Genomic DNA, 144,179 nt, shown 5'->3' with positions numbered 1-144,179 from the left:
GTGTCACATGCTATAATTAAAATGTGCTGATTTGTTTGAATTGTAATGAATTTTATTATTATTACGTTGTTATTATGATCGGAATAGTGTTATTTTCGTATTAACCACGACTTTTGTAAAAGATTTTGTAATGAACAGAAATAACTTTTACAATTTTTTTTTTTACAATTTTTTACTGGTTTTAGTTGGTCATACTGCAAACAAATGATTTTCTTTCTTAGTTTCTTACTTGCCTTGTTTTTAGTCCAAATATCTAAAAATTCCTAAATCAAGAAGCATCTATAAGCTACCAAAACATTGTCCTGTTTTTAGAAAGAGTTTTTCCTCAAAACTAGCAAAATAATCTGCCAATGGGGTAAGAAAAATAATGTCAAAAGCAAAAACAAGATTTTGCTTACCCCATTGGCAGAATTATTTTGCTTGTTTTAAGGAAAAACTCACTTAATATTGGCATATTATTTCTGAAAACAAGACTTGTTTTCAAACAAAACCTCTAAGTAAGTAAAGCTTTTTTGCAGTGCATCTTCTAGCCTGACCAGCTAAGACCAGACTGGAAATGGCTGAAAACTAGCCTGGAAAGGCCAAACCCCTCTAAAACTAGGCTGGTTGAACAGCCAAAACCCACCAACCAACCTAGGCTGGTTTAAGTTGTTTTTTTTCAGCAGTGTTTTAATAATTTAATGGTTAAAATAAATTCTTAAATTGAACCATAGTGAAGATAAAATGTTAATATCTACTGCCCTCTTCAGGGCAGAACGAACTTTATATAGACTTATATCTCACACTTAAACATATTTACTAACCAATGAAGTTTACATTAAACAAATTAATAAAAACTAGTACCTAACACTACACACAGAGTATGTCTAGTTTGTTGGAGTACTGTTCAAATACTTAAACACAGTTGGGTTGAACTGCATTCTCTATGCTCCATATATAAGAAATGAGCTTCAAGATAGACCTTTGAAATACCATCACTATATTTAAACATATATTAAAGATGTCAATTTTGAGCAGTGCACATTTTACCAATGGATTATAAGTGGTGTAAAGTAACAAATTATCAATACACAATTTACTGAGTAGTTTTTTTTTTCAAGATTTGTGATTTAGTAAGCAGCTTTAAAAACGTGTACTTTTACTTTCCCCTGAGTACGTTTTATGAATTTATTTTTAGTATTTGACGTTAATATGGCGCAGGTTTAAGACGATGGCTCAACGTTGGATTTGGTTGGTTCTTCAAACACTAACAATCCCTTTTGTATTTTATTATTTCCTTGTTTGTAGTTCTGTGGTTGCTTTGATTATTTGTTTTGACTAATGTCCTCAAGTGTAAACCCCTTTGGAAAAAAATGAATTGATATATTTAATGAATTTTAACATTTTAGTATCTAAAATTCGTAAACGAAATTCTAAGCGGATACAGAAAAAAAATCCATTAGGATTATTTTAGTTAGTGCATTAATGTGGATTTTGACCCATTAGATCACTGCGATGGGCGTCATGGTGGTGTAGTGGTTAGCACAATCGCCTCACAGCAAGAAGGCCATTGGTTCAAGTCTCGGCTGGGTCATTTGGTATTTCTGTGTGGAGTCTGCATGTTCTCTCCGTGTTGGCATGGGTTTCCTCCAGGTGCTCCGTTTTCCCCCACAGTCCAAAGACATTCGCTATTAGTGGATTGAATAAACTAAATTAGCCTTCTAGAGTTCACACTTAGATAATGCTCGACTATGATAGCAGGTTTGGCATGCTGTCCTGGGAGAGAATCCAAAGCTCGGAGATAGATGAGCCCAAGGTTCCCGCCTGGTCAATAAGCTTTAAGAAGGATACAAGATCAGGTATTTCTCGAGAGCCGGTACCTATACTTTAGTTAATGTGGTGGTTTTAATTGATTCAGTATGTATGCATCAAGTGCCTGTGACTGTTATTACAATTAACTTGTGTACATGTCTTTAGACTGTGGGAGTAGCCGGGGAAAACCCAACCGAACATGCAAACTCCGCGCAGAAAGTACCGACTGGCTCAATTAGAAATTTTTCTAATTTAAAAGTGGGGGGTCGAAGGGCGGTTCCAAAACGAAGATAGGGAATGAAGTTGAGAATGAATGAATCTGATAGGCTAGCTAATGACTAGTGATAAGGATCAGCTGTAGTCGATCATATCACATGCTCCTCTCGAAATTAGTCTGTAAGAAACTTCATGTATTGTATGTGTGTTTCCCAGTACTGGGTTGCAGCTGAAAGGGTAAAACATGCTGGATAAGTTGGCGGATCATTAAGCTGTGGCGAATCCTGATGAATGAAGGGTTTAAGCTGAAGGAAAATGAATGAATGAATGATCACTCCGACTCAAAGCAAGCAGTGTTAACAGGGTCAAGTGACAACAAAATCCCTTTTGTATCCAATGCTACAAACACACAAGCAAGACTTGACAATCATGCTTTATTCTGGTTGATCTCTTTAAAAAAAGAATCAAATAAACAGCTCTCCTTTGAACAGAGATCACTGAAGCAATATGCCTTCCTCAATCAATCAAAACCAAGTACTTTCCTCAGGTCTCGCGGTTTTTCCGCAAGTAGTGAAACTAAACTCTATCTTTACATCTCTCTCGCTCTCTCTTCATTTAAATATTTATTGGTTTCAGTCAAACAAAACTTCATTGATTGTCAACACAAAAATCTAGCTTAGCACCAGTACAATAAAACTGTACTTTAGCCTGTTAAAATACTGTTCGCAGTTTGGGAAAACAAAACAACCTCAGGATAAAGGGTTCATTATTTGTACGTCGTCAAATAAAGCACCAACCATACAAAGCAATTTTCATATATCATTTGTCTGACACACACACACACACACACACACACACACACACACACACACACACACACACACACACAAAAGGTCAAATATATTAATGACTATTAAATTAAGCACAAACAACAGTCAGTGTAAATAAAACACACCACGCGCCACAAAGCACGCTGGGAATCTGGTACACCAAGAAAAACTCAGACTTCTTCAGCAAAAGCAGTTCGAGACGGATTCTGGTAGAAAAACCTTTAAAAAAAAATCCACAGGTTTGGTTTTCTTACCACTTAAATGTCAAGGTCGATATCACCTGCTGGATATCATAAATTAATTATATCAGTGGCTAAAACCAACAGCTCAAAAAAACAAAACAACGTGTGACGTCAGAGCAACACAATCCCGATCCCGGCACGACACGAATGAAATAAAGTGAAAGTGTGACGTGATCCTGGCAGAGCCGCAGTGGTGCTGAGGTAAAGAGGGCAACATTTGCAGTAAAGGTGAAGGGGCTTCTGGGAGCTCGATGGTTTACACACCAAGCATCTGGCTTGAAGGCATTCCTGCGCCGCCGTTAGCTTGACGTAAGCCTCTTAGCTACACACATTTAGTATACCAAGATAAAAAAAGACTTGGATTACCACTTCTTCTAAAGGAGCGTCAAAAAAAACCAAATGGACGTAAAACAAGTCACAACCACCCTGCGTTCACCCTGATGTCAAGATATACATAATATGTTTTACTTATACATATAGGTTTATTTTAAAAAATGAAAAATAAACAAAACCCTACAGAAGAAACCTGAAAGTTGCTTCCCACTGGAGTCCGTCCCCGTAAGTCGCTCCTTTCGCTTGTGAAGAAATAGGACCTTTCTGGCTGATTCTGAACATACAAAGTGCTGGTACTGGTAACAGGCCATCGGACTGCGGACGGCACTATAGTCGCTATCGACTGCAAGGTCTGAGCGCTGACTTGTCATCATCATCTTCATCATTGTCATTGTCGTCATCTCGGAGGATCTGTATGGAGGAGCCCAGCAGTCCCTGTAGCTCTGGCACGCAGCGCACCAGCTCCACAGTCTCCTCTCCGTCCTCATCATCCTCCGGCTGGAGCTCGTCCGGAGGGCTGCACGTCTGACTGACGGAGACCTGCTTCCACAGCTCCGCCTGAGCGATGTTCACCACCTCAAACTGAGGGTATCGAGCCCGGAAAATGCGCGCTGACATCTTTAGCCGCTTTAGCACGTCTGCTAGCAAGAACCAGTTGCAAAAACTGTGGAAAGAAACAGGCGGATTAGGAGACATGCTTCAAAGGGTTATGAAATGCTAAGCTATATTTTCAGAGATTTTAATAGGCATGTTCATTCATTTTTCTTCAGCTTAGTCACTTTTTTTATTATTTATTCATTATTTATTTATTGCCACATCAGCAACTTGTGGCTGTTTCATGGCAAGATTGATATACATAAAAATATTACATGATCAAAACAAATTCGTATCACAATAAAAAGTTACTTAGATAAATATTTAAAATACAAATAAAATTCACACAAAAAAATATATATATTCACGGTGTCCATCCATGCAGCAGATCCAGGTGTGCATGTGTGTGTAGAGAACACTCACAGACTGACTTAAAAGCTCACATGAGACAATATCTTATATATCTGTGGTTTACGGATGCGCGTGATTATTATACACTTAGGTCTATTGCAGCACTGCATATTTAGATGCCGTGTGAGGATAAAACGATTTCTGTGGACCAGTCAGAAGAACTCGGAAGTGGGACAACTGTTGCACACTTCTGTTTTTGTGTAGAAAGATTTCATGAAACCAAGAAAATAGCAGAAACACTGGTGAGCGCTGCTGAGTCGTGTTTTCAGACAGAAAAACAAGTTCTTTGTGGATGTATTCTGTATTCGTTGTGAGGACACGTGAACCAAACGCTGACCATCGTACCATGACATTTTGGGACGAATACATATAATATTAAAGCCCTAGTGATTCACTATATGCTGCAACAAGGGAGCTGATTATTCTGTGCAGCTGCGCGCCGCCTGTTGAGAACCTTGGGTTTAGACTGTAGTGAAAACCGTGCTGAAATGGGGAACTCATCATGACCCTTTAAAAGGCATGTTTGCAGTCACTCACCCCTGTGTTAGTGATACTTGGACATGATAACATGACAGAAGAGGCTCTGAGGAGAACTCGAACAGAAGACAGTCTGCATCTGCGTCTCTCTCCTTCACCTGCTCACTAAACATCTCCTCGCCTTCATCCTCAGGTTGAGACAACAGGAAGTCCCAACAAGGCTCCTGATCTTTCTCTGCAAATGTTTAGAGGGAATAAAGATAAAAGTCAAACTCTAAACAAATGACACTAAACAAATGCAGCTTAATCAGCTAATCCAGGTTTTCAGAATGACTACTTCCAAGAAAGTGTGTTGGAGCTGGCAAGAGTCTAATATTGCAGTGTTTTGGTCCTCCAGGAGAAGGATTGCCTCTGCTGGTTTATACTGCTTCTGCCTCCCTCTAGTGGGCAGATTTACCACTGAATACTTCGAACACTTCTTGGCTGGCTTAAATTAGAAAATACCTGGAAAAATTGATTTGTCTTACTTGTTATACCACCATCCCTGAGTGATTTAGAAGAATGATTAAACGTAAGAGGGGACCTAAAGCCTGACAACATTGATTAAATACTTGTTTTTCCTAATTAAATGAATATAAACATGATCAGTATCATTTCATAAAAAACATTGAATATTCTGTCATCATTTTCTTCTGAAATAATACCAGAGAACATAATCATCACAGTACATCAAAAATACTGTCGAATAATAACACATAAATATTGTAAAATATTAATACAATTTAAATGATCTGCCTTACTTTTTATTATCTTATTTTTGCAGATATAATAATATTTATAAGCTGAAAGGGAGTAGAAGTAAACACAAAAGTCTTGTCGTCAATCCAAGTTTTAGGAACAACAATTAATAACTTGACTCCTCGTTTATCATGATGCATAAAATATAATCATGCTTTAATGTTTAATTATTTAATAAGGACAGTAAGGTCTGACTCCGCTGAGACAAAAGTCACTTAACAGAAATAATGTACAGTACAGAATAAAAAGTTATGCTACTGTGGAAAAATAATTAATATTGTGTATTGACTCCCATGAGCTTGGAGGACTGCATCCATACATCTCTGCAATGACTCAAATCACTTATTAATTAAGTCATCTGGAATGGCAAAGAACGTGTTCTTGCAGGACTCCCAGAGTTCATCAAGATTCTTTGGATTCATCTTTTTAGCCACCTCCATCTTACCCCAGACATGCTCAATAATGTTCATTCTGGTAACTGGGCTGGCCAATCCTGGAGCACCTTGACCTCTTTTGCTTTCAGGAACTTTGATGTGGAGGCTGAAGAATGAGAAGAAGCGCTATCCTGCTGAAGAATTTGCCCTCTTCTGTGGTTTGTAATGTAATGGACAGCACAAATGTCTTGATACCTCAGGATGTTGATGTTGCCATCCACTCTGCAGATCTCACACACTGCCCCATACTAAATGTAAACTTGACTGATTTCTGTGAGAATCTTGGGTCCATGTGGGTTGCAAAAGGGCTTCTGCAGTTCGATGATTGATATGCAGTTCAACAGATGATTCATCTGAAAATTCTACCTTCTGCCACTTTTCCAAATGATCAACTAGAAGTCAAGTTATTATTTGTTGCTCTTACGACTGGGATCAACAACAAGACTTTTGTCAGGTAGTGTAACTTTCAATTTTCTTACCAAACACAGAGCTACTGTAGAAATCCCACTGCAGGCTCGGATCCTGGTCTGTTCGTCCTTCTAAATCAGTAAAGTACTCTGCGGATAAACAAACAGTTTATCATACAGTGTTGAGTTTTCATCTCAATAATGTAATCAAGGTAAACTTGGTGATCATTCTGCAAGCATTACAGTTCAGCAAACATGTATGCCAAACCCAAGCAGATTTACCTTTGAGGAAAGTCTTCATGCTTGGACTCTGGGCGAGTTTGACTGCGGTCTGACCAGAGTAGGTGGCCAGCGTTGGGTCTGCTCCGTGATTTAACAACATCCAGACAGCCGGCAGATTATCAGCTGCTACTGCATCATGAATTGGACTGCAAAAGTTTAAAACACACGTCACCATACCGAAAATAGTGTAAAGTTTACTGTTAGTACTACAGATGGGTCGTGGTGTGAAGTAACAAATACTCAAGTTACTGTAATGGAGTTGTTTTTATCAGGAATTGTACTTTAGGTAGTTTTAAAAATTTGTACTTCTACTCTCACTTGAGTACTTTTAAGTGCTGCATCGATACTTTTACGGCACTTTTTTCCTTCAATCTGCAGTAACTATTTTTTGTTCTTGTTTACGGTGATTATCTAAAGTAGAACAATCAGTCCTGTGATTCCTATTGTGAGGAGTCTCCGTTCTTCCTGTTTTGGCCAGCCAGTGGGTGAAACCAAGAGACTCACCTGCCGAAAGCCTTATTCACATTACGAGCAGCGACTCGCAGTGGCAAAGCGGCAAGCGACCGTTCATTTCAACAGAGTAAGCGACTTCCAGCGACCACAGTCTACGCCAGTGGTCACCAAACTTGTTCCTGGAGGGCCGGTGTCCTGCAGATTTTAGCTCCAACCCTAATCAAACACACCTGAACAAGCTAATCAAGGTCTTACTAGGTATACTTGAAACATCCAGGCAGGTGTGTTGAGGCAAGTTGGAGCTAAACCCTGCAGGGACACCGGCCCTCCAGGACCGAGATTGGTGACCCCTGGTCTACGCCAGGGGTTCCCAAACCTTTCAGCCCGCGACCCCCAAAATGACAATGCCAGTGACTCGTGACCCCCAATATTCTCTGAGGTGGTGGTTATAAATACAGAAACCTTGTATGCAATGACGCGCACAAACACACCAATAGACCCAAGTCTCTTCTTTGTTTGTTTTTATGTATGTCAGTGCTGTAAATGGGCTAGAAAGTTTAACCTGGTGTTACAAAATCTGCTCCATCTGACAGTATTGCTGTGTCTTTAGTATAATGTAATTACCCGAGAAGTCGCAATCCAATAGAACTAGTAACTATAAGCTACTGTAGTAACTATATAGTTTATAGTAACTATAAACGACTATTTTTTTTCTCTTCAGTAGGTTGTTGATAAAATACAGTAAGTCTTAAGGTTTAATAAAAATTAATTGATTTTTGAAAATCACCAGGCGACCCCCCTTCATTGTTCCACGACCCCTCGTGGGGTCCCGACCCCCCTTTGAGAACCTCTGGTCTACGCTATCGACAATGACCGTTAACAACCAGGTGGGCATTTCGAGGGACGCGACAAAGTTGAGAATCCTTAAACTTTATGTACATGAAGAGCAACTTTCTTGAGCGACAGCCAATAGGACACCAGTAGAGCTCACATGAACCTCACTCAGATTCTGCAGAGGTCGGTTGTATTCTCTGAGTTGTAGACCTGCACAGACCTGCGTTTGCAGCAAGTCACAGAGTGACAGGCAGCTACTAAGTCAAATGAGGCAGAATTCTGCCAAACACCTGTTCTCTCCCCTATAAAGCACTGGCAATGTTGGCATGTGGTTGTCGCTTGCTCCCAGTTATTTTGTTCTTATTTTGTTTAGTTCATTTCTAGCTTTAGTTTTGCTTAACAGTTGACTTTGGTTAGTCTAGGTTTGAGCATTTAATTATGTTGAAATTCTTATTTGTATAAGTTTAACATGCCATGGCTTTTGAGCAGAGTTGTGACAAATTCGGGAGCCAAAATTTTTGCACATAATAACCGATAGACCAGTGGTTCTCAAACTATGGTACGTGTACCACTAGTGGTACGCAAGCTTCCTTCTAGCGGTACGCAAAGGAATGAAATACGTCATGTACATGCTACACACATTTTAAAATTGATAAAAAATTATGTAAATAATATGCCATATATAACATATAGCCTATATTTCTGAGGTTATCTGCTACGTTTTTTTTTTTTACTGTGCAGGGTTGTAGCTGCTTTACTGGGCCTACAACGCAACTGTATTTCAATACTGCACATTTTAGGTGGTACTTCATGAAAAAAGTTTGAGAACCACTGCGATAGACCGTTTAGACTGTATGCCACTGATGAAAAGATGATGGATGCCTACTGTATGACGACTGAAATCACCAAACGGCTGTAAGCAATCACTAAATGCACTACAGAATGTTACGTTTTCACACAAATTCTCAAATAACATGCAAACGCATCAAGCTTTTACATTGTAATACTCACTACCCTTGAGTACTTTTAAAAGGGCTGCCTTTATTACTTACACTAGAGTAATATTTACAAACAACATTTACACTACAGTTGTGGGTAAGTAATGGTACTTTTACTTGATTTTTCAGTACTCTTTCCACTACTGCAGATGGGCTGGAGTGATGAAAAAAGACATGGCAAAGCTCTTACAGGAAACAGTAGGAGGAAGAAGGTTTTATAAGGTAATTGGACAGAGTTTGTTGGACACGTTGTTGCTGTGGGCGGACAAACATAATCTTATTTTAAACAGATTTTGGAAGATCTATTTTTAGAATCAGAATCTAATGTGGCCCATTAGCTACTGACCACAAAACTGCAATTGTACAATTTTAAAAAAGCAGTAGCCTAAAGCTATCTGTGGGGACGACTAACTTTTAATTTAACAATTTTTTCTAGGTAATAAATGAATCTGTGTAACCCGCTGCTCACCGTGTGCCGTCCTGTGCGCTGCAGTTGACATCTGCCCCATGCTTCAGTAGCACCTGTACAATGTGTGTCCAGCCACGTGCACAGGCCTCATGCAGCGCTGTGTAACCCGCATTGTCTCGACGGTTCACCTCTCGCACATCCTTTTCCAAGCAGTACAAAACCACATCCTGAAAACAAACATTTAGATGAATGATAAATCAATGGAACAGGGTTAATAACACCAATGCGAAAAGCAATTAAAACGTACATGGGTTGTGATATCATCTATGATAATGTTGTAATTGTTGTTGTAACAATTTAATTATTGTAACATTATTTAATGTCACTTATTGTTTAGCAGACGCTTTTATCCAAAGTGACTTACAAGTGAGGATAAATGAAGTGCTTCAAATCATCAGAGTTGCAGCATATAAATGCTATGACATGCTAAGTCTTAGTTTTTGTTTTCACTCATTTTGCAAAAACAGTCTGTCTTCTTTCATTTGTCTAATGAGTATAGTTCAGAGCAGAAAATTCATGTGTTTCAGAAGAAGAGTGCAAAATTTAATTACTGGATCACACACAAGACTTAAATCATCGTTATCAAAAAACATTTATTTTTATTCATTTATTTTAGTTTTTAATTATTTAGTCAATATCGCACATCACTACATGAATTTTTTAGCATCATTAACTAAATTATGAACAAATAATAATCATAAAAATGTCAAATTAACATCTTCCATATAGAATTCAATAAAAAAAATTCCAATATATTCACTCATCGGACACTTTATTAGGTACACTAACTGCTCGTTAACACAAATTAGCCAATCACATGGCAGCACCTTGCCTGTAGACATGGTCAAGACGATCTGCTGCAATTCAAACCGAGCATTAGAATGAGGAAGAAAGCTGATTTAAGTCACTTTGAACTTGGCATATTTGTTGGTGCCAGACGGGCTGGTCTTATATCAGAAACTGCTGATCTATTGGGATTTTCACGCACAACCATCTCTAGGGTTTACAGAAAATGGTCGAAAAAAAAAATAAAATAACCACTAAGCGGCAGTTCTGTGGGCAAATGCCTAGTTGATGCCAAACGTTGCCTGGTCTGATGAGTCTTGATTTCTGCTGCGACATTCGGATGGTAGGGTCAGAATTGGGTGTCAACAACTGGAAAGCATGGATCCATCCTTCCTTGTATCAATGGTTCAGGCTGTTGGTGGACCAAAATCTCTGAGGAATATTTCCAGTACCTTGTTGAATCTACGCCATGAAGGATTAAGGCAGTTCTGAAGGCAAAAAAGGGTCCAACTCGATACTAGTAAGATGTTTCTAATAAAGTGGGCGGTGAGTATATGTGTGTATATTTTTTATAATAAGAGAACCATCAATTTTCTGATATGTTGTTAATTAACTAAAAATATAACTTTAAAATACCAAGGTACTTAAAGTATATATATTTTAAAAATTAAACAACCTCAAGTCAGGACTTGTTAAAGCACTCTGCCACAAACTTGTTTTTTAATCTATTAATAACTTAATTTATTTAAACATTTTTTAATAATGAAATCACATTAAATATACTTGATAAATTGTCTTGATTTTTTTGTACATGTACTACAGATATAATAAATGCTTAAGAAATAACTGCAACCACTGGAGTTGCAAATACTTTACCTGGTACCCTAATCTAGCAGCTCTCTGTAACAGCGTCTCTCCTGCATTCTTATTGACAATCAGTCGACGGACTTCTGGAGGCACTGGACGGCTTGGAGTGGATTCAGGGATTCCCGATTTCCCAGCTGTTCCTTTTTTGCCTGACAGTGGTGAGTGTGGCGGCTTGGGAGAAGCGCAAAGAGGAGTTGGGGTTTTCTTGGCCGGTGGACCATCCTCATCTAGCACGAGGGGGCCTGTGCGTTTGCCCAAACTGCCTTTCTTAGTCTTGAGCTGAAACAGAGAGTCATGTATGAACAATGATGGGAATAACGGTGTTATGAATATACAGTGATCATTTTTTCAGTAACTAGTCATCACATAAATAATGTGCATTTCTTATGAAGCATCATGTATTTTTACACTCATTTGTTAGCCAGTTTTGGTATATATTAAATTTTCTAAAACATCTGTTATGTATTATTGTTCTATTATAGAAATTATAATATTTACCACAGAATATTAAACTTGTTTGATGCATCTCAAATTGTCCCACAGCATCAATAATATAGTATAGAATGTTTTATAATAATAATTCATTTAATGTAGTGTCCATTTTATTCAACATACAATGTATGCATGTTTTTGTAATTTAAGTAATTAATATCTCTCATTTGTACTACATATCTTTAAGTAACGTGCCTCTAATGTACAATATGTATGAGGGATGTTAGATTGAAGAGAGGGCAACTGTTACATGTGTCTCGCCTCAATAAAAAAAACAAACAGCTGTTGTGAGTAAGCTCGTTGCAGTGGAGTGCCACTAGGGGGAAGCATAAGACTAATTGAAAAGGCTATAACAGTTTAGCTGAAGTGCTCTAGTTTTGTCTGAAAGTTTGAAAAGAGGTTTGTGCTCAGGCTTCTGCCTGTATACAGTTTTTTTTAGTTCCGATTAAGTGTTAAAGCTCTTATCATGATATATGTTATTATCACAATGTTGACCTAAGCTGCAAAAATAGATTACTTTGAGTTGTATAACATTTTATACACACCTTCAGAATAAATGTTTTAAACAAATGAAACTTCAAAAGGATGATAAAGTACAAGAGGTAAGACTTTACAATAGTCTCATTAATAAAAACATTAGTAAATCAATTAAAATCAGTAGTTAGAGATAGTAATATACAGTGCTCAGCATAATTGAGTACACGCCTTTTTAAAAATGAATATTTGTATCCATTTCTCAGGGAATATAGGTCATATATTTTGGTGCATTTGAACAAAACAGATGTATTAAATGGAAATATTTATTAAAGTAATATTTTAGTCACCTAACATCTTTAGAAATAGAAAGTTTATACAATTAAATGCATGCAAAATATTGTAAAAGAAAAATACAGACTAAAAAATTGTACCAAATTTTTTTGTCTCATATATTACATAAGATTTATTATATATTATGTTTATTCATTCATTCATTTTCTTGTCAGCTTAGTCACTTTATTAATCCGGGGTCGCCACAGCGGAATGAACCGCCAACTTATCCAGCAAGTTTTTACGCAGCGGATGCCCTTCCAGCTGCAACCCATCTCTGGGAAACATCCACACACACACTCATACACTACGGACAATTTAGCCTGCCCAATTCACCTGTACTGCATGTCTTTGGACTGTGGGGGAAACCGGAGCACCCGGAGGAAACCCACGCGAAGGCAGGGAGAACATGCAAACTCCACACAGAAACGCCAACTGAGCCGATTCTCGAACCAGCGACCCAGCGACCTTCTTGCTGTGAGGTGACAGCACTACCTACTGCGCCACTGCCTCGCCTATATATTATGTATATTATAATTTTATTTTATATATTTTTAGCCAGATTTGGCTTCAGAACTGACTAATCTAATGTATATGCACAAATATACTATTGTAAACCTACCTATAGAAAACTAATTTAAATTATTTCATTTAAATGAGGGGCGACATGGTGGCTCAGTGGTTAGCACTGTTGTCTCACCTCAAGAAGGTCGCTGCTTCGAGTCCCGGTTGGGTCAGTTGGCATTTCTGTCTGGAGTTTACATGTTCTCCTCGTGTTGTGTTAATAATAATATGTGCGTTAATAAATATATGTGCGATAATAGGTATTAACTAAGAAATTAACATTACCTAAGAACGGTTTAGTTAAATTACCTTATGTTAACAAATGGAACTTTAAAGTGGCGAGTTACGAACAAAAAGCTATTAATAGTCACTGAATTTTCAAATGTCGTACACCAGACTAAACATGCGTAAATGTTAATGTTTTAAAATAAATGACTTAAGTCTTGAAACATTTGTTGCTATGATAAATTGCTGCCTGCACAACAACATAAATATTCTTAAAAGCGCTCCAAAAGTTAAATTAATAATTATAATTCACATTATATTGAAGTGCCCATGATATCAATACTATGCGTGTTCATTGTCACTTACCCATCATTATAGGGTATATGCCCAAGCATGTTAATTGGACTTTTAATTTGCCAGTAACCTGGATTAAACGCTTCCGGTGAACTGTATGCCAATGCAAAAATCTGTGCGTTTAGGGTCTGTTTTCTTTAAAAACCAGCGATCTCCACTGGCTGAGTGATATCCGATATAAAGTGGGTCTCAGATTGTACAAGAAGCACCGCTTTAAATTACATTTTCTGTCTTTATAATATGAGCATTTATTTTACCCCAGTATATTTAATGGAGCTTCTGCGCTAGCCTGCCGATTCTGACGGGGGAGTGCGAGTAAAAGGCCTTTTGTCTCGTTTTATGCTTGAACAACTAAATGAATGCCAAAGTTTATTTAACTGAATGTATTTTAATTACATTACAACATCGATACTGCAAAAGGAACAGTATAAAAGGGAAAACAAAAAAATAATAATAATTCACAATAACAGTTCACTGGAAGTTTATCAGTATGGGAAGAACCCTAGCTAGGCATATACCCTATTATAGCTCTGCACAAAAAGTTTGGCCAAAAGAGAAATGGTCATGCCCAACTGAGCCAGGATTCTCTCAAGGTTTTTTTTCCTTTACTTTCATCAATTGGTGAAGTTTGTTCCTCGCCACTGTCGCCGCCAACTGGCTTGCATGGTTCGGGACTTGTAGAGCTGCGCATTGATGGATTTGCTCTTTATAGTTTGATCTTTCAGCAGTGAATTAAACCACACTGAACTGAACTAAACTGAACTTAAACTCCAAGAACTGGACTGAAACTGTTTCAATTGACTGTAATCTTCTATTTTAAGCTGCTTTGACACAATCTACATTGTAAAAGCGCTATAGAAATAAAGATGAATTGAATCATTATCATTATCGAATATCAACATATGTCCACTTGTGCTGACCTTTTTCTGCTCGTCTGTGTCACATAAGTGTTTGCTTTTGAACTTCCTCTTCCCTGCGGGTTTGTCTGTGTTTGGATGTGTAGCAGGAGGACTGTCTTGTGGTCGTGTTAATCCAGAACGGGTGAAGAGTGTCCGTCTAGGACTGACGTCGGGACTGGGCACTTCGCCGGTCAGTGTGGCACTGAGACACGGGTACACACCTGTCTTCTCATCTGCAATGGTGAAGACTAATATTACAACACAAACCTTTTTATTACATCGTTTGTTAAAACTAAATCAAAATAACTATGGACAGACTGGCGTGACAATGGATGACTCGTTTTCGGTCCAAAATAAACTTCTGCTAAATAACCAAGGCATGACTATGTACTGCACACATCTGTCCACAACAGTTAAGGAATAGTAACAGTTTTTAAAACAAATCCCCTCTGCTCAATAAAGCTGTATTAATTTTAGATAAATGCACTAATACATGCTAGGGTTGCACAGTTTACCAGTACTATGATAGTATCGCGATACTATGGCTACAAAATACTAGCAGTGCCACTATAGTTTGTAAATGGTAGCATCGTCATTAATAGTTTATCTACCATAGATAATGTTGCATGTGGAAAAGTCACAAAATGCTCACAAGTTTGTGCAACAATAGACCATTTTATTTGAATAGTCTGCGGAGCTCTTTAAGGTTGCAAGTTTTCTAATGTTTTCTGACATGTCAAACGCACACCTCCAACGGTTCATTTCTGTTCCTGTCAATATGATTTAGTAGCTACAACAACTGCAACAATCTCTTAAAGAACGACTCACAAAGTGACATTTTAAATTACTTTGCATTGTTAATAATAATTGTTGGATTTTTTTTATTACTGATAAGACGGAATAAAAAAAAAGATGAAAATCCCAAAACAGCAAAAAGAAACATTAAAACAATGTTTGACCACTTTAAATACTGTAGCCTAATTTTGTTGGAAAAATGCTCTTTTTGTAACAAATTTTGTTTGGTATATTTTGTATGTTTATTTTAACGTATTTTTGTTGGCTATTTATCTACAAAATAAACAAAAAGAATGAATACATTTTAGGTAAAGTGACGTGCAAATAATACTTTTTTTAATAATAGAATTATTAATAATATTCAAGATTATAACATGTAAAATAAAGTATTTCCTACAATTTACTTTATATTTGAGTTCTGAATTACAGTATCGCAATACTATTTGGTATCGTAACACTTCTACTGGTATAGTATCGTACAATAAATTAATGGTATCGCGACAACCCTAATACATGCAATTAAAGGTGTTGAAGTTGATTGTCTTTTTTTGTTGTGCTGGTTGAAAATCTCTTTACACTTCAATAATAATGATTAAAGTAAATGATCTAAATGTATTTATATGTATTTTTATATTATGGTTAAGTCATAAGACTAAAAAAATGTTCATCCAATTAAAATTTGTTGGGAAAACATTTTCTATAATTCTGATAAGTAGCCCAAACCGTCTGTCGACAAATGTAGATTTGTTCGCGCAGATCCACTGATGCACACGCGCAACATTCGCCTGTACGAGAATGTTGGATGTGAAAAACAAATGCTGAATCAAAAAATTTTAAAATCCTGAATCAATATTGGAGTTACTTTTGCACGTTGGAGGAAGGATGACACCATGGCTGAAGTATTTCTTTTAGACAGGTCATGTTCTGTTACGAATGGGTTATATGCACAAAAGTGTTGCTCAGCCACTGAAATCTTCCGGCGAAAGATTGATGTGGCTATTTTCAATTTCAACTGACCTTTTACAGCATCGATAATGTAGATTTGTATTTAGTTTTACAACAAAACATCAGGAAATAACACTATTCCGCCTAGCCTGCTTTACTGGGCTGAAATTGGTTTATATTCACAATGGTTCATTTTTAAACAATGACAACCTGTGATGCGCCCCCTATATTATTGACCATGCTACTCTAAATATTCGGTCTGAAATTACATGCAAGTATGGCTTAGTAATAAGTATAATTCCCGCATGCCGCTGGCCTACCACTAAGCATACAGTTGACACTTTAGGACAAATCGCGTAAGAGAGACCAGCGATCCTTGCATGCATGAATTATTGCTTATAACAAGTTTTACTTGCTACAAAACTGAAAACATGCTAGATATAATACAGTTTTTCATTCGGAATTGGAATATTATAAATATGGATGATCCGATCAGGATTTTTGGAGCCAATACCGAGTCTGAAGCTTTAAGGTTTATAAAACATTGCATAAAGCAAATTCACCTCAAAGTGGAGCTTTCTCCTTTCCAAAAAGGAATAAAGGATGTTGCACATAATCCTTTGAACATGTCTCTAATAACTATTTAGTGTGTAATGGCCAGAATCAGCTTCATAGAAAAAATAAAGTAAACAGATAAAAAAATTGGTAAGAAAAATGACTAACAATGCAATTTAAAAACATTGCAAGTGATGGAAGAATAATTAAACATGCCTCAATGAAGAAAAAGTATGGAGCGCATTTTTGATGCAAAAGTTAAAATGCACCTTTCTCGACTTAACTTGCGACTCAGTTCATGTGATCGGGCAGATATGCAAGTACCGATCAAAAAATGTGATTATCGATTGGAGCATCCCTAACTATAAAATACTATAAGGTTTTCTAACTGAAAAATGCAAATGAAATGATCTAGTCGGTCTCTGTCATCTTTAATATGTGCCCTAGTGATATCAGGAGGCGTGGCTTTGGACAGCAGGGGAGGGATTGTGTTTATAAGGTATTATGCTAACCGGTTAGCATTTAGGCAGATCACCTACTGCATCTTTAAAAATAATTTTGTTCTATTGAAATGATCTGTTCTCTATGTGAAAATATTATAAAATATAATTTATTCATATAATTCCTACGAGGCTTATTTTCAGTATTACTACTTCAATACTCCCATCATACTTGAGAATCATTCTAATGATTTAGATAAAATCACCTGATCATTTGTAGGTATATTATTATTATTATTGATCATTAATAGTAATGCCTATTATTTCTGCTTCATGTCTCTGTAGAATCTGTGATACATTTTACTTTTAAGGATTATCTGAGAAAAAAAGTCAAAATAACAATTTATTTTAAAGTCTTTCATAACTTTATTAATCTTTGCTGTTATTTAGATCGATGTAATCTATCCTTGACAAAAAATAAAATATATTTTATATATAATAAAATGTATAAAATATACTTTTAAAACATCAAAGTTTAAATACGAATAATAATGTGAATTGTTTCCTGTGCAGCAAATCAGCATTTAGAAAGATTTATAAGAATACATGAAACTGATGATTATTTTATGAAATTATGGTGAAAATTCAACTTTAAATCACAGGAATACATTATAAAACATATTAAGATTAAAAAAGTTATTTAAAGTTAAACAATATTTCACAATAATACTGCTTTTGCAATTTTTTTATAAAATAAATACAGTGTTGGTGAGCAGAAGAGACATCTTTCAAAAATATTTTCAAATATTAATTATTATTTTTATTATTATTATATTACTTAATATTATATCAAACCTCTGAATAACAGTATATACCCAATTCAAAACAAAACTACATTTCCCCCGCAGAGGAGATATCCAAACATTCTATGGCCTTCAGACCATTGGTAACACCTACAACATCCAGAAACTGGACACTCCTATTTTAGTAAACACTACACAGATCCTATTACCAGTGTGTGAAATTCATCCTCCGCTAACAAAGACACTGTTATATTTTTGTGTGTTTTTTAAAGTCTGAATTGTGCCAGATTTGCTCTCAAACAGGACAATCATTAAACATTTATTTCAATTACACTACTCTTAATTACAGCCCGAGGACTAAATATCAAATCAAAGACAGAACGGCGTCCTCAGCAAAATGTTCAAGCCTCAGACATCTTTACTCACTCGTGGCCTCACCATCTTCCACGCCCAGCTTCTCCTCCTCTCCATCTGCCACCTTATCCTTCTCGGTGATGTATTCCCCGTTCTGATATTTACGATTCTTGCAGCGTTTCCTTTTCTTTATTGAAGAGGTGTCTCCACCCTCTGTGGGCCTGTCCTTGTCCGCATCCACCTCCTCGGGCAGAGGATTGATTCGGGGCCTGCCGCGCGGCCGCCGCACTGGTACAGGCGGCGGGGTGGAAGGGGGATCGAGGGGGGGTGGAGTAGGTGGAGTGGCGAAGCTCCAGTCTCGGAGCAACGCTTCATCAGTCCGTCTGCGCCCTCGCCTCAGTCGCGGAGAGGCCTCCTCCTGGGAATCTGATTCCTTACTAGGCCAGCCTGGACTGCTGAGAGAGCCCGAGTCTCTGTCAACCTGAGGACTTCTGCATGGACTGCTTTCTGAATCTGAGAGAAACATTGAGGAATGATCTATAGGGAATACTTGCATATGACAAAAGAAGCATCTTTTTGATGGACTGATTCAACCAAAAAAGTCAATTTGGTCATTTTTGTGACCTGTACGTTGATGTATTGTGGTAGAACCTTTTACACAAGTCTTTTTTCATGCTGACCACAGCTATTTAAGAGACATTTCATGCAAACATTTTAATTTGCACTTAATTTACTCACCCTCAGGCCATTCCAGATGTGAGACAAAAATCGCTAAATAACTCATTTGTTGCATAAATCATTTGTAAATAAAGCGGCATTTCCATCCAATGAGTCAAAGAGAACAAAATCGCCACCTACTGATTGACTGGAGCCTAATAAAAAATAAATAGGTAAAAATTTGCTGCATTAGGAAAAGCCACTGAGAGACTTTTTTATTGTAAAACATTACCTGCGCCTCTGAAGACAAAACGCAATGAACATGCAGTGGCTTTTGGAGGCATAAGAAGCTCTTTGGGAGTGTTCTGGAGGTAATAATACAAATAGGGCTGGGTAATTAATCGAAAGATCTAAAGCGCTAATCTAAATTGACATTCAGAACCTATAATTGATAATTGAAATTGCATTTTCGGTTATTTTTTTCAGCTACTTTCCCTACCTCATGTGGTCATGTGATCCTGGTCCGTTAAGGCTGATTTATACTTCTGCATCGAAAACACGGGTAGGGTACGGCGCAGCATTCGCACTGTTCGAAATAGCAGCGTTTGGACACCTCTCACAAAATGTAAGTACACCGCACTACATTGACGATGATTGGAAGCTGTGCCAGAAAAGCCCCAAGATGGCATATTTTCCATTACAAAAAACTATTATTTGTTTACAGAAGATTCAAGAAATGCACTATTTAAATTTTTATTTACAGGATATACAAGAGTTATTTTATTTAGTAGAGATACTGCTTATTTTCTACTTTTAATATAAAAACATTCCAAAAGTACAAGCTATTTTCACTTTTTTAAAAGAAAAAAGAAACTGTTTATTTAAGGCAATATGTTTTAATTTCAGTTGTTCAACGTTGATGTTCAATATAGTCATAGATAGTAGATAGTTTGTGTTTCCTACAATTATTTTAAAATCAAGTAAAGCACCCTTCATTCAGAAATCTCTCACTTGTAATATGTGAGCATATTTACTGTACAAAACTTGTCAGTGAACTATGAGGGCAAAAAAATAAAATAAATTAATAAAATTAATCGTAATCCAGTTAAAACATTCAATTAATTGAGATTTTCATTTTAGGCCAAATCGCCCAGCCCTAATTCAAAACCCATTTGACAGACTTAGGCTAAAGCATTTTAGAATGACCAAAACAACGTTTCAGGGTTTAGAATAGGGCTGCACGATACTGGTAAAAAACTGACATTGCAATATTTTATGTTTCTGCAATACATATAGCGATATTAAGTATAAATTTTACCAGATGAAATAAATAGCTCTGTCTGGAAAGAATTCATAAAATTAGATTAAATGAGATGATTTTGTAGGAGGGTGATAAGTACAATAGAACAAAGATTCAAATGAAGTAAGCCATAATTTATGGTTGTCTGGGAGCCTAGCAGTATTCAGGCACAAACTGAATAATCAAATGTAAAACAACACTATAATAGTTCATGTGTTTTATGCACATAAATAAAATTTATTACATTTCTTGTGCCTAAATGATTTAAAGTTGCTTGAAATGCTCACAGTCACATGCCTTAAATACACAGGCGGATGATAAAGTAACTGATAAATTAATGGTAGAAATTTGCAAAAACTCGAATGATGTATGGCTTGAACTCCGGTTCCTGTTCAGCAAAAATAGCATAATCCTGCGATGTGACTATTGCGGATACACTTATGACTGTAAAAAAATATGGACGACGCGACAGCCCTTTTCCCATTGAACGCCTTGAGGGCAAAACGCCTGCTTGATGGGCACAAACTGTCGCAAAAGACTGCTGAAATTGGAGCCTGGACATGCGCAGAAGGACTGTCTGATGGAGCCAGAGGAGGAGCTGCGGAATTGAGCTTCGCACCAAACGCTTGATGTAAAATCAACCACGGCCCCCAAACTTCTCACTTGACCGCCGGTATCTGGACTATAACAAAGGCTCGCTGATGTAAATATAAACACTTGCGTTTAAAAACACAGAATAATATACGGTTAAAAAACGGTGTGATGTAAGCTGTTATGTTAATAAAAACAATACATGTTGGACTACAGAAATAAATGATCTTTTATACACTCTAGCCTCAGTTAGACTAATATGAGCACAAATAATATATTTTCTTATAACAGGGTTGTTGGTATTTGTCATGTTCATAGGGGTAGAAATAACACTTGTAAAATATGAACAATAACATATAAAGAACACATACATTTTTAGAAAGGTTTTAATATTTAATTAGCAACCAACAGAACCCAATAGCCTACACACCATAGATAACGATTTATCATGCGGGACTAATCGTGCGTTTAAATGATAAATACAGCAAAATTTCCAAATATCAAAAGGATATTTACACATCCCAACCCTGCAATTTGTCAATTTGTGCAAATTTTTTTTTGCAGTATTAATACAATATCCATCAGCTGCTGCAACACCGCTAGTATATTGTTTGTTGATTTTCGCTTGAATTGTTTATTTATTTTATTTTTTTGCCCCCGTTTTCATTTGGTTTATTCGATGCCTTCATTATATCTGGCAAAGAGGAATTTACATAAATTTTAATGTTTAGGAGTTTTTAAATAAAACGCCAACAGAATGTAAATAAATAATAGGCTGTCTAACATTTACAGCTCTATTATATAAGATTCGGTATCAAGAACCTTGTAATATTTTATAACAGCATTACTCAATAATGTGCCGAAACTCAAAATGCAGAGACGTCCTGTAAATCAAGTTTAAATAACCTTACAGGAGATCAATGTGGAGATCAGCTAACACTAGCTTTGTCCTCCTAATTATTATTTAGACACATAAAGAGAATTACTGCTAACGATCACCTGTATTTTCCCCGTTCTTAAGTTAGTTTACTTTATTGTTCAGTTTTATTGTTATTATTAGACTGAAATTCTTAATTCTTGTGCACTACAAAATTTATTCAATTTTATTATAATTTAATACTTGTGCAATCGATACAGGTTTATTGTTATTTATTTTTTCCTTTTTTTAAATTATTTTAGTAGTTATCACAGATGATTATGATAAAAAAAATCTTCATTGATAATGTGGTACAGAAAGAAAATAACAACTTGCCAGAGGAAATAACAACAAAATTCCATGTTCTCTTTTAGCTCATAACCCCCAAAAAGAGAACATCAAAAAGTGTAATTGTATACTTAACTTAGGGTGCTTTCACACCTCTGAATTGATTCTTTTGTTCCAAAAATAGGGATTAATTGTTACAATGTCTATTTTAGTTCTTGGTGAGGTTCTTTTTCACACGGCAAAGTTTATAAATAAACCAAATAAGCTAAAACAAGTCAGGAGTGTATAAACTCTCCATAACATTGGTCAGAGTTTCAGGGTTTATTTTTCATAGTCTGCTCAGCTGTCATGCTTCCTGATTTTAATTTATGCCAATGGGCAATAAGACATTATAAACGAAAAGCGATGCTTTAATTTTGAATATTGATACCCACAGACATCGTCAGCAAATATAAATCAGAGGTAAGATTTTCTCATACAGAGCAGTTGGAGGAATAACAGATAAACCAAGACTGCTGTTCAGTCAATTTTCCTAACGGATAAACAGCTCTCGTTAATAGTTCAGCATGCTTTCACTTTCGTATTTAACATGAAACGCACATTACCCGTAGGAATGACATCCAGGCTAATAATTCTCTCTCCCTATAGCCATATAAAAACATGTGTGTATAGACTTTCCTGTCACAAAATGCGGCGAAAACACCTACACGACGGTAATTGTTTGACTGCGCTGTTAATATGTCTGTACTGCACTTTAATAATGCGACTAAAATTGGCATACTCTACATGTTTTAATTCGATTTGTTTAGTTCGTTTACAACTTTAGTCAGATTAAAGGTAATCAAAAAAAAAAAAAAAAGAAAAATCGCTGTTCAAAAGCCAGACTCTTAATCAGAGTATTGTCTTAATCATATTAAAATCAAATTATTGGCGTCCATGTAAACGCACTTATTGTCACTTTGACCCATTGTAGAAAGACCTGCATGAATGTATATATTTTTACCACAGAAGGTTTGGATTAACATAAGGGTGAGTAAATGATGACCAACGTGTCCTTTTTGGATGAGCTATTACTGGCTCAGTACCTATTTTGTTTGAGTCGGTGTGCTCCACATTAGCCGGACAGCTTTTCCCTTTGCGAGTCTTTCCCCCTGCTTTGGGGCCTGGGCCTGTTCCATCTTTCAGTACACTTTTTCCCACTCCAGGCAACACATCTTTCTTCTGCTGAAATACAACATGTAGTGAACAAAATCATAACAGAACATCTGGTCTTTCAATATTTGTAATTCAGATAAATGGCTATTTAAGTAAAGCAGTAACTTCACAGGAAAACCTAATTGTCTATAAACCCATCAACGGCTCGTCATGGTAATGCCATCATCTCTCACACCGAGGACTCACGCAGCTCATTTGCACAGCAGAATGCATGTCACTAGGCTACTCCCAAAATAATCTCACAAGAACTATTCAAATTTCCCTCCAGAATTCACAGACGTAGCCACATTGTGTAGCTCTAAATACTGGTTACATTTTTTTTAAATAATACTCTAGGAAAGGCAATGTGGCCAAAAATAATACCCTGATTCTGAAAGGTGTTCTTACCTTTATATTTTTACCCTAATATCATTTACCAAGTTCACAGAAAAAAGTGGCTTCTACACAAATTTTCCTTCAGCTTAGTCCCTTATATATCAGGGGTCGCCACAGTGGAATTAACCACCAACTATTCTAGCATAAGTGTTATGCAGCGGATGCCCTTCCAGCAGCAACCCATCACTGGGAAACACCCATACACTCTCATATGCATACATTTGGGCCAATTTTGTTCATCCAATTCATCCTAACCCTAAACAGAGCAACCGGAGGAAACCCACACCAACAAGGGAAGAACATGCAAATTCTTTAAAATAAAGACTTTCTTACTGTGAGGCGACATTCCTTTTCATTTAGAACCCCATATGAACAATTATTTCTTTTTAGCAACTTTGTTTCCCATTAAAATATTTTCTGGATTCTGTGTTTTATGATTTGGTATTAATTTACTGTCAAATTGGTGTTTAATGAAATAATAAAACGTCAACAACTGAGTCAATCTTAAGCACCGCTTTTAAAATACTTGTCAGAAAAGATGTTGCATAAACTGAACTTTATAAATTAAAACTGGTGAAAAACTGGTTGTGCTACTGATGCACCAAATTTTTAGCCTCAGGAAATCATCTAAAGCTTAGCTGAAGTTCCCTTAAGCCAGTGGTTCTTAATTCCACTGCCCTGCACATTTTTACATCTCCCTAAAGCTGCGGTCGCACTAGAGTTTGGCCTTGCAAAATTCTGTAGTATGGCGCCGTGAAAAGGGGCGGGATTAAACATGATGATTAGACATTTAAAAGGCGAGGGATTGGTTCATATTTATGTCTGCTCAGAGATTTTACAGGTCAGAATTCACCAAGCTTGAACTTTGCAAAGCTGCAAACTGCGAAACTTGCCGCACGAGCTCTCGTTTCCGGTCTGACACGTTCGTGTGAGTAAAAATGGAAGTACATGGAGAGAAAAGTCCAGTGTGACCGCAGCTTTATTTGACACACAAAGATCAGTTCATGGATCTCTCTTAACGAGCTGATGATCTGAATCTGGTGTGCTAAGTAATAATGACATAAGCTGCGTCCAAAATGGCACACTATACATTATGCACTATGTACTTATGCACTTACACACTCAACAGTATAGTACATGTATGTAGTGTCGTCCCAGATGGCACACTTATATTTTTTTTACTAAACGGAAATACAAACCGTTTCCCTGATGACGTTTGACGGTTGCCAAATAAGTGAAATAAACAACCGAATTATCAAATAATACCTGCCGTGAGTATTATCGCATTCACCATCTGGAGGCGCTATAACCACTCTCGTAGGAGAATTTTGCTTTCACCATCTAAAATAAATAGTTATCCAACATATGCGCCCGATAGCTCTGCCCATTCCGCTACGTGAGCAAACCTGCAGTCGTTGAGTGCGTGAAGTGTCCATCATTCCACATTTCATTTTACCGGCTGAATGAGTGCATCGTCCAGGTAATTAAAGTGCACTTATTATTTTAGTTTTCAGTGTGAACGCACTACTTAAACTATTTATACTACAAAATGGCGTCGAATAGTGCATAAGTATGCGATTTGGGATGCAGCTATACAAAATGTGTAGGACAGGGGGGCCTGGTATTGAGGACTGGAATTGAGAACCACTGTCCACTGCCTTAAGAAATAAGCTGCATCCCAAATGGCACACTATCCACTATGAACTTATGCACTATGTACTTATGCACTTACGCACTAAACAGCATAGTATCTGTATGTAGTGTCGTCCCAAATGGAACACTAATGTTTTTTTATTAAGAGGAAATTTAAACCGTTTCCCAGACGACTTTGACGGTTTCCAAATTAGTGAACTAAACGATCAAACTACCAAATAATATCAGAAACCAGTCCGCTTAACATGCAGAGAGGACATTTCTATGTAGTATACTTGTTACTGCTGCTTGTAATAATGCAACTGTGTTGTCATGGCAACACTGGTAAAATGGTGTCTCTCAACTCATGTACTGTCAATAAAAATAATTATTAAAAATATTGGTTAGTTTTCAGCCCAGTGCATGCAATTTTTTTTTATTTTTACTGAACTTTCATTTCAGTGCATCACAGGGTTGTACAATTATTTATTAATTATTTTTAATAATATTATTGCTTTAAAAAAAATTACAATTGCTTACAATTGTAGTGTATTTGTGGTAGTACCATGATGGTGGTAGTATATTGACTTTATTCTTCATTTACGCGCAAAAAGCAGCCATTGGAATTTATTTGGCTTGAGACTTCCAATCTCATTCACTTCCACTGATTTTTCAGAAAACAGCTGGTTCAGCTGCTTAATGTTGCAAACTGGTATTTTCTTATTATATTATTCTCATTTTTATGTGTAGTCATGAACATAATTGTTTGTAAAGCGAGTAGTTTGACCGATTTCTGACATTTATTATTCCTAGTCATTTCTCCCATAGGCGACTGAATTGAAATTTCTACACTTCCACATCGCAAAATACAGTCAATATTTCTGCTGTGCAATAGGCTGCTGGAATATATTAAAATATCTAAACAAAAAGTAACAGTAACATGTACCCATATACAATAATTGATTCTTCCCAAGACTCAAACTAAAAATATAATATAATTAAAGTCAAACATCTTTGCAAATACAATGCTTTCAGAAACAGTACAGCCACATGACTTAAATGATGTATGCGCTAACATTAAACTAGCATGATAAAACTCTTTCCACAAGAAAAGCTGAAGAAAAAACACCCACAGAGATTACATGGCAACTCACAGCAAGAATAACTCCTCCAGCAATAAAAGGGCACAATTTAGGCAGATGAAATGTTAAAAATACAAAGAATTAATTCAATTAGAATATTACCAAAACTAAGAGCTTTCCATTTCTGAGGAGTCTCATCCACTCTAAGACCAAACTGACTGACAAATCAAAAAGAAGATCTGTGGTAATAGATACTATCAATATAGACTTATTAATAACCCACAACAGTCCTTTAAAGTAAAAGTGCCAAAACGTACTAAAAAGAGTCAAAAATCAAACATGACAGAACCATGGCCAAAATTAAATGCTGCATTATATTTCCAATTTATTTTTAAATATGGCATGGCAGGCCAAAGAAATGTTCTTCAGGGGCCAATGTTGGACAGCGTGGCCTGGTTTGGGCATCTCTGCTTTACACTTCTTGACATTAAGCTGCACGGAAAATGAGGCATGGTGATACAGAATCTTCAAATGTGGCTCATTCAACCATATGATCTGAACTAGGGTTGGTACGATACTCCGTAACAAAACTTCAATATTAATTGATACCGAATTCCAGTATTGTGGCAACCCTAATCTGAATAAACTGTTTGTTATTAGCTCTACCTCTTGACTCTGTTTTTGCTCAAAAGGTGTTTTTTTTATTTACACCTTTTGCATATTTTCCATTTATAACTTGAAGAAATAAAGTACCTATAATTTTACAAGTATGCAATTGACTGGATGATAAATACAGACATTATCATATGACGATCTTTTGCCTGAATGTTCAGGAGAATTTCTCAAGACATAAAATTACTCATGCTATGATACCAGATTCTGGCCACACTCGCAGCATTAAACTAAATAATCCGCTTGTTAAGTGATGACGTGTTTGTGACGTATGTATACTTTTTCCGGGTCCAAGCCGCCACTCATTTGAGTGGAGAAATCATTCGTTTATGATCACGTTTTATTTCTATCACACATTAAAGTTAATTTTATATAAATTCATAGTGTACACAACAATCTCTGGGCTTGCTGCATAACAAATACCAACATTTTAACAATTTATAAAAAATTAATCACTTTCTGGCCATCGGATATTAGGCATGGACATGTATACTGTGATCGTGATTTTCGAAAGCATTAAATCGCTTTGTAAATGTTTTTTATTACCATTCATGAGTCTCCCCATTCAGTTGAATAGAGCGCTTGGACCCGGAAGCCACTTCGCGTGACGTCACACTTAACAAGCGGATAGTTAGTCATGGCTTATTATTGCACACACCATAATTAAAAAGTACACACTAAAGTAAGAACAACTTACCTTTTTATGAGAGAGGCCTTGCTTGACTGATGGACTGTCTTTATCTTTTTGTTTCCTAGGTGCAGTCTTTTTTTGCACTTCAGAAGGTGTTTTCTCCTTGGCATGCTTTTTTAGGTTCTTTTGTTTTATGATGGATACTTTTCCTTTGGAAGGTATCTCCTCTTTGGCTCCATTTATTTTTGCCTCTCCTTCTACTTCTACAGTGTTGCTCTGAAGGAGCGATAAGGCTATCCCTTCTACTTTAACATGAGAAGAAATCTTCCTCTCTGATGCCTTCTCTTTTGCGGTCTCATCCTCTAAATGTTGCACCAATTTCCTTTCTTTCCACTCTACTTTAATACTGGGTGAACTTCTTTTACTTGGGGTACTAGATTTAATTTTTTGTCTACTATCAGATGATTGATTTTCTGTCTGTTTTGTCTGTTTCTCCCGTCCCTTATCCTTGGGCACAGGAACGGTTGTGATTTCTGGTCTGTTTAAAGCTGCTGTGGAGTCTGTTTGTGGAGAGGTTCTGTCCGTCTTAATGACCTGTCCTTCTATGGTCCTGAATGGGGGAGAACCAGCTGTGAGGGTCTGTTGCAACGTGGAGTCCTGACACCTGTTCTGGATGCTGACTACCTCAGGCCTCTTGGACCCCACAGAAGACAGATTACAGTAGTTCTCACCAGTAAGAGCAGTGGTCTCAAGAGTTTTCTGCTTCACTATCGACTCCAGGTTCGACAGGGGGGATTTGGCCTTTTCCCACTTTTCATCCTCTACTTTTGTTGGGCTTAAATGAGAGTTATGGAAAAGGGCTCTCTCACAACTGAGGGTGCTCTTAGTCTTTGGGGCTTGAGTCTGACTTGGCTTCTTCTGCAGGGATGCTCCTTGGGAATGAACACAAGGTGGTTGCCATAAGGATTTAACTGGAGGTGTAAACAAGGTGCCTCCTTTTCCACCAACAGACTTTCGGTGGGGCTGTGAATTTACTGTAGCACATAATTGGGTGGATAAAAAACCTTGTTGAGTACCTGTTGAAAGCTTTCCACTTTTATTATGCTGGGAACCTTTAACAGCAAACTGAGCTTTCCTTTCTCTACAGACTGGCTGCTCTCCTTGGTCAATGATAGAGATGGTTTCCTGTTTGGCAAATGTCTGAAGATCTTCTACAAAAGCAGCACCTTTTCCATCTTTGCTACGCAAAGTAGATGCTAGAATGGGGCTTGCCACACCTACATATGTACCCGGGAGATTATTCAAGGAACCGGAAGATGAGCTTTTGACCCAGGATGTGTTAGGTTCTAGAGCATGGTGATTAGTTAGTTTAGAAGATGACTTCTGGGTTGCACCATTTCTCTGAGTGTCAAATGTACTAGATGACCCATGAAAAGAAGCAGAATGAATCTTTTTGGAACCTGTAATATTTTTCTGATGAGCCTCAACAGAATGATGTTCCGTGGCCACTGATGGGTTGTTCTGAGTGTCTTTAATGCTTTTTTGTCGCTTGGACTTTGCAGACAGATCAAGGGGCACGTCCCTTGGTTCAACAGGGCAGGAAACATTGAGCTCCTCTGGAGTGGACAGAGTTTTTGGTTTCAGATATGCCAACGAAGTCTTTTCTGCACCTCTGAAAGTCGAGCCTTTTTCTACAAGGCTAAGTAACCGGCTTTGAGTCGTAATATTTGCCAGAGCTGGGCTGCAGCAGATAGCAGCAGTGGGAGAAATGGTGTAACGGGTTGGTGGAGCCGAGCCCTGCGTAGCTTGCTGTACTGGAAGGGCTAAAGCTGGAGCTGCTACTGAAGACATTGGGCCTTTATGCTCAACTCTAGCCTGAAAGCCCTTAGACAAAGAGTCACACCTGACTTTGGATCCTGAAGACGGATGCTTTTTCTCAGCACCAGGTCCTCTTCCTACAGAAAAGTGATACGGGTATGTTTTGAGCATAGGTGTAGTGCTAGAACAAGAGCTTTGTGCAGGGCAGTCCTTTTGAAACTGGCTAGCAGTGGCTTCTCTCAGGGCAGCTATCTGACCTAACCCGGGTGGCAATGTGATCTTACAAAGAGGAGAAGAAAAATTGGAGGTGGGAAGGAAAGCAACAGGCTGGCCAGGTTTAAACAGTGTGGAGCACTGGAAACCTAAAGGAACACTTATCACAGGCTGGGTGGGAGCTGGTGCGTTAGTCTTCTTGTTTAGGTTTATATTAGAGTGAACAGAGTTCACAGGGTCCTCTGTGGTGACCTTTTTACCACAAGGCCACTGGTGAGTGGAGAAGATGCCAGCCCCATCAATCTTGCCTTTGGAAACCTCAATCCGATCAGGTAGTGGTGTGTTCACGGGATCAGTGCTGAACACATTGCTGTGAGGTTGAGAGGAGGGGACTTGTGGGCAATGATTTGAATTGCTGGCTTCTGAGCAGACGTCGGGCGTTTTGCAGTCTGTTGTCACCCTCAGTTTATTCTGCTGACTCTGAGGTACGTCACCTCTAAGTTCCAGAGGTAGTGTCTGCTGTGGATTCCCAACCATGCTCTCAGACACCTGGGTAGGGGCACTGCTCTCTCTGCTCACCGTCCCTCCATCCCCTACATTCATTGGTGAGGGATCCACCTGAGCAGGAAAGAGGGGAGATAAGTTTGACTTAGGGGGAAAGTAAAATAAAATACATTAAAGAGACTGATAAATTATGTTACCTGCATAGGCCTTTTCTCAGCACATTACTTGGAGTGTGTGGACAAGTGACTTTTTAGGGGATTCTCCTCTGGTTAGTGTGAAGTTCTGTAGTAAAAATAGATAATAATCAGCTTTAAAAGAAAGGTTGCAAACAAGTACATGGAATTATTTTTAAAGACGATAAATTTGTAGCATAAAGCATTACATAATTTTAAACTAAAAATAAATATTTACTCAATCTACTATTATATTTTAACAGCATAATTATTAACGTAGTCTGACCTTTTTTAAACTGTTAATAATTATGCTATTAAAATATACATTTCAAGAGTTCACACTTAGCTGATGATTGATTATAAGCAAGTTTGGCATGCTGTCCCGGGAGAGAGCCCTGAGCTCAAAAGGTCCTAGAGCCCTGGGCTCCCTCCTGTTTGCAGGGCGAGAGGGGAGCCTTAAGATCTCGACAATTCCCCCCTTGATAAGAGCTGATGACTAAAAATTGAATGCTATGAAGAGATATGCTGCAGGATGAGAGATTGACTGTAGTGCAAAATTTAGATTGATCAATTCACTTGTTGTGCATGTTTTTGGAATGTGGGAGGAAACCGGAGGACCCGGGGAAAACCACGCGAGCATGGGAAGAACATGCAAACTACGCACAGAAACGACCACCGGCCTGTTAAAGGACTAGAATCGGTGATGTTCTTGCTGTGAGGCAACAGTGCAAACCACTGAGCCACCGTGTCGCCTTATGGAGGGAAAGGTGAAGAGGTAGGGGTGAAAGGGGGGATTCTTTAAATCGAAGATGACTGTAGTGAAAAACCCTGGCTCTTTATAGTGGGTTAGGAATGGCCTGATTAGTGGATCATACATGCTAATGCAGATCCAGCCGTGTTCAATCATAATCACGTGAACCTCTCAAAATTAGTTTATGAATAAACTTCACTTATTTGCTAAAAGATCATTCATATTTTAAACAGAAGAAAACTAAATTAATCATGACGTTGATTGTTTACTAATTGACTTCATTATTTGTTCTTTAATATACCAATAATTAATCGCAGGAAATAAATATTGGGTGGTGTTCCGGCAAGGTCAGCTCAGACCTCATTAAATAAATCAAATGTAAAATATAGATTGCTGCCTACATTGCAGAGACATTTGTACCAAGAGGAAAGTGAAGTCCTGCTGTTAGCACATTCATTAAAGCAAGTTAAGTTGGTTATACATTCACCTGACATTGATAATCCCTATTAGTAGCCCAGAATTACGTGTGGCATGCAAATTACTTTCAAGAACAATCATGTTGAGTAATATAAAACATTTTTAGTCTTCGCTTAAAATGACTTTTAACAAAAGAAGGACATAGATGAGTTTAAATCATGATTAAATAGAACATCTGCATGCTTTACATCTCTTTCCCTGTAATCTGACAAAACTGACACTCTAACCATGAGGGCACAACATCATTTCTCTTGTTACAGGCAGTGATATGAGAGGCTGGAAACTTCCTGTGAGTAACAGAGGTTTCCTTAGTCAAGATGTCACAATATCCTTCAGACCACGGCTTGTGCTGGAATAGATATTACACTTACTGCGTTCAAATTTAAATAACATGTTTAAAAAAAAAACACACACAATGATCTCCTGCTCCGTATTCCAGCAATTTACATTTTTAATTACACGTTTGCGAAAGCATGCTGTCATCTGCTGGAGGAGAGACATAACTGTGAAAACGCCAAGTTTGACCAATGACACTCTCTGTGTTTGTGAGCAAGTCAATTTTGTGTATGTGAGGCGGAACTAAAACTTGGTGAAAACAAAGATACGCGAAAACCTCTGCTAAAGGGACAGTTTTTACTGCAACAGCATTCTCTTAACCCACATTGAATGGGGTGGTCCAAGTCGGCTACTTTAATTTTAATTCTCCCCCTTTTAAAGAAGCAGAGCACCCAATACTCATCAGATCTTCAAACAGCACTATAAAGGGGAATGATTCAAGTGCACATCAGGCCACAAACGCCAGAGGTTGAAGATAAAGGATGCAAAAAGTTGATGCCGGTTTTACTGCCTCATTACCTCAGTGGGACAAACTGCAGTAGATCAAGACAACATCAACAGTGCAGAAAAAGCAAAGCAACCATTAATGTGATGCTATGTCTAACACAGATTCTTCACAGGCATAAGATAAAGGCGAAGCAAGCATCTCATGTCAAGTCACAGAGAATGCATTACTAAAATGTTTACTTATAATGAGGTGGTCAAGCTGTGATTTAATCTAATTTCAATTGCTCTTGCAAAACTCCGGATCAAATCGATATGCAGGGTTCAGCCGATTTTTGACAAACTAATATATATAACCTTTTCAGCCATGCATGAATAGTGAATAAGGATTTTTAAATAAGTTTAAAGACTGAAATAGTACATGGAATTTAAAATAACATATTTAAATCATAATTATTTATGTACAATATAAAAAAAACATTAGAATATAGTATTAGCAATGCAATGCTTGAATTCACTATAGAAATGACTCACTTTATGCAAACGTTTTGAACTTAAAATAAAGTTGCACCTTGTTGCAATCGAGACGACATTATTACGATTCATCTTCAGAGATCGTGTTAATTTTAAAACATGTGCACATGAATTAGGCCAGATCACATTTAACACAGCCATCACAACCAACCAATCCTAAAACCCCCGATCCCACTTGCAAACAGTAAACTCTGCTTCGCATCAGAATTCAGGTGAGCGCAGCAGCACCACGTTGTCAATACAGGTGACAGCCGTCTTAAAACATCAATTCCTTATTTTTCTGGCTTAAATTGAGACCTAACTGATGTCGACACACTTAAAGTACCTGTCTGGCATAAATCGAGCCGAATAGGCCTGATGATTGGAAAGTTTATGAGGTGTTATATGCATGATTATCCGCTGCTAAAGATAGAACTGATAATTTTCCTTGAGACATTTCTCATCTTGAGGCATCTCAATTATTGAAAAGGCAGGATCAGTGGGAGCCCGTGGTTTTCTCCAGCTCTGCTTCTTTTGAATGGGGCGCAATGATATACACGGAGACGAGGAAATAAGCATCGTCTCTTCTCTCTAGACGAGAGCTCAGCACACTCGCGGTCTCCCGGTCAGTCCGTCGGGGCTCCGCAGCCCGGAGCTCAAATATGCACAAAGGATGATGCAGGAAAGCAGTCGATGACCAGCCGATGTCACGTATCCTAATATTAGGACAGAGCATCGTCCTAAAACAGACCAAAATGTTTGTTCCTCCGGCCAAACCAGAGCTACCAAAATACCGCCTCACACAATGCAAGAGACTCTCAGGTGACACGAAACGCCTTGCATGCTGAAATGGGAGTCAGTGATAAATATCGCCGATGTTCAAAACACAAAAACAATCAAACGTAGGTCCCGCGAGCGGGGATTAAGCGACATTTTATATCACAGGGAAAGAACCGAGAGCCTACACGGGTCCGCGATGTGGCCAAACTAACGTTAACCGACGTGTTCGTACTGGCAAAAACTATAAAGTGACCGTTGGTTTTTCGCGAAGCGCGAGCCGAGCTATGACGTCTGAATGAGAAGTCGACACAAAACACACGCGTAGACAAATGTCACGCGCACATTTAAGGTTGGATGAGATCTCCTTCGCGAAGAAACATCGTACTTTGGCTGTCTCTTTCTCCACACTGCCCCCGAGGAGTGTTTGGAAACTAATAAGGTCGCCGAGTTTTCCGTACGCTCCTTATTATGACCGTCACTTGTGCTGCGTGACACGCGGGGAGAGCGTTATTTCGTACGGAGCAAGGTGTACGAAACTGAAGGAGCGATTTTCAGATCCCTGCGCAGCGAAGTCTCCCCTCTACCAACTCGCTCTGCATTACTCTGCCTCGAAATGTTTCTATAGCGGAGCAGCTCCAACAATCAAACTGTTATGACATGCCACAGCCCCAGAACCGAGTCCTCCGTCTATACAGCCCCGAATAATTCCAAAAGGCAATTAGCGAGCCAAATAACGATGTCAGATTGTACAAACGTGCACCAACCCGTTTGACCGACATTTGGAAGATGTTTGCGCATCAAGATAGCGGCTTAAATCCGGTCTTCCGATCTTGTCCCTCGCAGTTCACTAATCTCGACGATTTTCGGTTCTGAAAGTCCGGGGGGGTTCGTACCGTATCTCTCTGTCTCTGGTCTGGTGGGAGAGAGAGAGAGGGGCAGATGGAGCCGAGCTCGTGTGGGAGTTGTAGTGCTTCGACATCCACGCCCTGACCGCGTTCGCCCTGAGAAGGGAGGAGCGAGGACTGCAGGTCCCAGCATGCACCGCGAGAATCCAGCCGCTCAAGGGGAAAGGGGATCGCAACGGTGCGCTAAACTGCAAACCCTACCCGAGTAACAAAGTGAAAATACACCCTCGCTCTCAATTAAACCGTTGCTCCGGGACGCGACACGCGAGGGTCGCCGAGCAGCACGTGCACGTTTGTATAATCTCGCCTTCAAATTCGCACACGTGGGCCGGCACGAAAAGAGTTGAGACAAACATTGCAGCGGAATTAGTAAAAAGCCTGCTGGGTCTCGAACTCTTTCAATAGAGCCACGAGACTGATGTCCACTACGGGACACCCAGGAAACGATCGCCTAGCATAGATGCACGTCAAAATCCAACGCTGCAGAATGGGCCGAGATGTTTTTATTTACATTTCTGACCTTTAATTGCGCACATTCTATATATATGTGAAGCCTTTTCCTTGGGAAAACATGCTGCATAATGCTAGATCTTTAACATGCAATAAAATAACGTGATTTTGCCAAATATGTCTTAGGTTAAGGTAAAGCCTGCCTAATTAAAAATCATTTGAACTGGGATCCTCAGGTGGATTTAACCTTCTTCTCAAAAGCCCACCACTGACCTTCACCTTTACATTATTTGTCAGGTGACAAGCAGCTGTTGCTAAATATCTCTGGAGCTTCAGTTTTATGTTTCAGAACATGCACTGGATTGTTACTAGGTTACTCTTCAGATGCTGTTGAGAAAATGTTATTGTTGTTTCTCCTGCAACACCTGTGAATCCATTGAGAAGCTGAGCCTTTTCTCTCATTTGAAGGCTAAATTGAGTTGCCTATTATAAAAACAAACTGTCATATGTTGCGTTTCAGTATTTCAAGCCAACAGAACCACCATGACATATCACCTCAAATAGATTTTCTCAGCTTATATAGTAAAATGACCTGCAGTGTCAATCTACTTTGACATTCATGGGGAATTTAAGATTTATTTCTAATTATGCTCTTTAAAAATAATAATAAATATAAATGAAATTACGTCTGCTTTCCCTTTAACCAAAAACACAGCTATAAAGAGATAATGATGCAAGCGTATACTCTCAAAAGACTGTCATTAAAATTAGGCCAAATTAAGAGTTCTTTCTCCTGTCATGCTTGCCTTGAAATAATCAGTCACTTTTCCAGCAGCAAGTCACAAATAATCTAAGCTTATCTTCCTTGTATCAAGACAAGACAATGAGCATGATGATAGCTAAATCAGCTGTCCAGTAGCCATTTGCTGGCTTCTTTGATCTTGAATTTAACAAGCACCCCATACTTTTCAGCCTCAGACACAGTACGCCAGACAGTGTGATTCAAGCAAACACTTGTTATTACATCCCAGATGATTTTTTTTATGCTGGAAGATTCATTTTATTATTGTTTTACATATTTACAGAATGTTATTGTGCATAACAATTAATCAAAATTGTACAAACATCTTGAATCTGCTGCACAACGTTCCTTTGACCTCATGTAGCCTATTAAACAAAACAATAACATCCAACAGGTTGGGGCATGTTCTCAATATGATATAGCCTGCTGAAAATATTACTTTATTTACATTTATTGAGGTATAACTTTTTCAGTTTAGCCTGAACTCCAGACAATTGTTCAGCATTTTTTAATATCTCAACACCAAATCAATGTCACCGTCTATCTCATAGGCATTTCTTCAGATGAACTCTTTACTGAGCAGCACAAGATTACACATGGACTCGTAAAGTTACCTCAAGCTGCCATTTGAAAGCATTTTGGCACCGGAGACGCGCCAGACCTTGGCATTATGATTGAATGACTACTAATAAAGCATATAATTATGTATAGTTAAAGGGACGCTCGTGCGTTTGATGAATAGCCTATATATAAGCGTAAATAGGCTTTTATTCCGCTTTAAAATGCAGATGACACGGCATTATCAAGCACAATCATCGGGCAATATACAGAATCACAGTCGTCCCAAATTAGTGTTGCTCCCACCGAAATGCATCAACGTAAACAAATGTGCATTTTAACATTTGTGAGCCGATGACCTATTTTTGTGATTGCTGCTCCAATGCAAACTGACCCCGTATAGACTACGCTGAGCATCGCGTCTTCCTGCGGCTCAAACGCCGATGCTGCCGTGAAAACACAGACTGTTAACTGAGACAATCGCATTAGACAGATGCAGTCACTGCAATGGGGCTAATTGAATTATTAAAAGCTAAAATATCGCAAACAAGTCGAACGTGGTGGTGGGCATTGCTTGTCTGCTTGTGAATGCGTCTGTCAGTTAGATTCAGCGCGGATGCTATGCACATTAAAAGGCCTATTGAGGGATTCGGAAAAGTTTGACTTGATTCGTGTCAAATTCAAGCCACCATTAGCTGTTTTACACAGGCCTGAGGTGGCTGCAAATGAACGTCACCGCTTGGGCAACCTTCACAACTTAGTTTCAAAACACAATTAAAAGAACTGGCGAAGGAAATGACAACAGAAAGGCCGTGCAACAGTGCAAACTGAGGTGTCTGACCGGTGCATGCTTCACTGCATGGCTGAGGTAATGTCGCAAGGGTGGGAGACGGAGAGAGAGCACACGAAGTGGGCAGGTTGAGAGGATGCAAAAGATATCAAAACTTATTGCATCGCGAATTCACGCGCATTTGCGCGATGCATCACTTTCGTAGGCCTTAACGCACGTAATGACATTGGCTCTTGCGATCGCGTGCGGTCAGTTTAGGACACAACGTTATGCATATATTTTCAAATGTTGCCGCATGTTGTCTTTGCACTGTATTAAAACATGCAACCGCTTCAGATAGTTACATCTCGTCATGACAAGATGTTAGGACTTTGATGCACTCATGTACAAGTGCAAAGTTTAGAGAGTTGACTGTCGCCCTCCATTGCGTTGTGCAATGCCCCCTTTAATGCCCCCTCGCTCGCCAGTATAGCGCCTTTGTTATTAATCGCATGGAATCGCGCCGCCTTACCTTAGCGGCCCCAAACTGCTTTTCTATGCCTCGGAACTTGCCGTATTCATCCAGATGCAAAGGGAAGTGTGTCTGCCTGTTGTTTTCGTTTCCGTCCGATAGTATGATTCAGTGGAGGATTTAACACTGTGAATTTTGGGTTTCTCCCCGCGATCTTCCCTCATCGCCGCAGCAGCTGGAGAGGAAAAATCGCGCACGCTGGGTCCTAAAGCCGGCTGCGTTCCCACAGGTGACCGCGAGCAGCAGCGCTTCCGAGCCCCGCTCTCCTTCCTCCGGAGCAGCTCCTGTCTGTCTGGTCAGTGCTCGTGTAGGGGAGGTGATCAGACTTAACTACAGCTTATAGCCAGATTTCTGTGCTGAATTATTTTTACGGCTTTCTAGCGCACGGATATATTGCTGATACAAGGCTTTGCTGTTTGATTCGTTTGGTTCGTTTTTTGCTCTCGCGAATCTGGACGTGAAACGCACATGTAATGCACTGCATTATGGTTTAATCAGTGGATTATAGAGTGGGCCAATTGGACCCCAGACTGCCAGGGGCCTCCAGCTGAGCTGTAGAGCTAAAACAGACAGAAATTAAGAAATCTGTTGAACAGCTCACATTAGCTATTGTGTTATGCTGAATTGTGTAGTTGTTGATTCAACATTGCACAGGTCAAAGACAAAAATGTTAATTTTATTTTTAAAAATGAGATGTTTACCATGATTTAAAGAAGCCACAAATAGTATTTCAGTGTAACAATAGTTTTGATATCTTGTCAGATAATTTTAGAGCAAGAATCATTAACACTGTTTAAAGTATTTTCTTATATTTTACACTGTCCGCCAAACAGCTAGGTCTTGTCAGTATTACATTTGAATAATTTAAAATGTCATAACATTTGTGGGTGGTGTGGCAGCGCAGTGGATAGTGCTGTCGCCTCACAGCAAGAAGGTCACTGGTTCGAGCCTCTGCTGGGTCAGTTGGCATTTCTGTGTGGAGTTTGTTGTGTTGACATGGGTTTCATCGGGGTGCTCCGGTTTCCCCCACTAGTCCAAAGACTTGTTGATAGGTGAATTGGGCTAAATTGTCCGTAGTGTGAATGGGAGTGGGTTTCCCAGTGATTAGTTACAGCTGAAAGAACATCTGCTGCATGAAACATATGCTTGATAATTGGTGGTTCATACTGCTGTGGCAACCCCAGATTATTAAAGGGACTAAAGAAAATGAATGAATGAATAACATTTGTAAAGACCTATACTCAATAATTATAGGAAATATTCTGTTTAATTTTGTACGTAAACTAAGTAAAATGTGGAGGATCTTAATATATAATTGTAAACATTTTCTGTAATTGTGTATATTTCCTCAATAAAAAAGTAATATCATTTAGTTTGATTATTTATTTTAGTACAGGTCAGATTTTTAGACAGGTCTTGTTTTTTAGGTATTACACTGAAAGAACAAGAAACATTATTCATTCATTTTCCTTCGGCTTAGTTTCCCTTCCCCTAATTTATCAGGGGTCGGCACAGCAGAATGAACCGCCAACTACTCCAGCATATGTTTTAAATAGCTGATGCCCTTCCAGCTACAACCCAGTACTAGGAAACACCCTTACACTCTTAAATTACACACACACAACACATACACTAAGGTCAATTTTGTTTACCCAATTCACTTTTAGCACATGTCTTTAGACTGCAGGGAAAAGCGGAGAACCCGGAGGAAACCCACGCAAACACTGGGAGAACATGCAAACTTCACACAGTAATGCCAGCTGGGACTTGAACCAGTGACCTTCTTGCTGTGAGGCAACTGTGCTAACTACTGAGCCACCTAATGCAACATTATCTCACCCATAATTTGATATTTTATTGTATGTTATTTAAACAAAAACATAAACATTAAAGTTTAATTTTCTTTAAAATCAGATTTGTAGATTGAATTTTAATGTGGACACCTGGAGGGATCTCACTTTGGACTCATGTGTTCCTTTTTTATCAGAATCTTCATTTGTCATATTCATTCATTTATTTTATTTTGGGCTTAGTCCCTTTATTAATCTGGGGTCACCACAGCGGAATGAACCACCAACTTACCCAGCATATGTTTTACACAGCGAATGCCCTTCCAGCTGCAACCCATCACTGGGAAACACCCAAACACTCTCATTCAAACACATACACTACGGCCAATTTAGCTTGCCCAATTCACCTAAAGGGCTTGTTTTCTGCTTTTCCATGTAGGGCACCATTGCGAATGCTTCAAAATTCCTTTTAATAATAACTCCAGTACATCCATCTGTAAATATCAATATAGGGTTTCTCTAATTGCACTTTATAACTTATACCTTTATCCTGCACTTGCTGCTATTGCACTCCTGGTTAGACCTAAATTGCATTTTGTTGCCTTGTACATGTGTAATGACAATATATGTCCAACTATACTCATCAACCTGACAATCAGAATTTCTGTGTAGCTCTAAATTGAGCTCAGGTAGATTCTGTTTCCACTGATCATTCTTGAGATGTTTCAGCAGCTTCATTGGACTTCACTTGTGGTAAATTCAGTTGATTGGACATGATTTAAAAAGTGATACACCTGCCTATATAAAGTCCAAGGGTTGATAGTGCGTGTCAACGCACAAACCAAGCATGAAGACAAAAGAATTGTCTGCAGACCTCAGAGACAGGATTGTCTCGTAGCACAAGGCTGGAGAAGGTTACAGAAAAAATTCTGCTGCTCTGAAAGTTCCACTAAGCACAGTGGCCTCCATCATCTGTAAGTGGAAGATGTTTAACCACCAGGACACTTCCTAGAGCTGGCCGGCCATCTAAGCTGAGTGATCGGGGAAGAAGGGCCTGAAGAGGTGATCAATAACCCGATGGTCACTCTGTGGTCACTCTGTCTGAGCTCCAGCGTTCTTCCGAGGAGAGAGGAGAACCTTAGAGAAGGACAACCATCTGTGCAGCAATCCACCAATCAGGCCTGTATGGTAGAGTGGCCAGACTAAAGCCACTACTGCCTGGAATTTCCCAAAAGGCATCTGAAGAACTCTCAGACCATAAGAAACAAAGTTTTCTGGTCTGATGAGACTAAAATTGAACTCTTTGGAGTGAATGCTATGTGTTACATTTGGAGAAAACCAGGCACCGCTCATCACCAGGCTAATACCATCTCTAAAGTGAAGCATGGTGGTAACAGCATCATGCTGTGGGGATGTTTTTCAGCAGCAGGAACTGGAAGACTAGTCAGGATAGAGGGAAAGATGAATGCAGCAATGTACAGAGACATCCTGAATGAAAACCTGCTTCGGAGTGCTCTTGACCTCAGACTGGGGCGCCGATTCATCTACCAGTGATGACCCAAAGCACATCACCAAAATTTCAATGGAGTGGCTTCACTACAACTCGTTGAAAATCCTTGAGTGGCCCAGCCAGAGCCCAGACCTAAATCCTATTGAACATCTCTGGAGAGATCTGAAAATGGCTGTACACCGTCGCTTTCTTTCCAACCTGATAAAGCTTGAGCGGTACTGCAAAGAGGAATGGGCAAAAATTCCCAAAGACAGGTGTGCCAAGCTTGTGGCATCAAATTCAAAAAGACTTGAGGCTGTAATTGCTGCCAAAGGTGCATCAACAAAGTATTGAGCAAAGGCTGTGAATACTGATGTACATGTGATTTTTCAGGTTTTTTATTTTTAATAAATTTGCAACAATTTCAGAAAATCTTTCTTCACAATGTCATTATGGGGTATTGTGTGTAGAATTATGAGGAAATAAACAAATTTAATCAATTTTAGAACAAGGCTTTGACATAAAAACATGTGGAAAAAGTAAAGAGCTATCAATACTTTCCAGATGCAATTTATGTCAATCAATCAGACAGAAGGGCATTATGGCGAGTGAAATGAATGAGAAATCTTTGCACATAACACAGGCCTATGGGTGCAGGCTAATTGCATATCTTTCATAAATTAAAAAGCATTAAAAGATTCAAAAACTTTAATGTAAATTAAATAAATAGCACTGACTGACTAACTTTATTGCTTCTCTTTGGTCTACCAAGATCTTTAATCTTTATCTAATTCCAAGATACTTTACAATGACCATGACAGGGTTTCTACATATTTCATCAAGTCAAAAAGACTAAAGCACTTGTCAAACTCTTGCACCCCTTATTTTACATAGAGGTGCCAGCATTACAGAAATCGAAGCTTTCACAAGAGTGCTTATGGTAAAATGAGGAACAGTGTGTGACTTTAATTAAAAAGTGCATCAAACTTTATGCACCCATTTTGCCTGGAGCAATGTAATGAAGAGGATACACTGAGCTGTTTGCATATTAAACCCACATTATCCCTGAAACACACATCATATCTGTTGATATCAGCTGATGTTTTAATTACTAATTAATCCTAACAGATAGACAGAAATAGATAGACATAAGAGTAACAGTTCATATATGTCCTGATTTTATTTGATTCTGATTGCAAGTTCTCATTTCAATGTGACTGAATTCTTGATTTGATTAAGAAATACAGATTTGATACAGATGCTATTTGTATTTATAAAAATGAACAGTGAACATCAGTTTACAATTAAAAAGCTAATTTAATTAAAACAGATGAAGAGCTGAACCTAAAGAATTTTTCAGGAGAAACTATCTCTCCATTTAATTTTATAAACAAAATATTTTTGGGTATTAAAAATAAAGCATTAAAAGAAAATGTATTCACTGTTATGTATTTTTTGGCCAACCCTATAGGCAGACAAAGGGACAGACAAATAGCTAGATACAGACATGTAGACAGACAGACAGACAGACGGACAGAAAAACAGAAAAACAGACATAAATAAACAGAGAGAAATTAACATACAGAAAGACAGAGAGAAAGACAGACAGATATACAAATAGACATGAAGACAGAGAGACAGACAGGTGGACGGAGACAGACAGACAGATACACAGACAGATCAATATTAGACTGACTGACAGTCATGCAGACAGCAACAAAGAAAGACAGATAGACATTATGGACAGAGCGAAACAAAGATAGACAGACATACAGAAGCAAATAAAGAAATAGACAGACATTAGATACAGAGAGACAGACATTATATAGAGAGAGAGACAGACAAACATTAGGTACAGACAGAGACAAAAAAGACAGACATTAGAGACAGACAGACTAAACGACTGACAGAAAGACATACAGAGTGAAACAAAGATAGACAGACAAACAAATAAAGGAATAGATAGACAGGCAGGCATTATATAGAGACAGACAGAAAAACAAAAAGACAGAGAGACTGACATACATTACAGACACAAAAAGACAGACAGAGAGACAGTCAGACATTAGATAGAGACAGATTGACAAAAAGACAGAAAGAGAGATTAACAGACAGACAGAAACAAAAAGATTAACATACAAAAACATTTTATAGATAGACAGACAAAAAACAGACAGACATTAGACACAGACAGACAGAGACAAAAAGACGGACAGAAATACTGACAGACAAGTAGACACATTTCAGACAGACAAAAAAGACAGAAAGACTTACAGTCAGACATTAGATACAGACAGAAAGATAGAAAGACAGAGAGAGAAATTAATAGACTGTCAGACACTATATAGAGACAGATAGACAGACAAAAAGACAGACACATTACTTATACAAAAACAGACAGACATAAAGAGACAAAAGACAAAGAGACTGACAGACACTAGACAGAGACAGATAGACAGACAGAAAAAAGACAGAGAGAGACTGACAGACAGAGAGACAGTCAGACATTGGAGATAGGTAGATAGACAGACAGACAGACAGACAGACAGACAGACAGACAGACAGCAGACAGACAGACAGAAACAAAAAGACAAAGAGACTGACAGACACTAGACAGAGACAGATAGACAGACAGAGAGAGACTGACAGACAGAGAGACAGTCAGACATTGGAGATAGGTAGACAGACAGACAGACAAAAAAGACAGACAGAAAAAAATAAAGAGACACACAGAGACATTATATAGACAAAAAACAGACAGAAACAAATAAAGAGACAGAGACATTATATATATATATATATATATATATATATATATATATATATATATATATATATATATATATATATATATATATATATATATATATATATATAAACAGACGGAAACAAATTGATAGACAGACAAAAACATGAACAGACAGACAAACAAAAAGTCAAACAGATTGACATTAGACACAGACAGACAGAGACAAAAAGACACAGAGAAACTGACAGACAAAAAGACAGACAGAGAGACTGACAGACAAAAAGACAGAGAGAGAGACTATAAAGATGGAAAAAACAAACCGATAGACAAAAACATTTTATAGACCGACAGACAGTCAGATATTAAAGAGACAGACAAAAAGACAGAGAGACTGACAGACAAATAGAGAGACATTAGATAGACAGACAGAAACAAATAGACAGACAGACACTATAGACAACAACAGAAAGAAAGAGACAGACAGAAAGACAGACTGACATTAGACAGACAGACAAACAAAAAGACAGAGACATTATATATGGACAGATAGAAACAAATAGACAGAAGGTGCTACCACTGGCCATGCAAATATAACGTCACTGGAAAAAATCACTGGAAAATATTCATTTATTTATTGTCACAGCCTAATGGCATTTTACGGTCGTTTCACGCAAAATTGTGGTCATTTAAATAGGTGGACTAAGCTTCTCGTACTTCACAATTAAAGATTACAACCAAGTGTGAGTAGAAACGTGTACAACCCAAAGCTATTCACAGAGCAAAGTTGTCTTGGGTCAAGCTGATTCTGGGCTCTGTATGGCGCTGTGTGTGACCCGCTGAACGCGCGAGCTGAGATGCACACGTCAGACCGACGGAAGTGTCACCGATAAGAAAACAAAGAGACCATTAAAGAAAAAACCTTACATGCTGTTAAACCTGGATTGTTTGGTTTCGATGTGTTTACGAAACAAAAACAGGTTGACTCTGGTGTTTTGTCTGTCAGTTGTGTTTTGTCTAGCACCCACGACTCCATGATCCGCAAGCGGTTCCATAGTGTAGTGGTTATCACGTCTGCTTTACACGCAGAAGGTCCTGGGTTCGAGCCCCAGTGGAACCAAGCGTTTTTCGTGCCTCAGTTTATTGGCATTTGTTAGTTTCGGCATCTAAAGAGATCGTGGTATTTCCTGTTGAACTCGATTTAAACTGAAAGATACGCAGTCTGTGTCTTTATCACGCGGATTATCATAATCGCCAGTGGAGCTCTGACCGCCATAAATATGATCTGACCAATCTGCTAGATAATAATGCAAACTTTAAAGTCATTTACTCAGCTGTAAATAAATTCATCTGGCTGATGACGATGTCGGACGACATATTAGCATTTGGCTTTAGCGCCAATTCAGGAATAGTGTTCGTGCGACCCCTACTGTTATCTCTGATCCTCCTAGTATCACACATTTCTGCCGGACTGCTGTTCATACAAATTCAGTCACCCCGGATTAAATTAATGCAACTGCACCTTATAGCCTTATAGGTGGCCAGATTTCTGAGATTGAAACCGGTGACATTTCAGTGGTCAGAGTATCAGTAAAATCTGTTACAGATATAAAAACAGGAGCAACAGATCAGGCCAGCCTGGTGAAAGTGGTGTTTTTTCCTCCAAAAGTGGACCTTTTTGCAGTTATACACTTTTTATATATTTTAAGCTGGATTAGCTTGTCGGATTGTCCTCATAATCACACTTTTTGATGTACCAAAATTATTTCTTGAAGATTTTGAATAAAGAAATATGAATAAAAAATTATTTTTGATGTATGAATTTATTACATCATATATCATTAGAAAAAAGCAGGAATCTGGTAAAGTTTTACTTTAAAAACTAAAGCCATATTGTCATTTCCTAGGCAAAAAACAAACTGGCCAGAACATTCAGCTTGCATTCAGCAAGTTGTCCATTTAAATAAAAATAATTAAAACATAATAATAATAATCATTTATTCATTCATTTTCTTGTCAGCTTAGTCCCTTTATTAATCTGGGGTCGCCACAGCGGAATGAACCGCCTTCTTATCCAGCAAGTTTTTACGCAGCGGATGCCCTTCCAGCTGCAACCCATCTCTGGGAAACATCCACACATACACACACACACACTCATAAACAACGGACAATTTAGACTACCCAATTCACCTGTACCACATGTCTTCGGACTGATTATTATTATTATTATAATGGCAACGCAGTGGCACGGTAGGTAGTGCTGTTGCCTCACAGCAAGAAGGTCGAGCCTCGGTCCAAACACATGCGGTACAGGTGAATTGGGTAGGTTTGATTGTCCATGGTGTATGAGTGTGTATGGATGTTTCCCAGAGATGGGGTGCAGCATGAAGGGCATCTGCTGCGTTAAACATGTGCTGGATAATTTGGCAGTTCATTCCGCTGTGGCGACCCCGGATTAATAAAAAAGGGAATAAGCTGAAAAGAAAATAAATGAATGAATGAATGAATAATAGTAATATAGAGCTTCACAATTTTCTAGCCTCTTTTGTAAAAAAGTACATTTGAATATTTCTCTATATAAAAATAATGCAGTAGCGAAAGAAAGATGACTTCACTTATGTCAGACTGAATGTTTTCTTGCACAGCTGGATGCTGGACTCATGAAAATATTTGTTAGCATTGGTCAAAACTAATTAGCTGAAGTCACAAAGAAGCGACAGCCAACAGAGCATTCCACTTATTTTCACTATATATGATGACATCGCAGTCTTTGGGACAAATTCTGGACCTTTGTCAGTGAGAGGTGGGTCTTCCGAATTACCCCTCTGGCTATGGGCCTGAGATCTTGTATGCTTTTAAGCCTTTATGATTTTCATATAGAATAATAATGATGCGCAGGGATGGGCAGTATTCATGATACAAGTATTTCAGTATTTTTCCATTACATGTTTTTTACAGTGATTAAAGAGAAGATCTTCAAGACATGACTTTCTGTATGAAATTTGTACAAAATGTATACTAAAATGAAAGAGAAACAAAAGTTTATAAATACCTCCTCACTCAGGTACAGGATTAGAGGTGAATGAGTATGCAGAGAAGCTGACTTAAACTTGCTCAGAGAAATGCCGTTGTCTTCAAACATTATTTACTTCACTAATTCAGTTTAATGGTAAAGGGATTGATCGAAAATGTTTATTGATAGAAGGTTTGCAAAAAAACTATACTTCCATGTAAAAGTATTTTGTAGTATTTTTCAAAATACAGTATTTTGTTTTGATACTTGTTGTCACTGATGTATTCTGTAGTTTATTTTACACATAAAATTGTGGTTTTTGGCGTTTTATTTTAAAATACATTTCAATGTATTTTTGCCCAACCCTGATGATGAGTTTTGCAAAAAATATACGAAAGAATGTAACTATTTCAAAGTGCAAATAGATTAAAACAACAAATTTATGCTGTTAAGAAAAATAAAACAAATAGAAACAGATTAGAAATCTGTAAGCCTTATTAGGCTAGAAACAGAAATGTGAAATTGTGAACAATGAAGCAGTATCTGGCAATGGCTGTAAATTATTTCACCGGCAAAGGCAGGTGAATAGGGTAACATTTATATTTATCATCGTACTTCCCCAGTTAATTGATATATTAAGAATTAAATTTATGCTCAGTGGTTGGCACTGTTGCTTTACAGTAAGAAGGTCGCTGGTTCGAGCCTTGACTGGGACAGTGGGCATTTCTGTCTGGAGTTTGCATGTTCTCCCTGTGTTGGTGTGGGTTTTTACTGGGTGCTCCGGTTTCCCCCACAGTCCAAAGACTTGTGCTGTAGGTGAACTGAATAAACTAAATTGGCCGTAGTGTATGGTGTGAATGAGTGTGTATGGATGTTTTCCAGTACTGGGTTGCAGCTGGAAGGGCATCCACTGTGTTAAACATATGCTGGATAAGTTGGCAGTTTATTCCGCTGTGGCGAGCCCTGATGAATAGGGACTAAGCCTAAGAAAAATGAATGAATAAATAATTTGCCTGCATTTCCAGCACACAAATTTAAACACTGCATGAAATCAGGTTAAAAATCCTTCAAAAGTCAAAAGATTTTACTGAGGAGATCTTTTTGAGAACAGCCATTTTTTTTCAGTTTTACTTCGTAGAATAAAATGGTATTATAAGTGTGAACTTTCACAATACAGATATAAACACAGCTGAAGTTTGGTTTATGTGAGAACTGCTGAAATTGAAAAATATTGACTAAATATATGCACTGCAGCCTAATTGAAAGCTACAGATGGATAAAGTGCTATACTTCCACTTGAATGGGGAAAAAACGTTTGAAGAGAATTCTGAAATCTAAAAATGGACAGGTGCAAGTAATTACTATTTTCATGCGAATAATGTGTACAACATTTACCTTCTTTTGTACTTTTTGGCTAAACATTTTAAACATCAAACATTTTTAGGCTCATTTTAAGCACACGGGATGCATTTTCTGCAAATATAGACCTATTGGTGCAAGTGTAGATGTTCAGTTTAATATTATTTATTTTTGTGTGTTGAAGCATACAGTGAGCAGATATTGCATTTGGTTCATCAGTGTTTAAAATTCTACTCAAAACAAACCCCTTTCAGGCCTTGTTATATCATACATTCACATGAAAAATGGCATACGACTACCTTGAAACATTAAGCGGCGTGTGCTGACTCCTGAGTTTGATAATTATTGATAACAATGCTCTCCTCTGGTCGTAGTTCAGTTTCTCGGAGCTGAGGTGAAGTAGCAGCGAACGACCGAGTAAACAACAGTGTATCTCGCAGCGACCTCTGTTGGTGATTTTTATTTTTCTTGCGGAGTGTTTTGAACATTGAAAATGGGACATTTCCCCTGACAGAAAGACAAAATGGAGAAACATTTTAAATAATATCCCATCTGTATCATTTTAAATAAATGTACACATTGTAAATCAAAGCATAGGTCTAAATTTAAGAGTTTGTTTAATTCATTCATTCATATTCTTTTAGCTTAGTCCCTTCCAAATTCATCAGGGTCACCACAGCGGAATGAACCGCCAACTTATCCAGAATTTTTTTTACACAGCAGGTGCCCTTTCAGCTGTAACCCAGTACTAGGAAAGATCTACACACACACATACACTACTGCCAATTTAAGTTATTCAATTCAGCTATAGAGCATGCCTTTGGACTTATGGGAGAAACCGGAGCACCCAGAGGAAACCCACGCCAACACAGGGAAGAACATTCAAACTCCACACAGAAATGCCAGTTGACCCAGTCGGGACTTAAACCAGCAACCTTTTTGCTGTGAGGCGACAGTTCTAACCACTGAGCCACCATGTCGCCTTTAGAGTTTGATGTCTACACTTTTTTTGATTTGTGATATTGTGCTTTTAAAGCATCCAAATCGTGAAAGGTAAAAAAATACATACATACATACATAATATGTAAGTCATCCTATACAGCTGAAACCAGAAGTTTACATACACTGTATAAAAAGGCACATAACCATTTAAAACAAAGTCAGATGTTAATGTGACTAAACTTTTTCTCTTTTAGGTTGGTTAGGATTATCAAATTTGTTTCTGTTATGCTTAATAGCAGAATAATGAGTGAGATATTTCTATTCTTAATAGTCAAGTTTTTTTCCGATTGGCTAATTGACAACATTTGAGTTAATTGGAGGCACAACTGTAAAAAAAAGTATTTAAGGAAAACCTCAAACACACTGCTTCCTTGTGTGACAACATGGGAAAATCAACAAGCCAGAATCAACAAAAAAGCCAGATTACAATTACCAAAATTACACTGGGGAAAAGACTTATGTTTGGAGACATGTCCTGTGGTCTGATGGAACTAAGATTGAATTGTTTGGCCACAATGACCAGTGTTACATTTGGAGGACAAAGGGGAAAGCTTACAAGCCTAGGAACACCAGCCTAACTGTGAAGTATAGGGGCAGTATCATCATGTTGTGAGGCTGTTTTGCTGCAGGAGGGACTGGTCCACTTCACAGCATAGATGGCATCATGAAGAAAGAACATTGTGTAGAAATACTGAAGCAACATCTCAAGACATCAACCAGGAAATTAAAACTTGGCCACAAATGGGTCTTCCAGACAGACCATGACCCTAAGCATACTGCCAAATTAGTTAAAATGTGCTTTAAGGACAACAGAGTAAATGTTTTGGAGTGGCCATCACAAAGCCCTGATTCAATCCTATAGAAATTTTTTATGGACAGAGTTGAAAAAGCTTGTGCAACAAGACAGCCAACAAATCTGACTCAGCTACACCAATTCTGTCAGGAGGAATGAGTCAAAATTCCTTCAAACTATTGTAAGAAGCTTGTGGAAGGATAACCAAAACATTTGACCAAAGTTAAAAGCAAAGCTAAAAAATACCAAGGGAATGTATGTAATCTTTTGACTGTCTACATTAATGAAAAATTCTCAAAAAACAAAATTCTTTCATTATTCTGGCATTTAGCAAATGTAAATCATTTAGGTAATTCTAACGGATCTAAAACAGTAAATGATTAGTATGATTTACCATCAGACATTTTTTTAAATATGGTTATGTTCCTTTTTTTTAGTGTGGATGTAAACTTCTGGTTTCAACTGTAAGTATTAAATTACAGTAACTGTTTAAAAGTTGTGAGACCATAGGTTTGATTAACAAGCGAAGAACAAACATGGATTACTGTATATAAGATGCCTAGTACTGTGTAATATATTTTGGCTAAAATCATTTGACAAACCTGTATTTAAATGTTTAACAGACTAAATTGTTGGCGTTTATTCATTTTATTATTGTACTGAGAAAACCATAAAACACTAAAATATATTCAGCCTGAAAAAGTCCAACGTTTAATAGACGCAAACATCTCCAGTGATGGGTACAAATATTTTTACAAAACTTGAACGGAAATGAGGGCTGCATAGTGGCGCAGTGTGTAGCACATTCGCCTCACAGCAAAAAGGTCGCTGGTCCGAGCCTTTGCTGGGTCAGTTGACGTTTCTGTGTTTGAGTTTCTGGCGTTCTGGAGTTTACATGTTCTCCCCGTGTTTGCGGGGGTTTGCTCCTGGTGCTCCAGTTTCCCCCACAGTCCAAAGACATGTGGTATAGGTGAAATGGGTAGACTAAATTGTCCGTATTGTATGTATGTTTCCCATTGATGGGTTGCAGCTGGAAAGGCATCCGTTGCATAAAACATATGCTGGATAAGTTGGTGGTTCATTCTGCTGTGGCGACCCCGGGTTAATAAAGGGACTGAGCTGAAAAGAAAATGAATGAATGAATGAATGAAAGAGCAGAAATGAATCTGTGGTGTTTCAAGAGCTCAGTAGCATCCTTGTATGCTGAAATATGCATTCGCTCACAGTATACATATAAACCTTTCAATATTTTTCATGACAATATACATACAAATCAAAAACTAACAAAAGACTTTCAAGGATTTTTTCCCAATGAGTATTTATTCCAGACCTCTTGACAATTTTCATTCATTCATTCGTGCTTTATAATTGAGAGAGCAGATAAGGTTGTCCCCGCTTAACAGATGTACTGAATGACTGTAAATTATAGCTTGTTATGTTATTGCTATGTGATTAATGTCATTGTTGGAGCTGTCCAAGGTTCTGAAGAGACATATTACATGATTTACAGTAGTAAATAACAAACAAAACCACAATGGACATGGATTTATAATTTTCATTCATTCATTTTACATCAGCTTAGTCCCTTATTTATAAGGGGTCGCCACAGCGGAATGAACCGCCAACATATGTTTTACACAGCAAATGCCCTTCCAGCCGCAACCAAGTACTGGGAAACACCCATACACACTCACATTCACACACAATCATTCACTACGGCCAATTTAGTTCATTCAATTCACCTATAGTGCACGTCTTTGCACTATGTGGGAAACCGGAGCACCCGGGGGAAACCCAGGCCGACACCGGAAGAACATGCAAACTCCACACAAAAAATGCCAACTGGTCCAGCCTATACTCAAACAAGCGACCTTCTTGCTGTGAGGTGGCAGTGTTAAACACTGAGCCACCATGCCGCCCCTTTTTATAATTTATAAATCGTAATTAATAATTCAGAACAAAATCACGTTGCAAACTTACTTTTATTATTTTTCCTTTTTTGTGAGTATGTTAGCCTACAGAATATTGTGTATAGATTTAACAAACTTACGTGTCATTCATTGTATATAAATGCTAATGTATGAGCATGTAACTGATTTCAGCCTCAGCTACGGCTCTATTTATAGCGTAGGGGGGCGGGGCATTTCAGATTCTAGAGAGCATTTGATTGGACAGAAAATTTGATGAGAAGCTGATGTGCAAAGTGATGTCATCAAAACCTTTGATCCATATTAGTGGAATTGAAAGACTTTTTGAAGTTTTTATTGGATATATGTTTGAATTGCAAATGTTTAGCATTGTTTTGAAGTATACTAGTTTATAGATCATCTTAGGGCTAACATATTCAAAATAATAATAAAAAACAAATCTGTTTTGAATCCATGCGGATTTAAAAGGTGAATGTCACATACATAACCAGCAGTGGTTACTCATACAGCCTAATATCAGAAGACAAAATAAAATAGTAGCCTACTTTCTCATAAAATGTGGAACTTTTTAGATTTTATTTCGTTTTAAGTTCCTTTATTAGACCTAAGTACAAACTTATTCACTCTCATAACCTTAAAAACAAAAAGAAAAAAAAACTGAAACCAATTAAAGTGGCAGTATTTAATCCCAGTGCTTTTTAAAGGGGACCTATTATGCCTATTTTCACAAGATATAAAATAAATCTATAATGTCCTAATAGTGTTTATGTGAAGTTTCAGCTAATTATACCCTGCAAATAATTTTTCTAACTCATTGAAACTACCCGTTTTAGGCCTTGATCCTAATTGTTCCATTTTGGCGACTGTCGCTTTAAATTCAAATTAGATTTTTAAAAGAGGGTGGAGCTACAAACACATGTGCATCAGCATAGCGGCAGCATAGAGGTTGCTTCTAATTTAGGGCTGTCTATGCTAATGAGGAAGAGATCATCACTTATGGGCGGGGCTTTCCCTTTCCAATGACACATACAAAGGGAGAATGTGAATCAAAGTGTTTCTGCAGACTGTTTTTATAGTGTGCTTATAAAAATAGAATTAGCTACAGTTTTACCATTAGAAACTGACTGTGTTCACTGTTGCCACACAACTGTGTTTAAAATCATTTATATAAGTGATTTTTGCATAATAGGTGCCCTTTACGCAAAAAAACAAAACAAAACAAAACAAAAATATTATTTTGGCAAGGTTAATTTATTCATTCATTCATCTTCTTTTAGCTTAGCCTTCTATTTATCAGAGGTTGCCACAGCAGAATGAACCGCCAACTCATGAATTCATTAATTTCCCTTCGGCTTAGTCCCTTTATTTACCAGGGGTCGCCACAGTGGAATAAACCGCCAACTATTCCAGCATATTTTTTACGCAGGGGATTACCTTCCAGGTGCAACCCAGTACCTGGGAAATAGTATGCATTTATACACACACTCATACTACAGCCAAATTAGTTTATTCAGTTAACTTATGCTGCATGTCTTTGGTTTGTGGGAGAAACCCGAGCACTTGAAGAAAACCCACATGAGGGTGGGGGTATTATAGAGATATTAGGATATTACAGAGATATTATTAGAGGCCCACCATGACAGCCCCAATCAAACCCCCAAGTTCTTCATTTTCGTTCGAGACACCCGTTTCCCACCCCCCCACCTCTTTATTTTCGTCCGACACCATCCCACCCAACCACCCCCGCCCCCCAACCTTTTTTTATCGCACTACTGAGCTCACTAAGACAAGGTTTTTAAATTTGTTGTCAAAACTATTGTCAGCAGTGTCACACATAGCAAAACATCTCTGGCCCAAATCTGGCCCACACAATAAGCTTGTGCTTGGCCCTTATGCTGCAGTGAATTACAGAACATGACTGGATAAGTCATAACTGGATAAGTCATGACTGGCATCCAGACAAGGGCCAAACATGGATCATATCTTTGGGTCCAGCCAAGTTAATAACCCATAACTGAGATTGAACTGGGCCAGCTATGTTGGTGTGTCACAACTGCAGTGAATTTGATAAACCCATGAATCATAGGTGTGCTTTGGCCGTGCTTTTTCTCAAAGCGACCTAATTGGTAGATTTTTTTCTTTATTTGAAAAGAATAGAAATGTATTTTAAATGTGGGTCAAGATAGGCCAAACATGCACAGCCCACATATAAATTATTAACATCTGGACCAAATACTAATTTTTTTCATCTGGCCCAAGTATTGTGTGCCACCCTAAAGATGGTGCCACCTCTGTCAAACCAGGGCCATGTTTGGCCCACATGCTGTATGCCAATGCCGGATGAATGCCTGCTGTGTCAGCTTCATGCCAAATCTGGGCCAGAATTCTTTGCTACCCAGGCTATTATATCCCATTTGTTTGATTGCTTTGCACTCTTTAAATATGTCTAGGCATACTCATAGCTATGTGTTCTCTTAATAAAACATCTTATTTTAAGCAATGATGCCTGCACAAAACCAAATAGTATTAAAAAAGATAACGTTATATAATGTATTTTGTTTTTATTAACATGTTATTTTGCCTGAATTTAGCATGATGACATGCTTTAAACTAGTTATTTTACTTAATTTCCAGACAAATGTAGAAAATAAAACATTTAAAACGTTTTGAAAAATTCCAAGTTTTATTTCCATTCATGCATTATTGTAAGAAAAACTGCATCAATTAAATTAATGCTAATGTTGGCTAAATGCCATTAAGTAATGATAATAACACTGTGTATGAATACATTGTCATAAAGTGTTTTATTGTTATTAATTATATAATAAAATTTTCATTACTTGTCATAGAATTTACATGTTATTGGTCTTTTATTGATTTTAATGGCTTCTTTTGTTTGAGTTATCAATTATTTACACTTTTTACTAATGACACTCTGTATTAGTTTCTACTCTTATCCCTCAAAAATAATGCTTCAGCCCTCGTATGCATTTTATTTTTATATATGCATGATATTCTTTCCTTCTTTTTTAATTTGTGTGATGTATATAATTTTGCTGTGCAACAAAAACTCACATTTTCTGCGAAACAGCTTTTTACGAACTTTTATTTTGAAAGTCTATGGACTGGTCGTCTAGCGCCATTTTTATTTTCAGCGAATGGTCTCTGGCTTCTCGTCGGTCTATGTTGATGCATCAGTTGTGTTTGCTGTGAATTTATCGTTTAAAATATGGCGAATTTAGCAGTTGCCGCGGCTGCAGCTGCTGCTGCCAGAGACCCTGCCGTTGACCGCTCGTTACGGTCAGTTTTCGGTAAGTGTGAAGAGATCGCTTCAGTTTGTTTCTTGTGTGTGTGCCATTCTGATACATTAGCCGCTAAGCTAAACCTCACTAACCCACAGGTAGTGACTACTAAAAGTGATCTAAGAGTATGTACCATAACACATGATGGATAGATATCTAAATTATTGTTTGTAATATTATTATTATTTGTGATTTAGATGTATATAAATAACGCTGAAATCAAGTTTGACACGTTTATACGGATGCATTGATGAAAAAGTGATTAAAACGTAGCAGATCATAAGTTAATGCAAGACTCTGCTTCAGAATAGGGTAAAAATGATTACCACACATCCTCAGTGTATTGATTACATTAACAATTGCGAAAAAAATATCAAATATCTAAATAACAAGTTTAATATGTAACTTTAAACATGCAAATAATGCGTTTTATTTTATTACGTTAATTTAGCATGCTCTAATTCGCATACCATTCTAGCACAAATATCCAAAAATTTATGTAGCTGGGTACAAAAACATTAAACACATTTTTATCAAATAAATTGTCAAATTTAATTGTAAATTGAGTCAAAGTTTTTATAAAGAGGAGAGTTGGTGTATCTCTCTTTATCACTCAATAATACAGAAAATGCTCAGCCAGAGAAAAACATATTAATAAAAAAAAAAAAACTCAATTATGCCATCAAACTGTTGTATAAACGCAATATCACATGAGTAGCAGTGCGATATGGCTGTATATCGGCACTGGTGTGGGCACTAAGGCACTCGGCCTGCAGCCTCCCACCAGTGCCGATATACAGCCATATCGCACTGCTACTCATGGGATATTGCTCATATATTGGTAGAATAAAATGTATTGTTGATTCAGACAGAAAGTTTGGTGCTGTTGAAGTGGAAATGGATGTCTCAGCGCACAGGGGTGAAAGAAACTAATTTTGAGTGTAATAAAATGTTTTTTTGTAATTAAAATCTTGAGACATGAATGAATGAAGTACAATTTGAAAAAACTAAAAGTGCATTTTAAAAGATTTCTTCACATTAGACTAAATAAACACTGTGAGTCTTATAAAATAGATGCTGCAGCATTACAAGGGTTATGGCAGGGTTTTAAATACCAAAATAAAAATGTTAGTCCTTAAAAAAACTTAAATTTACTGAAATATTGTGTTGTAGGTCTTAAATCTTTTTAAAACAAGTCTTAATTTTTCTTTTGTGTATGTATAGCTACCCAATCTGGCCAAAACGCATACAATCACCAACAATCCGTCTCAATAAAACATTAAACTTTTTATTTAAAAAGGTAATTTGTAACTCTTTTTATCATAATGGTTTAATTATTTTCCTTACAATAACATTTGTTTAAAAGTGCTCCACGTATTTACTGCTGAGAACACCGACCTGGTCAGATTGTTGTACATTGATTTAGTTTATTACAGTTTTTAAAACATTTTTTTTTTAGATATATATTGTTTTTTAGATAGTTTATGTTAGAAAAAAAAAGTGTATGGATACAAGTAGAGCTTGCTGTTTTTACACAATATTTGAAATTATTTTGCTTAGAAATATCTAATATATATAAAAAATGTTACTCTTAATTTTGTATTTCTAAATGTGCTAAATAATAATATATATATATTTTTTGATAGGTCAAACAAAAATCTCTTCCATCAGTGCCGTTTGAAAAATACCTTTTTTCAACACCTTTCAAACGCATTTAGCCTTTTATGAGTCTAAAATGTCATTCATAATGGTCTTAAAAATGTCTTAAAGTCTTAAATGTAACTTGGTGAAGCCTGTGTGCATTGTGGTTTATTATATCCTGCTCTGTGTGTATATACATATTGATTGTATGATATATAATTTTTTATAACAGTGGGAAACATCCCATATGAGGCCACAGAGGAGCAGCTGAAAGACATCTTCTCAGAGGTTGGACTTGTCGTCAGTTTTAGGTATGCACACAAATGCTTGAAACAACATGCTGTGGTCATTTAGAAGAAACCTTGTGCTGATCAAGAACTAAAACCTCTTGCAGGCTGGTGTATGACAGAGAAACAGGGAAACCGAAGGGGTATGGCTTTTGTGAGTACCAGGATCAGGAGACAGCACTTAGTGCCATGCGAAACCTCAACGGGCGAGAGTTCAGCGGCAGAGCCCTTCGTGTTGACAACGCTGCTAGTGAGAAGAACAAAGAGGAGCTCAAAAGTAAGTGAAGTGTTAAAGTTTTGTTTTAGGGCTGCACGGTATTGGAAATAAATGAAAACTGCAAAATTTAGTTTTTATGCACAAAAAATTGCGATATCAGTTTCACCTTAAAAAGCTCTAAATTATGGTTTTCTTGTGGTGCCAAACAGTATTCAGGTAGAGTCAGAAATCGAATCAAATGTAAAATAACAGTGTAATCCTCATTAGCCGCATTTCCACTGTCAGGCCAATGCAAGCCATGTCAATGACATGAATCACCATGTCGATTCATGCCAATCACCCAGGAGCTTGAGCAGTGATGCCGAAATCAAGTCAGGTTTCCACTGTCTGTCTAGTGGCTTGCATTGCAGCATGCAAAGCCCAGCCCAGAACGCCTCAAACATCACACAACCCGCCCAGTTGAGTGGGAATCAGGCAGGCAGATAAAGCACACCATCGCATCATCACGAGACGATAAAAATGAAGACAACTAAAACAAACAAATGACACGTTACTGTACAGCGTTACATTATATGTTTATACGCACAGGCCTGTGCTTCCATTCATTATATTTGTTTACTCACCGACCAACTGTTGGCATTGTACGTCGAGTGGTCTCGCCACTAATGGAGGGATGACCCAGCTCCCCATCCATAAAATAAAACCATAGAAATCCTCCGTTAATAACTCAGTATAAAATGTATTTTATAACATCCTCCTTTCAGTAGATGCCATCAGACAATCAACTTCCCAAATGCTCCGGGGAGACCTAAAACATATACATTTTTCCCTAGGCTATATGACTCTTTCCCTTGGTAATTCCCCTTTATTTAAGAGCATAATTTAAGGATCTTGCATATTGTTGGGTTCTCTTAAGTAAAGGAAACTGTGTGAAGGTTATTATGCGTTAATGAAACCTCAAGAAGAACGCAGCAAAGATATATCACTTATTAGATTAAAACTACATTATTATTTTATGCAACACCTTCACATTTAAAGGGTCACGAAACACCAAAACACATTTTTTGAGCTGTTGACAGTCGTATATGTGTCCCACACTGCTAAAAACACTATTAGGACACCTATATTTCACTAAAAAGTGTAAATTGGTTGTTTTTTCGTTATTTCAAGCAAATTTGTACGTCCGGTTTGAAACGAATTTTTGTAGCTGCGTCACGGTCATGAGATAATAGCGTTGTATTCCAGCGTGCAGACTGGACGTCTGTGCCAGATTGTGTCTTATTACGTCTTACAGTGTGATGCATTAATGCATGAGTAAGGGTTGGTTCAAACAAATCAGCGCGCTCTATTGTGCAACTTCATTAATATTCATTACTGTCACAGTGTTTAGACAGCAGAGACGCCACATTGTATTGGCAAAACAAGCGTGAAGTGTTGCTTTTATAGTTTGCTGCAGTTAAGTTTTGTTTTCATTTTCTCTCTGTGAGAGCTCAAACTCAAGTGTGGATTAACAGTGTACGCGACGCTCGACAACAATAACTTGGGTGTCTAAGGAGGATTATTGTTTACCTGAGAGCTGTTCTCATCTGCAAACGCTGAGATCCGGATTCGCTTGTAGTCTTCTCTTAATAAAGACGCAGCTCTAGTTGCTGGTGATTGTCCTGTCGACCAGTGCTCTTTGTTCATTCAATTTGTTCGTATCGAACAAACTATTGCACTGAGTGTAAACATGTCGTGTAGGATTTTTACCGCATTTTGTGACCGAAATAACATGCGCGGCTTTCTGACGCTACCTGCCGAGTGCCGAGAGTTTCCGGAAATTCAGAGTTTTTTTTTTCTCTCATTCACCGTGCGGTATCAAACATTGCATGAAAAATACACGCTTAGAGCAGTTCCTCGAATCAAATATCTCGTTTGTCGCGAGGGACATTAATGAATTCCTTGAATGAAAGAGCCAAACTGCAGTTAAAGTCCACCATTTAATAATTTGGTAAATAATTCGACTACAGATGTCCATGTAAACACTTTCACTTTCTCCCGTGTGTGTGTGTGTGTGTGTGTGCGTGTGTGCGTGTGTGCGTGTGCGCGTGTGCGCGTGTGTGCGTGTGTGCGTGTGTGCGTGTGTGCGTGTGTGCGTGCGTGCGTGCGTGCGTGCGTGTGTGCGTGTGTGTGTGTGTGCGTGTGTGTGTGTGTGTGTGTGTGTGTGTGTGTGTGTGTGTGTGTGTGTGTGTGTGTGTGTGTGTGTGTGTGTGTTTTAACTCTGAAACTCAGTGCGCCCAAATAGACACTCCCACACCATCCCACTTTAGTTCCTCCGACACTCCCCCGCTAAACAGAGCTGGACACGCCCACTTTTCAGACTTTTTCCAAAGTAGAGGTGTGAAAACACCCTGCTGAAACGGAAGGGTTTCATGGCTCTTTAAAAAGGAAACACAAGGGCGATCTTAATTAAAAAAAGTAAGACATCTAGCCTTTAAGGTGTTTTATAAAATAACCTATCTTAAACTGAGCCGCTATATGTTTTTTCCTTTATTTATTAAATTTTTTGGAAACCGAGTGTAAAGGCAGCATGCCATCTTTCCAGACTCCGCCTCTACTTTCACTCCGTCCCAAAGCACCAGTCGGCTCTCTTTTGCCCAAGGTTTTCGGCAGGCCAAAAAAGGCCGCTGGCCCCGTGAAAGCCCCGCTTTTGCCTGATCAGGCCCCGGAAGTGACAGTGAAAACGTGACTGGCCCTGGCATGCTCGCTTTAGGCACGATAGTGGAAATGCGGCTATTGTTGAGCCCTGCACTATACAGCCTCCTTTTTTCTATTATTTTTTTAATAAGTCAATAAAACCCCTGAAAATGCTTCAACTGCATGCTTGTTTCCACAGGTTTGGGCACTGGAGCTCCAATCATAGAGTCCCCTTATGGAGATGGATGTATGCCAGAAGAAGCCCCAGAGTCCATCAGCAGAGCAGTGGCCAGCCTGCCTCCAGAGCAGATGTTTGAGCTCATGAAGCAGATGAAGGTGAGGATAGTGTTATATTTCAGATCAAGGGGCTCACTTTTGATGCAGACCATGGTTCGTTTGAGGTCAGAGCTCAGTTTGTTTGGTTTATGTGAAAGTGATGCATTAGAATATGAATAAATTAATATTAACAAAGATTATGTAAGGCTAAATGAACTCACTGATTGTTCAACATTAGTTCATGTTAGCTAATGCATTAACTGACACATTAGTATATGTTTAGTTAACTAACAAAGATTAAGTAATATTTGTGCATTTAATAATGATACTAATGCAAGCTTATTCTAAAGTGTTAACGATATTTAATCAACTCAAGGATTTCTGGCTCTGTTGGAAATCTTTGCACATAACTTTGATGCTTTAGAAAGTGTATGAAAACATTGTATCATGAGGAGTGTCTGTTGCCTTTTAAGATGACATGGATTAGACTATTTGATTAACTTGGAGTAGCTCTACAATGCCTTTATGAAGGTTTTGAAAAATTAAATGTCAGTGGAATTTCAGTGAAGGGAGTGAAGTCTTGCAGGTTTGATAATTCACAGCAAATTAGAAAGCACACTAGGTCAGAATTGTGTAGTTGATTGCTGCGGGATAAAAAAACCAGCATGTAATTATGCATAATTGTAATTACTACAGTAATATGTTTAATACGAACACCATAAAATAAAGTGTTACCAAACATTTATTATTAGCATTATAAAACTTATCCTTTTTAACATAGAACCTTACATTATCAATGTGTGGGAAATACAAAAATGCTCATGTCTCTTTTATTGGCACCAATTTATACCTGTGTGTGCTTAATGCATGTTTTGCCCTGATTTTAATTGCATTATCAAAGTCACGTTGTGATGTGTCACAATACATTTCAGACGATAAACAACTTATGATTTATAAAAAAAAAAACAAACAAAAAAACGTATGATTTATTCTGGAAACAATACTATATTTCAATTTGGGTTTAAAGAAAAAACTAAAGCTATATAAGGGTGAGTAGATGGGGGTAGATTTTTATTTTGTTTTAATGTGATAATTACTTTGTTATTTGTCCATAGGTTTGTATTTGAATTCAGTTGCTTATATAAAGCCTTATCTATGTTAAAACTGCAGTTTGTTTCAATCATCCTATTTTTGGTTGGTTGTACAGCTATGTGTGCAGAACAGTCCTCAGGAGGCCAGGAACATGCTCCTCCAGAACCCTCAGCTGGCTTATGCCCTGCTGCAGGCTCAGGTGGTCATGAGGATCGTGGACCCTGAAATTGCTCTGGTAAGATTTTTAAAAGGTGAAAAAGGATTGAAATATGTAGAACAATATTAGGCATTAAGAAAAATGTAAACATCTTAGGCTGTATTTGCACTTGCTTTACACTAGGCCCAATTTGTAAAAAAAGGTTTTGTTGTTAAAATATCCGAAACCAACTACATTGTTATTTATATTTTGCTGACAGAAAAAGTCAATGGCATAATAAAAGCTCTTCTGCTTTAGTTTTGCATCATGCTCATCTCTCATCAACTATTGCTTCAATGCAAAATGTGATAAATGGGATTTGAACTTGTTCATTTTTGATCATGATTTCATAAAAAATCTTCTAGAAAATGCTCCACCGTCCGGCTGTGGTTCCACCAATAAACCCAAGTCCTCAACCTGGAGCTGTGCCGGCACCAAACCAGCCTCTCCCTCAGCCCAATGTTCCTGTGTCTCAGCCTCAGCCCATGGTCAGTATTGCACTTATCGCTTTCTAAACACATCCATCACTTTCAATCAAAAAAAAAACTAGTGTCAGGATTACAGTCCTTGTATTGATGTGCTACTTTTCGAAAGTAAAAAGTCTTTTACATACCTTAAATGTAACCTGACTTCAGAATGTTATGTACTCTTGTGAGGTCAAGGATGAATTTCAGTTTTCAGTGTCAAAAATCTTTGAAGTATTCTGATTTGATGCCTTACTAATATTTTCTTGTCATATTTTTATGAAATAGTCCAGTTTATAATCAAGAATTGTGCAGTTTTAGAATAGACCACTGATTCCTGCATATATTGTTGTATATTTTGCATATTTATTAAAAACATGTCTTTACTATTACCTCTTTATGCTTTGCTGAGTTAAAAGTAAAAGTTAGTTTTATCATTTTAAACTTTTAAAATGCACCATATGTACTGTTTATGTACTTTTTGTGTATACTTTGTGGTTTTTAATGAACACACACGCACATAGAAGTCAACATTTAATTACTGCAACACAAAGTTTTTCAAAATAATCTTAAGACCAGAATAGGTGTTATTGAATAGTTTTAGGACAACTTTGATTTAAAGGGCACCTATGATAGAAATCATCTTTTGTAAGGACAAAGCCGCCAAAACAGCCGTAAGGGAAGCTGAAGGAGTGTAAAATCACACCTTCGGATCTAAAGCCACTAATAAACGGCTATATTCTCAACAAATGGCAAACAGAACGGGATCAGTGTCCAGATAATAAACTTTTTGAAATTCAGCCAGAAATAGGAGGAAAATCTAATATATTTTTAGGTCTAGATATGATGAGATTGTTTATACAAGGTGTTGCATTGGACACGCGAGAAACAGCCATGAATATTTACTCAAGGGAGAAGAACCCGCAAAATGTCTATATTGCAGCAGAAACCAAACTGTTAAACATATTCTTGTGGAATGCCCCATTTTTAATGTTAACAGACAACAATTTTAATCTGGAGAGACTTTAAGTGAAATATTTTTAAATGTGAATCCATCTAAAATTGTAAAAAAAAAAAAAAAAATTATCAAAATTAAACATTAAAAAAACTGTTTGGATTTTTATCTTATTATTATTATTATTATTATTATTATTGTTTATGTATTTTACTTTGTATATTATTTATTGCTGTTTATGATTTTTAAATTGGTAGAATATTTTTATAATTATAGAAAATCTGTGTTTATAAAATGTGGTAAACTTGATCTGTTTTTTTCTGCCATGACATAGAAGCCATAGAAGCTGAAATGGCAATACAATTAAAACTCTCTCTCTCATCTTTTGTAAGCTGTTTGGACAGACCTGTGTGTAGGTTTAGTGTGTCCACCACAGTCATATTGGTGTGATAGAAACACAATAAGTCTCTTTTTATTATTATTTTTATTTTCTGTCGTTAAAAATAGGATTCAAATCCATCTCTTTTTGAGACCCACCACAACATGATGTAGGAGTGCGGTCCTACCGCCCACCTAATTGATTGACAGCCACGTCTTAACATGTCTCTATAATAACGCGTATATTCATATCCACAAGCCAAGACGTGTGCAAAGCAACCTTGTGTAAAGATCTGTTCAGCTCTCTGTGATCATCAGCACCTCAAGAATGAGTTTAAAACGTTTTTAAAACAGTGCATGTTTGTAATAAAGTAAAAAAAATCGCTTTGTAATTCATCACCACAGCACAATACAGTACAATTATAAAAGAAGACGCTTCAGTCCCGGTTCATGGACTTAAATCAGGTTTGTTTTGTACATTAACATAACGGATATCCACACAGCAGTGGATATTAATGTGTATCCCATCACAATTGTTTTTGCAAAATTTTTTTAAAATATTTTTCGCGTTCGCTTTATAATGACATTGTGTGTGACTTGTAGAAAGGCTTGAATTAACTCCACAGCAAATAAATCAAATAATCATTGGTAAAGTTCTTACTGTAGTAAGGGAGATCTGCCTCACTCTTGTCTGTCACTGTGCTGCTTATGCGTAAGACGCAGCACTAGAAGCTACACCCATTAAAGCAATAGTGAGCGATCTCTTTGACTCTGACATGTATGTGGGAACGGTGGGCGGGGAAAACCAGCACATGTTCATTAAAGGCACAGGCAACAAAAGCAGCTACAATGTCAAAACAGCTCAAACTTCCAATATACACAAGGTATAATAAATAATCTGACAGGTATTTTGAGCTGAGATTCACAGACACATTCTGAAGACACAAAAGACTTGTATTAAATCTTAAACAGGGGCCCTTTAAAAGTTGTGGTCCATTTAGCCGGCAGCTAGCTCTAGCCGGCAGCTAGCTCTCTGCAACTCTCACATGGTCGCCCACTGAAGCTAAGCAGGGCTGCGCTCGGTCAGTACCTGGATGGGAGACCACTTGGGAAAGCTAGGTTGCTGCCGGAAGTGGTGTTAGTAAGGCCAGCAGGGGGTGCCCAACCTGCGGTCTGTGTGGGTCCTAATGCCCCAGTATAGTGACGGGGACTCTATACTGCTCAGTGAGCGCCGTCTTTCGGATGTGACGTTAAACCGAGGTCCCGACTCTCTGTGGTCGTTAAAAATCCCAGGATGTCCTTCGAAAAAGAGTAGGGGTTTAACCCCGGCATCCTGGCCAAATCTGCCCACTGGCCTCTGTCCATCATGGCCTCCTAACCCTCCCCATATCATGATTGGCATATCATCACTCTGTCTCCTCTCCACCAATCAGCTGGTGTGTGGTGTGCGGTCTGGCGCAAAATGGCTGCCGTCGCGTCATCCAGGTGGATGCTGCACACTGGTGGTGGATGAGGAGATTTCCCCCCCATTGTGTAAAGCGCTTTGAGTGCCCAGAAAAGCGCTATATAAATGTAACGAATTATTATTATTATTTAACATGTTGACAACTATATATAACCATAAAAAATGATATGCAGAATGACAGTGATGTACTTCATTTACTTTTACTGATTACAGATATCAAAATAGCATGAAATTTGTTATTTGCTTAGCCTAATTTCACTGCTGTCAGTTTGTTTTTCATTGTAATACAATTAATGTCTTGTTTTCATAATGACTTCATAGTTAACACCATTTATTGCATCAGTATAATCATTATGTTCCTCATTTTTTAAGATGCACTGTAGTTTTTTCCTTACAAAAAGAGCTTGTGTTTGATATTTGCTTAAGCATTATTTGGGTTCATTGAGTTGATCCGTTTCTCTCACTGACTGTTTGATTGAGTAATCCTCTTCTGTTGATCCTGTGACTCTCAGCCAGGTTTACATGTGAACGGAGCCCCTCAAATGATGCAGCCTCCACAGATGGGTGGTGGAGTCCCCGGACCAATGCCAGGACAGGGCCCCATGGGACCAGCTGGTGAGCTTTTCTGTTTTTCCTGCATCATTTCATTGCTTTTTTTTGTGTGTGTCTGTGTTCATAGCAATAGCAGTTAACATCTGCTTAACATCTCTACAGGTGGGATGCAGCCTCAGATTGGGATTCCTCCAGGAGGCCCTGTGCCCATGGATAGAGGACCAGGTATTCACTATAGACAGTGTTTTTTGATTGTGTGTGCTTGAAATTGTGACCATTTATCATACATATCGCTTTCCATGACACCATTGATTCATATTTTGCCTTGTAGTGTAGTTTTATGATTTAATCCTATTTGTGTGTTGTTTTGTTTTTCATACTTTCTGTGCATGATATCCAAACCTGTCCACAAGTGGGCAGCATTGGCTAAGCCTGCTGCACCAGCTCTTATGTAGTGATTAAAGTTTATTCGCCTGATTTCCTTAAGGTTTAGTGTGCAATTTCGTTATCCCAAGTGTTATCTAAAGCAGTGGTTCCTAAAGTAGGGGTCATGGGAAAATGCAGGGCGATGGCACTATGATTTTCAAAAACTTATTGTAATTTAATTAAACTATTAGAATTAACATATTTCATCTATAACCTTCAGAAGATAAAAATAGTAGCTAATAGTTACATAAAAATCAACCTTTCGATTGTGACCGCTTGGGAGATTACATTACAATACATTGGGGAGATTACAGCAATAACGTCAGATGCAGCAGATTGATTTTATGTTACCAGATTAAACATAACATTAAAGCATTGAAAATAATATATATATATATATATATATATATATATATATATATATATATATATATATATATATATATATATATATATATATATACACATACATACATGCATACATAAGAGTATGCAAGCTTTGGGACATACTACTTCCTCGTTAAAAGATCGTTGTGTTGCTCATTTATGGGCCCTTTCAATCAGCCACATGTAATCCACATTTCTGCCGTATTTAATTCCTGGTTAATCTCTCATTTACGAGTCTTTCATGCAGGGAAATCTCCTCAGGTCTTTGGATTATTATACATTCAGACTTTAATGTCTAAACACGTCTTTATATAAGGTGCAATGTATTTTGGGCAATATTAGCGGCGGTTGGAGTATGGACGCTTCTACACTTAAAGTTTTTAGCAGAAATAGTAAACCATCCGGAAAAACTTTGGCATACGTTTTTCAACATACTATGATTTGGGACATATTAATTTTCTTTTCATGCACTATTTAAGATGGATAGTATGCAAACTGGGGCGCAGCACAAGATTAGACTTAGGCCTATTAGGGCCTGTATTTATAACCACCTTATGGTTGTGAATCACTGGCATTGTTATTTTGGGAGTGGTGGGCTAAAAAGTTTGGAAACCTCTGATCTAAAGGAACTGCTGTGTTATTAGATGAATTGTCAAATTAAGCGTTAAAAGATCTTGCATAAATTAGACCTCTTATTAGGTGGTCTTTTGATAAATATTGCATGAAATTGCATTTAATTAATGTTGCATAAATGTATAAGGTAATATAAAAATATCAAAACAAATATGGTTAAAATCGAAAGTTATTTAAAAATCTATTAAAAAAATGAATGAATTTTCATTTAAGTGATTTGCTAAAGATATCCTGAAAAACGTGACGCTATTAAGCAGCATGTATTGATAATCGTAAGAAACCCATTTCTAAAGGACAAAACTAGTTAATGGCTTAAAGAAATACCAGGAATAAATTGCGTTTTACTCATATTAAGTTAAACTAAATAGTGTGCGCGCATGTGTGTGCTTGTGTGTGTGTTATATATATATATATATATATATATATATATATATATATATATATATATATATATATATGTGTGTGTGTGTATATATATATATATGTGTGTGTGTGTGTGTGTATGTATATATATATATATATATATATATTTTTTTTTTTTTTTTTTTTTCTCTCCAATTGAATCTTTCATTATATTGTTCTTTTTATTAACACCAGACTTGTATAAAACACTATAGAAGTCATCTAATACTTTGATTTAATCATCAACAAAATAAAAACACTTACTGTTCACTACTCTAAAGGCCAGTGCATACTCCTTTTCTCACGTTTCACACTGTCTTGCACGCTCCCTGCATAAAATAAGGGGGAAAAATTGGACATTTTACAGAAATATGTATAAACACTTGCATCACAAAGGCATTTCTGGGACTGTTGTGGAACGTGGACAATAGAAGTATAGTTTTGGCTCAATCCATGATGAAAAACATCCCTGGGTAATATCAGCTAGCCTGCACTGTCTCAGTTCTCTCTCCTGTTCTCTTCACTTAATGCTGGCCCAGGAAACCTTCAGGACTCTCCTGTGGGAGCAGCTGGTCAGGCTGCTATCGAGCGGTCTCAAGGTATCATGGGTGTCTCTCAGCCCTGCTCAACACAGGGCTATCAACACTGTCACCTGTTCATAGTTTTACCCCTGTCTCTGCATACACATGTTTGACAGTAGTTTATTTCCTTTAAAACATTTTGTTTACATATTATGTAATGTCTAGGCCCAAACGAAAACTGTGCATGAAGAAATCCTTCGTCTATTTACTAGTATAAATGCATTTTTACATTTTTTTTTCAGTAATTTTATTTGAGTAATATGCAAATGTTTATATGATTTATTTACAATACAGTTTGTAAAGTAATATTTTCACTCTATTAGTAGATACAATATATAGTTGCTTAAATAGAGACTTGCTTTGCTTACCAAACAAATGGCTCTAGTTGGATTTGGATTGTAGACCTTAAAGTTAAATTAATTTTAAAGTCATTATTTTTGTTATTTAATGTTTGTTGTAAGGTTTTTATTGACAACACTGCCAAAATCATTCTACATAAATCTGCCGATCGTTTACAAAACTCTGCGCAGAAGCAACAAAAAAATGTCAGCAGATTCTGTCTGGCACTAGTAATTAAAGCTGTCAACATTCATCCAAAGTAAACAAACAAAAAAAATCTTGTAAAACGATCCTATCCTCTGAGCTTTTCAAACAGGACAGGTATTTGCTGAAAGTTTAATTACCACTTTATGCAATGCTCTTCTTGCTGGTGTCTCCAGATCATCTCTTAACAAATGGGCTCTATGTACAGCTAGAGTTTTAAAGCCGACGAAAAACTTCCAGTGAAAGCTTAATGTGACTATTTTCAGTTTCACAAGGTTGTTTTTACGGTGTCGATGTTGTAATGTAATTACAATACATTCAGTTAAATAGACTTAAGCATTCATTTAGTTGTTCAACCGTAAAATGAGATGACTGTTGCAATCGCTAGCACTGTCAGTAGCAACAGGCTAGCGCAGAAACTCCATTGAAAATACTGGAGTAAAACAAAACTGTCATATTTTAAAGACATGGCAGGGGAAAATGGAATTTAATGCAGTGCTTCTTGTTCAGTCTGGGACCCATTTCATATCGTATATCTAACAGGCAGTGAAGATCGCAGATTTTTAAAGAAATCAGATCTTAAACGTGACAATTTTGTAATGAAAAGACAGTTCACCGGAAGCCCCTGGGCTGCCTGGCTAAAAATTAAAAGTCTGTGTGTGTATAGCCATTGCAATATCTGCACAATTCAGCAGCTAGAATTTAAACTGGGATGGCATGGCAGCTCAGTGGTTAGCATTGTGTCGTCTTACTTCAAGAAGGACGCTGGTTTAAGCACCAGCTGGGTCCATTGGCATTTCTGTGTAAAGTTTGCATGTTTTCTCCCTGTTAACATGGGTTTCCTCCGGGTGCTCCAATTCTCCCCCCACAGTCCAAACTTATGTGCTATTGGTGAATTGGGTGAATAAAATTGGCCGTAGTGTATGAGTGCGTGTGTGAATGTGAGAGTGTATAGGTGTTTCCCAGTACTAGGTTACGGCTGGAAGGGTATCTGCTGTGTAAAGCATATGATGGAATAGTTGGTGGTTCTTTCTGCTGTGGTTTAGTCCCTGATAAATAAGGGATTAAGCCTAATGAAAATGAATGAATGAATGAATGAATGAATGAATGAATGAATGAATGAATTTTAACTGGGATTAGGGCAGGAGAGCATATTACCCCTACACTGGAGGAGTTGAACTGGCTGCCTGTGAAGTATTGCATAGATTTAAAATGCTAATGCTAACTTTTAAAGCTTTGCATAAACTTGCATCACAATATCTTGTTGATCATTTAACACCCTACACCCCTACTAAAAGTTAACGGTTCTCTCAGTAAGGTCTCCTAGTTATTCCTGAATAACTCGCCTGCGATTCAGAAGTGACAGGCTTTTATTTGTTATATTCAGACACTGTGGAATTCACTGCCAGTTGACACTAGGAATGCAAAGTCTCTTAATATTTAAAAAATCTTTACTTCAAGGGTTTTATTTAGCATTGCTTTTAATGAATCTGTTTTCTATTATCTGTTTTATCATTGTACTATCTTGTATGTACATGGTTCAGCAAATATGAGTACACCCCCCACAAATCTCTCATTTAAATTAATATTTTCTACAGGAAGCATATGCATTAGTTTAGTCAATACTGAAGCCAAAGCAGGAGCCAATCTAACAAAATAACCAACAATTGTGGTTCAATAGAAAACCATAATTAAACCCAATTATGGTTTATAGAAAAATATTAAATAAAACTTTGTAGGTTGTAATTTTTTTGCAATATTTTGCATGAATTTAAATTTATTATTTTTCCATTTCTAAATATGTTTGGTGACTAAAATATTATTTTAATAAATATATCTGTTTAATAAATCTGTTTTGTTTAAATACACCCTTCTATATTACCCGTATTCACTAAGAAAGTGCTAAAATAATCGTTTTCAAAATGGGCTGCACTTGCATATGCTGAGCTCTGTATGTTGTCTTGATTTGTATGTTAAGTGCTTTGAGGAACTAACTTTTAAATGCGCTATATAAAATGTATTATATTAATAATGACAAGCATTTACATTACAGCATATACAACTATTGCCAGTAAGTTGTTGAGAATGAAGCTAAAGAGTATTGAAAGTGTATACAAAGAGTATTAAATAAGGCTATCATGAAATGACTGTCATGATGAAGGCTGTCAATGATGAGAGGTGTCCTTTATCATACACATTCGAATTGTTACCATCAGGTCGATATTGTGTTCCCTGATGTGTAAGAAATAGATGATTTATCCCTCAAGCAATTACATTTTTCAATTCCTCCGTTCTTAGTAGCAGTTGATTTCCAGTATACTTGATATTTATTTAGAGTAGGGGTAACATAATACTTTAGGTTTTTAAATGATTTATGTAAATGCCAAATGTAAAATTGTCAGATGTCTTTTTGGGTGTACACTGTAAATGAAATCTCCCTACGGGCAGGTTGCGAATTACAGGGTGTTTTTTTGGGGGGTCTGTCTGACCCCCTAATTAATGCTTGATCCCCCCTGAAGAACATCAAAACAAGATGTCCTTTAATAGTTAAGAAATATCTATCTGATCTGTATCTTAAATAATATTAATAATTAAAATAGATAACTTCTATATACATTTGACCACCCCTGTAATGGTTCATACCATTGTAAATGCATGTTTGCGGCAAACATATTAATATTAATAGGGTTTAGGTCTGGGCTCTGGCTGGGCCACTCAAGGACATTCAGTGAGTTGTTGTGTAGCCACTTCATTGATATTTTGGCAGTGTGCTTTGGGTCATTGTCCTGCTGGAAGATGAACCGTCACCCCAGTCTGAGGTCAAGAGCATTCTAAAGCAGGTTTTCATTCAGGATGTCTCTGTACATTGCTGCATTCAACTTTCCCTCTATCCTGACTAGTCTTCCAGTTCCTGCTGCTGAAAAACATCCCCACAGCATGATGCTGCCACCACCATGCTTCACTGTAGGGATGGTATTAGCCTGGTGATGAGAAGTGCCTGGTTTTCTCCTGATGTAAAGCCTGGCGTTTACTCTAAAGAGTTCAATTTTTGGCTCAAAATTGTTTTTTTTTTATGACCATTATGGTCTGAGAACCTTGTAATAGTTCATACCATTATATTAGGTACAGGAAAGCAAACCTGTTCAGGGTTCAACGCTAAGGGTTTTATCTACTGGCCCGATTAGACCAGTGGTTCAGATTTGTACTTGCCCTGCTAAAATTTTCATTGGTCCCACAAAAAAAAAAAAAAAAAAAAAGTAATTTGCCATTTCTTAGCCAAATATATTAAATAATGTGTCACTAAATAATGTTTGTAAATCTATAATTTAAATATTTAAAAAATGTTTAAATATTTAGCAGTAAAATATTCCAGTATGGAAAATGTGCAGGTATTTTATTGCAAAACAAAAGGTGGCTGACTTAAATGTGACAGCAAACTATGCAAAACATTAAATTTTTTTTGTCATGTTGTACCCATGTAAATGTTTTCACAACGTTAGAAACAGATGTTTTCTTTTAGCCTCATAGTTTAATGTTACAGTTATGTTGCCGTCTATTAAAATTCAGTGACAAGGCAGCACTGGCCCGATTAGCCCTCTAACAATTCTGTCTACTGTCCCAAGCATCTTTCATGCTGGCCCCGGGCCATCGGGCAGTCCTTATTGTTGAGCCCTGCTGTTAATGTTTATTTAATATCACAAATGTCATTGAGGGCCAATCAATATCCCTCAAAACACTGAAAACATAAGAACAAGCTTGATAAATTAGATGTAATTGAATTAAATCTATAAATTTAGTTCATCAAGGCATATTACCGAACATAACCGATAAACTTTACCCCCCCTATCTTCAATGTATAATTAGCACCCTGCCTACAGACACAAATGAAGTTAATTACTCTTAATTAACTCTTTTACTATGACGTATGCTATCATTGTGTACATAAAGCAGATAATAAAAAAGAAAGAAAAAAAAGAGCGCAGAGAATACATGGTTGTATCTAATTGTCTTTATAGCATTTTTGAAGCGAGTAAAGTTGACGTTTAATTTACGTTGAAGTGAAACGGTTCAAACAAATGACCATCAACATCACTAATCTCTGGTTTAAAATGGTGTTGAAATGTAGGAGTGTCTTGCTTTATTGTGTTTCTGAAGCAAACGTGCTTGAAGCCTTGTAAACACTTTTAACCTTTTATTGTTACACGTCTAAAACTTGAACAATGAAGTCTTGTTACCCCGAGGAATGTGCAGATGCAGCAGACTGAGTATTGATGGGTTTTACTCGGTAAAGATGTTGAAATCCTTTTGTTAATCAGTGACTCTCTGATGGCTGAAATCATATACTTTTGTGAAGTGGAACATTTTAGTTTCCTTCAGTGGAAGTTCCCTTCTGGAATTGCTTTGGTGTCATAACTGTGTCATTCAGAGCTGCTAAGTATGTGCTTGACAATACAACATAATTTATCATCTTTTAAAGAAGTTGCTTAAGTAGTTTGTGCAATTTGCTTGTCTATAGGTGCAGTCATTTACAATTGTTCAGTGAAATTTCACTTGGAAATGCTGTCATTGCGTTATTTTGGTATATATACGAACAAGGCAACTGGACTGGGAAAAATGTAAGAATAAAAGCTATGTATTTTTGAGACCAGGCATGACCAGACTGTTAATACCAGGGGTATCAAACTCAGTTCCTGGAGTGCCGCAGCGCTGCACAGTTTAGTTCCAACCCTGCTTCAATACACTTACCTGGAGGTTTAAAACAAGCCTGCAGGACTCCATTAGTTTGATCAAGTTTGTTTAATTATGGTTGAAGCTGAACTGCAGAGTCGCTGCCCTCCAGGAATTGAGTTTGACATCTGTGTTTTATACCGGATGCCAAATGGGTCCCGAAGTGGTTGACATTTTTATTTACTGATATACCAACAATACATAATCACTATCACGCTTCTCTCACTTTAAAGCACTTTTATTATGTCAGAATTTGACATTTTTAAAATGTTTAGATATTTTTTTTTGTACTTAGAGCACTTTGATGGATGTTTTTGTCTTTAAATATATCACCAGGAAGAATTTGGAGTTATTTATCACACATTGAACAGAAAAATTACATAGTTTATGTAAAGTTTTATTTTTTATTTATTCATGTTTAATGATTTTTTCGTTATCATTAAAAATGCTGTTGTTTTATCCAACATTTAGGTAAAATATGTATACGTTTTTTTTATTATATGAACTTTTTTTTTTTAAATAATTTAATTAAAAGCAAAATTATCTCAAAGTTTGGGTTTGTACATATTTGACCCAAGATAGTGTTAGAACAATCCAGCATTTTTAGAGTATAATAATTTATGCAGATTCATTCTCCTACAAAAGTCACCCAAACAATCTGAAGTTAATAACAAATAGTTAATCAAGTCATCTAGTGAAGTATTTCATATCACAATATATATCATACAAAAGTTAAATATTGCAATACTGTTTATCCCCCAATACGTGCAGCCCTAGACCAGTGTTTCCCAACCCTCTTGCTGTAGGCACACAGACAGTACATGTTTTCAACCTCTTCCCAATCAAACACACTTGAATTGACTCATCTCGAATATTAGAAGAGGCTCAAAAACCTGTCCTTAGTGGTCAGATAAGAGAGACATCCAAAATATGTACTATTGGTGTGCCTCCAGGAACAAAGTTGGGAAACACTGCCCTAGACTGCCGCTTATCTATCTCATCTTGTAGTGTATAACATGCATTTTCTTCAAATCAGTTTAAGTTAATCTTTTTTTCATGTGTTCTTAGTGCCGATAGTAGATCCTCGTGCCCCAATGCGAGGGGCCCCTCAAGGTCCCCCTGGGATCCCACCCAGAGGCCTTCTTGGTGATGGTCCAAATGACCCGCGAGGTGGATCATTGGTCAGTGTCACTGGAGAGGTGGTAGAACCAGGGTAAGACATCCTACAAACCTTATATCCATGATATTTAGGGTGTTTATGGATCCTGTAGGTCAGTGGTTATCAAACTGTGGTACACGTACCACTAGAGGTACGCAGGCTTTACGTGGTACGTGGAGAAATACTGGATAATGAAAGAAAAAAATTATAATAACACACCTTTAACTCTTTAATGCGAATGATTACTCTGATATTATCAGCACTGGCTGTTCTCTAAAGCATACGGTCAAGCTAAAAATCAACCCGCTTTGGTGCAAAGCCAGAGAAAGAGGCATGCAGCACTTGTGGAGCAGATATTAGAGAAGCGCTTTTGCAGACCAGTGCTGTTGTGTTGGCATTTCAGTTACTGCAAACTCAGGAATCTCCCCGTTCTGCATCATTGGTAAAATAATGATCACAAATGTGTTAAATGTGTGTTCATGGTTGTGTAAAATAATTTGTTTTCGATATATAAAATTTTTTGTTTAGTAAAGCAGCAAGTGTACATGCAACATATTTCAAAATTGTTTATATACAAGTATGATGACATATTGCCAAGCAACATTTCCAGTTTTGATGAATAGGCTACTTAAATGTAAAGTATTAACAAATAGTAAAGCAGTTTTCTTTTTACCTTAAAAACAGTAGCATACCATTTTTAATTAACTTTAAAAAGTGGCTGACAATAATATATTTTCTTAATAATAGGAATTAATCTGCCTCGTCATTATGGTGGTACTTGGAGAGACCTTTTTTTCTGAGGTGGTTCTTGATGAAAAATATTTGAGAACCACTGCTGTAGGTTATTTGCTGTACTTTTAAATAAATATTATTTATTAGAATGTTGTTGTTTTTTTCTTTGTTCGATTTGTTTAGAAAAGGAAACATTTCAGTTTGTGAAATAATGTTTATGCTAGTCATGTGTAAGTATTGTCCACTCTGTGATCATAGTGTACTGGATTGTCAATTATGATTGCGCTCCGTTCGTATGTTGGATTGCTTTTTGCCCACAACCAAACCTTTTCATAGTTTTTCTTCAATTGATTTGGGGTGCCTCGTTCAGTTGGTTTTGAAGCGATTGTAATTGTTAATTCATATTAGACCATGTGAACCAAACTAAGGAAACTCATCAAGGTCTGCTCCAAGTAAATCAATATTTTTAGGAAGTAAATTTTCCCTTATTCATTTGTGAAATTTCAAAGGATTGGTTCAATGATCAGTTATTGTTGTTCCAATCCTCCTTCGTAGCACTAATTATGAAGTTTTAGATGAAATCCAAAAGCTCCCACATCCTGCATAGACTGCAAGAGTCATACGATGTTCCGAAAAGCAACCAAAAACTTTGTCCAAACATTCCATGTGACTTTAATGGTTCAACTGTAATCATACAAAACACGCTGAGAACACACTTGTACACCAAATAAACTGTAAAAACTCTCTTCACCCACATTAGGTCCCAGTGCACATTTACCATGAGCAATGCGACACTTGTGTGCTGTGCTGGTCAGTCTAATTACAATGTGTCATATTGAGGGTATTTAACACACACCCTGACGACTTGACTAGAAAGAGAAAACGTTGGTGAACAGTTTTTTTAGTGCAGAAAAGTAAAATAAATATATATGTTTAATGTATTCTTGATCAATTGTATTGATACTTCTGTTAATACTTTAAGTCCTACTTAAGTGAGAAATTTGAACTGGTTTTTTATTTTTATTTCAAATTTTTGACCACTAAAGAGTTTGACATTTACAATTTTTTTTGTCAAATAATTTAATTAAAGACAAAGATTCAAAAAGAAATTGCAGTTTAACATATTTTGTCCACATATTTCATATATGCACAGAATGCAATAAAATTAGAAAATAAGAAAGAAAATGATGAACTAGCGAAATGAAAAAAATGAAATGAACAAAGTGAAATAAACAGACAAGCAAAATAAACTGAAAGCCGAAATAAACAGACACGAGAATAAACAAACAAGCGAAATGAAACAAACAGATCAAACGAACTGAACAAATGAACCAACAATCAAAACTAACAAAGGAAACAACAAACAAATGAACCAAACAAAAGTAACAATGGAAACAAAACCACAAACAAATGAAAGAAATGAACAAATTAAACAAACTAAATGAAACAACAAACAAACTACACATATGAAATAAACAAAATATAAAAAATCGAACAAAACAACAAACAAATGAAAAACAAACAATGCACCACAATCCATTCCTTACAAAGTTTACAAAGGCCTGTTTAAACGGCTCATTGTGATTGAAAAATAAATTAAAAACATTACTTGATGCATCAGTCGATAGGGTTTTTGTAAATTTTACAGACAAAAGTACGTATTTTGTCAAATTGCTCAAGTTTTCCCTACCAAACAGTACTCCAAATGTAAAGTAGACATCAAATCTCCAAAGCCATAGCCTCCTTTCTCGCCCAAAACATTAGTAATAACTTCTTGACTGTAGTCAAGTATGCGAGGAGTTTGTATTGTGTATTTGATAACTAATGCATTTGCTTTGAACAAAGCCTTGTTACGGATTTCTGTTGATTCCATTGTAGTAATAACAAAGGTTGTTTATTTGTAGCCGTGGGTATATTGGCGGCCCACCACAGCATCAGGGGCCCCCCATGCACATGGCTCCTCCAGACATGCGAGGCCCTCATGACATGAGAGGAGGACCAATGATGGGAGAACCCAGAGGGCCAATGATGGAGCAGCGTGGGCCACCCATTGAAGCGCGAGGTACTTCAGTGTGCTTTTGCTTTTTTTGTTTGCCTGATTGAATGTCTGTTCTACTTCGTTCTGAAATGACTCTCTGATGAAGGATACATCTTTCTGGTAAAATGATATAAAAAATTCCCCCAGGTCGTGATCCGAGAGCTGTTGATGCTCGGGGGCCGATTGCTGGACCGAGAGGTCCTGTGGCTGGAGGAATGCAGGGTCCTCCACCCCACGGCATGGGACCGGGCGCACCTCCACCGGCCAGACCAGTAAAAACACTTTTTGTATTTTAAAATTACTGTTATTATTGAAATGTGAAATTAAATATTAAAAAACATTAAAGGTGCAGTAAAATTTAAATAATTAAAAAAAAATGTTTGTATCAGTATGTTAGTCGTTAAGAATATCGATAAGCTAGTGTGATACAAAACAATGATGAAATTCCCATTTAGAAGATATAACACTGAAATAATCATCTAAAGCTTGAAGTTTGTCATTTCCGCCTAAATAGATCCATGATTATTTTTTAAAGTCACCTCATACTTCAGTTTCACATCAAATCTTAGCCAATCAAATGCTCTCTAGTGTCAGACAGGCCCCGCCCACTTCAAGATGCTTCTCATTAGCTTTTATTTGATCCACTTAAACTCAACAACTCTTACTGGCAGAGCTGTGATAAAACAAAATGCTATTGGCTGTTTTTTTAAAGGGGAGGAGCTATTCTATGTCCTGCTTCTCAACGTTTTTTAGTTGAGATTGCGTCAAAACATCAAACAAAAATGCACATTTTAAAGCACTTCATGGGACCTTTAAACCTTAAATTCCTCATTTTCCAAGTAGCAAAATTGCACTTTAAAAAAAAAATAAAAATAAAAAAATAAGTCAAATTAATAATAAAATTGACCCTTCGCTAAGCCACACCCAAAAACCACCACTCACCAAATTGTAGCTAAGCGCAGGGGCTCTGGCAAGCTTTTGAGCGAGGGAAACAGGCCAAAGTCTTGTGCAAATCTGACTCCCGGTATCCTAAAAGTTTGGACAGGGTGGTGGAATTTTTCCCCTAAAACCTAAGAAGAGAAACGCCAGCGTGGATCAAGCTGTGTGAAGGGCGCTAAAGGAGCCGAGTTAAGTTGGTTTGGTTTTGATATTCCTGACACATTTCATGATAGACCAACAGCAATAACTTACACACCTCTTACCCTAAACAGATCTAAATCGGGTCTCCTACAAAAATACAAAGCAGGTTTCACAGCTGCTTTTTTTTTTCTTTTTCGTTCGATATTATGAGCACTGCTCCGTTTAAGCCCTCGCCATAGTAACTTATTCATACTAATAGCGAATAGGTCTTGAGTTATTGATCCAGAAAATACGAATCTGCGAATCTGTTGCTAACTTTACTGAACTTCATATCCTTCCATCTGTTTCAAGCTACGAATATTTGAAACTGCAATCAACAAAACAAAACTGAGATATGATCACAAACTGAGCACTTGCGTTCAATATACTTCACCCGCAGCTGTTTTTCAGTGATTTATAAAGAGCACACAAACACTTACATTAATAAGTAAATTACTGTACATTGTTATGGGTCAATGATGCTAAAATTTAGCGTAAATCCATCAGTTTCCCCTTTCTAGCTGCTCTTTCTATCAATGAATTATGTTAAAGCACTGTCCATGTCTGTTTCTTTGTCGGTTAGTAACGCTATATTTCATTGGACAACAAATAGTCCATCTGGCTTTTTGGCTAAAAATAGAGAAATCACGGTTTCATATGTTATTATTAGGTTATTTTAAAATGTCACCTCTCCTGCTGAGCATGAACTAAGTTGTTGAATGGGCTGCATATGTGGCGGCTAGGCTAACCTAGCTTTAATTTTGATTAAATTATTTTATAATCGGTTGCTATTATATCGTAATTATACTTCTGTAATGCATATTGCAGTCCTTTTTTTTTTTGTCTGGCTTTCTCGGATATCTCACCTGTTTGCCATAAATGACTATTATATTCTTGGAAATGTCTGACACCGGCGCATACACATTATAATAGACCAGGCATGAAAGCTTGACAGGCGTAGCAACAATAACTAAGGAGGGCGGGGCTTAGGGAAGGGTCCATTATGTTTATACAGGCTGTCCGTGGGGTCTTAAAAATTATTAAATGTTGATAAATCAATGTAGAGAAATTTAAGCCCCTTAAAAAGTATTTAAGTCTTAAATGCTATTTTGTAAGGTATTAAATTCATTTTTGATTATGCAGTGTATTGTTGTATGCTAAGGTTTGAATTAAATCTGAATTAAATCTGCAAATATTGGCGTGCTGTGTAGTTTATAAAATGAATGAAATCCTACTAGATTTGACACCATGCTGCTTTGTTTATTGCAGTAATCAAGGCATCGTTATTTCTGCAGTTCTATCGACACCAACCTGCTATGTTAGCTAGATTTAATAGATTGTTATTCAGGATATGAATAATGTTTTAGTTTTAGATTTAGATGGTTTCTTACATTAATATTTAGAAAATAAACTGCCAGTTGAAATCTCAGCAGTTTTTCTGGTTGAAACCTAAAGTGGTTAGAAGATCTTAAAATGTATGGAGAGAGTGTTAAAAGATATCTTAAAAGATACTGAATTTCACTCTTGATTCCTGTATATACTCTTATAAAAAATCTATTTGCTAGTAATAACATTTAAATAAAATTGTCTTCTGGTTATATCTAGGGGTGCGTGGTATTGTTGTAGGATTTGGTTAATCAGACTAGCAAAATTGAAATAAAGAAAACTAATAACGAAGTTATCTCATAAAGTCTGAATAAAATAAAGTCTGAATTAATGAGAATGGAAGCAGCTAAAGCATCTTTACAGAAAATAGTGTTATAGAATTAAAAAGTAAGTATTTTATGCTGACAAAAGCCACAGTAATTTAGTAAAACACACACCCAAAACAATATTTTAAAACATTATTGTTATTTTCAACTTACTGCTTTCTATTTTTCATGTGTTTTCAAAATGTCATTTATTTCTATGATGCAAAGCTTTATTCGTAGCATCATTATTTACACTCGCATGACTTTTCGAAAATCACTTTTATATGTTTTTTTTTTGTCCTTGCTGAACAAAAGAAACACAAAATAAAATCTTACTTATTTCAACATTTCCTTTGCAAAGGAAGTGAAATGAATTACATGTACAGTGGAGAAAATGAGTATGAAACAGATTGTGTTTTTATTTCTGGGAATAATGTTTTTAAAGGAGCTGTTGTTGACATGGAACTGAACCAGATTTTGGTAAAAATGCAAACATGAAAATAAAACTGAATTTTTAAAAACATCTAAGAAAATGCTGTGTACTAACAATGAAATGACACAAGGAGAAAGTGCTGAACCACTAAAATATATTTAACACTTTTTATAAAAGGTGATGGCAGCTTAAAGACTTCAACAGTGTAAAAATCTGGATTGTTCTGTGGGTCTCGTCTGTCAAATCTGAGCTTTAGTTTGTATTTTCCACTGGATTGAAGTCAGGTGATTGGCTGGGCCATTCTACAGCTTGATTTTGTTTCTCTCAAAGCATTTGAGAGTTTCCTTGGCTGTGTTTTGAGTCATTGTCTTGCTGAAATGTCCACCCTGGTTTCATCTTCATCCTCCTGCTAATGTAGATGTTGGACTGAAGCAGCTAATATTAATTTACAATGAGGAAGGGCAGACGGTTGCTGAAGAACTACTGAGAGATTTCAGCTGCTGTCTGGGCTTTCACTGCCTTTCCACACCTCCCTTTCTTCATGTGTTCAGTACATTTTCAATTTCACTACACATAACTTTATTTGTGAACTAATTAGATTTGTTTTCTTTCCATACATGAGTTTCTTTGGTTGTTTCCAACATCTGGTAAAAAATTCAACTCAACAGCGTCTTTACAAATATGTTTTCTGAGAAAAACGGTAACGTGTTCAATACTCATTTTCTTCAGTGTTCATGTGAACGATGTACTGCAAACATGTGATAAACAATTGAAAGATGTCACCAATTTCACACTGAAACAATATAATTTTAAACACTTTGCAGCTCAAATGTTTTTATGAAATGTAATTAATTTTTCATCATCTAAACATGTAAAAATCGAATTTGTGTTTGTAACAGGGTCCTGGATCAGACGTGTCATCACAAGATCATGAGAAGGTGTGTATTTTTGTCTTTGTCTTTTCTGTTCTGCACTTGTCAATTACAGAACGTTCTTTACACTTTCAAAGAAAGAACTGATGACAGCTATTCACCGCTGCATGAAATTCCTAAACAGCTTCCTAAAAAGGTTATCATTATGCGCTGTGGAAAGCATTTTAGATATGTATCTCTTTAAGTGTTTGACTAACCAGATTTTCCAGATTCACTAGTAGACGTGCTGATGTAAATGTTGACGAGCTGTGTTATGTAACACTGTGCTCATCTTTTGGATGCTAATCTGAATGCTGTTTGCACGCTCCCAGGCTGCCTTGATCATGCAGGTCCTTCAGCTGACCCCAGAACAGATCGCCATGCTGCCAGCGGAGCAGAGACAGAGCATCCTGATCCTGAAGGAGCAGATCCAGAAGACGGCAGGCGCACCCTGAACATGTGTGACGTGAGCGCTTTTGTTTTTCTTCCATCCATCCAGAAACAGCTCATTATGCTAATTACAGGTTCTGTGACAATCTGGAACATGCTTTTCTTTTGTAACAGAACAAGATACGGTTCATTTGCATATGCACAAATGTGGAAAAATGTGTTTCTGTGATTGCAGGCCTGCCTGTATGCTTAAATCGGACACCCATCCCCTGTTCACAGTCCTACAGCTGTAATTTCTTTGTTGTTTTTGTTTTATAGTGGTATTTTCTCATTTTCAGTTGTATACTAATAGTGGTTGAACAAATAAACGACTGGACTTTGAAATAAATTACTGGATATTTTTTGTTAATGCAGATATTAATTCCTGCCTTTATATTTTATTTAAAAATACTAGAAAAACAAAAATCAAACTACATACAAGTAAAACAAACAAATGAAATAAAACTAACCAAATCAAACGAATGAACCAAACAAAGAAAAACAAACAAGCAAAACCACAAACAAAAAGATTTTACAAAACAAATCAAAGCAAATAAATGAACTAAACGAACAAATGAAACAACAAACTTTTTTGATAATGCAGAAATGTATTCCTGCCTTTATATTTTATTTATAAAACTTTAGAAAAACAAAAAACAAGTGAAGAAAACTAATAAAACGATGTGAACAAAATGAAACCAACAAATCAAAAGAATGAACCAAACAAAATGAACAAACAAAAAAAATTACAAATGAAACAACGAACAAACAAAGAAATAAACAAATCAAACCAAACCAAATTAACAAACAAAAATTAACAAACAAAAAAAGAAAATTAACAAATCAAATGAATGAACCAAACAAAATGAACAAACAAAAATGAAAAAAAGGAACAACAAAATGAAAACCAACCAAACAAATGAATAAACCAGACAAAATGTACAAACGAAACCATAAACAAACTGGATTTTTTTGTTAATGCATAATTAGTTCCTGGCTTCATGTTTTATATCTAAAACTTTAGAAAAGCAAAAATAAAACCACAAATAAAACGAAACTAACAAAATGAAACTAACAAATGTACAAAACAAAATGAACAAACACAAACAAACCTACAAAAAACAAATAAACAAACAAAACGAACAACTGAAGTGAACAAATGAAACGACAAACAAATGAAATTAACAAAAATTAATGAACGGACAAAACAACAAACAAATGAAATAAATTAACAAAAACATTATGTACAGCATACATTAAAGATACATTTCGTTTAAAGGCTACACAACCACATTTGTTGATACAATTAAAAAGACATTTCCTGTTTTGCTTTCAAGAAAAAGGTGAAATTTCCAAAACATCAGTGTCTTTTTCAGTAACTTCTTGTTCTGCTAATTTTAGAACTTTGAACTTCTTTACACAAAGAGGTGTTTATTAACATTACACGTTTAACTCATCTGATTTCCTGGATTCCTGATGACTCGTATCTAACCAGGAACTTTGAGAGCCAGACCATGAACAAGAAATACAATAAGTGAACCTTTGCCTCAGACATGGGATTCGTCTCTTCTAGTGACGTGCTCAATTTCCAAGAGGGGAAATTAGGTCTTCTGTTTTTCTCGTCACGATAGTGTGGAAAGTTGTAAAATGCCATATGTTGATCTTGCAGCAGTCTGTATTGTGAAAGTTCTTCAAGTGAATTAGATTTCCTTAATATTTCCTCAAAAGTTCTCTTTGTTGAAGTAAAACTTGGTTCTTCGGGGATCAACATCAGAATATTTCACACATTTCTTTTCCAAGTCCTTCGCTAAGGCTTGTGGGCCACACAGGAACGTTCCCACCACAGACCTGCGCATTGTGAAAATAAACACTGTTGGAGTATTTTACAACTGGCACAGAAACCCCAAAATAATGATTTTATTCCAGTGTATTCTCTTCAGCATCAGTTCAGGATGAGTGTTTGCAAGAGCACTGTGTATTGTATGCGTGTCATAGTGTAAATGACTAGAAATAACAGTAATAAACGGTCAAACTACTTGCTCTACAAACAAGTGTATTTATGAGAATACATAAAAACAATATTATTAAAAAATACCAATTTGCAACAGTTATTTTCACGGCTGGAAGTCAATCTTGAGCCATTGAGTTTCCAATAGACATGTCCATCCTAGTGTGATGTGAAAGAATAAGGATGTACTCGCACTAGGGCTGGGCGTTTTTTTTCGATTAATTTGAATTTACGTTTTGATGACTATTTAATTTTATCTTAAATCGAGAAATTACGAAATTTTTTTTAAATTTATTTTTTTTTAAATATTTGATACATTATAATGGCACCAATGCGCTTTGGTTCACTCTCTGTATGAAGCAGGTGGCGCCGCTCGGCGACACGCCACGCAGGGCCATGGATTTTAGAATTCTAAACCGATTTCTATACATACACCGGTGCCGCCCAGCCATGATTCAGGATGCAGTTCATATTTCAGCCGCACCATAGAGCGCCATCTGATTAGTTTCATGTTAAATATCGTGCGAATGTGCGCGTCTGGTGTGTGATACTTTAAACTGTCATGTGCGCGCCATGTCGCAGCGCTTCTGGTGTGCAACCTGCTTGACTGTCTGTTAAAGCGTGAAGTCATGTAGGATTTTACTTGATGCGTTAGTCTGAGTCACATCTGTGTGAATTGTCAAGACATATTCCCTCATCAAGTCGATAAACTCAATCTCAACATGTATGAAGGACATGAAAAACCGCACCGATCTTAGTTCGAACCGCGCTGATCTTTTGGTTTGAACACAAGCAGAGGTGAGGGCCTGTAGCAGTGAGAACAGAAGTACCCGTCCCCATGATGTCATTTAGCGGACCTAGTTGAAAACCAGACAGATCAGGCAGCATACTACAGTGAGTGGTACAAAGCGCATCAAATGATCGATATTCAAAAGGGGTGGAAAAGTAGATTATATTATTTTATATTAGACACACATCTGGTGCTTGTATTTGCTCCGGCTATACGTCCACAACTTCATACATTGGGTTAAATTAGGCTTTACAGTTTCCATGTTCAGTCCTTCACTTCCACTGTATCTTTTTAAGATAAATGCAGCAGCATTACAACCTGTCATTAAATCAGAAGACAAAGTCAAAGCCGAGCTGACAGCCAATCTTTCCTAGGCTCAGCAAAACTTGCAAAAAATACCCTTGTTCTCATGCAATTGCAATATTTACACACACACACACACACATATATATATATATATATATATATATATATATATATATATATATATATATATATATATAAAATACTACTAATAATAATATATAATAATTAAAATCATCTGCAACGATGTTCAACTCCTGAATTTGTTTTACATTTATTTACACCTTGTTGACCAATTTATGTATGGCATGGCCATTAAAAATACAATGTTCCTTAACCAGATGGTTTTTCAAGTTACTTATAAAGAGAATGTTACTTCAGTCATGTTGTTGTAATGTTTTAAGTTGACTAGTTACACAAAAAATATCAAAATCGTGAATCGGTCCAACTTTATAAAAAAAAAAAAAAAAAAAAAACTAGATTTCTTTTTTTTTTTTTGCCAAATCGCCCAGCCCTAACTCACACTATGTACAGTTGCCTTGAAACGGGCCTGTGCACGCTTACGTCATCGATGATGCCCTGTTCAGTAAGCGCTCTCGCTCAGCACAGTGGAGATTTTTTTAATATCGTTTAAGTGGGTTGATATGTAGTGAAATGCAGTCAAATATTTTGCAGAACACTTCTGATGCTCATAAACAATCGTAAAGTCCTTGCTGCAGGAATTAGGAGGTTTGCTGTAGGCACGCAGCTGTCGTGCAGTGAGGGATTTGCGTATTTAATAATCTACGACAGTTTGCGTTTATTGAACAGTAGGAATGATAATAAATCATATCAAACAATCCCGTAAAGTCACGTCTCATCTTCAGTTTCAGGCTCTGGCGCACTTTGCACTCACACAACAAGTGAACCGCGCTCTGGCACACCTCTTTCAACCGGGCCAGGGCCGGCCAAGTGAACTGTGCCTGAGCCTGATTCAGAACACTCACACTTCTCAAACGATCCGGGAAACGGGCCTGGGCATGGTTTGGATAGCATAGTGTGAGTACGCCCTAAGGTCAAAATGTCAGCAGGGCACAAGCGGATTCTCATCGTAGCTACATAAAAAGACTATTGAATCACTGATGAAACTGTTTTGAGGAAATTCTAGTTTCTTTCCTGGAGTTTGAATGTTTGAGGACTCTTGCTGTCAATGGAGAGCTCTCGGGTTTTATCTAAAGTATCTTTGTTTGGGTTACAAGGTTGAGCAAAATTCTTACGAGTTTGAGTAAATAATCATTATTTGGGTAATCTATTTCTTTAATATTGGGTAGAAACAGTTATGCACCTTGTTTGACCGCTTGTGAGCAGATCACTGAAAAATCATGTTAATACCAGGTGGAAAAGTAAGAAACAACACGGTGAAGAATTTAAACTTACGATGGGTTTTCTTGACGAACTTGTTCAAATTCTTTATCCCAGTTCGGCCGGCCATAATGAGTCTTCTGTTTTAGACCGGTGATGATATCAGTATCTTTATCAAAGTGCACCATTGCATGGTCTGCCTGTAAATGCAAGATTAGATATCCCATGACACACGCGCACACACATTACTCACATTTCAGCTTGCTTTTCAAATGGGTTTATTGCACATACATGACTCTGGTCCCATCCAGTGAGGTAGAGTTTATACGTGAGGAAATCCCTCATTCCTCGTTCCTCCATTTCTCTTTCAAGCACTTGCAGCAGATCTGCAAACCACTCAAAGGCGTGTGTTTCCCTACACAGCCAGTAGAAGTAAATCTAAACACAGAAGTCAGAAAAGAAAAGGAAACTCAGTTTTAAAGAATCCCGGTCTTCGTTATCGAGAACATGAAAGCAACATTTGTGATAACACTGCAGCAAAAGGATTGATTATTTTTGACCTTTGCACGCTGCTTCCTTATTTTCATCTCATTCATTCTTACCCTCTTTGTTCGTAGTTTGGGGTCTGAGTCCTTAAACTTGTACCAGATGGATTTCAGAATGGAGGCAAATGGGGTCACTCCAATCCCCGCTCCCACCAGCATGCTGACCTCATAATGAAAAACATCCTCACTAGCTGTTCCAAAAGGGCCGTCCACACCCATCCTGATGAAAAATAAGACCCCAACTTATTAATAATCATTATATCAGTCTTCCTATGTAAAATAACACATGGTTAAGCTTAAAACATCCATGTTTGCTCTTATTTTTTGTCAAGCAAGTGAAATATTATGCTAAAATCTTCACCCAGCTCACATAAAAGTGGTTCCAAACCTTAATGGGTTTGTTTATTCTGTTGAACATGAAAGAAGATATTTTGAAGAATGTTTGAAATCGGTATCTATTGATTTACATAGTAGGAAAAACAAATACTATGCAGGTCAATGGTTACCAGTTCCCAATAATTTCCAAAATGAACCACATTTCGACCCCATTTCAGAACTGCCTTAATCCTTCATGACATAGATTCAACAAGGTGCTGGAAATATTCCTCAAAGATTTTGCTCAATATTGACATGATAGCATCACGCAGTTGCTGCAGGTTTGCCGGCTACATATTCATGATGCGAATCTCCCGTTCCACCACATCCAAAAGGTGCTCTATTGAAATGAGATCTGGTGACTGTGGAGGCCATTTGAGTACAGTCAACTCATTGTCCTTTTCAAGAAACCAGTCTTAGATAATTTGCGCTTTGACATTGCACATTATCCTACTGGAAATAGCCATCTGAAGATGTGTACACTGTGGTCATAAAGGCATGCACATGGTCAGCAACAATACTTAGGTAGGCTGTGGTGTTGACACAATGCTCAATTGGTACTAATGGTCCCAAAGTGTGCCAAGAAAGTATCCCCCACACGATTACACCACCACCAGCCTGAACCGTTGATACAAGGCAGGATAGATCCATGCTTTCTTGCTGTTGATGCCAAACTCTGATCCTACCATCTGAATGTTGCAGCAGAAATTGAGACTCATCAGACCAGGCAACTTTTTTCCAATCTTCTATTGTCCACTTTAGGTGAGCCTGTGTGAATTATAGCCTCAGTTTCCTGTTCTTAGCTGACAGGAGCGGCACCCTGTGTGGTCTTCTGCTGCTGTTGCCCATCCACCTCAAGGTTCAACATGTTGTGTTTAAAGATGCTCTTCGTGATACCTCAGTTGTAACGAGCCGTTATCCGAGTTACTGTTGCCTTTATATCATCTGGAACCAGTCTGGCTATTCTCCACTGACCTCTGGCATCAACAAGGCATTTGCGCCCACAGAAAATCCGCTCACTGGATATTTTCTCTTTTCTGACCATTCTGTTAACCGTAGATATGGTTGTGCATGAAAATACCTGTAGATCAGCAGTTTCTGAAATACTCAGAGCAGCCCATCTGGCACCAACAACCAAGCCACGTTCAAAGTCGCTTAAATCATCATCTTTCCTCCCCATTCTGATGCTTGGTTTAAACTGCAGCGGATCGTCTTGACCATGTCTAAATGCATTCAGTTGCTGTCATGTGATTGGCTGATCAGAAAATTGTGTTAAAATGCAGTTGCACCTAATAAAGTGGCCGGTAAGTGTATATTACTATATTAACTTGCAGTTTACATTGAAGTGTAGCTAGTATGGCCGCACATACAGATAACTGACCAAATCTTGACATAAATGCAAATCCGCTATTGGCATTTATAACATGAAAACAGTCATGGACAGAAATATTCTTGAGATTAATACATTGTTGTTCACACTAATATAAAAACAGTTGCTCATCTGGTTATCTGAAAACCCACTAAGTCACGGTTACCAAATTCACAGATTTCCCCATAGAATGTGGCAACTTTAACAACAAACAATATTATTATTATTATACTACATGTTAAAGGATTGACATATTGCATTAGAAATGTTTATATGGTTGCACCAAAATATTTTTCTCTACTAAATGTAAATTCTACCAATGATTAAAAACCCTACTAGGAAGATTACACTTTTGTAAGGTGCAAGAGAAAACGAAAACCTGCCAACCCTGAAAACCATAGCTCTATGTAATAGTAAAAATCCACAAAAGTACATACTTGGGTCCTTGTCCACCTTCTGGTAGGTTTTCGACCATCTTAAGGAGCTTTTCAGTCCAGTCTCCAACAGAGCGGATGTGCACACTGAAGAAGTCCTCTTCCGGGGCTGAAGTCAAGGTGAACGGATGCCACTCCAGCTGAGAGATGGCTGGACAGTTGAGGAACACATACTGGCCCACATCCATGCTGAATCCAGGCTTCACCAGCTGCAGCTCCAGCACTTTAGACGGGCGGATCACAATCTAGCATAACAGAATGAATACCGTTGGACATTTCAGAGCAATCGTGACTAATGAAGAAGACCATTTTGACAAAACGTCCATGAAAACACACCTTCCTGTAAGTGACAGGCTGCATGTAGCGAATGAAACGAAGCAGCCGTTCACAAATGTAAATGATCATCGGTCCAATAACGTACATCCAGGTCTGTGACAGAGAAATCACATTACAATACAGTTCCATTTAGCTAATGTTGAAATACTTAAATTGAAACCATACCTGTACAGCATTTATTGATCTTAGTTCAACATTTACTAATGAATAAAGAGCCCCTATTATGGGTTTTTGAAAATGACCTTACATGTAGTGTGTAACAGCTGTAAGTGAAGGGAAATATCCAGCTAAGGCTTAAATCTGAAAGTGCACCGTGTTTAAAACTATTGATTCATCCTTAAAAGAGTCGACTCATAGTGATTCAAAGGAACCTCAGCTGTAACGCGTCTTCAGCCATGTCGGCGTGACGTCGATACAGAACTCAAGCCTGTGAGATGCGCGAGTCTGTTAAAACCTTTTTGTCGTTTATTTTCATCACATTGTGATCTATCAAATCTGTGACACAGCTTCAATGCTAGTCAGTAGCACCAGTCACTAGATACCAACTCACGGGCTGCGACAAAAAACGCATACTTACATACTATAAAGTATGCTAAAACCAATATGCGAGCAGAGTAGTGTGTCCGAATTTATAGAATTCGAAAATCAGTATGAGAGAAGTGCCCGAATGACCTACTACTACCGGCGAGATTCTGACGTGCGCATCCCATGCATGCTATGCTATCTCATGATGCCCCATGAGAGAATTCATGAGTGGGACTAAAGCGACGCAACTGACGCAGGCAATTCAAGTGACCATGACAAAATGCCGAATGTAGTACGTCCAAATTTCACTCATACTTCTCACATTCATACTGTATAGAACATACTTTTCTAACAGCCGAGTAGTATGTTTACATTCAAATGCAGTACCTACTGAGTAGTAGGCAGTTTCAGATGTAGCCACAGTCTGAAAATAGTTTCCTCTCCCCTTACTAACCCCACCTACTCCCTTAGCTGCCTTAAATCCAGATTTGCAATAATAGAGCAAAAGTCTTCATTCACAAAATCAAAACATTGAAGCAAAGACTCAAACATGAATAATAAACAATAATTATCAGACATAAACCTAATTATAATCTGATTATCAAACCTATTCAGTCCTGACATAATAACTGAAAAAAAGAAATGTCTCTAACAACCGCATTCACCAACGCTTACCTGAGGAGACCCTCCTGCAAACTGTGGAATTGGACATTCAGGAATCTTCCCCCAGTTATCCGGCTGATCTTCGCAGAAGGAATTATTGTGAGGCGGATCCGTCGTGACCTGTCCTCGGACAACACGCCTGGAAACCAAATAGCCACAATATTTATTACACTTTATGATCACAAAACTTGATGCAATTCCGAGAGTCCCTCACACAGGTGAGTGGGACTGACAAACCACCTGTAGATAACACACTCTTTCTCCTCTGACACTTCAACTGACACTTGCATCAGTTTTGCACATTTGCACTACTAGACACATTCTTACAATCAATCCATATCTCTTTAAACAAAAAAACCTGCATTTATTCCACATGTGAGTGGGCTTGATAAACCACCTGTAAGAACACGTTTCTGTCTTTCTATTAAAATAAACACTCCCCCTTCTTACTCTAGCTCTTAATTCTCTGAGCACTGACAGTTCCTTTGTATAATTAGCATTTCCTCCGTGCATTGCTTCTTGTTGAATCACTGAATGCCTCCTCAATTGTAAGTCACTTTGGACGAAAGCGTCTGCTAAATGTAAATGTATCTACTGTGTATTAGTTGAATAATTAGGCTCAGCTAATTGATAGGTCTTACCCTGCGCCGTGGAAAACTAAACCAGCAAAGAAGACGATGAAGAGGTGATGCGTGTACCAGAAGACCTCAAAATAGCTTCTGCGAATGACTTCCATTGAGGAAGTGATCATGAGGATGAGGGCGAGAGTTATGACGACTCCTGTGAGACCCGCAATACTGGTGAATACGAAAATCATTGGAGTCTGGAATACAAGTACAGACACAATTAAAGCAGGCATAAAACAATACAGAAGATCCATTAAGCGTGTTCAGAAGTTTGAGGTAAGATATCTTTTTTAATATAGTTGCAATAATAAAACTGCTGATGTGAAATGTTTGAAATATAATAAAGTCCTGTGATTGCTACTCATTGAGTAAAATATTTATAATTATCAATATATGTATGAGCAGGGCTTTACATTAACACCCGCCAACCCGGGTAGATTTCAGCTTTGGCGGGTTGGACAGCCGCTCCCACTAGCCAATTTGGCAGGTTGGAAATAATTTTTACATTGTAGTTTTCTTAAAGCAGGGTTTGACAATAAGGATGGCCCAATATGCAGGCAAATGTGATCTTTGAATCGAGCAACAGCACGACTGAAAACAATAACTGTTCGATACAATACATGTACAATAACATCACATCACCTGTTAAAAGCGTGCACTCCTGTTTACTTGCGCTTTTTTCCGTTCACTTCACTTCCGTTACATTTTTTTATTTTATATATATATATATATATATATATATATATATATATAATTTTTTAATTATCATCCTTTACAATAACATTACTTTAATATGAGATTTACAAAATTGTGGCTATTGGAAATGGCAAGTGGCTAGTAATGTTGGAAATCTACTAGCCACAGTGGCTGGTGATCAAAAAAGTTAATGTAAAGCCCTGTGTATGAGCATACATTGCTGTTAATAACATGTAAGGCTCTCTGAAATAATTATAAACATATTTACTGACACTATTAATGTAATCTAAATAAAACTAAATGACCCCAAACTTTCGAATGGCAATAAATGGGTCAAAGTGCATGTCAAACTAAGTTTACTCTGATTTTAAATAGATTGAGAGCATCTTAAATCTTAGTATCTTTTGTGATGTTAAAATATGCATCAAACTATTCTCGCATCAGCATCACTGTACTTAATACAATTTATAAAGCAGTCACTTATTATATAACTTTTTTCCATCAAATTTGTATTATTTTATTTTGAAATTATGTGAACAAAAAAAAAAAAGACAAATGATTGGCATAAAAAATACACGTAATAACCAAACACAGGAATACAAGAGGTTGTTAGATAATATTAATAAACTATACATACTATATTATATATCTATATAATATGTATAGAATTATTTGCTCTGACAGGACTGGTTTAAACTTTTTAAAACTCACCGTAGAATTAGAGGGAAAGGGATTAAGGTAAGTGGTGTTTAATTCACTGGAGTCTTGGAGCAGGGACAGCTCAAAAGCGAGATCTCCGTCTTCACCCTCTAAACTGTTGCTGTAGCGCTCCGCATTAAACAAGTGAGCAATAGTGTGAACCGCTGTGTTAAAGAAAGGATATTACAAGGTCAACATTAGACACAATGCCAGCAAAAAATACAACATGAAATAGCTGTAAAAACAATTGTAAAGTTGGTTTAGTGCAAGCGTTTACTCGCAAATAAATTCAATAATGTCAAAATAAATGTTTTAAGGTTTAATGCCTGTTTACATCATTAACGATGAATACTTGAGGGTTGATGCTGCTTTAAATGCATGTGTTCTATACAGCAGGACTGATTCTGATTGTTTCTAAAAGTTGTTAATGGTTCATCAGCTGGAAAAAAAAAGATTATGAAAGTGTTTACAACAATCCTCAGTGCATAATTGTGGTTATGTAATTGCTCTGACATTCTTAGACATTTGAAGACATTCAATATTGTCTTTGCACGGCTTCCAACCTCACTCAAAAAATACATTTGCTGTTTGTTCAAACTACTTATTTAAAATGAGTTGAAACAACACAATTCTTGATTTTTTTTCGAAAAAAACCTAATAGTTTTATGTTTTATGCAGTTAAAATTGTAAAAACTGGTGAGTTAGCATTTTACAGTGCAGATACTCAGTTAATACAGGGACTCAGGATTCGTATGGGGGATTCTACAATTGCAGTACATTGTGCTTCTCCAAAATAAACCTATTATTATATTTCAAAACAAAAACCTAAGCGAAAAAGTTTAGAACTGATAACACAAATTCTATCACGTTATGTCTAAAAATAATGCTTGTATGTGTATTAAGGAACATTTTGCCTTGAAAGTCTTTAAGACTCCCACTACACATATTTTTGACTGTGTTTATCTTCTGAATCTTACATTCAGCTGTAATAATCATGAAATAATTAAGTAATTCATTAACTTTCCTTTGGCTTAGTCCCTTTATTCATCAGGGGTCGCCACAGCGGAATGAACCGCCAAATTATCCAGCATATGCTTTACAGAGCAGATGCCCTTCCAGCCACAACCCATCCCTGGGAAACAACAGTACACTTCCCAGAAATGCCATCTGGCCCAAGTAGGTATCGCTGCAGCCCGGAGACCAGCATTTGGGAGGGATTACACCGCAAGTAGGTTGGGTGACCTCCAAGTGGGAGGGACTTAAACCACAAGTAGGTTGGGTTTATCAGTTTACTGTGAGGTTGGGTTTAGGTGTAGACGTTCATAAAACACAACAGGTTACTGTGAGGTTGGGTTTAGGGTTAGGTGTACACATTCATAAAGCACAATATTGAACTAAATAAGGTTTGCGCAGCCCACTTGGAGCTCCAAGGCCCACGCACCTGGAGCTGGCTCCGACCTCCGTTTATACCCTTCTCAACTGGCCCAGCCGGGACTCGAACCAGTGACTTTCTTGATGTGAGGCGACAGTGCTAACCACTGAGTTACTTTGTCACCCTTATTTTGCATTATTTTACATTAATATTGTAGTCAGTTTACTGAACATTGTTGCATATCATTCCAGATTAAGTAAAATGAATGGAAAATGCCTGAAATGTACCTTCAATTCTAGAATTACAGAACAATTGATTATCTATATTATTACTATATCACTATACTATATTTTAGTAATGAAAATTAATATTCACATTATGACTTCTATATGTCTATGTGGCCTTATTAGACCATTCTAGTATTATTACAGCAGTCCTGACAGATGAAACTGATATTAAATCTTGTCAAATATATTTCACTTGGTTAATGTTTAATTAGATTTGGCCTAAATGATTAGCTACATACAATGTGGGTTAACGTGTGATAACTGTGTTATTTACAAAGTAAAACTGATTATCCTATTGCATCATGAAAAAAGCAGGGGTGTGAATGTCTATTCCTGTAAACACAGACTGCATGATTCAGTTTAAAAGCCTAACCCTAGTTTATTATGCACAACAACTTCCTGTTACCATTTCGATGAACTTGCTGTTTACCTGTCATTAGAGCAATCATGTAGGCCACCAGCTTGTGGAAAGTCAGATTTTTGTCCAGCTGTTTCCTCACTGTTCGTCCACAGCACTAAAACGGTGGACAGAAGGGCAGACAGACACAGAGGGTCTCACATTTTGTTGTAAACTGAAAAGTTAAGTCTGTAACAGCAGCAGCAGCTCACCACGAAAGAGCCGCGCAGCAGAGACAGCAGGTTACGGCAGACGGGCAGGAGAATCAGCATGCAGTTAAAGTTGAGGACGGCGGCTGGAGCTCTGGCCCAAGCCAACGCAGACTGGAAATAAAAGCAATATTGCATTTACGTTCAGTGCTTTTACTGCATTGTAAAACATCTGTTAATTAAGAGTTTCTGTATTTTGTGATTCACAAGTTTATTTTAGGGTTGTGTATTGCATTATGGGATGCTGATCTCTGCTCTGTTGACTTTTGATGTTAGAAATTCAACTCTACCGTTTATCAAAGTGACTTTATTGACATTTTAGTTTAATATAATGTAAAATAAATGATGTATAGAAAAATAAGTCTGAAAAATAAGAGAAAATGTACGGGCAACTTGTTATAAGGTATTTGTACAGTAATATACAACACCAACCCAGACAGTATATCACCTTAAACTATTAAAAATGTTAATAAAAGTCACTTTTTCAAACTTTTCAAGGTTAAAAGTTGTTGGGAAAAAGATGCAAGTCTTATAGTGCAATTCAAAAGCATTAATTAGATGGGAAAAAACTAATTTCTGAATATTTTTATTGTGTGGATGTTATAAAATTAAATTAAATACTTCCTCTTTTGATTATAGGTCAAATGAGAGACGTCTTATTTTATCACCTGATCAAATTTTTTTTACTTGGTTAATTTCGTATACTTAGAAAGCACATTAAATGCAAGTCTACTTTACCAAAGTAGACTTTAGTAAGACATTAACTTACCATAAAAACTACATATTTTCTTTAGCCTATTGTTATTATTATTATTATTGTTGATTGTTTTAAATTTTGCATGACATTTTCTTCAATGTTTATTTTAAAATGTTGCTGCTGTAAAGCACATTGGTGTTAAATGTGCTAAATAAACTCAAACACAATACTTCAGCTTGTTACAACTACATTAATTAATAAGTTTCCACTTAATTCATTACAGTTTTCATTGATAATTAAATTGAAAAACTTTTGGTGTAAAAAGTTGAAAGACGTATTTTTTAACTTGATCCAATGAGGCTTTTTTCAGTGTAAATTGACTTTGACCTCTCAAGTAATGTTTATGATGATTTAATGTCAGTGTCCAGGATAAATCAATGCACCCTCACAGATTTTTAAATGATCTCGCTTTTAAATTTTTGCATATGAGATGCATGTCAGGGTCTGTCCATGCAGCATCTGGTATCATATTGTCTATAATCCTTGATTTCTGTACGTCTATGGGCCAGTGTCTCCAGTGAGTGCTTTGCAAATAAATCTATGTGTTTTGATAATTCCTGTGATCCAGTGTGTTTATGAGTGTGAAGTGAGCCGAGTCGTGACAATGCAGCACAATGAAATATTTACGCAAGTCTAGGATTTTTTTTTTAGATTTTCTTATAAAATATGTTACGGTCATGGTGCAAAAATGAGCATAGAGCATAAAATTTGTGAGGAGAAGACCAAACCAAAATCATGGAGGAGATACAAAAAAATCTATAATTTTTGTTCAATAATTTAAACGTATTATCCTGCACATTCTAAAAATCTTTGGTGACTATACTTGTTATGATAATGAATATATGCTTCAGCTTCTTTATTATCATGAATATACAGTCCATATTTCATTAGGGTGCACTCCTTGAAAATATTTTTTTGGCCCAACATTGCACTGAATAATATACTGACACAACTCTGAATAGTAATAAGCAATTAAAATAATAATGAAAGCCTATGGATAAAAGGTCGGCCAGGTAGTTACAATGGCTGTGTAAAGGGTTAAAGTGGTTGAATTCCTTTATGACACTCAGCATATTTATGTACAAATAAAATAATGTGCTTTTTCAGACCTCTGTTAAAATATATAAAACATTAAATTGCATTTTAAACGAGTAAAATACTAACAAAAATATTTAAAATGACATATCTCATATTTGAATGCTACAATCAGGATATTCAGTATTTATATTTCATCACATATAAGTCTTTCAGTATATGCAACTAATTGATATTGGTCTAAATATCCCTGACAAGAGTTTTTTTTTTTTTTGTTATTGTGTGCTGGGTTCCACATGATCGATTTGTGTTGGGACAACATGAAGGAATTAAGTTAGCTTATTAGTGCTTAAAAATTGATATGGATTGAACACTGAGCCAAAAACTCAACAATGTAGCTTCAGCTCATTTTAAAACAAACAGCAAGTGTAATTTCCTGAGTGTATGTTAAATATTGTTACACTGAATGACCCTTTGGTTAACGTCTTCTGAAAATCGTTGTAATTAACCCATTCTAATGTACAAAATATAAAGCTGCACTCTTTTGATTAGCCCACTTAAAAATACTTTGTATTCCTCAGTAAGTCCTCATCACTTACCCCTAAAAGTTCTCGAGTGTACTCAAACCGCTCTCCTTGGTCATAGAACAAGTAGAAGTGGACAAACAAAGCGATGTTTATTGCCATCCACACCACCTACAAACACGCAGACACATTATAATGGTTTATAGAAGTACATTTGTAACTAAATAAAGAAGTAAAGTATATTTGGAACTGAATGCAATAATGAGCTAAATAATCGCTCTTACCACGATGAAGGCGCTGAGGCCGTGATTGATGATCCAGTTGCCCATCTGTACTCAGTGAAGCTGCAGCAGAAATGAATGAGGACTGCTCTCGGATGAACGCTATATTTATTACTCACCTGTCCTGTTCACGACTCCTCCCACTGCTCAGATCAGGAAACGGGCAGTGAAAATATTAAGTTCATGTTGCATGTCTGCAGAAATTCCCGAGAGGAAGGAGTTTGATGTGAAGGCGTTTGCTTAAATGTCTGAAGCGCGTCGCGGAATGTGTGACGGAAACTATTTATTATTACATGTCGATGGGCCTGGCTGTTCATGCTGTTATATAATGTCAGCTAATTTTAACAAAACAAACAATTCAATCTTGCCTGCTGCAATGATATTTAGCCGTTTGCACAGTAACAGATAGATAGATAGATAGATAGATAGATAGATAGATAGATAGATAGATAGATAGATAGATAGATAGATAGATAGATAGATAGATAGATAGATAGATAGCAAACCGGTAAAAACAATAAATTAATAAATAAATACTCAAACAAATAAATAAATAAAACAAATAAATATGCAATTTATTTATTTATTTATATATGCAGAAATGTATGAATTTATTTATTCATTTATTTATAGCCTATTTTTGCATATTTATTTATTTGTTGTTTTACATATTTATTGTTTTATTTATATCTGCGTATTTATTTATTTATTGTTTTATTTATGCAGAAATTCATGGATTTATTTTCTCATTTATTTATATATTTGCAAATTTAATTATTGATTGGTTTATTTTTGCAGATTTATGAATTTATTTACTAATTTCTTTATTTATTTGCGTATTTATTTATTTATTTATAGATTTTGTCCTCTATTATAGTGGCCGATATTACTACAACATTTTATATATAGGCTAGCCCAGTGGTTCTCAAACTGTGGTACGCGTACCACTAGTGGTACGCGGGCTTCCTCCTAGTGGTACGCGGAGGAACCGCTGAACAATGAAAGAAACAATTAACACTTTTAATCCTTTAATGCGTAATATAACATCGATGTGATCAGCATTGGTTGTTTTGTGAAGCGTACGATCACAACGCTGTGCTTAGAGTGTTTATTTTAGTGCATTGTGTCATAAGCTGTTATAAATCATTTCCCGAAGTTTAAGAATTGATTCTGAAGCGTGATTTGACTGACATAAAAAATGGCCAATCACAGTCGACCTTGTCTAGTTGCGTGAAACGTAAGGGCGGGACAAATGCTTTCTGTGTTGCAGAGACAGAAAAAACAACTTAAAAACAAATGTTTTGTTGGATTAATGCTTCTCGGATGTCTAGTAGAGTAATTAAACCGCGGACATATTTCCTGCCTTTTTGATGATCTACAAACACATTTCGCTCTCCGACAGCCAGTCTCTCGCCTCTGACCTGTCACTCCTCTAAATACATTCTGAATGGCGGCGCGGGAATGGAGGTATTGCGCAATAACTCATTTCTACAAATGTGGTGAGTGCTTTATTTTAACACGAGAGCGCATTCATGTACGCAAATCGCTAAAACAGATATGCGAGCTTTTAAATAGGCTTTTTTTTTTTCAAATGAACTGCAAGTCCTCTCAGGATCGCCTGTGTGCTCAGATTGAATACAATCGCGATCTTTCCACTATTAGACATTATTTATCTTTGTTCCTTGACTAAATTTAGTCAAAAGTATTCAAAGTTATTAAGTATTTAGAAATAGATTGATACATGATCGATGACAATTCTAATGGTCTTAATGTTGTGAAGTGAAACTTACTTTTAGCAAAGGTGTATTTTTTAATTTTTTTTCTTTACGACAAAAAAAATTATGCTGGAAATGTTTCTGGATGAGGTATTTGTGTGATTTATACATTTAGCTGTATTCTGATCTGTCTTAAAGCATTACAGGTCAAAGCAATCCGTTGTTACTTATTGTTTATTTATCAAAATTAACAATAAGGCTCTTAAAGCACTGCTTTGATAAAGTGTTGTCATTTCAAATACCTCAAGTAAAATGAAGTCATTTGTTTTATTAATTTTTTTTTTTACTGACAGTGTACTTGTATTTTTTTTAAGTTTCTATTTTAGATTAGGTTAAATGTAAAATAAAATCTACATGTGATGTACAGCTTTTTAAGAAACAAATTTGCCATATTGTAAAGAAAATTTGTGTAAAATATGTAAATAAAAGGCTAAATTAAATCTTTTTACCATATACTTCAATTAAACCTTTCAAAGCTTGTAAATATCGTTTAAAAAAATGGGCAAAAAGTGTCTCCATGGCCTTAAAGATTATTTGGTAGTTTTACCAGTGCTATTGAAAAAGATTAATTGTCATGAAAGGAAAAATCGACCATACTTTCTTTGTTAGTGCAATTTCCTATACATGTAGCTTTGGGATTTAAGCAATTAAACCATTCAATCAGGTTTCCATGTAAAAAAGTGATTTCATAATGAAAATCAGATATATATTTTTTTCAAAAGTAACCAACTAGTACTTTTTAAAAGAGTACTTTGTACTTTTACCTAATATTAATATTATTTACTAAAATTTGTGTTATTTAAGCAGTGTAATAGTATTTTTACTTGAGTACAAAAAAGATTTCACAAGCATTTAGTGCAGGTTTATTATATTATTAATATATGATTAATAAATATTATTTTTTATGTTTTTTATTTGTATCTATTCCTATGCAATGTTTTATGGGTTGCTGAGAATACTTTTCAGGTCTTCAATACATGTCAGTCTTGAAAAAAAAAAATAGGTGCTGGAATTGATTTTCATTAGGCTGTGCCTGTATGAACCCTGTCATATATACATTTAACATATATTTCAAGATTTGTCTGAAAGTGTAGGAATGTGACATATAGCCTATATTTAGGCTAGATTTAAGTACAGCAGTTTTCTTTTTACTTTTTATGAACAACGCCATTTTTAATGAACTTTTAAAAGCACATTTTAACAAAAACTTTTTTTTTTTATCTGCAAGCACACTTAATGTTCAGACTATTTTAAATGTTTAAAGTGACTGATAATAATACATATTCTTAATAATAGGAATTAATCTGCATCGTTTTTAAACTGTGCACGCCTGTAGCTGCTTAATTAGGCCTATGACGCTATTTTTTAATACTGGTTAAAAAATAGCGTCGTAAGGTGGTACTTGGAGAGACAATTTTTTTTTAAGGTGGTACTTGGTGAAAAAAGTTTGAGAACCACTGGGCTAGCCTATATAGAAATAATAGGGCCAATTATTCCCCTGGCTCACTTATTGTACAAACAAAAATATTATAATTCAGCATTTTCTTAATTGTGAAGTCTACCAGGACTAGCGCAACAGGATTAGCATAGCAGGACTAGTACAGTAGTTGTAGTGTGTGTCTCAAGGTTGTGTCTGTATGAGGATAGGAATATGTTGAAATAATAGGCCCAATTCCTTCCCTCGGCCTGGCTCGTTTATTATACAAACAAAATATTATAATTCAGTATTTTCTTAATTGTGAAGTGCTAAATATAAATGTCCAATTTATGTGTCATAAAGGAGAAAATGTTTAAAATAAAACATGAACTGTAATATGTATATATTGTTTAAATACTGTAATCATTAATTGGAGAAGTAAGGAGTTGATAATTAATTATGTTTAACCCGATTTACCTGCATTGACTAGCTAATATTTTAATAATGCATGTTGTATTAAATAAAAAATAATTTCTTTTTTTTTTTTAAAATTTAATTGTTTTTCAGTATTTCCGGCGTGCATATGCTCCCTGAAAATCACGAAGATTGAGGGGAGAAAAGAATGTTTCTTATGAAAAAAAAATTGATTTGCGTCAGAAATCCAATCTGATGAAACGACTGACAGCCAATCAAATCCGAGTAGGCGGGGCTTTCCCGTTCACAGAAGTGTTTTAAGTCATTGGTTTTAACCTTTTAACCAACGTGTAAATGATGAAAGAATGAGGTAAGACGAAAGTAGCTAAATACCAAAGCTAAATATTAAATATCTGACAACTGTTTTGCAATGGAAATATGAAACGACCAATAGTTATATCATGTGACGAAAAATACGCACATTTTAAAGTCAAATTTCACTGTTTTGAATTGTAATTGGTTGAGTCGTCGACATGTTTCATGTAATGCTAATCTAACTCTTAACTGTAACTTACGTGAGGACACTTGAGCTCTTTTGCGTTTCCAATATATTATAAAAACATTTACTCTTATTTGTATTTTTTAAATACAAATATCGTTTTAATACAAATTGTACTTTAAAATTTAAATATCGGTGACTGTTGCCTCACAGCAGGAAGGTCTGGTTCCGACTGGGTCAGTTGGCATTTCTGTGTGCAGGGTATATTCAGGTTCTTAAAAAGTCTTACACTTAAAAAAACAAAATTTTTTTGGTCTTAAAAAGTCTTAAATCCACTGAAATATTGAGGTGTAGGTCTTAAATAATTTTAAACGGGTCTTAATTTTCGTATGTCTATTTAACCCTATACGCAATTGGGCCAACATCCATTTAATAACTAACAATATATTTTATTAAAAGTTTAAAGAAATGTTAAATTATTAACTCTAATTACTTAATAATATGGTTTAATTATGTTCATTACAATAACATTAATTTTACTGTGTTTTTTAAGGTTTTAACTTGGCTATTACATCTTTAACATTTAGCCTTGTGTAAGTCTGAAATTTAATTCATTCTTGTCTTAAACATCTCTTAAACATTTAGAAACCCTGTGTGTGGACTTTGCATGTTCTCCCTGTGTTGGCCTGGGTTTCCTTCAGGTGCTCCAGTTTTCCCCACAGTCCAAAAAGACATGCGGTACAGATGAATGGAATAAACTTAATAGGACGAAGTGTATGTGTGTGCATGTGACATGTGTTTCCCAGTACTGGGATGCAGCTGGAAGGGCATCCACTGTGTAAAACATTTGCTGAAAAAGTTGGTGGTTCATTACGCTGTGGCGACCCCTGATAAAGGGACTAAGCCAAAGGAACCACATTCCCCATCGGGAGGCACTTTAATTACTCTCGTAGGATAATTTTGCTTTCACCATTCAAAGTAAATAAATTTATCCAACATGTGCGCCTGAGAGCTCCGCCCCTTCCGCTATGTGAGCAGAACTGCAGTCGTTGAGTGGTTGTTGCTAGATCGGACACGTTTGCAGCCGGAAGTTAACGAGAATTATTTCTATTACTTATTAAATTTGTCATTTATTGATATTTATTAACATCTACTCCCACCCCAACCGTCACAGTAAGATAAAAACAGTAGTTGTACCGAGTATTATTTGTTACCTAATTAAATAATTACCCAATCAATTTTATTTTTTAACGCCTACTCCCACCCCAACCCTAAACCCATTCGTCACAGAACTGTAAAAATATGAACTATTGTTAAACAGTGTCATAAAAAATGCTGCTATATTAATGTGCATATCGCATTTCCGGCCGGCTGCATATCCAATCTAGATCTCCGTCGTTGAGTCCATCATTACACACTTTATTTTACCGGCTGAATGAGTGCATCATACGGGTAACTAAAGTGCACTTATTATTGTTTTCAGTGTGAACGCACTACTGACACTATTTATACTACAAAATGGCGCAGAATAGTGCATAAGTATTTGGGACACAGCTATAGTCTCTAGTAATCTTGAACACCTTGATTAGATCAGCTGTGCTTGATTAGGGATGGAGCAAAACTGTGCAGAGCTGTGGCCCACCAGGAATCCAGTTTGAGACCTATGGTCTAATGTAAGATGAAAGTAGCTAAATATCATAAAATGTGCAATATTACAATATTTTTGACAATAATAATTTTATTGTTCACATTAGGACATTCAATATCTTTATTTATATCTAAAATTGAAATATGACACAGACATGTTCTTAATGTTTCTGTGAGTGACCTCAAAATCTTCATCATGAGTTCAACATATTTGTAAAGGGCCTGCTTTAGCTTAATCACCAGGCCTGATTCTGATATCCAATGCATCTTTATTCATATTTTCTAACTCAGTAGTAAAGAGGCACATAAGTCAGGCAAAACCACACAGGCAAAAAGTATTTCCATACAAAACAAACAAACAAACATTTCTTTTAGTAGTGAAAAAACAAAGAGCGTTAGTCTATTCAATATCACACATTATTAAGGCAAATGCGGGTTTAGAACATTAAAGCCGCTCTTAATATATATTTATATTTGTTTAAAAACACAAGACAACTAATGCAAACTTAAGAACAATTTTAAGAAGGCTCTTTGGCTTGTTGAATTCCAGTTCCTAGGAAAAGGTTAGTGCAACAGATGCCAAAATGTTACCGGTTTTCATTGCTCCAAAACTGGCTCATCTCCCACACACCTGGCCAACAGACTGGCCGTGCAGCTTCCTAATGAAAGCAGCCTTTGTGAATCATCACAGCATAACTCAACCATGGGCATTCTTTGGTCTTCAATGAAGAACTCAGCACTCTACAATTAATAAATGATGATCTACCCTCACCACAACGCCTTTATAAGCTTACTATCATGCGCTACACCTCCGATTTTCTGTAAGATGTCTCTAAATAGCATAAAACAAGAAAATTCCTGAAGCTTTCATAGGACCATATAAAATCAATTTTTCCTTCAAGAAGTACAGTAGAGTTAGCATCATCTCAATATAATACTCCTGAGTCCGGATGTGCAAATACGCCGAGCATGGCCCTAAACAGCGCTACAATAAGAGAACGACAGGCCTATTTCATGCAGCTTCCATGATATCGTCCAATATATCGGTTTCTTTAACAGTCAAATGGTTAGTGAGGTCAGGAGGCACCTCAACCTGAGGATCATCTGCTTGCTGTGCTAGTGACTGTGATTGTTTTTTCCTCCAGCAGCATGCGCAGCGTAGACAGTCCTCGACGTTGTAGTGAAAAAGTCTCCGGCACGGATGGCAAAACTGATGGAAGAGCAGCATGAAGAGCACAGCCAGAGTGTAGCACACGATGAGTTGCACCACCAACAATGGCGTGCACACATATTCATAGAAGTCTGACTTGAAATAGTACCACAAGACGATGAGGGTCACATTCTCCACGAAGCGTAGGGTGTAATAAACAGCCAAGCTCCTCCAGCGGGGCTGCTTCTCCACCAGATCGTGGTCGGCAAGGTTTAGCTGCACGGCAGACCAACAGAAAATATTAATGCAGGCGTAGAGAAACGTCACCATGCAGAGCACCACGGTAGTCCCCAGTTTACTAAAGTTATTCTCTACGTTTTCAGGCAGCGATGCACGCCTAGCCCAGAACTCGACCCATGGCTGGAAGAAGAAGATGAAGAGGTTGATCAGGCCCACTAGGACCACCCAAACTGTGAACGCCGTACTGAAGAGCACCAAGGTAGTGATCCGCGTGGCGATCTCCAACCCTCGCCAGAGGATCATGCACAGGTAGGCAGTGGGTTTCATACGCACTTTGTAGTCGTCATACTTGATCTGTATGGCCAGAACGCTGCACACTAAAGCCCCGTATGTGATCGATATCAGGGAAATGATCATCAGGGCTACTGTAAACACAGAAAGGGTGAGCATTAGTATACAGATATAGGAAAGAAAAATATCATGGATTCACTTTACAACAGGGATTTCTGTCTCTGGAGACTCCTGGTTGACTGAGAAATTGGCTTCAACCTCACTGCCTTTTAATTTTAAAGTTACATGTAATTTCTTTAGAAATGCTGCATGAGTTGTAGTCGGATTCAAATTAAAAAAATATGTGAAAACTACTTTAGCACTAAAAGGCAATCGTGATATTTAAAGCATCTTTTTTTCATTCAGCTAACACTGTGTCCTAACAACATGGGATGCAGCACTGTGACGCGCATCTTTTCCATGGTAATCAGAGTTTTTGTCCTGTCATGGCGATGCACAAATTGTCTTTTTCAGCAACATCAGATGCAAAGTATGTGCTTTATCCTGTGTTAAAAGTTACCAATGGGATGTTAATAGCTAGATTAAAAGTGCCAGCATTAACAGCATTAACAGTTGAAACCAGAAGTTTACATATACTCTTAAAAAAAAGGAGCATAGCCATTTTTAAATGTCTGGTGGTAAATCATACTAAACTTTTACTATTTTAGGTCTGTTAAGGTTACCTATATTATTTACATTTGCTAAATGCCAGAATAATGAGAGAATATATATATATATATATATATATATATATATATATATATATATATATATATATATATATATATATATATATATATATAWTTTTTTTTAGAGTTTTTTAATAATTTCTAGACATTTCCTTGATATTTTTTTTTTTAGCTTTGCTTTTAACCTGTATAACTTTGGTCAAATGTTTTGGGTATTCTTCCACAAGCTTCGCACAATAGTTTGAAGGAATTTTGGCCCATTCCTACAAACAGAATTGGTGTAACGGAGTCAGATTTGTTGGCTGTCTTGTTGCACAAGCTTTTTCAACTCTGTCCACAAATTTTCTATAGGATTGAGGTCAGGGCTTTGTGATGGCCCCTCCAAAACATTTACTCTGTTGTCCTTAAAGTACATTTTAACTAATTTAGCAGTTGGAGGACCCATTTGTGGCCAAGTTTTAATTTCCTGGTTGATTTCTTGAGATGTTGCTTCAGTATTTCTACGCAATGTTCTTTCTTCATGATGCCATCTATGCTGTGAAGTGGACCAGTCCCTCCTGCAGCAAAACAGCCTCACAACATGATGCTGCCGCCCCTATACTTCACAGTTGGGATGGTGTTCCTAGGCTTGTAAGCTTTCCCCTTTGTCCTCCAAATGTAACACTGGTCATTATGGCCAAACAGTTCAATCTTAGTTCCATCATACTATTCTACAGTTGTGCCTCCAATTAACTCAAATGTTGTCAATTAGCCAATCAGAAACTTCCAGACCTTGACGCCCTCATCTGAGCTTTTTCAGAGGCATAATAATCTTATTGGATGTTGACTTTCAAGGAAAGTATAACAATTTTTCAGGAAATATCTCTCTCATTATTCTGCTATTAACAGAAACAAATTTGATGATCCAAACTTACCTAAAAGAGAAAAAGTTTAGTCACATTAACATCTGACTTTTTAAATGGTTATGTGCCTTTGTATACAGTGTGTGTAAACTTCTGGTTTCAACTGTAGTTTACCTCAGATCTTGAAATTAAATTACAAGCAAGCATATAGTTTAAACATAAATGTTATAGCTGTGCACGATATCAGTCCCTCAGTATGTGCTATTAATAATGTTAATGAGATTAAATATTTAGGTAACACTTAACAATAAGTTTGTATTAGATAAAGTATTCAATAACATGAACAACAACTAGTAATACATTTAAAGCAGTATTAGGTAATGAAAATACAGTTGGTCATTTCATGCAACTGACCGTAAATTAACTAATGTTAACAAGCACGCATTAGGATTTTAATCATTCTAATAACTATGATTATTAATAAATGCCTTACAAGTATTGTTCATTATTAGTTCATGTTATTAAATGTATTAACTATTGAAAACCTAAATAGTGTAAATTGTGACTAATATTTCTTAATAACATTTTAAACTTGTCGATTTGATTGTGAGTGCAGTGTAATCTGTGCTTATGAATGGCTGGAAGATACCCATAAAATCACATAGTGGATTTAACTGCTTTCCTTGATTCAACATTAATCATAATTGAACTATGTAATCCTTTCACATAAGGACTTACTTCAGACACTCAACTGAATTTCTGGAATGAGCTTGGAGTAAATCCATATTAAGTGTGGTATTTTCACATACTTTCAGATTTAGCAGCAGCACATAGCCATAGATCACTAAGAAGTGACCTAAACAGTTGCCAAATCGCAGAAAGTCCATCTTTGATCTAGAAAAAAACTGTTAAAATCATCCGTTATTTTTGCGTAAAGCTTGTCAGTCAACTATTGCTCTGTGCTGTAAACGCTGCTTCGTCTGAAATCAGAGGACGGTGATTTACAACTGATTACAGAACCGTCTTTACTGACAAAATGTGCATGCAAATAATTTTAGATTAATATGAAAGATGAATTTACAGGTCACTAAAGTTCACTAAACTTAAACATGAAGAGCAGCAAAAGCCAAACAACTGCCTTCATTTCTTGTACATTCAAATAAGCTTGAATTGAAGTCAATAGAAAAGTGTAGCATGACCGTCCCTTAAGGCCATGACACACCAAGCTGATCTGAGGGGGTCGGCTTGGATTTTCTGGTGTGCTTCACACTGCCTGCATGAGTCAGACACTATCAGGGGCTTTTTTTAGTCAACTGAACATATTGAATTGGTGTTATCTCCAATCTCCATCAATAAGAAAGAAAACTAAGAAGTATCAGTTACCTTTACGGTAAAATGAAACTGAAGGATTTCAGGAATAAAAACAAGCTATAGTATTATTTTAAAGCATTTATCTTGTTGTTGTATTGTTTTATTCACTGTAATGGATTGTAAGACATTAACTCGGTAAGATTTTATTTTCACATATATCATGTCTGTAATTATTTACATTGTGAAAAGTAACTACAGTATATTATGCCTTAAATGTCCAACAGTTCATTTTTACTTTAAATTACATTTGTGTAGGCTTAAAGCTGCTTGAAGAACACTACTTTCTTTATTAACAAAGCATTTGTGATAAATGAGCTTATAAAATATTATAGATCATTATAGATCAGATATTTTGTGTCCAATTATCTACTTATGTGGCAAGTAGCTGTGAAATAATGGCAATCAACCAGTGTTCGAGTTCACAACTTAACAAATGTATACAAGTATAATGCAATTTTGAACAGATAATAAAATATAACTAGTCTTTTTATTATAAAATTTACAGTCACACTTTACATTAAGGTCGATTTACTAACATGAACTAATACTGAACAATAGAGCATTTATTAGTCATAGTTCAACATTTTCGAATTCATGCTTGTTAACCTTAGTTAATCCACCGTGAGTTAGCACAAACTAACAATGAACAACTGTATTTTTATTAACTAACATGAACAAATACTGTAATAAACGTATTGTTCATTGTTTGTTCATGTTAGTAAAGACATTAACATTAATCTTAATCTAGTGTCGCCAATTTTACCAGCATTTTGAATCTGGTTGGCTTTTCATTGCATAAGAATGAATGTGAAAGTGAAAAGAGCAACAAGGAATTTAAGATTGCAATAAAAGAAAACTATTCTAAGTTTATGTAGTCTTTCCCAAGCGTTTTAATACGCTAATATATTCATACCCACACAATGTGTCTAGAATTAACAAAGCAATGAGCATTATTTAAACCATAATCACTATCTGAACATTGGTTTTAGTGTATTCAGGTACAATTTGTAAGCATAGATGCACATGACATGAAGCAAGAAAACTACAAGGCCTTTATTCCTGAAGACCTCGAAAAACTTGTTTAGGTGTGTTTGATTGGAAACTGGAACTAAACCTTCAGGAAAAAATGCAGCTTGATGATTAGAGCTGAACCCCTGCTCTACAATTACCTTCCATTTCTTAACATTAGATAACGTTAATTTCAACATTCGCTAATAATGTAAGAATCAAAAGTAGCATCTGTTAATTAATGCATCAGACCTTTTAAACAAGGAACAATTGTATTTTTATTAAGTAACATTAATGAAGGAATTATATATATCCTCTGCGGAGTGTCCTGATCAGTGACCCTGTTCAGTCTGCGATGACAACCAGGTAAAAGGACATTATTCCTGCTTATTATTTAGCTTAAGTAAATGTGATATACTATTGCTTTGAGCGTAAAAATGTATTAGCTTATTTAATACAATGCTTCTGTGAGACAAAAGTTTATAACCTGTTTTGAGCCTAAATTAATGCATTAGTTTAAGACAGGTAATTTATAAGATGGATAACATAGTCATATATATATATATATATATATATATATATATATAAATAATCTAAAAAATATTTTACAAGATTGTTGTCCGTGTACATATTTACAGACAAATCTGAAAAATGTCTGGGAAAATCTGGGAGGGACTGGCTAGAACAATAGTTTTGTTCACTGTAACTCATTACTACAGGTAGAATTTTCTACTTTCTCTAACTTTTTCGAATATTATTTATGTACAGTTTGGGCCCCCTTTGGATTATTATTTTTTTTATATTTCCCAAATGATGTTTAACAGAGCAAGGAAATCTTCACAGTATATCTAATAATATTTTTTATAAATATTAATAAAGTCTTATTTGTTTTATTTCAGCTAGAACAAAAGCAGTTTTACATTTTTTAAGAACTATTTTAAGGTCAAAATTATTAGGCCCTTTAGCTATATTTTTTTCGATAGTCTACAGAGTAAACCATCATTATACAATAACTTGCCTAATTACCCTAACCTACCTAGTTAAGCCCTTAAATGTCACTTTAAGCTGTATATAGAAGTGTTTTGAAAAATATTTAGTGAAATATTATTTACTGTCATCATGGCAAAGAATGGCAAAGAAAATTTGTGGAATAAATAACACAACTATAAATTATTTAGACTTAAAGCTGCCAGTCAAGGAACTGATTTTCTTTACAGAAGCTACATCATCTAAAATAGCATTCGATCTTACATTTGTTTTATAAAAACTACAAGATAAACAACTGAATATTTAATATAGTTAGATAATAAAAAAGAGGACCTTTTTATAATATTAGACTTGCAGTGCTCAGCATCAATGAGTACACCCCACGAATATTTTATCCATTTCTCAGTGAATATGGGGAAATATATATTGGTGCATTTGAACAAAACAGATTAATTAAACAGATATATTTTATAAAATAATACTACCAAACATATTAAAAAAAAAAGATAATATATTTAAATTGCAAAATATATTTGAACAACATTTAAAAAATTTTTATATGTTTTTTGTTTTTCTTGATTTTTACTCTTTTAAATTTTATAATTCGACATTTTTTTCTAACATATATATTCGGGCTACAAATTTTTGGACCTATCGCAAAATATTTTGTCAGATTAACTCCTGATATAGCTTCAGTACTGACGGTATATGCACAAATATAATATTTTATAGCATCCTACAGAAAATATTAATTTAAATGAATGATTTGTGAGGGGTGTACTCATATATGCTGAGCACTGTATTTATTTATTTGTAATCTGGTAAATAACTGAGACTCACGGCGTGAGGGGAGGAGGATGTATTTCTCTTGAATGGTGGCGTAGAGCTGCAGAGTGAGTTGTGGAGTGGAGCCGAGGAAGGCCTGGATGACGGCTGTGCGTTTGAAGGCATTACGGTGGACGGCTAGCTTGCGCTCAGAGTGTCCGATCTCACATTCGAAGGCCGGGCCTAAGCCTCTACCATGCTTTAGCTTGATCTTTCTTGATATCGTAACATATGGTTCCTCATTTTTACCCGCCTGGCAGTAAACAACAATAGCTTCAATGCACCTGAAAGGAAAAAAAAGAATCAGTTACTATATATCAGAAATGCCCAAACTAGGGCCCACCGGCCAAATTTGTCCCTTGGAAACCTTTAATTTGGTAACCTTTAATTTTGGCAGTTTGTTTCATTGTTGAGCTACGAAAAGATAATCTGAAACTAAATGTTTCAATTAAAGGTTGTAAATGAATCAGATTTAGAAAATACACTGTGGCTGATTGATAGAAGACCATGCAGGAGACATCAGCAGAGGCAGGTGCAGCTTTACTAGAGTATATGGCATTGCTCTCCATTGTTTTTAAAAAGAAATTATGCTTTTCTGCAAATAAGTTCATTATAAAATAAAAAAATATAATTAAGTATATTTATTTATAAATAATGTGAAATCATTTAAGAAAAAAATAAATTATATATATATATATATATATATATATATATATATATATATATATATATATATATATATATATATATATATATATATATAGCTGCATGTTCAACCTAGCTAAATAAAATGAGCTAAAACAAGATTGAGATCTTTTTGGGACAACTTAATTGCTTTATATTTAATCCACTTAAATGTGTTAACTTGATTGATTTGTTTTGGGACAACCTGATTTCTTTTTTACAGTGCAGTTTGGTATATTTACCTTTGGCCCACAGCCCTCAATCAAATTTGTTTTTTGGCCAATCATAACAAAAAAAAAAAAAAAATTGGGCACCCCTGCTATATGTTTCTTTATTTTACCAGATAAAACAGCATTGAGATGGGTAATATGAATATAAAAAAACAGTTTGGTTATTCAGCCATACCACATTACAATATGTTAAAAATACACATTGAGAAAAGGACTGTTGTTTGTTTGTTATAAAGGATAGAGCTAAGTGATTTAAATAAATACTGAAGATACTATATTAGATACTAAAATAAAACTGCTGGAAAATTTTTAAAAATATCTATGGTTTCTTTCTATATTTCAAAACACCCTTAATATGCCATAGATTTTTATTTTGGCAGTACCGGCAATGCGAGAGAACAGAAAAAGAGCTTGTAAATCCACAAGGTGGCAGCAACATCTTAACAATGAAACATTTCAAACTGGTTTATCAGCTTGCTGAAATATGATAAGTTTATTGTTAAAGTTGCTGTTTGAAAACCTGTAAGCTTGCCCTGCCTAAATGTAAACTCATTTTCAATAATGCATTGCCTTTAACTTGTATTAAAACTTAACCACATAAAAGAAAAGCCCAACATCACCACAGTAATGGCAGAGCAGGTCTAATTCAGTCTAATATTTTGAACAAATAGATATGTGTGTGTGTGTGTTTGTAACATATCAAGATACAAATCTGTATAATGGCATGGATATGATAGAGGTATTACAAGAAGGGGTGAAATATGAGGACATTGCTAATAAGAGAAAGGAAAACTTAGGAAAACTTTCCTGTGAGGGTTAGGTTTAGGGGTAGGGTGGGGTTATGGCAATACAAAAAGGTTGTACAGTAGAAAAACATTCATTTGTTCATTTTCTTTAAGCTTAGTCCCTTTATTAATCTTGGGTCTCCGCAGCGGAATGAACTGCCAACTTATCCAGCATATGTTTTACACAGCGGATGCCCTTCCAGGTGCAACCCAGTACTGGGAAACACCCATACCCATGGCCAATTTAGTTTATTCAATTCACCTGTAGCGCATGTCTATGAACTGTAGGGAAAACAGAGCACCAGTGCAAACGCGGGGAGAACATGCAAACTCCACACAGAAATGTCAACTGACTCAGCCAGAACTCGAACCAGCGACCTTCTTGCTGTGAGTGCTAAATACTGAGCCGCCATGTCGGCAGTATAAAAACAATGGAAAACTATGTAATGTAAATTTCACAAAAACAAGTGTGTGCGTGTGTGTGTTCATGTTTTTATTACCTTCCAAAAATTTGGTGTCAGTAGGATTACGTACTTCATTTAAGTATTAAATTAAACTTTAGAAAAATTGTAATCAAAAGTGATACTAAAGAATTTGATTTATTTATTTATGTACATCTTAGATGTTTTCTTCTACAATGTTCTCCACATAAAAAAAATCCTGAAAAATCTAATGTATCATCATTAATTTCTCCCAAAACTGTAAGCAGAAAGTCATAGTTATTCTTAACTTTGATGACAATAAGACAATGAATATCTTGTAAAGCTACCTCATAACAGGAATAAATCACACATAAAATACACTTTTAAAAATGAGCAGTTATTTTGAAAGGTTAAACTGTTTGCCCGTATTAAGGATGAATGCATGCTGACTTGGTGAGCATTCATTCAAAACATTTTTTAAATTCATACTGACCACAACATTTCAAACGCTAAATAAAAATAATTATATACATTCAGTTTTATTATAATTTATTTATATTCAAGCAAAATATAGCAAAAAAATATATATTCTCTTGATTTTTTCCTTCTTTTTTTTTTTGTAAATTATGATTTAATATTTTTCCCTAACATATAAATTTAAGTGTACTATTTTTTGGACCGTTATCAAAGGTTATTTTGTTAGATTAGCTTTAAATTTGGCTTTAGTATTAACTAATCTCATGTATATGCACAAATATAATATTTTAAAGCATTTTATAGAAAATATGAATCTAAATGAGAGATTTGTGAGGGGTGAACTCATTTATGCTGAGCACTGTATTTATTTATACATTTGGAATCTGGTAAATAATGGAGGCTTACAGCGTGAGGGGAGAAGGATGTATTTCTCCTGAATGATGAATAAAAATAAATATATCTAAATTTTATACATATAATTTTCTGTTTTTTTACCCACACAAAAAAACACTGTTGAGCAATTGCATGCAAATGTTAACCTTGCCATGAACAAAATTCACCAAAATAGCGAAACCCTTTCTAGGATTGTATGTGTAGGCTTGTATTTGACAGTGCTATAAAATACTCAGAAATGTTTCTGTCAATGTTTCCAAATAATTATATTTAATCTACCAACATCACACACACACAGGTGCCAATTTCACATCTGTCACATCCATACCGGAGAGATGTCACATCCATAATGAAGCTTTTCCCTCATAAATGAAATAATGTAAAATAAAATAACATCAATCATTGTTGTTCTATATTTTCCTCATTTAAAATATAAAACTGCTTGCACATTGATACTTTTCTGATCCTATAACTCTGAGGTTAGTAGTTTTGGAAAATATAAACAGATGTTTCAGTATAATGTTAACGTAAACTTATGTGAATTTATGGTTTGAGTTTTTACTGCAAACGTCACATCTATAACGCTGGAATTGCTGTTATAAAATGGTTTATTTTAACACACATTCCATATCTACATATAAATTAACAGAGTGTGACTCACTTATGACTTACTATGCCATGGCATACCAGTAATATTTTGAAAGCTACATTTCACAAAAACAATTCATTCAATTCATTAGTAAATGTACTCCCTCACATGCCTGAGAAATGTCTCAATGTTTGCTTAATGTTAACCAAATCTGTTGTATTGAAAATATTCTTTAAAATATCTTCTTTTAGATAAAAATAACTGTACAGAAAAAATGTAATCAGGGTCAATACCTATTAGTCTATTTATATTGAATACAAAAGAAGATATTTAGAAGAATGTTAAAAACCACTGGCCACTGACATTCAAAGTGCAAAAAAAAAAAAAAAAAAAACTATAGAAGTCAATGGTTACTGGTTTCCAATATTTGTCTAAATATTTTGTTCAAAAACAAAACAAAAACAGAAATGCAAACAGGTCTGGAACAATTTGAGGGTGATTTGGGTGAACCATCCCTTTAAGAAGCATTCGCGCTGATTGTGTGAGAGACCGTCATGTCTCTGTATTTAGTTTCCAGCTCACACTCCTCTTCGACTGCTGTATGCAGACTGTATGGCATCAGGTGACAGATCACGTGAGCTTCACTGTCGGCCGGCCAAATGTCTCTGTCGCTCATATGTCACCTCCAATTTAACCCCAACCCTAACTCTAAATAAAAATAAAGGACTTGTGCTTGTTTTATCACAGCAAATGCCACTGTGAATGCCTCTTTAGTAAAAGAATGAGAAGGAGTTTCAACACAGCTTATAGAGGAGCCGGTTCAGGTATGCATTGACCGGCAAAATTTACATATAAGCATGTAAATTAAGGCAAGATACTACAGGCAAAATACAAGCATGTTTTGTCATGCCTGTCAGTGTTGAGATTTTGACTTTTTGTAGTGTTTTTTCAGTACAGTGGTAAGAATACATCCAAAATGTTCTTTTAAGCGTTTCTTCTATAGCATTTTATTCATTTGTGCCTGTAGAATACAATTACATTTCACAATAATAGTCATTTTCTGAAACTGAGCCATTATTATGTTGTTTTAACTGAGTGATGAGTTCATACATAAATTGACTAAATATACAGTTGAAGTCAGAATTATTAGCCCCCTTTTAAATTTTAATTTATTTTTTTTAATATTTCCCAAATTATTTTTACCAGAGCAAGGAAATTTTCACAGTATGTCTGATAATATTTTTCCTTCTGGAGAAAGTCTTATTTGTTTTATTTCGGCTAGAATAAAAGCAGTTATTAATTAAAAAAAAAAAACATTTTTGGGACAAAATTATTAGCCCCTTTAAGCTAATTTTTTTTTTCGGTAATCTACAGAACAAACCATCGTTATACTATAACTTGCCTAATTACCATAACCTGCCTAGTTCACCTTATTAACCTAGTTAAGCGTTTAAATGTCACTTTAAGCTGTATAAAAATGTATTGAAAAATATCAAGTAAAATATTATTTACTGTCATCATGGCAAAGATAAAATAAATCCGTTATTAGAAATAATTTTTTGAAAAACTATTATGCTTAGAAATGTGTTGAAAAAATCTCTCCGTTAAACAGAAATTGGTGAAAAAAATAAACAGGGGCGCTAATAATTCAGGGGGGCTAATAATTCTGACTTCAACTGTATATACAATATTTCATTCTACAATAGTACTAATAATAATAAAATCTGGAAATGTGTTTCAATGCGTGTTCATTGATCATTTCTAAAGCAGAGTCCTATATTCTTATATTGTTTTACTGAGGGATGTGTAATTTACCTAATTATATACACAACAATATAGTCTACAAAAAAAAATTAAATAAAAAAGCTGGAAATGCATTTTCTTATTGTTAAAAAGAGATTTCCCAAAATTCTCTCCAAAAAGCTCTTTGACCCACACATCAAAAAGAAACATTTTACAGAATTTAGCTTCAAATTTCAGATTTCGTGTGTTTCTGTATTAGAAATAGTGCATATTTAATAATGCCTGATTTGCATATTTCAACATAACATCTTAGAAAATTTGTACTAGAGAAAAGTTCGCAATTTTTAAATGGAAACCAATCAACTGAGGAAGCATATCGGGATAAATATTAGTGGTGTTAATATTTATTAAAAGGGACTACGCAGAGGCTCAGTGGTTAGCACTGTCGCCTCACAGACAGAAGGTCACTGGTTGGAGTCCCGACTGGGTCATTTGGCATTTCTATGTGGAGTTTGCATGTTCTCCCTGTGTTGGCATGGGTTTTCTCCGGGTGCTCCAGTTTCCCCTCACAGTCCAAAGACATACGATATAGGTGAATTGAATAAACTAAATTCACCGTAGTGTATGTGTGTGTGAATGAGTGTGTATGGATGTTTCCCAGTACTGGGATGCAGCTGGGATCTGCTGTGTAAAACATATGCCGGATAAGATGCCGGATGAGCTGGCGGTTCATTGAGCTGTGGGTGACCCCTGATGAATAAAGAGACTAAGCCAAAGGAAAATGAATGAATGAATGAATGAATATTTAGAAAATTATTAGTTGATAAATAATATTTCTTTACCCTATTCACCTGAACACTCAGTCAGTGTTTGTTTAACATGATACTGTTTATTGGTTGTATGAGAGGCAGAAAACAATTAAAAAAGCAATTAAATATTATAAAGCTATCCAAGACATGTTTCACAATGGCATATATACGATGATGTATAACATTATGGCGTCTCTAAACTGTGGGTCAATGCTAATCTAATAAAGTAAAGCTGCACAAAGAAACCAGAGCCTGATAAAAGGTTGTTATTCAGAGCTCGGTAAAATGATTACTAGTGACTTATCACTAAAGGTTTCTACATGGCGACTATACAGGTTCTGTTTTATATAAGGAGATGATGAATTTGGCTATTTTGATCTTGATATATAATACTTGCCAATAGAGGAAGCTACACTATAAAAAGTATCTGTTATTGAACAGTTTCTGTATTTTGTGACTCACAAATGTTTTTTATTTATTTACAGTTGACTTTTAATGTTGAAAATTCAGCTCCACAGTTTAACAAAGCGACTTTTATTGACATTTTAGTAGTTTGAAGTAATATTATAAGAAGTGATATCGCCTCTGGCTTGAATAGTTCAGGATAGGTAGAGCTACGCATCGATGAATTTGCTCTTTAGTGCTTGGACTCTCATTAATGTTTTTAAACCACACTGAACTGAGCTAAACTGAACTGAACTTAAACACTAAAAACTGAACTACCCTGATCCAGTTACTATGACCATTTATGTGAAGCTGCTTTGACACAATCTACATTGTAAAAGCGCTATACAAATAAACCTGAATTGAATTGAATTGAATAGAATATAGAGAATTAAGTCTGTAAAATAACAGAAAATGCACTGGCAGCTTATTACATTGACAAAAAATTAAAATAACAATAATAATAAATTTTATTAGTAATGCGCTTTTCTTATACTCAAAGCGCTAAATTATTCAAAGATGATTCCTTGGCTTTACTCAATTTTTTTTACGTTAAGTGGTTGTAAATAATTTATTTTATTTTAATTTAAACAAACAGATTTTGTTGAACATTATTAAATTTAATTTGTTTAAATTCAAGACAAATAAATAGTTTGCAACAGTTCTGCATGCAACACTTTTTTTGTAGCATAATATAGAACAACAATCCAGACAATATTTCACTTTAAACTATTACAAATGTTAATACAAGTCACTTTTTTCACACTTTAAGGTTAAGAGCCCTATCATACAATCAGTGCAAAAAGGGGCAAGACATGTTTGGCGCGTTGTGTTGCTATTCAGACCAGTGCAACAGTCATTTTTAGGTTTTGCGCCAGGTTGTTTGAATAGCAAATCTATTTGCTGTTGCATGTCTAAAAAGGAGGTGTGTTAAGGTGCATTTGTAAATGTTATTATTAGCAGTATTATTATTTTATGCATATTTATATTTGTTTTAATAAAATCAAGTTTGGATTTTTCCACCTGTTGGGTTTTGGACCATATGAATCATAAATATGGGACGTGTGTTTGAATATAACTTAACTTTTGACCACACTTCATTATTATTGTTCATTTATTAATTTTCGGGAAATTACAACTGAATTAAAAATAGTTTTAAAAAGATCTTCGCGCTTAAATTTATAATGTAGGCTAAAGGATGTCTTCTGTGGAGTGCGTACAAAACCATTCCTTATCCACTAAATTAAGTCAAAACTAAAAGTAAAGAGAAAGTAAAGTGTTTGAATAGAGGAGGTTAGTTCTTTATCCTCACGCTGCAGATTATGTTTAACTGTTTTCTCGCAGTGAAGCTCTCAGTTTTTCTGCTTGCAAAGTTGCTATTTAAATAGCAAATGCACCATGGCGCAACGCAATTGGTTTAATGCACGTTATGCTCAAAACACATTCTTAACTCATTAAGAGAATAAGCACAACCATGTTAGACCATGCGCCAGCGAGCAGAGCGGATTTTTCTGACCTTAAAACAGTAAAAGTGGATTTGGACATGACTGTAATGCTTTTACGCCATGCACTTTAGACTTTGTGCTTAGATCATTAAAATAGAGCCCAGAAAGTTGTTTAAGAAAGATCCCATATTTCAGTTCAAAATTATAAATAAACAAAAAATTAAAACATGAATCATAAAATATGGAAAACTAATTTGTGGATATTTTAGCACTACTATATCAGGCAATCAACAAGTCACTTTTGTGTTTGCACCCCAAATATGCCAAGCTGCAACAAACCTGCAAGTATGTTATGAGCACGCAAAATACCAGCAGAAGAAAATATGTTTACATAAATCCACACCACCGTTGTCACTTCAGAAGAAATCTATCTTTCAACAGCTATTTACTCAAGCAATACATTGAGCTGTCTGTCATATAAACAGGAAGATCTGAGTGGAGTAAGATAAGGCACTTCCTTGAAGAGGAACGATTTCATGACATTGTGTTAGATATTTATAGCATGCCCCTGACCCTCATCTTCTCTTTTCAGTCTTACTGACCTAAGCAGAAGCATTCCAAAGAAGGAGTTAGTCCAAAAGCTGGATCTGAATGCTGCATTCCTCTAACATTTTTTTCAGACTCGATAATAAGTGAGGAAACAGATGCACCATGTTGCATTAAAGGCATAGTTCACTCAAAAAGGAAAATTCTGTCTTCATTTACTCGTCATACCAAAACCGTTCTTTCTTATGTTAAACACAACAAAATATATATTGTTTTAATTTTTAAAACTGATAAGCATTGACTTTTTGTTTAATACTATAGATTTCAAAGGCTTCCCAACATTCTTCTAAATATCTTTTTTGTGTTTAACAGAAAGAAAGAACCACTTATAAATAGCGGGTCTCTCTTCATCTTATTCAGGGAAAAAATCTGTATAAAATAAGGATGTTGGAAATATCTGAGATTGCGATATTTAGTTTTTCTGCGATATATAAATACGATATGAATACAATATTCCACCAGATGGATTCATTTAGATTGATTGGGGTGATTTTCTAAGGGTGCGAATCAGGTATAAAAAATAATAAACACATTGCAAGCAAGAACAATTACAATAGAGCATTGAAAATAAAAAAAGGAAGATAAACAGTGCTTTATGGTAATGGTTCATGGTTATTTGAGTTAAAATTTATCCAGGAACAGAAATGGAATAATGAAATGTAAAATAAAATATAGTTTTCATTGTATTGATTCAGGAAAATTATTCTTTATTAAAGTTACAAATGTACTTTTTTGTGCCCGAATGCTCTAGGCCTGCACGATATTGGAAAAATATGACATTGGGATACTTTGCTTTGCTGCAATATATATTGTGAGGGGACCATAATTTCACTAGATTATTTGAATAGCTCTATTTGGAAAGATTTCATTCATTTATATCGACTGTGACTTTTTCTATACACTGCAAGCAAAAATAAATAAATAAACAGTACTTTAATTTTGGTTTTGGGTGGGGGGAGTAGGCTAACAGTATTTAGGTACAGGAATTAAATCATCAAAAATATGCTATTTAATAAGAACTTTTTAATCCTGAATAAATAATCTAATCCTGTGATGTGACAATTGCAGATACACACATTGTGATGTAGATGCTCAAACGATATATTGTTCAGCCCTACTTTTAAACCCTCTTGAAATGCCTTTAAAACACATACAAATGAAACAGTTTCACTCTGTTATTGGTATACTTTGCAATGACTCCACAAATCTCATGCATTCTTAACCGTTGTGCTGATGAACTATAATCCAACACAACATTGCATATTCTACGATGTGACTAAGTAATTGTCATCAAAGGAAAACAACAACCTTATTTCCTTTGTTAGTGCAAATTCCTATATATGTAGCTTTGTGACTTAAGCAATTAAGTCTTTTAAACAAGTTTACACCCAATAAAGGCCATAAGAACTTTAACAAAAAGCTTTTTAAGAATTTATTTAGAGGAAAATGGTTCTGTGCTGCTGAAAAAGATACCAATTGCATATCACATAACTCATTTCAGCAAGTTGTAGAGTTAAGGGATCAACAATAAAAACACTGGAAAGTAAAACAATGCTATGCTGCACAACACATCATTTCAGCATCAATATAGCAATGTGATCATACACTTTAGTTACATTGTGAGTATGTGCAATGTTGCTGTATATACTGTATGCCTGTCTGGATTATAACTCATCATTTTGCAAGTGTGTTTTTTGAGGCCTGTGACTGTATGAGGGTTTTAAAAGCATTCAGGCATAAAAAAATTGTACACTGTAAAACCCAAAAAGTTAAGGCAACTCAAACTATTTGAGGAAACCGATTGCAACAAATCATTTAAGTTGAAAAACTAATTCTGATGAGTACTGTGAACTTACTTCATTTGAGTAAATGAAGCAATTTGAGCACAGTAAAACCCAATAAATAAACTCAAACCAACTGAGTACTGCAAAACTAAGTAAGTTAAGGCATTTCAAACCGTTTGAGGTAACCGATTGCTACAAACCAACTGAGTTAAAAATCTAATCTATGAATACTGTGAACTTAATCCAGTTGACGTAATAAAGTATTTAATTAAGCCTTTTTAAATGAGTAGAATTAACTTTCAGTGAATTTTGAGTTAACCACGCACATATAATTTGACAAAGTTGACTGTTGGGTTTTACAGTGTACCATTTGTAACTTTGACAAATGAATAACGATTCATTTTACATTTGCTTATTCAATAACTGTATACGTAATACTCCTCTGAAAACAATAAATTGCAGTTTATTTAATGAGTATCTTTTTCTTTATTGAAATTATCTACGCTTGAAGATTGTTCAGTTTATTTTATGTATAGGTAATGATTCGCACTCAATTGTTTCTACTGTTTTTATTTTTTCTTTGTCTTACATTTTACGGGTGATTAAAAGACACAGACGTTTCGGCACAAAGCCTTCCTCAGTGTGTGACACAATCCTCTCACTCCACCCTTTTATCCCATAGTTTTTATCCCATGTATATGCACTCCCCTACAGAATCATCCCAATCAATCTAAAATGATCAATTCTTTTCAAATTCTTATTCAACAAATCTAGATAATTGTATTCCTATAGCAATATATATCGCAATGTAAGATTTTTCTGATATGGTGCAGCCTTAATTCAAATTATACAAATTAAAAACAGTTTTGTTTTGGAAAATTGTATTGAGATAATTATTGTCATCCTTACTACAAGGGTGCATATTCAATCACTGGATAGTGTTTCACTACAGTCGTCGAACCAGTTTGTTTTAAAGTGAAACTCTGACAAAAAGAGCTAAACTGTCTGCTTTTTTCTTTGCCAAAAAATCATCTGGCAAGCACATGCATTTGCAATACAAGCAACTTATCCATTTGTCATAAGATTATTGTAAATATAAATTTGAAATCAATAAACAACAAGTGTAATGCACCACTAAATATATAAATCAGTTGTTTAAACTTGCCATTGATTTCTGCTGTAGAGTCAACAGCCTCTACAGATGAATAACAACACAGCTTATATAGTCTTGTTTTAACTGCCACATATTCCTAGGAATGAACAGTGTTGTTTGTAATTGGAAGCTGAGCGAAATATGGCACACGCCCTCAAATTTAACTTCCAGCCAATAGAAATGAACGAAACATTTGGTTTCACTCTCAATCACCTCCTAAAGTCCCTAAAACTCCCCCTTAACTTGAAAAACATGTCACCGTTTGCTAAACAAGACTGAACACATTTTGGAGTTTCAAATATCAAGCCAGAAGCGATGGGAGTTTTGCAGAAGCAAAGGTGTTTTGGAAGACTAACAATATTTTCAGGAGCAGTTTGAACTTTGGACATTCGACGTAATACTGATGACACGCTTTCAAAATAAACCATAATAGTATGTTGAAATTATAGTAGTTGTAGGTTGTAATTGCAAAGGTGTTACATTTTGGTTTTCACATCAAATGAAATTTACAAAAGTGTTTTTAGATAGTTCAAGCATTTAAAATGCAAGTCACTGTTAATTTAATTTTTTCTGAAAATATAATATCAATATATTGGTGAAATAATGCTCCACTGTAAATAAGCATACCATATATTTATATATGAATTGGATATACTCTGACCTGTATTTGTTAAAATATATGATCATACCCAATTAATTACATTTAAAATAATTCAAATCTTCTAGCTCACAAATGAGTAAATCTTAGTGATTTGAAGGATGATTGTAAAGTATAAAGATGTATAATGACAAATTATATGTATTAAACTGCATCAAATGGTTCTTGTTTCGAATATGCCTGACAATATATTTTGGGATGTAAATTACTGATTAACTAAATGAGATTTTGGGGGTTGTAATCTATAGCTCGAAAAAAAAAAAACTCAGCTCACAAAATCTATTAAACCAGAAAATCTGGTGTACGAAAACAAAAGTAAAACCATACTACACTACTTGTTTTGATGCTTGGAACTCCATCTTTGACCCACATATGAAGTCCAAATAATGCTTTAAAACGGGGGTGCCCAAACTTTTTCTTATGAAAGGCCAAAAACTAAACTTGATTGAGGCTAGTGGGCTGAAGGTAAATATAATTGGGTAATTTCCTTCATAATGTTTAGAAATGACTAGCAAACATTGATTTATATTAACTAATACAAGTTTTTTTTTTTTTTTACATTTAATAATGAACTTATTACAATAAAAACTAAGCAATCTCATTTATAACAGTATTGCACTATAGTTTTTGCCTTGATTTAGTGCGATTTCTTCTGCGTTGTCCTCTATCTGTCGAGTGACAGTATTTACATTTTAAAAAGTCTGATTTATTTAAAACATATCATTTTGGTTTGCTTTTTTGTCGCTCGGCAATAAAACAAACAAAATAAGGTTACCTCGAATTAAAAATAACGATATCTGTGTTAAAGGCGCTCGTCCCAACCCTTTCCATCACCCACTCCATCTCAGATGGGATGGTGGGCCAAATCATAGGTTACAAATACTTTGGGCATCTCTGCTTTAAAACATATCTGTTAACAACAGAAATCAGTCCAAGGCACTCAAAAAATGTTGAAAAACATTAAAAAGCCATAATTCACATGCCTAATCCTAGTTTATTAAGGATTAGCCATGTGAATAAAGGCTTTTTCATGTTTTTAAAAAATTTTTCGAGTGCCTTGGACTGATTTTTGCTCTTTATTCTAATGAATTCCTTACCAAAAGAGCACCGACACATATTTAAGCCACCCCTGAGCACGTTTTGTTTGATTTTGGATATCTGTTAACAATTTTGGCCATTTTACTGTGCTGTAATTCAAAACAATTTAAAGTGATAGTTCACACTAAAAACAATTCGTTAAAACCTCTTTGACTTTCTTCTGTTAAACATAAAAGAAGATTCCATGAAGAAAGCTAGAAACTTGTAACCATTGACTCCATGGTATTAGTTTTTTTTTTCTACTATAGAAGCCAATGGTTACCAGTTTTCAGCTTTCATTAAGATTTCTTCTTTTGTGTTTAACAGAAAAAAACTCATAAAGGTTTGTAATAACATAATGGTGAGTAAAGTTTAATTTTCGGGTGAACTATCCCTCTAAGTAAGCTAAAATCATTTAACCTGGACATGACCCGGTTCACTGTGCCACAGAAGGTCAGTGTGTGTTTCATTCTTTATCAGACTGTCATCCTTACGCAATAATTTAGAAAATACTCAAATTTTTGGCTGCCAGTGCACTACCTTTTAAAAACAAACCCCCTGCCAAACACTCGCACACTGGTATTAACATCCACAAGTATGTGTTTGTCAATATTATGGTCATGTGATCAAGTGTCATCACCGTAATCATACCTTATGATGGGCCCCATCTGAAGCAAATGCATGAAGAGCACAAGGGGTCGGTCTCTCCCCAGGTCCCGGTGCACGAACGTCAGCGTGAGTTGGGTCAGAACTGACGGCACCAGCATGAAGGTGATGGTCAGCCCCATCCACACCACATCTTCAGTCTTATGGTACATGCTGCTGAGCACCGAGGCGCAGATGAACTCGGCGCAGTACAGGACGGTGGCCCACAGCACGCTGAAGGGCGGATGGACTTCACCGTGGTTAATCACCTTCACGACGCCGTTCTCGCTCGGGTTCGCGACGGACCGCTGCGCCACCGCCTCCGTGATGTCATGCTCGCTCGGTTTGTTGTTGTTTTCCATCTTTCCCACTTCTCGTGCGCTTTCCACGTCAATCCGCGCTGCATTTATGCCATTGTTTATGAAAGCTCATGGGCGGTGTTATCAGCTGCGTGCTCCATCAGTGAACTCAGCTTAAACGCACATTGCCACATAAGCGGCGCTGGAGAGAAAAGTCGTGTTAGTGTGTTGTTGTATGAAGTGAGGATTGTGTTTTAAAGCGTGCTATACGAACCGATCTGGACGTCCCGATGGCTCTAACATGGCTTGGTTCAATTGTCAGTGGGTTTCCATTTTGCCGAAAGACTTTCAGGGGAATAGCCTGATCAGAAAGCCAGGTGTGTCCTGACATGCAGTGACTGAAAGTCTGCACTGTCTCTGCCTGCTCCTCCTGCTGCTGGATCCCACGGGTCCTAGTGCACACCGGATGTGGTTAACCAAGAAAGTACAATCTAATGTTTCGTCTTTGCATTACCTCTAACACGTTGTATAATTAGATCTATTTACTGCTAATGAAGCAGATGGCAGACTTATTTGAGCTATTTTATTACTGTACAGCTGACTGTATATTGAAAAAAATGTTAAAGGGATAGTTCACCTAAAAATCTTTGGACATTCAATTCTGTTAGAAACTTGTTCCAAACCTGTTTGACTTTCTTTAGTTCTGTTGAACAGGAAACAAGATATTTTGAAGAATGTTGAAAAGCTGTAACCACAGACTTGCATGGTATTTTTTTTTCCTATAATGTCTATAAAAGTCAATAGTTACATGTTTTCATTGATTTTCCTTCAAGCTTAGTCCCTTATTTATCAGAGGTCGCCACAGCAGGATGAACTGACAACTATTTCGGCATATGTTTTACGCAAAGGATGCTCCAGCCCCAACCCAGTACTGGGAAACACCCATACAGACACACACACACACACACACACACACACACACACACACACACACACACACACACACATTCATACTATGGGGGAACCAACCCGTGAATGAAACCACAAAAATGCCAGCTGGCCCAGCCGGGACTCAAACCAGTGACCTTCTTGCTGTGAGGTGACAGTGCTAACCACTGAGCCATCATGTCGCCCGACAGGTTTTCAGCTTTCTTCAACATATATTCTATTGTGTTCAACAGAGAGGGTATGGATGTTTCCCAGAGATGGGTTGCAGCTGGAAGGGCATCCGCTGCATAAAACATATGCTGGTGACCCCAGAATAATAAAGGGACTAAGCCGAAAAGGAAATGTCTAACTTTCATAAGTTAGTAAAGTTAGTAAAGTTTGTTCCACACCACTGGCTTGCTTGGTTTGGGACTAAGGAACTGCGCATCAATGGAGTTGCTCTACAGTGTATTTCAGCTTTCAGCAGTGACATTTGCATAACACTGAACTGAACTAAACTAAACTTCAGCTGAACTGAAACAGTTTCAATTTACCAGAACTTCATCTATGTTAAGTTGCTTTGACACAATCTACATTGTAAGTAGCGATATTAAAATAAAGACGGTCATGAACTTAGTTAGTCTAGGTTAGTGGCCGCTACAGAAATAAACGATTGGTGGTGGGTGATGTGCAACAGCAATAAGGCAACTCTCTTCTCCTCAACCATTAGGCTATTAACTTAAAACACCAAAGTCAAACCAAGAAAAAGACAAGTTTATTAAAATAATTCAAATATCACACAAAGAAAACAGGGTATTAATTCAGAAGGTGGCAAGGCCAAAATAACAATCAAAATAGAGCTAACTTCTAAGAAAACCTCTTCTAAATCTGAAAAGAAAATAAACAAAATACATCAACATGAAGCAACTACATTTACTGTCATAAACAAGAGAAACATAATCATTCAAAACAAAATGGTATTGACCTTCCTTAACCGGAGCACCCTGAGGAAACCCATGCCAACACGGGGAGAACATGCAAACTCTACACAGAAACGCCAACTGACCCAGTCAGGGCTCGAACCAGCAACTTCTTGCTGTGAGACGATTGTGCTACCCACTGCGGCACCGTGCTAACCACTGTGTCGCCAAAGCTGTACTTTTAAATAATAAAAAATGATCTAAATAATATTAAAAATTAAGCACTTTTTATTAATATTTGCTTTTTTTATCATACTGACTTCTTGAAACGCAAGCTCAAAATGAAACTTGAAAATCCCAGTCCAAACCGAGGGTGTTGTTATTATTAGTTCTCATGAGAAAATAGTTTTAGCTTACCATCTGTCCAGTTCTACCTATTTCATTTGTATACTCGAGGATAGATTATTGACCAGACCAGTGAGTCTTTGACCACCAGGAGTCTCGAGCTGATATATAGACAAACATAGCTTGAATTAGCAGTGTTGTTTGTTAGCTGTGTGTTTTCATGCAGTTGTTTTTAAGTACATCTTGGGTCATCTCATATGAGGGATGAACCACAAGGTCATGATGTGCACAAAAAATCTAAAATGGACATACAGTTTGATGCAGACCTATTTGATCTGATAAGTAAATGTATGAAACGATAAAGCAATCATGACTCATTTCAACAAAGTTAGGTAAAATGTGAACAAACCCGACTGGTGGGTTAACAATTTTGTTTGAATAATCTACAATTTCTATAATGATATAGATTTATAATATTTCTATATAATTTAAATAATTAGTTCTTTGTGGAGTTTGCATGTTCTTCCCATGTTCATGTGGGTTTCCTCCAGATGCTCCTGTTTCTCCCACAGTCCAAAGACATGCGCTATAGGTGAAGTGAATAAACTACATTGACTGTAGTGTATGAGTGTTTAAATGAGTGTGTATGGGCATTTCCCAATACTGGGTTGCGGCTGGAAGGGCATCCACTGCGTAAAACGTATGCTGGAATAGTTAGTGGTTCATTCCACTGTGGCGACCTCTGAAATAGAGACCAAGTCAAAGAAAAATAAACGAATGAATGAATCCAACAGTTGGTTTATTCATATTTTTATTCACACTGAGGAAGGCTTTGTGCCGAAACGTCTGTTTGTCTGTTATCACCCGTAAAATGTAAGAAAAAGTAAGAATAAAAACAGTATGAAGCAATTGAGTGCGAATCATTACCTTCTTTTGAATAATAGTAACGATCAGATTAAATCACCAAACCAAAGAAGTAACAAAAAAAAAAACGCAAGCGCGCAGGACAAACTTCAGTAACTCTGCACACGTGATTTATTCATATTTTACCCATATTTTTCACACTTATCAAATAAATTCCTAGATGCAGCAAAACAACAGTGCAACATTTACTACATATTTATCATGTGACCTGAACAGGTACATGTTTAGAATATTCATTCATTTATTTTCCTTTGGCTTAGTTCCTTTATTTATCAGGGGTCGCCACCATATGCAACTTATCTTGCATATGTTTTAGACAGCAGATGCCCTTCCAGCCGCAACCCATATTTAGAATAAATAATTTATAATTAACAACTATCTTATATAGTATGAATGTGTGGGGTATGAATGTAAGATTTGCAGCATATTTATATGCGACCTAGCAGTTGTTTTTCAGCCCTTTTAGACTACTCTTTTATGAGAACTGTAAATTCAGGCATTTTTATGTCGTCACATGCTCTTATAGGCTAGGGTTTGGCAATGTCAATTTCTAAAGAATCTATTGTATTTTTGCAGTTTACACGGAAATGACAATGCATTTTTTTAATGGACACTTTCTAAACTTATTTTCAAAGGCATTTACACATTTTGAAAAGCAGATGTGATTTAAATGAATGAGGAAAATTCCTTTATTATTTTAAAAGAGTGTTTATTTTACATTTCCTGAAATGGTTAAATCTACACTTTTTGCTAGAAAGCCTACAAATTAAAACATTCTTACTGCCTTTAAATATTTTAGTTGAATCAAATTAGCTTTTCTAGCCATCTCAATTTACATCAATCAAACTGACGTAAAGGGCAGGCTGTTTGGACAGAACTGTAAGCAGGTATAGTGTGTCCACAGTCATATTGGAGTGATAGAAACACCATAAGCCTCTTTTTTTTTTAAATATCCTGACGTTAAATATAGAATCCAAATACCTCCCATTTTGAGATGTAGGAGTGCGGGTTCCCCAGCCACCGAATTGACTGACAGCCACGTATTAATGTGTCCTTGTAGTAATGCATACAATCATATCAACAAGACAATACATGCGCAGAGCAACCAGGATTAAAAGATCTGTTCGGCTCTCTGTAATTATCAATCATCATCAAATGTGATCTAGAATGAGTTTTACAAGTTTAAAACGTTTTTAAAACAGTGCATGTTTGTAATTACAGCAATTTTACCATCTATACTTTATCACCACAGTCGCATGTTAGTACAATTATAAAAGAAGACACTTCAATCCCGATTTGTGGACGTTAAATCGGGTTTATTTTGTACATCAACAATAAAGGATATCCATACAGCAGTGGATAATGTGTATCCTGTCGCATTTGCCGTGCAAAAACAGTGCAAAGTTAATGTGTGTCCGCTGTGTGTGTCTTTGCAAGAACTTTGTAACGACATTGTGTGTGACTCATCATTGCAGAAAGGCTTGCATTAACTCCACAACAAATACATCAAATAATCATTGGGAAAGTTCTTACTGTAGTATTTCTTACAAACGTTACGTGAGATCTTCTTCCTTCATGTCTGTCACTGTGCAGTTTATCTGACTCAGCCGGAGATTGAGGCACACTCTGACAGGGAACGGTGGGCGGGGAGAACTAGATTTAAAGGCACAGGCAACAAAAACAGCTACACTGTGGTCAAAGCTGAAATGTCAGTATTCTTAAAGGTATAATAAATAATCTAGAGACACAAAAGGCTCATCTTAAATCTTGAAAAATTGGTAAAATAGGTGCCTTTTAATAAAAATATTAAGCTTAACTTTGTATAATTTATGTAAAAATAGTTGAAATCTGATTAACTTATTAATTGCATTTTTGCAGTGCATTAATTTATGAAACAAACAAAGAAATGAGAAACATTATCTGACCCTCCGCAGACTTGGCACAAACAAAACACATTACTTTGTATCTTTGATAACACATTAGTGTCACTTTTGCAATGATTTACACAACCAGCAATTGCAACTTCCTATTATGCCCTTGCCATTTACTCATTACAAATCAAGAAGGGCCTCCAAAGCGTATAATACCCACAGGGGCCTCACAGGATCATAAACCATCCTTTTAAAAACTCACAATGCAAGCAGATTGCCCAAATGTTTGCATCTCAGAATGTTTATTTCTCTTTTTAAAATCTCTGTCAGTATATAGAGATTTCTCCATAGCACGCCTGTTGGTTTGTCTTTACTCCATGAAGAGAGACACACAGAAGTGCCGTTGTTGTTCAACCCCCACAGCCTCATTGTCCTGGACAAAACAAGCTATAACCAGTAGACAAGTGTATACGGCCTGAATCTGAATCAGTGAATCATAGGATAATACAGCGATTAGTAAAAATACATGAGCTAGTGGATCTCTGCCTTAGATAATGTGCTATGTGTGGCCACCGTACGGACAGGCAACCCGCTCTGTTTCCATTTGTGTCATGGCCAGCTGACGGGGGCCGTATCTGCACTCATGTCCCTGCATGGGTTTAGTCAGCAGATGAAGTAAGCGCCTGTCAGTAATTACTTAATCAGATCAGGCTACAGAGGAGAAAAGAGGATGTAGCTTTTGTTTTGTTTTGCCCATGGCTTCACATCCGGTTTTAGATGGAAGTATCTAGTCCTTCTGTGGTTTAAGCTTCAAATTGGTTGCTTAGATGCAGATACATAAAGAGCATTCAGAGTTATACAGACTGAATGGGTAAAAAGAACACTTTTGGTGGTTGAAAGTACAGCACACACCTCAGGAAATGCAACACTTCGGCTTATCAGAGGCGTGTAGAGGCGATATCTGATGTAAACACTAGATAGCTGTAGTTCTAAGAAAAATGAAAATTAGCTGATAAAAATGGAAGCAGTTGTTTCTAATATGTTTGTTTGGTAAAATCTAGGCGATTTAAATTCATTTTGTTGGCTTGAAACAACCTTTGACTTGAGATCTTGTGACACAGGGATAAAGGCATCCTTTAATGTGGGTTGGCCCGAAACTCCATGTTGTCATGATAATTACAGTCTACCTGATGTGAATTAAGGGCAAGGGAAAGACTAACTGTGGTAGATAGTGATACCGAGACACTGATAAGAATGATAAGGCCGTAAAACATTTAATTGACCATTTACAATGGCACCAAATTGGCTGCAGTATTATTGCAAGCCTAATAGATATCATTAACAGTATATCATATCATAACAGCCCACCTCCTGAGGATTTTGAAGACTCATTCAGGAAGATTATTATGATAAATAAAAGAAGTAATAAATAATTGTAAACTTAAATTGGCCACATAGGATTATTCTGCAATAATTGAGAAAAATAGCTAATGGGAACAAATGTTGGTGGTATGGAAGGTGATCAGTGCCAAAATCTATTTAATCATGTCAAAGCACAGCAGCCAGTAAAACTGTGGTATTTTAGAATGTTTAGTCTAAAGACATGTGGTATAGGTGAATTGGGTAAGCTAAATGTTCCTTAGTGTATGTGTGTGAATGGGTGTGTATGGATGTTTCCCAGTAATGGGTTGCAGCTGGAAGGGCATCTGCTGCGTAAAACACATGCTGGATAAGTTGGCAGTTCATTCCGCTGTGGCGACCCCAGATTAATAAAGGGACTAAGCCAAAAAGAAAATTGATGAATGAATAAAAAATGTCACACTCACAAAAATCAAAAAGACACAAACAATATGAAGTGACAAACAATTCACTGAACCCTATACATGTGTACATATTTAAACATCAGACCTCAATGTTTGTAACGATGTATGACATTTACACATCTGCTCAGTGATTAGGGCCAAAAGTCTTTTCATAAAATGTGTGAAATTCGATTGTCAACCAACACAGTTTCACTTATTAAGGTGTCAGTTTTTAATGTTTTTTTTTAGTATGTGTTAGCATAAACAGCTATTTCAAGGCAGTGTTTTTTACGCAAGGCAATATATAGTCTGTTTGCATACTTGCATGCCACTGTATAATCATGAATAATTTAAAGTATGATATGTATAAATACACTGTAAAAAGCAATTGGTTTTTATTAATAAGTTAATTTTACTTAACAACATTAATTTTCATTAGACTTTTGGCCCAATTTGCCTCCCATACTTGAGGGAGTGGATTTCTGTCCTGAATATGTGCTAGTAATTTAAGCCATTTATAATAAACATTGTAATATCTAATGAAAAATAAAATAATAAATAAGTAATAAAATAAAAAATAAGTAATAATATAAAAAATACAGTTTTGATTTAATGGTGATTTATGTAGAGAAGCAGCAGACAAGACAAATTATGTCTATGAATGTACTAAAAACACATAGAAAATTTCTGCTTTGGCACATCAAACTCATCAAATGCATGTCAACAAAATTAATTTTCATAAGACTTTTGGCCCTAATTGCCTTCCATACTTGAGGGAGTGGATTTCTGTCATGCATTTGTGCTAGTTATTCCAGCCATTTATAATAAATATTGCAATATCTAATAAGTAATAAAATAATAAATAAGTAATACAATTTAAAATACAGTTTTTATTTAATGGTGATTTACACAGAGAAGCAGCAGACAAGACAAATTGTGTCTGTAAATGTATTAAAAACGCATTGAAAATTTCTGCTTTAACACATCAAACTACATGTTAACAAACGTATTTTTCACAAGACTTTTGGCCCAAATTGCCTTCCATACTTGAGGAAGTTGATTTCTGTCCTGAATTTGCGCTAGTAATTTCAGCCATTTATAATAAACATTGCAATATATATTAAAAAATAAATAATAATTAAGTAATAAAATTAAAAATACAATTTTAAATGTAATGGTGATTTACATGGAGAAGCAGCAGACAAGAAATTGTGTCTGTAAATGTACTAAAAATGCATTGAAAATTTCTGCTTTAACACATCAAAACACATCAAAGGGCATTTTAGTAAAATACATTACCAGCACATATACATACATTCCAATTAAAGTGAAAAATATATTAAAATTAGTCATAACAAACATAATTCACATATTTACAGTCAACTATCACTAAACACTCACACAATATGATCATATTATTTGGTGTTCCTCAACGGTCAGTCCATTCTCATCTAAATAATGAAGGAAGAAGTCCCAAATCATTTAAAATGTGTACATTGTTTGTTTAAATTGAGTAGTTAGTCTTTCAATTGCCATACAAGAAGACAATTTCTTAATCCAGAGTGACAGATGGACCATGAGATGGAACACTTTTCCAATGAATGGCAATCAGAAGCTTCGCAAGCAGGTTTACAAACGTCTGTTCATGTCTTCAGAGATAAGGCAGGTGGAAAAAGACCAGAATACAAAATAATAATAATAATAATAATAATAATATTAGTGGATAAGCAGCAGATTTTAGGAGCAGATACAGGTGAGACTGCGTCACTTGAGCGCTTACCAGTGCTGTGTAAACAACAAATGACGTCACGCTATGATGCTATTAACAGTACAGTGCCTCAGACTGAATAGTAAATTCAAAACTTCCCATTTACCTCCAAGCATGTGTGTACAAAGCCTTTCCATGCTTAATTCCTAGAATTTAGGATGTTTACATAGAGCTGACTAATAATAACCTGGCAGACGGCTACATTCGGCCCAGTTTAAGAGACCTAAACCAGCCATTCAGAATGATAGGTGTCGTCTGTGACCATATGATTGGTTGTAAGAATGTGGCGGTGTTTCCTCAGAGCTCCGCCCACATGAGGTGAGGGGATTAGAGGAATAAGTAGAGCCTGATTAGTTTTTAGCCGCCTTGTGCAAAATGTCTCTGGAGAAACAAACAAAAACGCATGGATTCTGACATACTACTGTGAGTAATGAGTATATTTAATGTCATTTTGTTGTTTAACTTCTTCATATTAATCCTATAAACTATGCTATGTGGATATGTCTGTAATATTCAACATTCATAGGGATGTTTATGAGCATATGTGATTGTGCAGAGGAGTAGACTGACAATTAATTGTTTTTATAGTCTCCAATTTCAGATATACTCTGAAGTTTTTGTTCCTGTAAACAGTTAGCAATCTGCATTTATAATGTATTCTAGCATGTTTACATTCAGTATGTTTGATCAGATATACAATTTTAAACTAACAGTTGTGTCATCCTTAATTATATACCATGTTTTATTGTGTTGAAACAATGATTGAGCTTTATTTAAAGAAATAAGCATAAGTGGTAGGTGGGCTGTGGCTGTTTATGCTACTCAGATAAAGGGGTCATGTGTTCAGATCGGGAACAGCATAATTGACTCAGACTATTCTGTAAAGGCTTAAAGGACTGAACAGATGCACAGGGAATGATTCACCAAATGCTTCTACATCTCGGGCACCTGTGAATGTAATTAGGCTACTGTGTGTCTACGCCAGACAGACAGCTGTTTCTGAATTTGACCAGGTTATCTTGGCATCCAAGAGCTTATTCTGCTAGCTGGCACAAAACCAGTGTCTAATCTGCCTTTTTGCCTTTGTTTGACCCCCGAAAGCTGCAAAAACAAAGCCTGAATGCTGAAAATTAAGATTATTGTGATTAAAAAAAAGTTGAGATCTGTTTTGCTGTGAAATTAAGCTTGGTTTAAGGTCATTCTTCTACTTGTTTAGCTGTTTTGTTTCGTTTGGCTGTAAATTCTAGCTTACTAAAAATTATTAGTAATAATTAGAAATTATTACTAATGAAAGTATTATAAAAAGGATGAACAATATAAACATATACATAATACACATATTTTAAACTATAAACAATTACAAATAAAAGGTATACATGAGAATGGTGCCTTTTTATAACTAGTCCTGTTTTAAAAGCACAATATATACAATTTTTTTAAAATTAAAATATTCCAAAATCACTAGAACAGTGGTATATATTTTGACTTATGTTATCCCAAAAATTTCAAAGAATGTTAATATCCAAAGAAATAAGCACAGACCATGTCCTGTATCGCCATGCTTATGATATCATACATACTGGCCATTAGGCTAGCTTAGATTAACAGTTAGATTAGTTTTGATTAGCCATTGGGATAGTTTTAATTGGCCATTGGGTTATTTTAGATTGGCCTTTGGGCTGGCGCTATGGTGGCACAGTAGGTAGTGGATTTTGCATGTTCTGTGTGGAGTTTTTATGTTTCCTTCGGGTGCTCCGGTTTCCCCTACAAGTCCAAAGAAATGCAGTACAGGTGTATTGGGGAAGCATTGAGCTAGATTTAATTGACAATTGGGCTAGTTTTGATTAGCTATTGGAATATTTTTAATTGGCCATTGAGAAACTTTTTGGATAGTATTAACTGTCCATTGGGTTAGTTTTGAGTGGCCATTGGGCTAGTTTTGGGTGGCCATTGGGTGAGCTTTAATTGAACACTGGGCTCTTTTTACCTGGATTTGACTAGCCATTTGGGGTAGTTTTGATTGACCACTGGGCTTGTTTTGACTGGCCATAGGGCTAGTTTTGATTAGCCATTGGGATGGTTTTAATTGGCCATTGAGCTACTTTTTGAATAGTTTTGACTGGCCATTGGGTTAGTTTAGATTGGCCATTGGGCTAGTTTTGGGCAGCTATTTGGTTAGTTTTGATTGACCACTGGGATATTTTTGGGCTGGCTTTGACTAGCCATTTGGGTAAGTTTTGATTGACCACAGGATTTGTTTTGACTGGGCATTGGGCTTTATTTAATTGACCATTGGGCTAGTTTTGATTAGCCATTGGGATAGTTTTGACTGGCCATTGGGTTAGTTTTGAGTGGCTATTGGGCTATTTTTGGGAGCCATTGGGTTAGTTTTGATTGACCACTGGACTACATTTTGGGTGGCTTTGTCTAGCCATTTGGAGTAGTTTTGATTGACCACTGGGCTCATTTTGACTGGCCATTGGACTTGATTTGATTGACCTTTTGGCTAGTTTTGGGCTAGTTTTGACTGGTCATTGGGCTAGATTTAATTGACCGACGGGTTAGTTTTGATTAGCTATTAGGATAGTTTAATTGGTCATTGAACTACTTTTTGAATAGTTTTGACTGGCCATTGGATTAGTTTAGATTGGCCATTGGGCTGGTTTTGGGCTAGTTTTGACTGGCCATTGGATTAGTTTAGATTGGCCATTGTGCTGGTTTTAGGCTAGTTTTGACTGGCCATTGGATTAGTGTAGATTGGCCATTGGGCTGGTTTTAGGCTAGTTTTGACAGGCCATTGGGTTAGTTTTGAGTGGCCATTGGGCTAGTTTTCGTGGGCCATTAGGCTAGTTTTCATGGGCCATTGGGTTAGCTTTGATTGACTGAGCTTCTTTTGGGCTGGCTTTGTCTAGCCATTTGGGGTAGTTTTGATTGACCACTGAGCTCATTTTGACTGGCCTTTGGGCTTGATTTAATCGACCATTAGGCTAGTTTTAACTGGCCATTGGGTTAGTTTAGATTGACAATTGAAACACCAAAGACACTTTATTATGTTGGGCCTTTTATTAGACTGCACAGAGCAGCATTATAATGTAACATAATCCTAAAATGTATTTAGTATGATAAAAGCGGAAGAACCTGAAGTGGTGGACTGTGGTATAATAAAAAAATAGCTTTGACATCTTTCAGCATTTCTTATTCATACTGCCATGATAATAAATTTTAAATACTGTAGCTCATCCGTAAACATGATTTTAAGATTTCCATAGGATGTAATGAAGACCACAACTTCCATGATATCACTCTCAGACACAGCATCATCAATTTATACCTGTTTGTTTTGAATACATACCCTTTAGCAGCAAAATTTACATTCTGTGTCTTTATTTTAGGCCACTTTAAGCATTAAAGGGTGGTTGTGGGTGGCAGAAGTCACTAATGAAGCTTGTACTCTTACGCCCTATTCACACGGGGCGTCAGCGTCAACGCTTCCCATTCACTTTGAATGGGTGACGTCAGGCGTTGCCGAACTGCATTGTGGATCCGTCGGCGCCGCTTCAGAAGCGTTCCTCGCTGCAGAAGTTGGGACCAGCTCAACTTTTCAAGCGCCGACGGAAGCGTCAGCCAATCAGATCGCTGTATGCAAATACACAGCTCAGACAGTGGCCTATTGCTGACTGAATTTCATTGGCTGACGCTTCTATGACGATCGTTTCAGCTCCAACTTCAGACACGCCCTCTGTCAAGCGTTGACGCTGAAGCCCCGTGTGAATAGGGCGTTAAGGTTAATGCTGTGAGACACAACAGCTGAGGTGTACATTATTTTAAGGCCATTGGTTCAAAAGAATATCTCCGTTGTCTACTCTCAGGTACGAGTTAAGGAGACGATGGTGCTCTCCCTGGTGTTCTCCACCTCAGGTCAACATGTTCAACCTCATGAGCAACTGCTGCAGCTGGGTCTCCAAACTCCAGCAACCCCTGAGGTACCAGTTAGCCATGATGTATAGCCATGAAGTCCTGTACAATTCTGTGTGACTTCAATGGAATCGTTGTTTCCATTAGCCTTTATGATGTGGTTTTTATGCACTTTGAAGTTTATTTTTTTGTTGTTGTTTTTTTGGCATTTTAATGTCATCCTCTGTATATAAGTCACATCACATGACCATCTTTTTAAAAAACAAAAACTATCATGCCTTTATTTGTTAAAATTGGCTGCATTGGGAATGAGTCAGCAAGTACTACAGGAGGCAGTAATGCATTGAGCAACTCAGAAAAGATTGATCTGTTTATCCGGGAATTGTGAATCCTCAGCACTTCTTAGAAAACCTCCCAGAAAAAACTCATATCTAGCCTCTCTTAACTGCCATCTTTGTTTGAAAATAATGGTTGCAATATAGGCAAACTCACCAATATGCATCATCACTATTTTTAAAATGACTCAATTATCACTATAAATGTACTCCATTAATCAATGTTTTGCATAAAATAAATAGAAAAAGAAAATATAATATAGTATACTTATGGTGATTTATAGTAAATGCTACAGTGTTTTTAAAACATACTATTGTAAAGTGTATTATACTGTTTACTTTTTGCTAATGAAGGGTAAAGCACTGTGTTGTTAACTGTCGTTAATGGATAAACTGTAATAAATACTGTGGTATACTTTAGTTTTACTACAGTAAACTGTGGTGTATAGTTGTAGAAAGCTTGGTACAGTATTGGGTAATTTGTTTGTATTGCTTTGGCTTTTGTTTGACCACAGCAACTAAAGAAATATCTCGTCAGATTCATTCAAGTACTTTACCATAGTTTGGTTCAAAAACACTAGGTTTCGCTAAAAATTATTAATACTTTCTTTGTGAAATAGTACATAATAGTAATAGTTAATTTAACCATAGTATATGATATTTAAACCAATTTAGTCTATGTGGACACATTTTACTAGTTTTAGTTTAGTAATTATGGTAATTACAATATGGCGTGAATACATTTATTGCCTAATATTTTTTTAAAGTCATAAAGCCTTTGATACAAATGTTTAATGTGTTGATCAAATTGAATTGCACAAAACTTTTCTTTGTTTTTTTACGTCTTTCTAGGAAGATTACAGTGCTAGTTGTAGGCTTGGACAAGGCAGGAAAAACCTCTTGCGTCAGGGGAATGTTGAGAGGTAATTTAAATGTATATCAGGTTAGCAGAAATGCTGATTTGACTGCAGCTTGTTTTAATACATGATATATTTTATATTCAGTGCCTCCTGGAGATGTAGGTCCCACTCATGGATGTGTCCGCACTGAATTAAGGTTGGAGAACTACCTGGTTAATATACTGGATATAGGTGGAGGTCTGGAGGTGCGCGGCTCCTGGAGAGAGCATTACGGTGAAGCTCACGGCATCATCTTTGTGGTGGATTCAAGTGACAGACAACGAATGAAGGAGGTCAAAGAAACTCTGGTGGACCTGCTGAAGCATCCAAGAGTGGCAGGAAAACCTCTGCTTGTGTAAGATACCCAGCTGCTGTCGATTTAGCATGATGATTTAATTAATTAGTTATGAAAAAATTATAATTATGTACTACAGATTTTTATGCAATTAATGCACCCACTCTCAGATCTATGAATTGTGATGTGTTGAATGTGAGACAGGAGACTAATCAATTTAGGACGAAGACTATAGAACAGAGTTGCTAGGTTTTTGCAATAAACAAGCCCAATGGTCAATAAAATGTAGCCCAATGGCCTGTCAAAACTAGCCCAGTGGTCAATGAAAACTAGTCCAACGGCTAGTCAAAAGTAGCCAAATGGTTAATCAAAATAAGCCAAATGACCAGTCAAAACTAGCACAGAACTAACCCAATGGTCTATCAAAACTAGCCCAACACCCAGTCAAGTTTAGTCCAAATTGAGCCTAGTGGCCAGTCCAAACTAGCCTAATGGCCATTCTAAACTAGCCCAAAACTAACTCAATTGTCAATCTAAACTAGCATAATAGCTAATAGAAAGTAACCCAATTGTCAATCTTAACTAACCCAATGACCAGTCAAAACTAGCCCAAAACTAGTCCAATGGTCAATTAAATATGGCCCAATGGTCAGTCAAAACTAACCCAAATGGCCAGTCAAAGCCAGACCCCGTGGTCTTGTGGCCCTGTGGTCAATCAAAGCTAGCCCATTGGCCACTCAAAACTAGCCTAATGGCCGGTCAAAACTAGCTCAATGGAAAGTCAAAACTAGCCCAATGGCCAATCTAAACTAACTCAATGGCCAGTCAAAACTTTTTAAAAACTATTCCAACAGCTAATCTAAACTAGCCAAATTGTCAGTCTAAACTAGCCCAATTGTCAATCTAAACTAGCTCAATAGCCAGTCAAATGTAGCCCAAAATTAATTCATTGTCAATTAAATCTATTCCAATGACAAGTCAAAACTAACCCAGTGGGTAATCAAAGCTAGCCCAATGGTCAGTAGAAAACAATCCAAAACTAGCCCTGTGGTCAATCAAAACTAGCCCAATGGCCCATCTAAACTAGCCCAAAACTAGCCCAATGGTCAATTAAATCTAGCCCAATGTCTAGTCAAAACTAGCCTAGTAGTCATTCAAAACTACCCCAAATGGCCAGTCAAAGCCAACCAAAATAGCCCTGTGGTCAATCAAAGCTTACCCAATGAGCAGTCAAAACTAACCCATTGGCCAGTCAAAACTATCCTTAAACTATCCCTATGGCTAATCAAAACTAACCCAATTGTCAATGTAAATTAGCCCAATGGTCAGTCAAAAGTAGCCCAAAACTAGCCCATTGTCAATTAAATCTATCCCAATCGCAAGTCAAAACTAGCTCAATGGGTAATTAAAGCTAGCCCAATGACCAGTCAAAACTAGCCCAAAAATAGGCCTGTGATCAATCAAAACTAGCCCAATGGCCTGTCAAAACTAGTCCAAAACTAGCCCAATTGCCCATCTAAACTAACTAAATGCCCAGTCAAAACTAACCCAGTGGCCAGCCAAAAGTATCCCAATGGCCAGTTAAAACTACTCCTATATTATCAGAATTCAAAATATGCCACTGCCCATTGGTAAAATCCTTATTTTACATCACTGTACACATGGCTTCATCTTTGAAAATAACTGCATATTAGTCATTATAAAGACTCATCTTTAAAAACAATCATCTTCACTCAAAATTGACAGCACAGTTTGCATGATGTCTCTCATGTGACTGCAGTGTGCTCCAAGTCAGGCAAATGCAGAAGTGCAATTCAAGCGGAAGTGAAAAATCAGAGGGCGGCACAGTGGCCCAGTGATTAGCACTGTCGCCTCAGAGCAAGAAGGTCGCTGATTTGTGGCCTTTCTATGTGGCGTTTGCATGTCTTCTCCGTATTTATGTGGGTTTCCTCCAGGTGCTCCCCAAAGACATGCGGTAAAGGTGAATTATATAAACTAAAATTGGCTGTAGTGTATGAGTGTGTGTGAATAACTACATAAATGAAAATACATTTGAAGTTACTATTCTGTTATATTTCAGAAACAATATTGTCTATTTTTGCTCAGCTTTGACCACAAAATATTACATATAAAGCCACAGCAGAAGTGTTGTATGTAACTGATTATCACAGCAGTGTTTCCTTTCTGAATTTTTAAACGAATCGATGGACAAATACTTTAATGAGGTATTCATAATCAAACGGTTTACTTCATTGCATCTGTTTGATTTAATATCACACAAATGAATGACTCATTAAAAGTTTACCATGACCTAAAGGCAGTTTTAGGTTTTTTAGTTATGTCATTAAACTAAATAATTTGATAATAATTAAACAAACAAAGTGATAGTTCAGTCAAAAATAAAAATGCTGTCATCGTTTACTAACTTTTGTGTTGTTTCAAACCTGTATGATAATCTTTCTTTTGTCTAAACCAAACCAAACTGTTTTGCCGCTGCAATGAATGGACAGCAAATAGATCTAGACAGCAATCTGCATGTAACTTCTGAAAACAAACAAAAAGCATAGCCATTGTAGACTGAAAGGTACAAACAACCAAATTGGTCTAAGCCATATTCGTTGTGACTAGCTAATTTTGAACCATATCTGTATCTCATAACAGGCTGGCAAATAAACAGGACAAAATGAATGCTCTGCTGGGAAATGAGCTCATTGAAATTCTCTCCCTAGAGAGGCTGGTCAACCAGAGCCGGTCGCTTTGCCATATTGTGAGTACTTTGAGCCAGTAAACATCATATATCTCCAGGGAACTGACAACATGCCAGTGTTAATGTTTATATTGGCAAATCTCTTCTCAATCTACAGGAGCCATGTTCTGCCTCAATGGACCTCCGTCGCTGGTCAGACAGAAAAACCCTACGGGGTCTGAGATGGCTACTGCGAGCTGTGTGCTTGGACTATCCAGACCTCTGTGCCCGCGTGATGAGAGACGGCAGACGACCATTAGGCCCAGAGGAAAAGGAAAGGAAGGGAAAAATTGAGAAGAGCCGGAACAAAACTAAAGATGAGAAGTAAGGGCTGATTAATATGTCAGTCAGGGCTAAATGATATTGGACAAATCTAACATTGCGATATTTTTTTATTTTGCGATATATATTATGACATGAATACAATTTCACCAGATGGCTTAATATCTCTATTTGGAAATAAGTTATAATGTTAGATCGATTAGGATGATTCTGCAGTGAGAATCCACCTCCATAAAATAAACTATCTATAAACTTTTTGGGGGTCCCCTGACACATTTTTAATGTGGTCTGTGCGATTTGCAGTGCATTTCTGTATTTGCATGTGTTGCGAGTATCTTCATGCACGTGTTTAGTCAGAGCTTGATGAATTAATGTTTACTATTTGCATCTCCATAAAATCTTATAAACAATCTGTAAACTTTTTTGGGGTCCCTCGACACATTTACGTTGTAATTTGTACTATTTGTAGTGCATTTCTGTATTTGCATGTGTTGTGAGTATTTTCATGCATGACAATCTATAAACGCAATTGGAAAAAAGATACAATTGAAATGATTATTGTTTCCCAAGTCTAACAGTATTCAAGTACGGCGACTAAATGATAAAAATAAAAATAATTCATTAAAATGAATCATAGTTAAGGTCACTAATTTGTGCAATTTCTTATACCTGAATGCTTTTAAATCATCATACACTCACAAGCATCAAAAACAAGTGCATATAATAAATTGTGATACAAACTCAACATTGCATATCCTGTGATGTGACTATCAATAGTATCTGGATGCAACCTTTATGATGCAAGCTGAGATTGCATCACTCAGCGATGCAATGTCAGACACAATGCACTCAATGAAGTGAATAACATCACTGTGACGGGTAGGGTTAGGGGTGGGGTTAGGTAAGCGCATTAAAAAGCATTGGATGCAGCTCAGAATGCACTGCACCAGGTCTGCATCCAGACCCCTCTCGTGACTATTGCTCAAATTGATCAAATTGTGATATCAATGCTGAAACGATATATTGTGGAGCCCTAATATCAAACACTTCAATTAAAAAGTTTGAAGTTAATAAATTGTTTAAATATTTGTAAAATAAATATTTTTTTCCCTTATGTTCACCAAGGCAGCATTTATTTGACTAATTAAAAACACTAGTATTGATAAATAGTATCACTATTGTTATGGTTCTTAAAATTATTATTTATTCATTCAGTCATTCATTTTCTTTTCAGTTTAGCTCCTTTATTGATCTGGAGTAACCACAGCGGAATGAACCGCCAACTTATCCAGCATATGTTTTACGCCGCAGATGCTCTTCCAGCTGCAACCCATCAATGGGAAACATCCATACACACTCATTCATACATATAAACTACGGACAATTTAGCCTACCCAACACAACTATACCACACGACTTGTGGGGTAAACCTGAGCACCCGGAGGAAACCCAAAATTATTATTCATAATTATTATACGCCACAGCGGAATGAACCATCAACTTATCCAACGTATGTTTTAAGCAGTGTAATTTGCATTTTCTCTATTAAAATACAGTTTATTCCTGTAATTGGTAAAACTCAATTTTCAGCAGGCATTATTGTGACTTTTTCAGGAATTGTCCTAATATTCTAAATTGTTGTTCAACAAACATTTATTATTATTAATGTATGGAAAAAAGCCGTTGCATGGTGCCTAAGTGGTTAGCACTGTGAACTCACAGCAAGAAGGTTGTTGGTTTGCATTCTGGCTTGGTCAGTTAGCAGTTTATTTTGCATGTTCTTACTGTGTTTGTGTGGGTTTCCTCTGGGTGCTCCAGTTTCCCCCACAGTCCAAAGACATGCGCTGTAGGTGAATTGAATGGACTAAATTGGCCGTAGTGTATGAGTGTGTGTGTGTGAATGAGACTGTATGGGTGTTTCCCAGTACTGGGTTGTGGCTGGAAGGGCATCTTCTGTGTGTCATAATAGTTAACAGTTCATTCTGCTGTGATGACAAAAAAAGTCGAAAGAAAATAAATAAATGAATTGAAATAAATTGTTAGGATTTTCTGTGTAAAATATTGAAGGAACAGAACCTAAAAGTATTTTTTTAAATGACCATCTGCTGTCCTTTTCGATCAGATAAAGGTCATTTTTTTAATAAATACAATAATTACTTAAAAAATAAAAAAAAACTTTCTGACTCTTCATTTTTTATGATAGTGTATAATAAGGTTTATGTCTCATAAGATGTCTAAAACTCATCTTGTTTTTCAGAATACCGACAAGCAAAACCGATATTCGTCAAGAACAACACGGGGAAACTGTAAGAAAAAATGGGACTCTGCAACCAATCAAAAATATTTTAAATAAGGTAAAATATTTTTACAGATCTATAATGCTGTTTAAATGCTCATTCCCACCAAGAATAATAACTAGCGCCCACAACAATATCTGTTTGTTCTAAGTGCATGTTGCCGTTTTGTCAT

At 36.3% G+C, this 144,179-nt stretch overlaps 5 protein-coding genes, 1 long non-coding RNA gene and 1 other non-coding gene across 47 annotated transcripts in view; 4 read left to right on the top strand and 3 right to left on the bottom strand.

Moving 5' to 3' along the window:
- Window positions 1-11,192, top strand: part of LOC110440210 (uncharacterized) — an 18,275-nt gene extending 7,083 nt beyond the window's left edge. The window contains exons 2-3 of one of the 2 annotated variants that reach the window (XR_002459962.3): window positions 9,230-9,322; window positions 9,537-11,192. This is a non-coding gene — a long non-coding RNA (uncharacterized lncRNA). The remainder of the gene's footprint in view (window positions 1-9,229; window positions 9,323-9,536) is intronic. The other variant, XR_012389958.1, reaches the window with a different exon arrangement.
- bcorl1 (BCL6 corepressor-like 1) lies at window positions 2,423-48,670 on the bottom strand. 32 transcript variants are annotated; one of them, XM_073922162.1, is made up of 12 exons: window positions 48,536-48,670; window positions 30,547-30,631; window positions 27,881-30,463; window positions 23,293-23,431; window positions 18,528-18,968; window positions 14,585-14,796; window positions 11,232-11,501; window positions 9,570-9,736; window positions 6,816-6,961; window positions 6,606-6,683; window positions 4,955-5,129; window positions 2,423-4,076 (listed from the first exon to the last, which is right to left on the bottom strand). In XM_073922162.1, exons 2-12 carry the CDS (start codon window positions 30,550-30,552, stop codon window positions 3,749-3,751), a joined length of 4,545 nt encoding a protein of 1,514 aa, XP_073778263.1. In that variant the 5' UTR covers window positions 30,553-30,631; window positions 48,536-48,670; the 3' UTR covers window positions 2,423-3,748. The 32 variants fall into 32 exon arrangements, with proteins under 32 accessions (XP_073778263.1, XP_073778277.1, XP_073778270.1 ...); XM_073922176.1 differs by having other exon boundaries at window positions 18,540-18,968; XM_073922169.1 differs by having other exon boundaries at window positions 23,293-23,428.
- trnav-uac (transfer RNA valine (anticodon UAC)) lies at window positions 44,912-44,984 on the top strand. The gene has a single exon. It is a non-coding gene; the product is annotated as a tRNA-Val (tRNA).
- Window positions 48,671-55,134: 6,464 nt separating the features above from the next.
- On the top strand, window positions 55,135-82,021 carry cstf2 (cleavage stimulation factor, 3' pre-RNA, subunit 2). 2 transcript variants are annotated; one of them, XM_009291098.5, is made up of 15 exons: window positions 55,135-55,270; window positions 57,135-57,213; window positions 57,297-57,466; window positions 60,282-60,418; window positions 61,566-61,685; window positions 62,012-62,134; window positions 65,421-65,523; window positions 65,623-65,685; window positions 67,848-67,907; window positions 74,229-74,373; window positions 76,956-77,113; window positions 77,237-77,361; window positions 81,232-81,270; window positions 81,576-81,709; window positions 81,869-82,021. In XM_009291098.5, the coding sequence occupies exons 1-14, from the start codon at window positions 55,189-55,191 to the stop codon at window positions 81,696-81,698; spliced, it is 1,527 nt and encodes a 508-aa protein (XP_009289373.1). In that variant the 5' UTR covers window positions 55,135-55,188; the 3' UTR covers window positions 81,699-81,709; window positions 81,869-82,021.
- On the bottom strand, window positions 82,014-97,327 carry nox1 (NADPH oxidase 1). 3 transcript variants are annotated; one of them, XM_009291119.5, is made up of 13 exons: window positions 97,248-97,327; window positions 97,039-97,134; window positions 94,651-94,761; window positions 94,472-94,556; window positions 92,395-92,546; window positions 91,003-91,184; window positions 90,374-90,500; window positions 89,174-89,266; window positions 88,841-89,082; window positions 86,717-86,879; window positions 86,406-86,552; window positions 86,190-86,314; window positions 82,014-83,520 (listed from the first exon to the last, which is right to left on the bottom strand). In XM_009291119.5, the coding sequence occupies exons 1-13, from the start codon at window positions 97,290-97,292 to the stop codon at window positions 83,394-83,396; spliced, it is 1,695 nt and encodes a 564-aa protein (XP_009289394.1). In that variant the 5' UTR covers window positions 97,293-97,327; the 3' UTR covers window positions 82,014-83,393.
- A 5,921-nt stretch (window positions 97,328-103,248) lies between these two features.
- Window positions 103,249-125,075, bottom strand: xkrx (XK related X-linked). The gene is given in 4 exon segments (NM_001007406.1): window positions 103,249-104,811; window positions 110,454-110,722; window positions 124,389-124,883; window positions 124,956-125,075. Coding segments are annotated over 3 exon segments (1,428 nt in total). The 5' UTR covers window positions 124,745-124,883; window positions 124,956-125,075; the 3' UTR covers window positions 103,249-104,008.
- Window positions 125,076-133,603: 8,528 nt separating this feature from the next.
- The window catches only part of arl13a (ADP-ribosylation factor-like 13A), a 15,373-nt gene continuing 4,797 nt past the window's right edge, over window positions 133,604-144,179 (top strand). For 2 of the 6 annotated variants that reach the window (XM_073921680.1, XM_073921678.1), the window contains exons 1-8: window positions 133,604-134,283; window positions 134,851-134,936; window positions 137,108-137,221; window positions 138,341-138,411; window positions 138,493-138,742; window positions 141,344-141,449; window positions 141,547-141,752; window positions 143,968-144,064. In XM_073921680.1, the coding sequence (XP_073777781.1) occupies window positions 134,926-134,936; window positions 137,108-137,221; window positions 138,341-138,411; window positions 138,493-138,742; window positions 141,344-141,449; window positions 141,547-141,752; window positions 143,968-144,064 (855 nt within the window). In that variant the 5' untranslated portion in view covers window positions 133,604-134,283; window positions 134,851-134,925. The remainder of the gene's footprint in view (window positions 134,284-134,850; window positions 134,937-137,107; window positions 137,222-138,340; window positions 138,412-138,492; window positions 138,743-141,343; window positions 141,450-141,546; window positions 141,753-143,967; window positions 144,065-144,179) is intronic. The other 4 variants (XM_073921681.1, XM_073921679.1, XM_021481069.3 and 1 more) reach the window with 3 other exon arrangements.

This window comes from Danio rerio, chromosome 14 (genome assembly GCF_049306965.1).
Source record: "Danio rerio strain Tuebingen ecotype United States chromosome 14, GRCz12tu, whole genome shotgun sequence".
NCBI lineage: Eukaryota > Metazoa > Chordata > Actinopteri > Cypriniformes > Danionidae > Danio > Danio rerio.
This window is presented reverse-complemented; position numbering and strand designations above follow the sequence as displayed.

Excerpts from the sequence above, each read along its gene's own strand:
- bcorl1 (XM_073922162.1), bottom strand. Across the intron at positions 11,502-14,584 it reads ACACAGACGAGCAGAAAAAG|CTCAAGACTAAGAAAGGCAG; the intron begins GTCAGCACAAGT and ends TCTCTGTTTCAG. Across the intron at positions 6,962-9,569 it reads AGCGCACAGGACGGCACACG|TCCAATTCATGATGCAGTAG; the intron begins GTGAGCAGCGGG and ends AAACTTTTGCAG.
- cstf2 (XM_009291098.5), top strand. The coding sequence starts at position 55,189 with ATGGCGAATTTAGCAGTTGCCGCGGCTGCAGCTGCTGCTGCCAGAGAC. Across the intron at positions 55,271-57,134 it reads CTCGTTACGGTCAGTTTTCG|TGGGAAACATCCCATATGAG; the intron begins GTAAGTGTGAAG and ends TTTTTATAACAG. Across the intron at positions 65,686-67,847 it reads GCCCATGGATAGAGGACCAG|GAAACCTTCAGGACTCTCCT; the intron begins GTATTCACTATA and ends ATGCTGGCCCAG.
- nox1 (XM_009291119.5), bottom strand. The coding sequence starts at position 97,292 with ATGGGCAACTGGATCATCAATCACGGCCTCAGCGCCTTCATCGTG. Across the intron at positions 94,557-94,650 it reads TGCTGCGCGGCTCTTTCGTG|TGCTGTGGACGAACAGTGAG; the intron begins GTGAGCTGCTGC and ends CCACCGTTTTAG. Across the intron at positions 90,501-91,002 it reads TTAGTTTTCCACGGCGCAGG|GCGTGTTGTCCGAGGACAGG; the intron begins GTAAGACCTATC and ends TTTGGTTTCCAG.